The sequence below is a fragment of the Homalodisca vitripennis genome, chromosome 3, assembly GCF_021130785.1.
Source record: "Homalodisca vitripennis isolate AUS2020 chromosome 3, UT_GWSS_2.1, whole genome shotgun sequence".
Classification (NCBI taxonomy): domain Eukaryota; kingdom Metazoa; phylum Arthropoda; class Insecta; order Hemiptera; family Cicadellidae; genus Homalodisca; species Homalodisca vitripennis.
This window is the reverse complement of record NC_060209.1, coordinates 122,831,451-122,975,629: the sequence shown is the minus strand read 5'-3', so window position 1 is coordinate 122,975,629 and position 144,179 is coordinate 122,831,451. Positions and strand designations below refer to the sequence as shown.

The 144,179-nt window shown below is 36.1% G+C and overlaps 1 protein-coding gene across 6 annotated transcripts; it reads left to right on the top strand.

The window, feature by feature from the left end:
• Positions 1–51,268: 51,268 nt before the first annotated feature.
• Positions 51,269–140,754, top strand: LOC124357474 (paired box protein Pax-6). 6 transcript variants are annotated; one of them, XM_046809309.1, is made up of 9 exons: positions 51,269–51,557; positions 73,287–73,409; positions 89,267–89,495; positions 90,116–90,296; positions 116,058–116,283; positions 124,146–124,298; positions 124,749–124,831; positions 136,479–136,672; positions 138,598–140,754. In XM_046809309.1, the coding sequence occupies exons 2-9, from the start codon at positions 73,397–73,399 to the stop codon at positions 138,917–138,919; spliced, it is 1,401 nt and encodes a 466-aa protein (XP_046665265.1). In that variant the 5' UTR covers positions 51,269–51,557; positions 73,287–73,396; the 3' UTR covers positions 138,920–140,754. The 6 variants fall into 6 exon arrangements, with proteins under 6 accessions (XP_046665265.1, XP_046665263.1, XP_046665261.1 ...); XM_046809307.1 differs by having other exon boundaries at positions 89,264–89,495; XM_046809305.1 differs by having other exon boundaries at positions 73,287–73,418.
• Positions 140,755–144,179: the final 3,425 nt, after the last annotated feature.

The window sequence follows — 144,179 nt, the reverse complement described above, 5'->3', positions numbered from 1 at the left end:
ACAGAGCGGGCTTTGTGCTTGACGAGCTTACCGAACTAAGTTGGCGAGTTAATCGTTTGTATCGGCAACCGACTTGGTCATTCCATTGTTTGTTATTTATTCCAATAAAGGTTTTTTTGGGGGTTGGGTTGTAATTTTTGTCTCAATTATACTTTTCATGGCGTTGAACGCTCACATTTCACTTTTAATGGAATAGTATTATGCTATTTGAGTTTATAAAAACAAATGAAAACTTTAAATATATTGAGCATATGCCTAGCGCTTCTAGCATTTATTTGACTTTATCGTTTTTTTGATCTTTTGATCATTTATAAATATTAATATTTCAGTGGCCGAATTTATATAACAAATAAGGAAAAGTTATAAAGACAAACAATGGATATTTGTAATTTCTACTAAATATTTTCACAATTCTCACAAATGTTTCTCGGACACATCTGAAAATTATTTGCCTACATCTATCATCACTCAATAGCTACTTTTTAAATTCAGTAATTGTTATGATTTATTAATCCTATATTTATGAGGCTTTGTTGTATTCTTTATAATATTATTCTATTGCCAATTACGTGTGCATTTTTAATGTTCATGATAAATAAATATTAATACAAGGTAGGAGAAAGGCACTCCACGTGTCACGAAACAGGTTTCTATGAAGTTGCAGGTAAAATGTCAGATTTATAACTCATTTTATTCTTGAGATGTCCTGCGGGCAGATACAAAAAGAAACTGCAACAAAAATTATGCTCAGCCAAATTCCATAGTAGGGCATCAACACCACACAACACATTATTGTGTGTGTAGAGATTAAATTTCCTTAAAAGCTTAAAGCTACGGATGAAATCTTACTCGGAATATCATACCACATGATAACTTGACATTTTTTATTATTAAGTTAGATTTCATAACAGTGTTCAAATAATACAAGTCCCGGTGAGATAGGGAGGGTACTGCAACGCAAAAGTACACTGAAATCAAATCGTGTCACGGACTTTTAACATTGACTTCCAATTTTATTAATTTTTATTTGTGCTCTACGAATAAAACTGATTATTTATTCGTCTGTTTTTTCGTTGCCATCATGGTTACATATAAGACCAGTGTAAAAGTATTCGCTAACACAGCCAAATCCCACGGTATGTATGATATGCACATTCATTGAACTCAGTGTTGCCTACATTGAAATGAAGCTTCGAATGCAAAATTTCATGCCTACAAGTCACGTAATTGTTTTAGATATACGATGCGGACAGGCATAGATAGATAGACAGACAGAAAATAACAATTTTCCATCCTCTCAAGTAACAAGCTTTGGTAAAACTCATCCAATTAACAATGATCCACAATGTTAAATTATTTTCTGGCATTTATTTTCGTCATAGCATTAAAGCTTCATTCTGTTGTCTGCATAAGGGTTGCAAGCAATACTGAAATTTCAAGAGACCCGTTGGTTCATGTATTCCCATGAATGGAGTGTACCCAAAACCTATTACTGTGAGTCACCTATTAAATGTAACGTGTTTGAATGTGAATACTGCAATTTCGATTTGATTCTGCCAAGTTCGGTCGTTACTCAATAGGATTCAACGAAATCCAAAAGTCAGCTCTTGTACCAACAGTATCTATTTAAACGTAATAATAGTCAACATTTCCTAGTTAATAACAGTAATAGTTAATAGTTCTTACAGTCAACACAGACAAATATTTTATTTTATTTTGCGTGGATTATTTTTTCACCTACTGCATTTGTTAAAACAAACTGTTAATTGCATTTTTTTACAGCTCCAAATACAATAATACAGAAATTGGTTTGTAGCTAACACCAGAACGATGCCTTTATATGCCTTAACGCCCGTGTTTTTTATTATTATCTGTCGTATCATGTAGTTTTGAAAATATTCTATTAGCTTATCAATATTTGAATAATAGACTGGTGCAAAATCTACACTAATGTGTCATTAGCTCAAAATTTTTATTACAGGTTCTTTTATTAAACCATATCATTTCATTTTCACTACTAGATACAAAAATACATGAAGCATAATTCGTTTTCTACGATTTAATACTTGTTAACTTATGACGACCCATTGTATTTGATAGAGTATATTGTACTCCGACTAAAATTATTCGCAATGTTTTGGAAGATACTCGTTTGTGTATCATCTTCAATTTAAATTTCAGTTTGCAAACATGGCCTTCATTTTGTTGTGTTTCAAGTAGTTTTAGAACTTTAAAGAACTGTTCATCTACTTATTTTACTTTGACTTCCGTATAACTTTATGAAACCTTGAGTCCAAGCCATACCAAGTCTTGAGGGTATAATGGTCGAAGATGGCTGTGATGAACTGTTCGGTCTTAGCGTTACCCATGACAGTACAGAGTAACCATTGTATTACCCCCTCCCCTGGATTGGGCTAATATAGGGTGATGCTTGATCCCTCTATATAGTGACGGCGTGCGTTTAGACTACTGTGAATAATTTATGGGGTTGTTATTTTAAACATAACTGAATAAGATCATTTATTGCTTCTATCATTAAGCAATCCTGAACAGTTTTTTTTTGTTATTTCAATACCAGTCTTACAACTCAGTTAAAGGCAGAGGTGACACTGACTAGTACATCAGCTCCAGTTGCACTGCAGACTATTCTAGCTGCCGGGAACATGAATGGAGGAGTCCCGGGGTGAACTGGCTGCTTGTGGAGTGATGGATGGACTGACGACAGGACCCTGCACCCTCACCGGTACAGTAGAGGGATGAGATGTTGTCTATACACAAACCCTCCAGGAATATTAAGTTCTCAAAGAATATTCCCTTTTCAACAAAAAAAAACATTACATTTTAATAATAAATACGTTTTTTGTTCTCAAGGGGAGTCTGACGTCTCATTTAACCTAATGTTAAATTTGTCATATTTCAGTACCATTTTCTTAAAAACTACTACAGTAAGGTAAACCAAATTTCATAACTTGTTGTTATAACTCTTCAACTGACTATTAAACCTAAAATTAAATTTATATATGATCAGGATTTTCTACAAAAATATTATATATATTTTGTAAAAAAATAACACTAAAAAACTTTTAAGATTTTAAATATTTATTTGTTTGTTTGTTATTATACAGTGAGGTTAGGTTTAACATGTAAAGGAGGTTGAAAGGAACGTGTAATGAAAATTTCAAGGCAATACATTGAGAAATGTTGGAAAAAAGTGTACCTGAAGTTGAGAATTTGAAGTTTTCGGGAAACGAAGCGGAAAGAAAATATTGTCTTTTTTTCACACAACAACATCAATCCCAGGTCCATACAGCTCCTCTTCTTCTTCCATGTCTTCCAGCTTCCTCTTTTTAATTCTTGCTGCTACTCTGGCCGCCTTGGTCACTTCCTTAGCTTTTTTATCGGCTTTTATTTTCCGCAGTTGGTCTAGTGCCTTTAGCCCAAGTACACAATTTGCACCAGCCTGATCAAAGAGTTCTTGCAAAACCTTTACCCTACCTAAATAACCTGAGTTGTAAGTTATTACAGAATCCCAAACTCCTATTTTGAGTGTTTCAAGCCCAACGAACACGCATTTTGGGACCCGTGACCATACAATATTATTGAACAACTCGTTCGGATTTTGAGTCTTTCCTTGTAGGCATTTCCCCAGTAGAGTTTTGTTAGACAAATCTCTGTAGATAGGTTTAATTTTGTTCATAACAGCTAAAGGGAGTGACTTTTTATGGGTGAATGCATCTTTAGTTACTAGAGAACGTTGGTATTTACACCAAGAATCTTCTCTCTTAGGACAAAGTCCATGTTGTGGGCTTTCATCAGTTGATAGTCTGTGAAAAAACGTCTACCAAACAGCTTTGTACATATTGTCAAGATTATCAATGTTCCTTCTAATTGCTAGACCATAATATGTCTGCAATTGAGTAGCTGCTTCTATAGTAAGCCGATTTTTACCTGACAACCCCTTACCATCCTCAAGTTTTTCATTTTTTCAGTCATTGCGCAATTTTAGAAGCCATCAATACGGTAACCAAAACAAACAGACAGCTGTTAAAATCAAGCATGTGATGTAAGTAAAGGGAGCAGTGTAGCCAACATAAAATATAAAACAAAAATATCAATATTTCAAAAGTTACAGAATGAGTACAGTATGATCGAGAATGTAAAAATCAAACACCATGTGTTATAACTTTGTAAAATTTATTTATGTGGCTTAGTAAAGTGAAATATATAAGTATTGTATATCAAAATGATCAGAAATTAATAAAGCACAAAAAAATAGAAAAATAAAATCTTAAATTTTCCAAAAATTGACGTCAGACTCCCCAATAATAAGTTGAGAGGCAAACATTATTTTATTTGTTTAACCAGTGGAGAGAGAAATATATATATATATATATATATATATATATATATATATATATATATATATATATATATATATATATATATATATATATTGAATTTTGAAATTTCTGGAGATATTTGCTTTTGTAAGACATTAAAACTAAGCATTCCCCTTAAGAAAATTTACATACAGGTGTGGTTCGACCATTTAATTGGTTGTAAACGGAGAACATTTAATACACTTTATCTGTCGTTAAATACTTTTTACAAAGCCCGAGTTAAGTGGTAAACATTATTTGTGCGGTTATGTTTTATATAAGGAAATATTACAAATATACACAAAATTTTCAAAACAAACAATTTTTATGGTTCTGTGGTGGTTTTAATTACGTTTTAAGTTCGTTAAATTGTCTCATTATTTACAGAGAAGGCCAGAAATATATCAATAGTACTAGCAGCAACAGATTATACGAGTAACGAAGGTCCACATATTTTCTACAGCCTTTACCCAATTTTAATAAATCGAATCCTCCGTACTAAATCTTCAAGTCAACAATGTTTAAGAATTTGACATTCTTAAAAAGAACTGTTTCTAGGAGGAAATAATTCTTGCTCTTTTCAACTATTTTACTCTTATGGTTACACTATACTGCCTCTAGGGGGAGTTCGAATTTATTCGAATAAAGATCTTCCAGTTAAAATTGTTTGAAAGATATATGAGGTGTGTTCTTGTTTAAGCCCTCATTGAGCATACGTTATTTTCGTATTGGGCACACAGATTGTTCAAGATACTAAATATTTGGCTTTAATAACAGATATATGAGGTGTGTTCTTGTTTAAGCCCTCATTGAGCATACGTTATTTTCGTATTGGGCTCACAGATTGTTCAAGATACTAAATATTTGGCTTTAATAACAGATATATGAGGTGTGTTCTTGTTTAAGCCCTCATTGAGCATACGTTATTTTCGTATTGGGCACACAGATTGTTCAAGATACTAAATATTTGGCTTTAATAACAGATATATGAGGTGTGTTCTTGTTTAAGCCCTCATTGAGCATACGTTATTTTCGTATTGGGCGCACAGATTGTTCAAGATACTAAATATTTGGCTTTAATAACAGATATATGAGGTGTGTTCTTGTTTAAGCCCTCATTGAGCATACGTTATTTTCGTATTGGGCTCACAGATTGTTCAAGATACTAAATATTTGGCTTTAATAACAGATATATGAGGTGTGTTCTTGTTTAAGCCCTCATTGAGCATACGTTATTTTCGTATTGGGCACACAGATTGTTCAAGATACTGAATATTTGGCTTTAATAACAGATATATGAGGTGTGTTCTTGTTTAAGCCCTCATTGAGCATACGTTATTTTCGTATTGGGCTCACAGATTGTTCAAGATACTAAATATTTGGCTTTAATAACAGATATATCAGGTGTGTTCTTGTTTAAGCCCTCATTGAGCATACGTTATTTTCGTATTGGGCTCACAGATTGTTCAAGATACTAAATATTTGGCTTTAATAACAGATATATCAGGTGTGTTCTTGTTTAAGCCCTCATTAGGCATACGTTATTTTCGTATTGGGCGCACAGATTGTTCAAGATACTAAATATTTGGCTTTAATAACAGATATATCAGGTGTGTTCTTGTTTAAGCCCTCATTAGGCATACGTTATTTTCGTATTGGGCACACAGATTGTTCAAGATACTAAATATTTACTCGTGCAATGAAGGCAGAGGCCTCATAAATCGAATATGATGAACACAGAAACTGTGAACATTTTAAAGTCACCCACCCTAAGCAGTATTTGCCCAGATTTGGTGAGGACAGGTGACGTTGTGTTATCACCTGCAGGTGACTGACCAGAGCCGAGACCACCCAACACCTCCGCAGATGACACCTGATACAGGACCGCTCTCCATAACTCATCCGATCCACCAATTACCCTCGGATATCGGCCGTCATCGAGCCTCGGTGTAGCGGGAATGTATTGAGGCGATAGCGGTGATGGATCGTCCTCGCCCGGGACAGGTCAAACTCGGGTAAACAGACTTGTACCTCGCTAACTTCGTTTGTACTGGGCGCCTAACATAACAGGTACACTACGGTCACCTGTTTGTTTAACAGTAGTTGTTTTATCACTTTACCGTTTTGTACTATAGTAAAACTAATCAGATATTTTCTTCAGCTGGCCACTATTATTTGTTTACAGCATTCTTCAAATAGGTAATGAAGTAACTTTTTAAAAAATATATAATTAAATATATATTAATCATTCCAAAGTTATTGCATTGTAGTAGCCTACACAGAACAAAATCATTATTCAGTTTTTATTTTAGAAGTAGTTTCCAAAATAGTTTTAACCAAAATTGTTGTATCTGTTTCGTGAAGTTGCTAACTATAGTACGAGATGGGTTGTGTAGCGATGTTGCCAGCTGTAACGGAAGAATAACTTGTGATTGGATAATCGATTGAATTCAACAATCGATTGATCGTTACTTCTCATCTTTACTTGTTATATGTATTACTGAATCTTTTACTTTCATAAACGTGTTTACACTATTGCACAGAACGTGAGCAATAATAATAACAATAAAATAAAACTATACAAAATAACCGAACTCAAAACTGTGTAAAACAACCGGAACGATCGCCGCCTCATACTGAGAATCAGCTGATAATATGAAAATGTGGCACGCCGTCAGGTGAGGGGGAAGTGGGGTGCGGTAACTAACTGCCTTTACGGCCAGGCTTGCAATACGCCCCTTACTATAACAGGATTTTCGGACGTTTGCGATAGTTTTATGGTACAAGAAATCAGTAACTCTACGGATCGAGATCTTCAATGTGAGTTTTCTTGAACTTTCTTCCTTCTTTACGAGGTTACCATTAAACATATTTACCATTGAAGGTAAAAATATGATTATATTATTCGTTAGCTTATGTATTCATTTGAGGAAGAAATCATATTGCAAATCTCGAACGTAGTGTTACTGATTTCTTGTATGCTGAAGAAATAAAAATATACGTAAAACCCCTGTTACCTTCACAATTCTTCGTTCGCCAAAAACGAACATTGAAGAAGAAATTACTAGGTATTTCACAATTTACACGCTGTTATAACCAAAATTTACCAAATAGATTATATATTAATTTATTATCTAGCAGTAATCGACATAGACCACTTTAAAATTCTAATAATTGGGGATATTGAGTTAAAATATAATTTTTAGAAGTTGTGCTTTACTGATTATTGCATTATAAAATTAGTTACATTTTTTAAATAAGAGGTTTAATTTTACTGATTTGTTTGTATTCATAAGACGTTTTCACATTTTAGTCCTCAACTGTTTTTAATTGAGTTTTATTACAAAATGCTTAAAATTTCACTTTAAATTGAATATAAAGTGATCAAAACAATTTCTTATTTTTCAACATTGAGGGACGTTATCATGCGTTAAGAGAGTTATAAATTTAACATTAAAAATAATTTCTAAATCTAAAATCGATTGCATAACCTAAGAAAACTGACGTTGTAAATAGAAAATAGCTTAAAAATCAATAGTTATTAACTATTTTATTATCAATTTATGTAAACAAATTGAACCAAACGCTAATACTAACAAATAGGCGTACTCAAGTACGTATGAATTTTACATCAATGTTTCTCATCATTTTAACATACAAAAGGAAATGTACTACAGTATTGTGAAACAAGTAATCCGCTTTCTTATACCACATAATGACAAATCTTCCAGTAATTGAGATGAGATTCGAACATAAATTAACATGTTGTATTTCACATTTTTACAGTTCTTTGATTTGCGTCATGAGTTATTCTTTTGAGCACTATATATGCTTATTTGTAAACATTTTCAAACACTATATTTACATATCTTGTAAATAAGGAAAACATTTTAGTTTTAGAAAATTAGCAATCGATTTTTAAATGTTACCAAAATTTTCTAAAAGTATTTGCAGATACCAATACACTATATTTACAGTGTATTATATAGTACATTATATTCTCATTATGCATCACCTTTACAAAAACCTAATTATGCGATGGAATATTAAACTCTTAATACTTTTGCACTGCTACAGAAATAACACAATCTCAGAATAATGAAATAAAACGTAAAAGAGCCAGTTACATCAACTACAACCCGCCAAATTCCAAAAATAACATAATCCATCCCAAACAGATCCAAAATTGCATATTACTGTATGCAATCAATAATATCTGTAAATGCCGAATAAGTATTTATTATTTTGTAAAGTCTGTATTCATGAGATATATTTATAATACAACATATGAGTACTCCACAGCTCATGTCGCATAACAGGCGTCGCTGAGGTTGTATGCAAAATTTCAAGTCATAGTTCATTTAATTCTCGAGATGTCCTGCGGAAATATGAACAGAAATACAATATGATACAGAAAATAAATGTTTACGTTCCCCGAGCAGACAAAAGAGAAATTGTGTCATACTACTGAGTGATTGGCCATAATGATTCTTGTCTATGAAGAATTGAATTATCATGAAACATTTTTTAAATTCAGATGGAATCTTTCTCAAAACACCCTGTTACATGATTCATTCAAATTTTGCTAAAACCCAACTAGGTTTTATAGCACAATAAAAGTTCCGGCGATATTTACTACAACGCAAGAGAGCGGTGAAATCAAATCATGTCATCGACTCTATTATTTGTTCCTTTTACTGTATGAATAAGCTACACGTCGTATGTCACATATCATAATCTCATGTAATAACACACAGCTTGTTTACAACTTTATTTATTCTGATATTTTCTCGTTACCATCCTGGTTGCCAAAATAATTCAAAATAAAAATATTTTCTAACGCTCAGCCAAATCCCATGGACTGACAATCATCACCATGTATTCAAATCACTGTTGTCTATGCCAAATTCAAAGTCTATACGTCAGTTCTTTTTCTAAATATTATGTGGACAGACGGACATTTTTTCAGCGTCTCGAGTGCTAGGCTTTGCTAAAGCTCTGCCAACTAGTCTTGTACAGAGAAACTATTTAATTTAAAATAAAATATGCGTAACGAGAAGGGTACAGAAGAAGTACGCATAAGCAATCCGAAATACTTCACAGTATGTTACTGAACACAACGGTTATATGAACTGAATTTTATCATTTATTTACGTTTACTATATGCAGGTGGTTCCAAAATTTACATTATGATGGATAACCTCATCTATACCGGAAATGAGGGTAATTTAGCTCACCCACATAACACATGTAGGTAATATTAATTTGCTAACTACGTTCTTAAAATTTAGGCGCAGACGTAATACTGTATGCGATCAATAATATGTTTTAAAGCCAAAGAAGTGTTTACACTTTTGTAAAAATCTGTATTGATGAGATATATTTATAATATAATGTAGTGTATGAGTATCCAGCCACTCCACGCGTCGCGTAACTGGGCTTCGTTGAAGCTGCATGTACAATTTCAAGTCCATAGCTAGGTGGTGCACTTGGTTTATTTACAGATTTATTTATTTTGAGATGTTCTCTTTGCCATCATGTCCATAAGCCCAATGTACAAATGTTCACTAACGCTCAGCCAAATCCCATGCAGTGGGATGCACCATCATCGAACTCGACGTTTTCCATGTAAATATAAACTATAAGTTCAAGTTTATAGGTTAGTTCTTATTCGAAATATCGTCCGGGAGGTAGAAATGAAAATTTTCACCTCGTGTAGTGATATGCTTCGCTAACGCTCAGGTAATTAATTGATTAGAAAGTAATAATGCGTTATATAATGGTTTCAAATACTTTTAGAAGAAGTGGGTGCACAACTTAACAACTGATGTATAATTTTGTATAAAATTGGGATTCGCTTTTAATTCAATTGTAATGACAAGTTGACAATTTTAAGAAATATAATGTGAAAATGTATGTAGCCTACTAAAAAAATATAAGCATTTTAAGGAAAAAAGCGACAAATATATCGTTTTAATAGATATTTTGGTTAATCTGGTACTGAACTTATAATTTACTTACAATTTTTATTTCTTTTCTTTTTATTGTTTGGAATATGCCATAACTTGCAAAGAAAATTATTTTAGTGGAAAGAGGATAAGATGGTAGCTGTTTATTATTATCTGTTTGGTGCAGTGAGTTGCACTATTTAATTTTACATGAAACTTAATTTTTATAGAGTACGAATACGAAGTTTGTCATCTCATCGGACCACGACCACGATACTCACCCGTGGTGACCAAACAGCTGGAAGTCCATGGGAGCAGTAGCCCCTCTGGCATAATTTAGAGGTAACCTTTAGGACGTTTAGGCGGTAGTTTGGTCAAGACAGCTTTTCAGAGGATGGGATACTCCTCAGGTTATCTGAATGACATAACCGGATCTGGATGTCCTCGATAAAATGCCCAAAACTTCGAAACTAAGCAAAACCTTTTGCTCGACCCGAGACCTGGCTTATTCTTACCGAGTAATTACTTAAACCTGTTTCTTGTGTGCTTTATTTGTACAATTCTTCTAGATGTACGCTAATATGATTGTATGAAATTCTGTTACAATTCATTTCGGCTTTAATTATTTTACATTAAACTGTTTGATTTAAACTGTATTCAAGCGCTTGAACGTGTTTCCTTTACAAACCACCATAGATAAGATGTGGTAAGATAAACTTACTAGTGGAAAACTAAGAGAACCACTCATTTCCAATTACATATCTGGTTTATATTACAGTATTTTCAAATAATAAGGTACGCCAGATTTAGTACCGCCCTTGTCCTTCTGTTTAATAAACATCTCCAAAAACCAAGAGGGTGCTAATTCAGTACCCTGACTATAACAACATTTTTTCTCCACGTTTAAATTTTCAATATGATATAAATTTAAAAAATAATCGATAGTTTTAATAATTTTTTTAAATATTTCCGCATAAAGTTTGTTAAGGAATTTTCAAACCAAGTAAATAGGTGGAAAATGTAATTAATAAGTAAGATGCCATAGTCTAGCATGGGATTCATAGAAATCTCTACCGTTCCCAAATCTTAGTCACGATTACCCAATAAGAAAATCCAGTTCATACTATGTGAGAGTGATATTTAAGTCCTATATTATTAAATTGTATTAAGTTTAATTTTGTACTTTTGATTTGGAGATTTATCCATATGTTATACACTGAAGATCTTTCACGGTTAAGGATTTTTTGAAGATGTGTTAAATATAGTTTCTGTTTCAGACCTCTATCTCGCTCTGATTTAACATGGGTTGTATACAGTGTTCTTAGAATTACCCTGTACCGGATATCTTTATAAGACGCGGCTCATGCAAATTGTGTTCACATTCTAGGTCTTCGTCGATTTAAAACCGTTTAATTCTTGAATGCATCTAATTGTGTATGCCCAAGGTTAACATCTAGCTGTAAAATTTGTACTTTGTTATAATTTGAACATTTTATTCGACCAACAAAAATGTATCAATAGCAAACTTTAGTTTTGACTCTTTAGTGCTATATCATAGTCCGTAGACACTCACAGGGCCGAACTTTGGCACTGAAAGGTTTAAATAGAAAATTTAAAAGTAAAAAACTTAAAAGGAAAATAATACGCTTCTGCTGTAATGATTTGATAAATAACTTCAATTCTGTTCTGGTTTCTTTAAAAACAACCTTACTCTATGCTTCTGGGTTTTAGATATCCATGTACTTTCATGAAATTTAGTAAGAAATCTATAATTATCTAATTTTGGTGACATAATACTAGCCAAAGGAAAACTAAAAATATGTACATAAGACAGGGTCTTAAGTACACAATGTCAACAATTTATTTTAATATTTGTATAAGGAAATGAGGTTTATATAAAAATGTCTTCTAATATATTATGTAAGTATTCTCTTTTCAAGAGGTAGAATATGTACGTTAGTGGAATTATGATTACTTACATTTACACATTTTCAATGATTAAACCGTCCAAATCCATTTGCAAATTTTATGACCTCCCAGGAATTCCTGGTTTCACAAATCCTTTTTCTATGGCAAAAGTCAAGTAGAAAGGATAAGGCTTTTAGTGTAATAATCTTCTAATCAACGTATTCCATTGGTTTTTTTGGAAATCAAAACAATACTAGTGTCAAAGAAAAGCATAATTTGTAAATAAGGAAGGATACGTTTGCTATTTGTTCTGTATAAACAACTAACATTTTACATTCCTATTTGACACTCAATTTTTACTTTCAACCTGTCTTTCGTGACTCTTAGTTGATTTAGTTAGGAGCTAATTTACTCTGGGTGAGAAAAAACACATTATTTCCCAAAATCCCAAAACAGAGATGTCACTCTTTATCCAAATCCAATAAACGAACTTAATTCCCCGCAAGATGTCAGGGTCTGATGATAAGGCAGGCCGGCTCTGCTCTAGACTTGATATCTCAACTGGAATTGAGTAAAAAGCAGCGGACTAACGTCAGACTGGAGAGCCGGTCGACAAAAACTGGAACACACACCGAACTGTCTACAAGCTCATATCAGCCCGGCTATATCTCTAGACTTGTCACTGGAATGTTGAGAAAAACTGGCCAAGTACAAGCCGCTTCCCTTGCCCCAAGCAAATGACGGGAAAGTGTGGACTCGGCGGCCGCGGCGATCGGTCTTTGTCACGTTTGATGGGTACAATAAAGAATTTGTTTCTACTATGGTATCGAGGTTTGGCCAAGTCTGAGGTCATTTGCTCAGGATATTCTAGGAACAAACTACATAACTAGAAACATATTGTTTTATCCAAGTATCTTGACGTGATTGATCTGTAGGGTTTACAAAACTGACCAAAACGTCTCTTGGCTCTAATGAGTTGAAATACTATAATGTTTAACTTTACTTGGATGTTCCATAGAGGCGATGCGAATCATTCCTCACTAGGTGATAGTTTTTTCCTAAAAATGCAACAAAAATCAGCGTGTACATACATCCATGACAGGTGTTTTAGCAATCTCGATAATTTACATCGAGAGAGCGAGAGAGATTTGCGTTTGATGCTGCAAAGTCAATTAATGAAGCGTCAAGTCACAGTCAAAGTCGTTAGTCTCGCTCTGGGAATGTTGCCACTGCCACTGCCACTGCCTTTACTACTCATCTCTCTAATTACAGCTTTCACACACTCGGAGATATTTGGCGCCCATTGTCGGCAACATCAATCACGGCTCTCCTCTTGTGATTGGCTCACGGACTCCATTGTTGCCACCACTTCCCACACTCGCCGGATGAAGCTCTCTCTTTCTTTGGCTGTACTCGTGTCGCCGTGTTGAGGATTCCCCTGATCCCGTCATGATCCGGATCATTAAATTTGTGGTGCACGATACACCTCGCCGGCGTTACTTCATAATGACTCCACTTCTTTCACGGCTTTCCGGGAACATGAACCCATCCATTCGTAAACAATTTATATAAAGTATTCAATAATAATTTGACTACGGTTGATTAGGTGTTTCTGGAATTTGTATGATATTAAGTTGTCAAAGTATTATAGATGCGGTGAATCTTTTGACTCATTTGAGGAAAGAGCCACTAGCAAGTTCCGAGTATCCAGTGGAACTAATCAACCTGCAGAATCATATGGACACTATTAGTATGATTTAATTATATTGGCCAAGTTTGGAAGCTGATTCTTATGATTCATGTGACTCATGCAAGCTGGATCCGAGTAACGTCTTATAGCTAACTCAGATACACCATACTTTTATAAGTTGTGTCCAGATGACCGCTTGATTAATTCAACAATATTCATATTTAATCAATATTAACACCGCTAAACATAATAAATTACCTAAACTGCTTAGTTTTAATAAATTTGAGAGTAAATTTCACGATATTACTAAAAGCATTTTCTTACCTCTACATTACAGTAATATACCAAAACGGCCAATAACACCTGAACAGTGATACCCTTGAAGAATCAATAGTCCATAACATCTTTGGACTAATCCCTGGATGAATAGTGGAAGGATTTGGTGTCAGGAAAGCATTTTAGCCAAGTATCACCGTATGTAGTGGCCTCAGTAGAGGAATGAGCCCTGACTTAAATTACTGGCACCTTAGAGTGCTTGTGGTATTGTACTTCTTGTCGTGTATATAAGCAAAAACGTATGATGAAGTTGGCTGAGACACAACAACGACGCTAGAGGTACCAACCTAGGATGATGAGATCCAACAGATCAGATTTAAACACAATACCATGGACCACCACTGAAACAACGCAATACCTGAAAGCTGGATATACGAGTGAAACCTTTGGGCGGTTCCGGTATGTATTTTATCCTTTGGAAGATTCTAAATTCTAGAAGTTCTCGGCCTCTTTCAGTTCTCAGCTTCTGCAAACACGCGGCTGCAAAATGAGCTTCCAAATGTGAATTAGCTATAGGAGCTGTGAATTCTTGACATCTGGAAGCTCTTGAAAACATAAATCAATCAATCATTACACTTTCCCGGGCTCGAAAAGGGTTCGGTCACTGAGAGTGAGCTTCCGCCTCAAAATGTTTTCTGCCTTTAAAGTTAAAGTCCCACTAAAAATAGCAGCTCCTGACCACTGGAGACTCTGCTTCTGGAAGTATTCTGCTTATGGCATCTCTTGGCTGGTATCTGAGAGCCCCCAGGTTCTATAATATTGTAGAATATTCAAACGACCTGACAGAACGTAACGGAGGAAGAATGTTATACCAGTAGTGACTGCTGTCGTCTTGGAACTACAAGCCTCAATAACAAACTTCAACTGGAAGGAAGAACAGTTACCAGAGACACATTTAAGCTTAAAGTTCCTAGTATACTTCAAACATCAATAATTTCGTTTGTGTACCTCTTCAGTGACTGCGAAGTGATATGAACACCTGTCAACTGTTTCGGGAAAAGAAATAGTTTATTATTAAGGAAACTGAATATTATTGCAAATATCTGAGATAAGAAATTCAAACTTCCAATTAAATTAATGAATAAACTAAAGTTTTATTAAATTTAAAACAATGAAAAAAGAATCATCGCGTCAACCCATCTGGTTGCCTCGATTTTTAAATTAATTGATGTACTATTTCAACATTTCCTAAAAATCCTGTTTCCTTCACAATCCTACCTCCATCAAAAACACACTCCAAACAAAGAATTTCTTAAGTAATAAGATTAGTAGTTTAGTTGGGATTTGGCTTTAAATGGAGAACGCCTAAGAAAATATATTCTAATTTATTTTGATTATGTTGAATCAGATGTGCAGATAATCGTTTCTCTTAATCTTGATGAAGAAAATCAAACCGACGATTGGTCATTCTCACTCCCCTACTCACTTAATGTAGTGATGGTTTTCCACTGTAATCTTTGAGACAGAATGTACAGGTTAGTCCGAATTTATAGAATTTTGGTTACATAGATCGCCCGTCTATTACCTGATAACCCAATCGTAATATTAGCAATAAACCAGGTTATTTGGGGAGAACACTTATCTAAAAGTAAGAAAATAACTGACAATAGTTCAAATTATCATAATTATTTAGTTTATATATTTTACTAGCAGTTGCCCGCGGCTTCGTACGCAATTTCCCGTTGAAAGACAGTACACTATATTCACGTATTCTTTTTCTATCACATTCTAAACATTGCTGAGATAATTAATTGATAGTGAGCCTCATGGGCCCATTATGAAGGTATCTACCATATTTCCTGCCTCTATCTTTCGTAGTTTTTGCTAGATGTTGATAAGTTATTCAGAACAATGAATTTATATGGATGAATCTCAATAAACTAATTAGGTTATAAAGAATCAAATTCGGTTTGTTAAAATTAATTTTCTGTCTAAGATAATTCCAGTATTATTCAGGGTTTGCCTTCAAGAAAATGTATCAACGAAAACCAATTTCGATCATAAAGCGTCTTCTTTCGGCTCTTTTCATTTACCTTCGATCTAACCAAATTCGATTACCTTATGTCCAAACATTCACGGATTTGTGCAATGAGGTTGTTTTCATAATAGCGTTTAATAGTATTTTTATTGCATTAAATAGTTTATTGATCATTGGTGCAATCTAAATTTAAAATTAGGCAATGACGTCTTCTATGCAACCTGCATTACACTACTGATCAAGCACTTTACAATAACAATTTTCTAAATTTTAAATGTAAACAAATGTTTCTGCCTCTTTCATGAAGTTCAGCTGAAAGTATTAACAGCTGTTAAGTATCAGTTCGCTTTGTATTACGTGTCGTAGCGCAGTCTGTCGGATCCAATATAAAACACTCCAACATCAACAACAATAAATTATTTATAATTAAAAAATTAATTAAATAAACTATTTAAATTGGACCAAATTGTGAATCTAAACCATTCTTGAATTCCATTGAAAACACACACAAAATTTCATCAAAATCGGTCCAGTCGTTTAGGAGGAGTTCAGTCACATACACACGAACTCAAGAAATATATATATATATATATATACAAAGAATAATATATTTACCCTCTAAACATGTGTACAAATTGGGATAGATAAACTGGTGCGAATATGTTCAATCTATGTGACAGAACATAACGAAGGAAGAATGTTATAGCACGGCTGGACAGACCGAAGGACTGCACCTTTACCTTTTGACCCCAAGATCAATAAAGTTCTTCCTTGAACCAAGATTAACCTATGAAGGAAATTGTAAGTATTATAGATCATTCTATCAAGAGTTATTACACAGACAGATGGATTGCCCTTTTACCTTATGGGCTCAGGATCGAGAGGAGCGTAGTACTAAGTTTTAAGGTTCGACCTTATAAAGATTTCTATCAAGAGATAAGGTCTTCTTTTGTTTACAAGGTTCTAAACCTCTTTTATAACAGAAGTGGTGACTTTCCCGTGAAAAATAATCCTTACAAGAACAAGTTGAACAAACCTTCTTTACAAAAACATTCAATTTCTTAGCACCTCGAATTTACAATAAACTGCCTGATTACTTCAAATGCGCACCTTTGTAGATTGTTTAAAAATTGACTTTTACAAGTTGAAGGTTTGGAACAATATGCTGCCATTGAGTCAAATTAGGCTTAGCCATTGAGCCTTAAATTTTCTGAAATATAGTGATAATCTTGTAGTTTTCTAGTGATAATCTTTTAGTTTTTATTATATGCTGTATTCTTCAATTTTTTTTAAATAGATGATTTTGGATATTTAGTCTAGACATTGTTATAGTAAATTACAATAATCCGATGTTTGATATATTAAGACTCTTATATTTGTACTGTGTTGGAGTGAAAAAATAAATTCTTTCTAGAAAGAAACTATTTTTTTTTTCTAGTAATTAAGTAATTAATCTTTTCTAATTCTTTCTAATTCTTTTCTAAGTAAGTAATCTAATTTTTAAGTAATTAAATTACAGAAAGAATTCTTTTTTATTAAGTTATCACACTGACGGACGACACAATTTTAGCAAGGCCCTGTTGGGTTCTTTATAATAATAAACAAATTCTCATGATATTTATTTTATAAGATCTAAGAATAGTTACAAGAAAATGTTCCTTTTTTACTATTTATCGTGAGATAATCATTCCTAACGTGCGCGGACAAGTTGGGCAGCGCGGCGGTATCCCTCAGATATGATAGCGGCAGGCGAGACACACGGGTTAATCGAGCGCAAGCATTGCTTTCACTAACGACCTGACGACAAACCACAACACCCACATCAAAACAACATTTTACTTTCTAGCAAACTAGCCGTGAAATCGACATGTCACTGTGGATAAAGGCTATGGATAGACTATGGATTTGTTACCGGTGAACATTACAAATACAAAATGGTTAGGAGGTAAAACGAGAACTAAGTCGGATCCAGCCAATTGATGTTTCTCAGGTAACTTACTAATTATGATTTGTTAATAAACAAATTAATATTAATAAATAATAATTAATAATTGTTTAATAAAACATTATTTGTATATATTCACGTATCTAAACAGGTCACTTTTGTATTCTTATCAATAGTATGGTTTATTCAAATAATAATAATAATATTTTTTATTGAAGGAAACAATTAACAACAATTGTACTGCAAGCGTCATATAAAGATAAAAGCCCTAATCTAATAATTAAAAAGATTTAATTTAAAGTAAATAATAGATAAAAATTAAATTAAAATTACATTTTGGGTACGTGACATCTGTCGCAGATTCCTCGCTTATGGCCGAATTTCCTTGGATATCAGAAGGGGAGTTTTATATATATATATATATATATATATATATATATATATATATATATATATAATCTAATTAGATATAAACACGAACGCGATTCGTTCATTGGTCGAACGCTTATAAATATAATTTTATACTTTCAATAAAATTGTTAGTACAAGTTATGTGTAACAACGAATTTAATATCTTAACTCCTTGCGCTAACATAAAAAAATTACTCATATTCTTCTCGCAAAAAAATAAATAAGATACATTTCCTTACAATTAAGTCAATAAAATTCCAAATTTCACTATTTAAAACAACCTAAAATTACTCTGCGTTCTAAGGGATTCTGGTTTGAAATTTTTGTCCAATTCATTCAGGTTGTAAGTACCTGTTCTCCAACAAGATTGGGCAAGCACAAGGAAGGTGGTATTTATATTCAAAATCGAATTATAAATAGTATTGCTTTGTACCGGAAACCTTAGTGCATTTAATTGTTCCAGAATGTTTGTGTACGAGTGTTGTAATTGTATGTGTTACACTTTGGTCACGTGACATTTTCTAGGGGCAGAACTGTGGTATTGTAGGCTTTGTTGAATTTAGCTACAGTTCACGTTACTCTTAGTGTAACGACTGAAATCTGACTAAACTTAACATTCACGTTAGTGCAACCCTTTTCATTATAGCTAAGTTATGTGTAGAATAATCAGTTGATCCTCCGTACTTAGAGATCGAGTCTAAAACATCATAATGCACTCAATTGTGCACATTGAGAATACGTATTCACCCAGATTACACTATATTTCATAGTCTGGGTGTCTCTGGTGTCGAAACGAAGTAAAAACTACATTTTGAGCTTGTTAGTCGCTAACTTTGTTTGGATCACTTTCAGACGAACATGACTACAGATTACAGGTGACAAAGTCTGTGAAAGTGTGCTGCACTAGGATGGAGAACTGGGGCTAAACTTAACATTAACGTTGATTTAATCCGTCTACGTTATGTAGTCTATAGCTAGCCAAAACGTATTTGCAATACCATTAGTCCATAGAAGCAACGATCTTTGCATTACTGTCTCCTACAAAATGACAATAACCAACTGTTTTAGAAAACACGGACGATTTATTCCCATATAATGAAAGAATAAATTGATGTTATTTCTAAAGTAGTGTTTTGTACCTTAATGACACCGCCTTCTTGGTGAAGTGCGTTTACAATGAGCAGAGGTTTATCACATTATGGCAACTTGTAATAATGGCCATGTATTCTACAAATCTCCAAGTGGAGACCTTAAATTAGTTTGAACGACAAGAACAATTACTAAAAGACAGACAAAATATCAAAATATATCGTATATTTTAATATACTTGTAGATTCTATAAATCTGTGGCTGCACTTCAAACGATTTCGGAATATATATTGCAACCTAATCTGAATCACAATTCCATCTACTCCTGTAACTGTAACAATACCTTCAGAATGTAAATAACAAATAATTTTGTGTAGGATACCGTAGTATGTCACCCAAGCAATTCAAGCAGGCCATGTGCTATTGACATTTCCTTTATATTCGTATTGTTACTTTAGGTTTTTGATTTGCATGGTAATGGTTATACTGATATTGTTATGCTGTGTTCATGGCTTGAGTTAAATATGCAAACGCATGTTTCTTTCTGTTCATGATTATAAACGTTTTATTTGAAAAAAGTTACTTAATACAGTTGGCGTTGTGGACAGAATGCTCGTGAACATCAACACATTGGAATTGACACATCAGATACTTGTATTAAAATAAACGTTAGTTTCTACAACTTAAATCTTAACGAAGAAGCCTGGGAATACTACTTTCAAAGATTTTACTTGGAGTTACAAACTACTTAGATATATCAGAAGAGGTACGTAAAATGTATTACTATCATAACTGGATTCAAAGCTCTTTAAGTTACTTGTAATCATTTCAGATCTGATTTTTCACTAGCTCTACAATTTTACAGAGGAATTGCAAATGTTCTAAAGGCTTATTACGAAGATGTTTCCTATACGTTAGGATGTTTCCTGGCTTTTGGCAAACGCTCTAGGCACGAGAGAGAGGCAGTCTGTACTTAAACATACTTAGATCTCTTGCAGGACACTTCTAGTTCGGAGCACTTTTTGACAAGCATCTTCGAGACCAATGGCTACTTGATAGAAGACGGTAAAAACAGCTTTTGGAAAAAACAATTGTTGAATTTAGTTTGAAAGATGTTCAAATGTCTGCGCATGAACTTGAAAGAGCTGATAAAATTTATAACTCTTTAGCTGAATCTTATCCCATTAACAAACGCACTTTTGTTGTAAGACAACATAAAAAATAAAAGGAACAAGTTGACTTTAGATTGCAGACAACAGATGTGGAGGCAGCATTCACAACGCTGGAATTGATGTTTATTAGCCGTAAAAGGTATCATTTATGTAAAAGCAAAAATTATATTGCTAAAGTCTGTTTGAAGTTTTGGTCGAGCTATGGAGGGCTAATGACAGACCAATCACTTACAATACCTATTTTCGTCTCAGATATGACTAAAAAGCGTTCACTTTGTAATAAATTTCAATTTTAAAAAATTGGAATTGACACAGTAAATAAATTGTATAGTTACCTTATGAGCACATAATGTAGTTACGGTAGGAAGGGTTGATTCAATTTGAATGTTTAATTTAGCTCCAGTTCATCTTCCTTTTATTGCAGGGTCTGGTATCTGACGCTGTCTCAGACACGACTCATGGAAGCTGGAGTCACGTTAGTCTGAAGAGATCCAAATAAAGTCAGCGACGAAGTACCTAAAAACGAACCATTAAAAAAACCCCCTTTGGGTTTCTCACACAGGAATTTTGTTTTTGAGACTGATCGACAGTGAGTTAATTCTTCTTATTTACTGAATCTGAGTGGTATCTTCAGATTTCTCTAAACTTCAGGAACTTCAGTTAGAACAATATATTTATCCTAACTGCAATGCCATAATGACCGAAGTGCTTACTGGGTACTTACTTCACATACGAACAACCATTAAAATGCCAGAATCGTTAGATGGTTTTAAGTTACTGGGCTTATCATGGGTTTGTGCTTAGTAAGATAATGTTGCAGAAGTTGAAATAGATTGATCTGAATACCCTTCGGTTGGGTGAGGGCTACCAATGGATTTGTGGATATGAAGTGGCTGCACTTTTGAAATGGGACTAAGAATGTCCAATGCCGAGTCGGTAGCATGTATTTAGAGACTACCACTACCATGATTGTAATTCTTCTCGTCGATTCAAGATGGTCTTATTAAGGCCTTGGCCTATTCTCGACACCCTTTTCAGCTTTTTACGATCGTGGCGAGGGAGGCTGTGAAAGTCAGCGAATGATATGTATGTAACTGTTATCGAGTCCTGTATGCTAGGCTGTTATCGAGGCAATCTAAAATTTGGTCTAACTTAGGAATATAATGACAACAAAAATTTTAACCTTGACTTCTCATAGTCCACTATTATTGGCGAGGAAGACGGTCATTTGTGTCTAAGATCTAAGTCTAAGTCTAAAATCTCAGCTTCTTAGAAGTAATGCTACCAGGGTTCTCCGGTTCAGGCATATTTACTTCAGTGGGAGGCTTGTCTACTGAGAGACGACTGTCTGATGCAGTGGCTTTCCGAGAGCTGGTTGAATCACCTATTCAAACACCATTTGGAACTTGTTTTATGACTGAATACAGGAATTGCTCGCCTCGCCACTGAACCGAAATTGATGATAAATGCTGCCATATTGGTTACAGAAGATAACTCGTAGTCTAGATAGAGAACGTTGTGAACTGGATCCTGTTATTCTTGGCACAGGCTGGAAATATTAATGTAATTCGTGTTCCTGTTAGTTCAGGAACAATTTATTCCAACAATCTTCTACTCGAGCGTTCTGTTAGCGGCTACCGTTGGCCCACGGGCGGTCCTGCCTCACTCCTGACTCGTGCGGAGATGCGCGACCATATCGACTACCGGTGTCCGCGGGCGGTCTCACCGCTAATCAAACCGTATTCAACCACTGACTGACTCACAGCCGACCGACAAAAAGAAAAGGAGCAATCGACCAGAAGCCGAGCCGCCGCTGGTAAACTATTTTTAATGAGCTCGTGGTTGATACTTTGAGTGTGGATGACCTCGAGGCACCGCCAGCTGGAGTTTGCCGTGAGTTCTGATCCTAAAATCCATCAAATCGTGAATTCTTCTGCTAGGGGCGGATTGATAAAACACGTTTGTATCCTATTGAAATATAAAGCTCTAAAACATTTATGAACCTAAAAGTGAGACTTCGCTCTTCAAAACACAATATATATCTGTTCTTACCTTTACTTTGAATATTACAATGAATTAGAAAATTTACTAAAAGATACTACGATGAAATTGAAAAATCCAAAGGCAGAGGTGGAATGTTAATCTACTAAATTTATAGCACTGTATCTAGTCGACTCTTTGGTGCAACACAGTCGACACGACAATGTTATGTAGACTTGCACGTAGACTACAGCTAAGTGAACTATAGACATGAAATTTTGCATAAAGCATAATTTCTATGTAAACCAACAAGTTCAATGATGATGCAGTCACTTCATGGGATTTGAATGAGTCTTAGCGAACATTGTTTCATTGGTCTTATAAGTAACATAATAACAATTTATTATGGTAACGAAAAATAGCAGAAAAAATTGTAACAAACTGAGTACAATCAGCCAAATGATTAAAGTTTATAGACTTTAATTTTTCATGCAATCTCAGTGAAGCCTATTCCGTACTTGTTTTTAAAAGGATTTCTGTTCTATTTCACTCCTCGAGAAGTCTATAATTATGACGTCTGCAAAATTCACGACAATAGAATTATTCTATTATTTTTTTTTTTTATTTCTGGCTATTGTATCTGTTAGTATATAATTCTCCTCTCTTAAACAAAATGCTGAAATATCAGATTTGTTATAATTCTGCATTTTGTTTTATACCATTATAGTTCGAAGTAAGGCATTAAAATAGAAATATTAATTTATTGGCACTTAATATCACATTAATAAATATACTAAAGTGAATTTAAGATATCAAATAACTGTTATGTACCAAATAGTAGGCTAAAACACGCTAATCCAAAGCAGAACAGTCCTTTTGTAGGTTTATAAGCATAAAAAGGTTTCCAATATTTGTTCATATTAAAAAGAAAAAGAAAGAAGGAATGTAATGAACTTTGAAAGTCTTTAATTAGATTTACCAGATAAGTTGAATTAGATGTACTGTAATTTTTATTAATATGTAAGTTGTTTTTACGTTTTTTTTATTTTAAAATCTACTTACCATGTACGTAAGGGTTACGAAAGTTTAATAAATACAGGTCTAGTTAGAATATAAAATGTATGGTATTTTTGTTCACCTTTTAATGTAATAATTTTTTATTTTCCATTATGAATTAGTGTTGCTTTCGATAAACATTTACATTTGGTGATTATGGCATTTATACATTTTGTGTACTCTTTAGTTGGGTCTTTCTTGAGAATTTTGAGTTTGGTGATGTCAATAAATGCCTCAACTTTATCGTAATATGTATGACTGTTGATAATTACTCTAAGCCCTCTTGATATCATGCTGTACTTATTTTGGCGTTTTCTTGGTATGTATATCACAAACTTCGTAACATTGCTTAAGGTTTTAATTTATTTGTGATTATGATTTCTAAATCTTTTACCTTAAATCAAGAGCAAGATTGCATTGCATGGTTTTTTTGTTTTCTTTTTCAGTTTTCTTTGTAACTGTGTCTAAATTGATTAAGTCGTCTAGATTTGTTTGTATTTTGTAAAAACGACTTATACTATATTTTAGTTACTTATTACGTAATTTTAAATGTCATTTAGTTTTTATTTTTGAACCGAAAAGCTAACAAGACGTATGATCTTCACAAGAGTAAGTCGAGATAGTTTCTATTTGTGGAATGCTTTATGTAGCCATTGGTGACTACGGAATGATGTATCCAAACTATCATCAATTATCAGTAAAAATATTTAGTAGAACATTTTCAGTAGAAAAACAGGATCAGCTTCTATGGTAAATATAGGAGATTGTTCTATTCAATGCTCTATCTTAGAGAGAGACCGTGGTAGATCTTTTTAGTTGAGTTCGTTAAGGTTGAAATCAGCAGGCATTCCATGAAACTTTATTGTATGCATTTTAACTCGAGAAATGTATCATTCATATCATTCAAGATCTTTATCATTGTGATCACGAAAGACGTGTTATTATTTGTGGGTAGTTGCTTGACAAACAGAAATTATCAAACGTTCGTGCGCAAGTTTCTCTTAGGCGACGAAGTTCAGTACAAATGAGATAGCGTAATAAACGTCCATAATATACATATTTGCTCAATCAATAACCCCACTTGGAATTCACTTAGATCGAGCCTTGGCAAGGAACGCTACGTAGACCACTTCTGTTCCAAAATATCCTCAGGTATTCATGTTTTGAAGCCTTTAGCCAAATACCGCCTTATTCAGAATCTAAGGACGGCTTATTATGGTTTGGATTTATCCACACCCCACTTACAGATTGGTGTTGTGGGGTGCTTAAACCAACACTCAGGTCCTGATTGCAAAAACAATCAATCCGTGTAATTGCAAAGTTCGGAGAGTCGTGTATAGGTCAGCTTTCAAAGGCTTGCAAATGTTGACTCTGCTAAGCCACTGCAATATAAAAATATCATTATATTGTATGTCTAAGTGTGCATTGACCAATGCCCGAGATATACACAAGTACCAGACTAGAGGCAGGGAGAACGACCAGACTGCGAGGCGTAGGACGGCGGTTCATGAAAATTTGCCCTCCCAGGCTGGAGTTAATTTTACTAGATGATATCAAAATGTCCTAACGCCCAATACGTGTGGAACGCGTTTGAAACTCTGTCTAGCGACCTGGCATTTTATAATTTGGACGAGGTTTTGCAATAAAGTGGGAGGTCATATCTTGAATAATACCGGATCGTAGTGGAAGTAATTTAACGTTGAGTTTAGGGAAATTAACTATATGTTTGTGTGAGAGAATTGTGGTAGGGAAGTTCAAATTTTACTTTCGGTTATTGTAACTCTCTAAGATAAAGATTTGACTATTGACATACAGTACTATCAAGCTTACCTGAATTCAACAGCGATGAGGTATTAACATTTTGTTTGAATGTTCAATTGTAGCTTGCTCAACATACTAGTAATAAATGTTCAGATTAAATGGGCCATTGTACGTAAACTTTCTTTAGAAACACTAGGAATTCTGAAAGAAAGACATAATATTCGCTTATTAATCCATTATGGTACCAGCAAGATGGCCCCTTAACCATAGGCATAATACAGATACATAATGCATAAACTAACATTTTCTAATATATAGACAGTTAGTTAATGTTTTCAGATCAGGACTCAACCTCTTTACTTGCGAGGTCACATAACCTTCTTCCACCGGAATTCGTGGGGCCATTTGAAGCAAATAGTTTACAAGCGCTCGTGAAGGAGTTGTTTTTGGTAATAAATGAAATCCGTCATGACCATATCATTCCTCGGGTCTATAAATACCTTCTTCAACTATGATCTTTGTATCTACACTAAAAGGCGGACATTTAACACTCTGTTGTAGTTCGTAGTTCCAAGGTAATTCATATCATCAGTTATTTTATCAAAATGTATACCATCGTTCTTGTGTTTAACATTTATTGTGTGTTATTAAAAACCTTCGTTATCTATGTTATATTGAAATTAAAATAAATATGCCCATTTTGAAACTAAAAATCACATAGTTTTGTTACTTTGCGTGATTATACATAAGGACAATACATTTACCAAATTTAATAACTGTATCTAAAACAGTGTTTAACACATTGTCTGAGGCGGACGCACCTTGCTGTCCTTAAGTCAGTAAATGGCTGGAGTTGCAGTAAAGATGTTACAGTAAAAACTATAATATATGAAACCCCTGTTGATAAATTTGTTTATATTTCTACATTAACCATCTGGGGTTTCATTTTTTTAAATTGAGAATAAACTATTTGAGAGATAAAAGTGCTACCTACATTGAATTTTAACTGGTTTCCGAATCGGTCTCAATACAACTATTATTACACAAAGTTGGAATTCAATACAGAAAGAAGCTTAAACGTATGGTACTTTGATCAATAGATCCTACAGACAGAATGATTGTACGAAGTAGAGTACGGCATGGTTTCCTGAAGTTATAACCGACTGCAACGTGACCCGTGGTGCAGTAATCCTCGTCTTCTCCCCACAACACAACTGTCATAGTCTTAATGTCCGATGGGCCAGATAAAGCACTTTCATCAGTCAGCTACTGTAGGTCTGTTGCCTGACAGCTTCAGTCTCAGTCGTGATGGGGGTCCACCTCCTACAATTTTCAGCTTATTAAATCTGTCCGGCCCGACCGGTTCCCAAAGCGCCGCTCCGCCCGCCTCGCCGCGCCGCCATCCACCCCGTCTTCTCAGCTCCGCATAATCCGCGAACGGCCTTCCAGACAAAACCACTTTCATGCCACTTTCTCACCCAATTAATTCCCTATGATGCGATGGCGGTATTGTGACTAATAAAGAAGGGACGTCAGGATGTAAAACTGAGGATTAAATTGGGCTGAATTAATATCTGCTTCTCTGTTTAGAAATCACATTGTTTTTAGAACTGCATTTGGGTAAGAGAACTTTGTTATCCACTCGATTTCGTTATATATAGTGTTTGAAATAAATATGAAATAAAAACTGTTCAGATTTTGTTTTCCTAGATTTTCTATTAATTAAAACCTAAAGAATTTGTCAACGTATCGATTGCAATATTGCGGTTTTTTAACAAGAATAAATTTACTTTCGAAGATTGAAGTTTTGAAAAAGTATAGTGTCATATTCACTTATACATGTTATTGCTGAAAAGTCAGCAATCCCGACGTGTGGAAGTTGTACACAAAAGACTATAAGCATATTTCACACCCACTAATTGGTGCTAATTATTTATTAGCAAGGGCGCGCACTTATCGGTTGAGATTATCTAACGGTATTTTGTTCAACATGTACTTGTACGTTCTGTAATCCCTATCTCGTAATGTTATCTCTTTATCTCTACAAGAGATCTCGCAATGTAGTGCTCTGTTTATATCTTGTACTGTATTTAACCACCTTAGGGTTTCTCTCAAATGTTTGTCAGACATCTCTATCGTGTTTAATCTAAAAAATTACCTTGCTAAAGTAAAGAAAATATGCCAGGATATTTAAATTAAGAGCATTTTGAATACTATATTTATTCCGAAGGTCTTATACGTGATTTTTAGTTTAAGATAGACGTGCATTTTCTGTTCATTCCTTAGCTATAAATAACAAATTACTTCTTATGACTTCAAAATGTTTTCAGAAACATTACTTTTTAATTTGCCTTTATAGCATATCTACTGTATGTCAACATTTACTTATTCTCAAGTCCATTACGAGTCAGTTTATTACCAAAATGTACCGCACTTTGCTAATTTCTTGTCGGACACCAGACTGAAATATGTAAGTAAGTGAGCTTCCTTATGACTTCAACCAGTGGCTGTTGTTTTTCGTCGGAAGTACAGTATCAGAGGATATCTTACCATGTATAAAAACTCCATTTGTTTTCTTAATCTGGTGTATGTGAACTGGCTACTACGTGCCTAGGTTGAGGAGTTTTAATCGACTAGTTAAGTCCTATTCCACGCTTACATTGTAATGTCATATCCGGCTTTGAAGAGTTGTATATTACCTAAACTTCGAGCAGTTTTGACTTCGATTGAGATTTTGGAAAAACTAGTATACTTTTAAGTAGTGCACAGTACTCAAGTTCATTCACCTAAACCACACAAAGATTGTGTGTGTGTGTGTGTGTGTGTGTGTGTGTGTGTGTGTGTGTGTGTGTGTGTGTGTGTGTGTGTGTGTGCGTTTGTGTGTCTTTTTTGAATACTTGTCAAAGAGAAGAGCTTTAAAAATGGACATCTATTAAATATGTAAAAATATGTAGACATTTACAGGTGTCTTGGACCTGCGGTCCATTATTTATATAAGGAAAATGGCTAGAACCAAAAAATAAATTGCAAACCTACTACTAAATAAGCTATTGGGTATCCGATCAAATTTGTTTTAACTAATTTAAAATTATTTTGCTTCTTTCTGATCTTTACTTTTGTATGTATTAATACCTCACCCATCTGACGAAGAGGGTAGATTCTAACTCTCGAAACCTTGTGTTATACCTTTTGTAACATATAACAATGGCAAAATGTCCGAAATCCTGTTATGCTTTTAAACTTTGCATCGTCAATAACAAACTTCAAACAAAGATTAGTTTTAATTGTTTAAGTTTACATATTACTGTCTATGTTAGTTACTACTGAAATACATGGGTTTGAATCTTGAAAATATCAAGTGTAAACATAGTTCACGTTGTACATTGTTGTTTGTTTGAAGCCAAATATTACGCCACTACTCAGGATTATCGAAAGTTGGAGTTGGGAGTTGTACCCAGAAATATAACTATAAACTTTACCCGTAAGGAATCACAACTACTGAGTCTATTGCATCATTTGCCTGTATTTTCCTAACTACTTTAGACCTAATGCAAACATTGTCTACATGTTTAAGGCGATAAACTCTCAATCATCGCCTATTTATAGTAGCTTAGTCTATTTTAACAACGTACAATAAAGTAGATTCTCTATCTAAAGTTGATTACCAGGTACTCCTCGCTGAACGAGCTGACAAATTTTGAATAGGGGTTGTAACCAACAATTCCATAATCCTGCCTAATGGGGTGTTTTTATAGGTAATTTTTATTAGAGTGGGTTAATAATTTAAACTGAACCGTATAGTAACGCCAACTCTATTTTGGAGGTATGAAAAATTAGAAAACATCCTATTTTGCTCTATATTTGGTCACCATTTTGAAAGGAATAAAGATGAAAACGTAAAACCAATTATAAAATATTAGGTTTAAAACAATATTTTAAATTATGTATCACTTGATATATGTTTACTTCTGAACTTTTCGAAAATCGATCCATGACGCTCTATTTCAGAAATATTCTGTACATCGTTAAAACTAATTTGACGAGATAGCCAATAGCTTATTTAATGATCTTTAAATGTATTTCATGGTTCTAGCCCATGCCGTTCTCCTTATATAAATAGTGGACGGGTGATCTGGGACACCCTGCAATTCAAAACATTAAATCCGCCACCGAGTGTAAAATTATTTGGTTCTTTTGGAGAACGTCCTTGCTATTCCGAAACATTTTGTATACAATCTAGATTTCAAATTATACTAGGAAATTGTTAGCACTTGGCCATTGTATTACTTGTACATATCAGATAGATAACTATAGCGCTTATCATGTTGCGGCAGGTCAAAACCACCATCGTCTCACACGCAACACTCTGGATCTTTTCCGTTGATTAACCACAGGATCCACAACATTTTTTTCTCAAATGGAAAATTCGGATTCTAGAAATTCGATATTTTACTGATGGGTACTCTCGACGGATGGGTTTCGTTCGAATCCGGAGCCAATACAGTCAGCCTGTTCAGTCAGGAGCACCAAGCGATATAGATTTAGATAACGAACGGCTCTAACTTACTTCACATCGCTAAAATGGACCAGACTGCTATAAATGGGACAATTAATAAGCGTCTTAAGCATGAAGACAGTATTAGCAGTAAGTATAAAATAGTTAAGAGAATGCAGGGGCTTAATGCAAAAGATTCAGTAGTTTTATATATTTACCGTAGTTACTATAGTTTTTCCCTCTCCAAACACTGGAATGCAGAGGAATGATAACCAAAAGGTAATAAATTGTCCCAATATTATTGTGCGGAGATTTTATGCTCTTCTCAAGGCTCACGTAAGAAGCAAAGTCATAGGGCTGGGAACCGAACACATGTCCGAGCATCTTCAATGTTCTGTGGAGTGTCCGCGTTACAAAACGATAAACGAGCCGGAATAAATCCCCACCCCGTGTAGCTCTCTAGAGTGCCGGACCGACAACAACACGGCCGGGGTGAGGCGCTAAGTGCGGTGGACTCTCCGGCTATTGTGAAATGTATCCGAGCCTTCGCATTGTCGCGGCTCTGAAAGCAAGACAAATTGGTTTTTAAGAGGAGCAAAGAATCCGGAGAGCGAGAGCGAGAACTGCGGCATCGATTGAAACGTAGCCGGTGTGGCGCGGCGGGGTGTCCGCTGGACGCTGGGTGAATGGAACCTGCGAGTTCTGCCTCGGACCTCGACCCGCGGCTGATAAATAGCCGGGTTCGGCCAGCCGTTCGGTAACACGATGTTGACATTCTTGTCTCGATACCTCAAGCCGTGTTGTGACATTAAAACTCCAAGTCGTCAAGGCCTGCCTAATGTAGAGAACAAATTTCATCCGAATACAACTCTTTGGTACAATTGTAAACTGGAAGCTATAGGGGCTATTATACAGGGTGATTCGGTTAGTGTTACCGGCACTTTCTGAGCTGATTGTTACTATAAAAAAATAAAGAAAAAAGTTCATATAAACATGGTCCGGAAATGCTTCCTTACTGGGTTTATGGCCAATTGAAGATATTCACCAAAAATTGTGTGCAGGAGGTCAAATGATGATTTGCCGCGTGTTTATGAAGAGATATTTATAGGCGAATGCAACTTTTTCTAACGGATTTTTAGATGAGAAATTGAATAAAGTTCATCTCATAGCTTTTTCCTCATTTAGTTTTTTTGTTATACTACACAAAACAGAAATAAAATAAATTTGAAAACACTTTTTTAAGGTTTACGGACAATTATTTTGTTAAATAGGCATTGAAGACCCACATCTTTACAAAGAAACTTGCAGAAAATTTAATTCTGAATAAAATTATGTGCCACACGGCTATTAACAGCGAAGTAATTAGTTTCTGGAATTTAATTTTACAACAAACATTCTACCAAGCAAGAAATACGTATTTAGTAAAATAAACACCGTAATGTAATGATATAAGGTACACAAATAATTGATTAGCATACAATTGTAAATACGATTTTAATAGATTAATGCTCAACTAAAAAACAATAATACTATTACTTTTTTAGGACTATCCAAATGGTTACATCATGTACCTACATATCTTTGTCACGTTAGCTTTAACAGAAGGTAAATTATGTTTTTATAAGTTGGTATCACAAACCAGCTGTTCAACAATACACTGCAATTTATTGAGGAATCCAAATTATTTGTTACCAATTCTGTACTAGTTTAAATGAGTGCAATTTAATACAATTAATTTACTACTCGTTTGTTTAGTGAAGTGTATTTTAAAGTAACTTACTATCACAATTGCAATGCCTTTGTTATTTACAACGGAAGAATATGCCGACATGTATTTGTCTTAGGCGTTTGTGACGGAAATGCAACCGCTGCTACTGCAGAATACCGAAGACGATTTCCTAATCGCAGAGTTCCAAACCCAAAAACGATCAGTGGATTCATTTCGTACCCTAAGAGTAACAGGTAAACTTCCTAGTATTAATAATATTATCGGGATCGCCCTGCCCAGAATAATGTAGATATGGAAGAGGCAATAATCATGGCTACTGAACGCAGTCCTGGTGTCAGTACAAACGGCGTCTTTCTAGGCGATTCGCAGTGTCCTCGGTCCCTGAAGTATGGAGAACTTTGCGCAAAAATAGCATGTTCCCTTACCATAAACAACAAGTTCAAAGTATTCAACCAACAGATCCTCCTCTTCGATTGGAATTTTGCAACTGGTTAATTAGAAACCGTCAACATCATAGAACCATTTTATATATTCACTGATGAAGCTCAATTTACCCGAGATGGCGTCAACAACCTTCACAATGAACACACTTGGGCAGAGGGAAATCCACATAGTACAATCGTGCGCAACTTTCAACACAGATTTAGTGTAAATGTATGGTGTGGACTCATTCATGATCGATTAATAGGACCATTCATTCTCCGAGGACATCTAAATTCCCGCATGTACCTAGAATTCCTTACAGAACAACTACCACTATTATTAGAAGATGTTCCATTAGCAGCAAGGGTGCAATATTATTTATCAACATGATGGTGCCCCCCTGCCCACTTTTTCCCATAATGTAACAATGCACTTAAACGAGCAGTTTCCCGGCGATGGATTGGTCGCGGTGACCACACACTTGGCCACCAAGATCACCAGATCTAACTCCATTAGATTTCTGTATATGGGGTTGGATGAAGAACCTGGTGTACCAGGAAAAAGTAAATAAATACACATGAGAGTTAATAAATCGAATTGAAGATGCCGCCGCACAAATCAAAAACAATCGTGCAGCGTTGCGGAGGATAACTCGATCAATCAGAAAGCGAGCTGCTAAGTGTATTGAAGTACAAGGACTGGTTTTTGAACACCTGTTTATGAAAGTGGTATGTAGTATTATAAGCTTTAGATGAAAAACAATAATTTATTTAAAACTTAATTTAAATTGCATCCTAATAAATCTTATGTGTAGGCTACTCTATGTCATTAAAATGCGGTTTTCCTTTGCTTTGGAATTTCTTGCTTGGTAGAATGTTTGTGTTTGTAAAATTAAATTCCAGAAACTAATACTTCGCTGTTAATAGCCGTGTGGCACATAATTTTATTCAGAATTAAATTTTCTGCAAAGTTTCTTTGTAAAAATGTGGGTCTTCAATGCCTATTTAATAACAAAATAATTGTCCGTTAAACCTTAAAAAAGTGTTTTCAAAATTATTTTATTTCTGTTTTTGTGTAGTATAACAAAAAAACTAAATGAGATACAGCTATGAGATGAACTTTATTCAATTTCTCATCTAAAAATCCGTTAGAAAAAGTTGCATTCGCCTATAAATATCTCTTCATAAACTCGCGGCAAATCATCATTTGACCTCCTGCACACAATTTTTTGGTGAAATCTTCAATTGGCCATAACCCAGTAAGGAAGCAATTTTCCGGACCCATGTTTATATGAACTTTTTTCTTTATTTTTTATAGTACAATCAGCTCAGAAAGTGCCGGTAACACTAACCGAATCACCCTGTATAAGCTAAAAAGACTTAAAGGAGGATTCTTGTTTAAAGAATTTATTTGAAATTGCGTTTGAATTTCTATAATTAATATTTACAACTAACTTTGCTCACTAAACTTTGCTTCAAAAAGTTCTTGGCAAAATATTGTATAACCATTGCATAAATTGTTGGTATTTTATTATATTTTTCATGAAACCTATCGAAGTACAACATACTACTCCAAAACTTGGAAATGCTTAATTTTTAATTAACAAAGTAAACACTCACCATCTCTAAGCGTATCTACTTGAAAACAAGTCACTTTAAGTTCGCTGCCCTTCAATGGAAGATAGACTTGGCTTGCTCAAATATTATAAAACTGTGTGTGGAAAACATAACCTCTCGACGTATTTCTTGATACTGTTGTATATAAGAAACAAGAACTTGGTTCGTTGATTGCTTTTCAGTTCAGTGAGTTGCAGGTTATTCATTTTCTTCTTCAGACGGAAGCAAGGCTACGAGTAATTGGCAGACTATATCAAAATATAGGAACAGTGGTACCGATAAAACCACTAGGAGTATAATAATACTACATTAACCTTTCATTCACGATTTTGAGTCTACATTTGAATGCGTGATTCATAAATTAAATTCTATATTTGTTTCAATGTGTGAATCTATCAAACTCTCAAGTGAAATGTGCCACGTGAATGGGGAAGGTTTTCCCAGACTATCTATCACTCTTAGCTAGTTGGCTTAGCTTTAGCGAAGCCTATTACTCGAGAAGTTGGACTTATATTTTGTGTCTGTCTGTCTATCCGTGTGATATCTCGAAGACCAAATGACCAACAGACTTGAAATTTTGTATGAAGCTTTACTTCTATATGGGTAACACTGATTCCATGATGGTGCATGTGCCTTGTGATTTGGCTGAGCGTTAGTGAATATTTTGAAATTGGCACTATGGGCAACCATGATAGCAACGATAAAATATGAAAAAAGTACATTTGTAATCAATCTGCGTACAATCCTGTGTTATTGTATGTCATATGATGTTGTTGTTTGAGCATGTTCAACTTTTATTCTTAGAGTTGAAAGTGAATGTTAAAAGACGGTGACAAGATTTGACTTTTGAGCAGTATTATTTTGTATTACCCTCACTAGTTACGAAATCTAACTTATTGAACAAAAATGTTAATATGTCTTGTTGGCAAGATATCTCAGAAAAATTTAATCAGTAGACTTGAAATGTTTTTGAAATTTCATTTATAATTTGACAAGAATGTGTTCTATGATGGTGCATGTCCAACCATGAATGTTGGTGAACGTAGTTGTTGTGTTAATTCCTTTTCTGTCTGTGTGTCTGTCCGTCTATCCACCCGCAGGACATCTCGACACTTACATTTAAGTGTATAACTCATTAGTTATAGATAAGAAACCTTGCATGCAACCTCAGCGACGTTACGTAACACTTGGTGTGGTGTACTCCTACCTTGTATGACATGTAAGACATGTCCTGATGTTTTCTGATGTTGATTTTTGAACACCCTTTATAAACATAAACTAATATCCGGCTAACCCCACTTCTTTCCGGGGCTCAACTCTTACCGATAGCTCTCCTCTGACGCTGACCTACAATGTTGTTAATCTCAAAGTTAATACCATTGCTTACTAATTATGTCACTTTTATGATTTAGAGATAACGCATTCAAATATATTCATGCCACAACGACCAAGTTTCATTAACAATACAATTTTAATGAAAAAAAAAAAACAGAATTTTCCCGGACATTTTCCATCGTCCAGTGATACAAAACATAAGTAACACTACGTTTCGAGATCTGCAATCTAACCTCTTCTTTACGTAAATAACTAACCTGAACTATGGCAAATGTCCGGGAAAAATTTTGTTTCCTTCACAATCCTTTAATCGTCAGAAACAAACTTCAAACAAAGGACAATCTTAATATTGTAAAATGTATACTTTAAGTAGCGTAAAATAAACCGTTTGTTTGTAATTCAACATAATATTATACATATTAAAACGATTAAATTGAATTCTTGCCCTTTGAAAGCGTTTTCCAGTAACTTTATTTGGAACGATACATTTCAGGTCTTGTGGTTACTTTGCATACTTACCGTATTGATAGTTCTACTGGCTGTATCAGGATACAAGGAAGTATTAGCTTATAAGATGTATATACATACACAAGGATATAGTATTAATTTATGTTTCTTTTTCAGTATTTTTTAAAATTATCTTCATTTTTTATCATTATCATCATTTGTAGATCATTTTTTTATAACTTGCACATGTATGTGATCCTCAGAAGTTAAGAAAATAATGTAATACTGTTATTACCTATAGATTTTTGAGATTTACGTTTTGTATGTCAAATAACATATATTGGTATTATATTGATCTTCTTGTATTGTTAAGAATATATTATTTTAGAAATATATGAGTATGTTTGTGTACAACTATATTTATAATACTTACAATATGTTGTAGGAATGCTATCAGGCATTGTCTAGTGGAACCATTTATTCACATAAAATGCAGTTTAGTGGTACAGGTACATATGTTTAGTTACTGTGGTGGTTTGTTACATGTATGCACCTTTGTTGAATAAAGATTTATTATTATTACTTCCGGCTTCGCACGCAATTTCGTATGTTTTGCACCTGTATGAGCACTTCTGGTCCGAGTGGATTATATTTTCGACGCTAAGGTCAAATTTGCTTTCTTGTCACGATTAAGAAAATACGTAAAATTCATATATTTGTTGCAACTGTAATTTACTTCATTCTCAGAATTTTGTTCCAGTTGCCTGTTCTTGTTTCAATAAAATTTATATCACAGATCAGAGAAGCCTATGTATGATTGGAGGTAATCGCAAGAATTCCTCGGTTATTAGTTAACTAACTAATGTGATTCCCAGGTATCAATTTTTAGATTTTCTTCATCAAAATGCCGATGCTACTATTTCGTTTATCTAAAATATAACACCTTTAAGGATATAATGTTTAGATAAACGTAATATATTAGGTTACCGCATATTAAAAGTAGAAAACGTGGCTTGCTCTTTAAGTGCATAGTGCAACTATGTCAGGAAAAAGCTTATTTTCGGGAATGAAATAAACACTCGCAGTACTCGACAGGACGGCCTATTTCATTTATCAAGGGTCCGTCTAGAATCGGCAAGTAAGGTTTTAGACACTTTGAACCGGAAATATACAATGCTTTGCCCCCTGCTTTAAAGAGCATTAGTTACCGTTCGTTTGAAAATCATGTCAAAAGATTTTTATATTTTTATTTAGTTTTAGATTTAAAGGATGATTGTTTATCCGTATACTATGACAACAGTTGTCTTGTAAATCAGAGTCTGTAACTTTGAAGAACGCTTGCTGTATAAAGGCGTTATTTATTTATTTTATAGTGACTTTCGTCTTTATACGTGATTGTTTAAACATTTATCATTTTCACATATATATTAATACAAGAATTGAAGTTAATAGTTTCAAAATAAAAACTTTAATTAAATCAGTGAAAAACTAAAGATGTAATGATCAGATTTGTATTGGAGACAATTCATTATAAAGTAACCGATATCAGTTTAGTGTTTTTAGCCAGCTCGAAAGTCCGACATAATGATTTGTCTAACAGACGTGCTACAACATAACTATGGCACATTTCCCTGAAATATCAGACGGTCGTCAACATATCTATATCAGGGGCGGGCGTCCGCCGGGAAACGTGTACAAATATTCAATTAGTTTCGCGGCGGATCGCTTTGGCGTGCCGGTCGGACACCTGTCCGGGGCAGTCAGTGTCCAGTTTCTGGGCTGTCGACCCCGGGGGGGGGGGGGGGCAATATCAGAAATGCCACCAACAACGCCGACCGCCCGACCCCCACAACTATCGGCTTTCCCTGTCCTGGACAGTCTGCCCGAGGACAGTTCTAATTGTTTAATTTTGTCAACTTTGCGGTAAAACAACTCTCAGATAGAGAGAGAGAGAGAGAGTACCCGTTCTCTTCTTCTTTATAGGGATTTCGATATTTTTCTTTCGTACTATAGGCTACATTTTTTTATTTTTCACCATTGGGATGTGGAATGAAAAATGACAAATTTAAACATTCATTTTTTTACAAAATTCACTCTATATAAAAATATATTTTATATTTTATTTATATTTTTTAAATACAATCACTCTAAACTGTCCATATCCCTTAACGTGGGTTGTAATGAATGGCCTTGGCCGATAGCACTGATTACACATAACAGGTAATGATGAGTAGGTTTGAAGGGTTGATTCACTGCGAGAATTGGATTAGCTCCATTCCACCTTCAGTTCAGTGCTGCGTCTGAAATCTGACATCATCACAGAGTTGAGGGTTGAGATTTGGAATCCACTCTGTCTGAAGAGATCCAAACAAATCGATGATGAAGACGTTCAAAACTGAGTACAAAGCAGTTTGGCCAACAGCCACTCATTGTGATCTAGATGAACAGGTGTTGTCTTCGTCTCATTAGACTCTGCACTGAGCGGAAGGTGGAATAGAGCTACTCTGATAAATGTCATTTTTTCGTAATATTTCAATAGCGAAGATTAGCTCAGATAAATGTTATTTTTATTATTTCAATAACCAACATTTTAGTCTGATAATTTTCACAATATTAATCTAGTCATTGAATATTCACCGTTGACAGGTAGAGGAACCAATGATACACGTACATGTAGCAATCCAGGCTGAGCAGGTCTGTGAAGTTTCCAATGCTGCTTGGAGTAGATGTGGTGAAGTAACTCAATTTCACGTTCTTTCAAATTGTCGCACTGTGGTATTTTACATCTTTATAGAATCATTTATTGCCATAAAATATCAGAATAAAATAAAATCTAAGAGTTCCAGGATTAACACGTATGTATAAAACGTGAAATCAGCATTTTTGAAGTGTTTGCGAGCTTGTTTTGGATGTTTTGGATTTATGATTTTCAGAATGTCAAAATAGAAAGATCTGTGTGTTGCAATTGTCAGGAATCTCTCATAAAACAACTATTACATATTCATATAGTGCGGAGAGTGTTGTTATTATACTTATTAAAATTTTAAAATATACATGGTACTAAACTTTGTTCGTGAAATGGGAGTGTCGAACAGAGAGGCCGAAACTTGATATTTATACCAAAGGCGAGGAAACAAAGGTTTCATGAGATATTTTGGAAACAAATTGGGATATTTCTAGTCACTTTTTCCAGAGGCGGAGTTCAATCACTCGAAAAAATGAGTCAATCGAAGCTTAAGTGGTTTTAGTGACTAGTGAGTGGTTACTCGTATAGACTGTGGGCTTCCACTTGTTAGGATGCTAGAACAGTTATTTACTATACATAGATGCTTTCAAGAGCCAGTTGATTTAAGCTGTTTCGTGCTTCAATTTATTATGAAATCTTTCCCCCTCCCAAATGTTTCCTGACTACGTACCTGATATCGTAATGGACCAACCGTTGAATGGTGTATTGGATTGATGAACATTAGTTTGGATGTAACGTGATACGTACCAATCTATTAAGTAAATCGGAAATCTATCTCAATCGTGTGGCCGGTGAGCCAAACTGCCTTGTTTGCAAAATCTCTTGTAAAGACTTAGTTGGGAATGCAGTAAAAACTGTCGAGATTGTCTTTTAGCTCTTAAATAGGTAAATTTCTATTACATATACTTAAAATGTGGTATCGAATAAAAGAAAATTGGGGTTTCCTCTGTTTAAGTAAATCAAAGGTAGAATGAATTCAAGAATCAATAACTAAAGAGCGATATATCCTTACCCTCTTAAGTTCTGGAAGGTACTTAGGATTAAGGACAAGAGGCACGACCGTTTTCAAGACTCCTTAAATAGCAAAATGTGGTATCACCAGTCATCTTTTCAACTTACTATACTAGAGCCCCTGGAAATCACGAAGACCATCATCGGGTATCCTTACCTGAATGGCAAAATGTTCTAAAACCAATGTGAGATTACTATCTGTTGACGTTCTTGCTGGTGAGGAGCATTTAGTCTTCCGCAGAGGTGTTTTGGAGCAGAATTCTCCAAAACATTGCATGGAGAAATATTCTCTTAGCATCCTGTGGCCTGAAGATTTTACAGAGAGATATCCGTAATTCCGCACCAATCTTTGTTAGATGCAAGCTACCCGTAATCTCGTGGATTCCAGCAAAGATGTCATCGGTGTATTTTATCTGACAACAAAAAGCACACCAAAGGTCAATTTCCGTCCTTGGAGGAAATTTTTACGTTATCAACGCATTGTAGGGCCAATTCATGACCTCGGAGTCTTTAGGTTTATAATTGCCTCCAAGATCACTTATCGTTGGCAAGTGACTTCCAGCAGAACCATCGCAGACAGATATCCTTGCTCGTATGTTAAGATGAATCTAGTGTTGATGATGGTAGGGAATAATTCAATCATTGAACAGGGTTGAAAGTCTCCTTTACTGGGCACAAATCAGTTATTAAATGGAACATCGACGTCTCATGAATATTCAACATTTGTCCAAAATATGTACAGACTAAAGTTTCAACTGTCATCTCAGTATGACAAGACCTTGACAGTTTATTATACTGTAGACGTATTCATCATTATAGTTTTCCGTACTCCTTTAAGTCTGCATATTGTTCGAGATTTGTTTCTTAATAATTACAGAATACCATTATATTTTGTTACAAAAATCAAAGAATATTGATTACTTGTATAATATAAACGGTTTACCTAAATTTTTTTGTTAAAGATTTAAAGATCTCAACGCTTAAAAAGCCGATATGAAATATAAATATTCATTTCCAGTTATTATTCCAGTAAATATTCATAACCTAAACAAACTCTAACATTTTTTGTAATAATAGTGATCGTGCACTCAGGAAAGATCAGCATCGTATCCACTAGCATAAAAATCACGAAAAATCAAAAGGCCGATTTAAAAGTAATACTAAACATCATCGTGTTGTCGAGGTCGAGAAGCATCTTGTTCATTTGAGCCTATCTTTCAGCACAACAACAACAGCTCATTGCGAACGTTGAGTTTAGCTCCATTACATACAAGGACGTAACCAAAGAGGGGGCAAGGGGTCCGGAACCCTCTCCCAATTTTCAATTTTTTAAATTACTTTTTAAGTAAAAATTACTAGACAGTTATTTAAATAATTCAGTATTACTGACATGTACTGCCGAGAGATTGTTCTCAACAAAGAAACGGACCAAGAACTTTTTTAAGGAACACTTTTACTCTATGTCCATTACGGAAAAATATCACTTGTCTGGACCCCCCCCCCCCCAATATTATATTGGCTATATTCTTAATATCATACGGGATGAACAGTTGAATTTTTTATTGGGCTGATGAACATTAGTTTGGATTTAACGTGGTACGTACCAATATTCAGCAAATGAAACATTTTAGACAATACAATTATTTTTAAACCAACAATGTATTTGATCGCATAATACATTTAATTTTAAACTCAAGCCAAATTAATGTATGCTCATGTGTAAAGTCAGTTTTATTTTTTTAACAAGTAATTTACAATGATTGTTCCCGTTCTTGGAGACCGGTGAACAAACCCATCGTTCGATTCACAGTTGTAATAGCCACCATTGTTCAGCACAAATCCGATGTGTATTGCGATATGCACGATATGTTTTATACTTTTTCACCTTTCCTTGTCCTGACCCTCGATGTATCAGCTGGAAAAAACTGTTGATATTCGCGGTCGGCTCCACAAAGGGAGGTTTTTTATGTGCGCGGCGCGTTTCAAGTCTGTAAGCCGGGTGCGGTCTTGGCGGGTAAACAAAGTACGGATTGTAGACATCGCCGGCCTGCGGTAATCTATCCTCTATTTGAGGGTATTTCATTTGGGGGACAAAAAGGCGTTAGCGGCCCGGGGCCTAAGTGCGTCCTGGGCCTAATAGCGCCAGTTTACACAGAGGGGCATCAGGCCATGGGCCCCGCCAAGCGTGAACACACCTTGCCGTGGACCCGCGTGTTTGTTCCTTAAGTAGTGTTTTAGCGTAAACCTGAAAGATTTTTTGTGGCGGTTCGGTGTAACATGTAATGTAGATATTATATATTGCGTCTGTATACAGTGAAAGATTAGTGGAATATATAATGTGACTAACCGTTGTTTGCCATATATTGTTTCGAAGCCATACAGTCTCAAAGTATTATCTAAATAATAGTTTGAATTAAATCTAACTAAGCCGATGCTACAACTGTCATATAAACGCACTTAAACTGTTGACATTGCAATGACATATTTTTAATACAATTAAAATTTCAGCTTCGCTGTGAACAACAGATAATAAATTGAAACTGTAAATATTTTAATGAAAAGTTGTTTTGGTTTAACTGAATGTTTACTAAAGGTTGTTCTCCACGTCGAGAAAATGTTTAATTTCGCTAGCAACATTTCTGCACAACATTAACTGGAAAACTTCGAAATTTAACCGTAAATGTATTCAAATTTGTCCAAATTTTTAAATGTTATAACAGTTTCCAGAAATATCAATTTGTAACAATGACAGTGGAGTCTCGCAATCGCTGAAACTGCAAAGGCTGAGGAGGAAGTAGAGGGTTTTTATTTACAGTGAACAGTTAGGTAAAATCAAAAATAAACTAGAAAGGAAGGTTTTGCCATGACAGCTTCAGAAAGTTATAAAGTTGCAAACTCTTGAAAATAACGACCATTGCTTCCTTAAGTTCACATTTCATACTCAATGGTTTGCTAGAACTCAATTAGAAATGATTTTAGTAGAATCGTGAGGAGCATGCTGAGGAGTTGTAACCGAGCCATTATCAATTTAGGTATCTTGACTTGGCATACCATAACGTTTATTTTTCAAGAAAATTAAGACTCTAGAATGATTAAATAATAGACATGAAAGAAAATGTTTAATCACTCTTAAGAACATTTTTTTCGTAAATAAAAATATCACTCCCGGCTCAGACGGAAGGTCATAGTCTTGAAACCTTATCAGACAATAAGAAAACGTTTTCATAAATAAAAAAGTGTTATTCCTGTTACATTAATGTGTAAATACTGTAAAAAATGCATATACTTATGCTCAACAGTTTTTCTTTCAGCCTGATTCAGTCCCAAAATTAAGTTCCAATATCCTGTCACTCTTCTGTCATGGACTAATATGTTTTCCTTTCCTTAGAATTGCTTAAAGGACTATGATCATATTTTTCTTATTTAAAACAATATTTTAATCGAAAACAGCACCAAATAGTTGCAATGTTGACTATCTTGAAGAACGGCTGGAAAAAAGATGTAATCTAGGCCTACAGAATGTGTATGAAATGTACTAAGCCAACTCCGTGTGTTTTTGTTATGAAATATGTGATTTTCGTAGGCTATAATTTAACTTCTTTCTAGTACACTTTGTTAAGAGTTAAAAATGAATATGTTCATTAAATAAATATAATTTTATGCCATATTAATTAAAATACGTATTATTCCCCAAGTCATGATCCATCCCTATACATAACTGTAACAAATTCAAATCCATATCAGGCAAATTTCATAAATATCAGGCTATTGCAATCGCCCTTATGACGGAATATTTGGTATGTTTTTGTTTTTTGTTTTCCATTTTCTACGATAATGACCCCAGAATCCAAAACCACCACAATACCAAAATGTATATTATACTTCTATATTATTGTAAACAAACATTATTTTTAATTACCTGAGCAATCTTGAAATATTTTTGCTTTTTCGAAAGTAAATATGTTTACAAACATAATTTCAGATTAATTGTAACTAAATCAGGTCAAACTTTTTTCAAAGAAATGTATATATGCTTGTATGGTATAAAGTTCGGGAGTTTCTACATTTTTGAAAGTGTCACGGTTACATCAACATGGCAACATTAAGAGTTATTGTCCCATCAGTGTTGTGTGAATTAAACATCTAAATTAGTAATGCATCTTCAGTTTGATGTTTAGAGATAACAGCCACATGTGAACTCATCTCTTCTAAATGATCTGGAAGGAAATTTTATTTTCAACCGTTTCTCCTGAAGTCTGGTCTAAATTGCCCAACAACTACTAAATAGTCTACCTATACAGTAATATATCATGGAATTATTAAAAGTCTGTATTCCTCACCTGACAGAAGACACATTATGGGATTGGTAAGTGAAATTTTTAAATCGTTATAGGTTACAGGATTTTCCCTGACTTAATTATCCTTTACGTTAACTGTACGCTCTTACTTCCCGCCTTTGTAGATTGACTGAGTTGCTAGACTACCTACCCGGCACCCAAAACCTCTAATCCAACAATTCAATAAAGGACGTCCGACTATTATCATAATATTAATAAATACGTTTTAGTCACTGCACTTTATAATACCTTCTCGGAAAACCCGGAAAATTAGAAGAATTTTGTTTATTATTCCATAAGAGGCTGTAAGCTTTTTGCCTGGTAATTAGGGGAATCCAGAAATTAGACTCTGAGTTAAAACGTGGGTATTAATATTTTTCAATATGTATGTGAAAGATAGCTCAAGAGAACGCCATATGTGAGTGTGTTAAGTACTACTCTACGCAAAGTGCTTGTCATTCCCTAAAATCAGAATTCAAAAACATAATGTAAAAATTCGCATTCTATCTTCATTAGAGTTCCCTAAATATGGTTACCAAATTACTCAAAATTCCAACTCTAAATCTTGTGGAGTGTTAAAAACACTTTTTATATTGTTCTGCCTTCAGAGAAGACAATCTTAAAGGGATGTTACCCTAAAATCAAACCAAATAATTAAGTAATGTTTTTGTTACTTCCCATAGTTTCACAAAATTTCAAATATTCCTTTGTCTTCAGGTAAGGTACCTTTATTAAATTTTAAAAATATACCAAAGTATTCTCTTCCAAAAATCGATTCCATCACTTAAAAGCGTTCTAAAATTAAATTTCGATTAGTTTTCAACCAGTGAAACTTTGTCAGTGTAGTTTTAGCAGAACGACTGCAAAATAGGAATAACTGCTTTAGCACAGTTACAATAATTAATTGGCACAGGTAACAAGTTGACTGTGAATGTTGTCGTTCGTGTACGCTATCTTAAAATTCAACAAATATGTGTTAAGTTGTAAACACAATGAATATTTAATACTGTTTTACAGCGAAGAATGTAGTATCTATTGGTGGTATGAGCTCGAACCTAGAGCAATGCTAGTGTTACATGCTCTCTCATTCTGAGCCATGTCTTTATATTTATTGCACTTTCACTCTAATGTTATGTAGAAACACTGCTATGTAAATATTAGTTATATGGTATTCAAGGTATGCGTTTAGACCTAATTTAAACGATTTTCTTTCAAATCAATATAGGCTAAACTTATAATCTTGATTTGAAATTACTCATTGACTTTTTAATCTACTCACTAATTATTTATTATCAATGTCCTAGGAAATGCGCATTATCTTGTTATGCTGGGAGAATTAAACCCTGTTTTTGTAAAGCAGTAGGGCCTACAGTATTTTGTACACCATAGGTTTAATATTTCAACCCCTCCACTGTTTCTTTCCATCTACAAATAGGCCTACCTACGTCGCGTCGCTGAGCTTTACATGATGAATTTTCTTTTTTATATTGTTATATTTTTAAAAATATAGTGAATCTAGGAAGTTAGATTTTAATTAAATACTTAGTCTAATAAATATAATGTATAAATTTGCTTTTATGAATATCCTTTTAAAAAAATTCTCAGTTAATTATTTAGGTGTGTGTATGAAGCATATTTTAATTGTGTAGGAGTGGTCTTTGGTAGGCTTACTTAGCCTTTAATATAATATAACTATAATACGTTGTGTATATCTTATACCATACTCCCCTCGTATATCTACATGACGTAAAAATAATACGTTTTACCATACAATGTTTATGATGTAGGGACTGTTGATAAATAATAGATTTAAAATATTAAAACAATCTTACAGAGATGACAATAGTCATAATGGAAATATTTTCACAATAAATGATTTTTTATGTTTAAGACTAGGGCCTACATTAAATAGTCCAAGTTCCGATTTAAACAATAGAAACGTGACTCGCAATATACACTAAGAAGCTAACCTCACGCTCATGCCCTCATGTGATTTACTGCGTTCATGATAGGATGTTCAAAACCTTACTAGGCCTACTACTAATTCTCCAATCGTTTAAACATTTAAATACAATCATAAATTAAATTTTACTTTATATTATAATTTACTGGTTATTTCTACATTTGGTATCTAGAGAGACTTTCTGGATATTTGTTGTGCAGGGTTATATATTTAACTTTGTTTCTGAGCTTTTATAAGTTTTAATAAGTTATATAAATTTTGGAACATTGTTACCGAAATGGTTGTAAAATAATGTAAAGCTTGTCATATCACTGTCACAATGGACATTTTGGTTATATGCTATTGTCAACATGCCTCTCACAGTTTGAAAATTTAATTAAATGCTTACAACAAATAGATAGTATATTAATGGCTAATTAATTTATTATGTATATGGTATATTTGTAATTATATGCTTTTGTTTTTAAAGTACGTAATTAATTAAACCAATTTTTAAATTAGCATTTATTATTTTGTTAATTGCATTTTTACATTTTTGCATCACCCGATCTACTGATTTTGCCTAAGCCAAAATAAATTAAAACCCAAATAAGGGTTTATCTTCACACGTTGCATTACTACATTTTAATCTACTATATGTTCATTAAAGTAGGCTGTTTTGGTATTTACGAACTTGATTATTGTGCTCAAATTTGCTTAGGTGTCTTACTTATTCCTATCTTGTTGGAAAAATAAGATTAGTATATTTGTGAGTTGGCCAATATAATATAAAGCTATGAAATATTTTTGTATGTTAATATAATTCATGCACAAGAGACTTGTCACTGTTTACTACCTTGTACTGATAGTTTGTATTATTACTTTTATTATCGGGTATAAATTAACAAACTACTATGGCTAATTATTCATAAACGTCTTGCAATTAGTGTAGGTGTTGCTCAATTGATTGAATTTAAATCTGTCACTCCTTAAATGTAATTACAACAATGAAGGTTTATTGTCTAATAAAATGGGTCTGACCTGTTTATCAATTAAATGGAGCAAGCTACTTTATTCATTAAATTAAGCTAAGAACTCGCCTAATCTTACAAAAGTGAGAGTAAGTTTTACAACAATATAATGGAAATAAAGCAATCTGGAAAGTGTCTGAGTGAGTGCTTGGAAGCTAAGTTGTCCCTACAGCTGCTAATCAATACTGAATTGTGTACAAACTGTCACAGAGCTGTCACAGAGCGTAGAGAGAGCGAGGCCTAACTCCTGCCGCGTCCGGCCCCAACTGACCCAGTGGCCACTGCCAAAAACACATCAATGAATGAAACAATTAAAATATTATTTAATAAATATTAAAAATTCACGTGTGAAAGTGGAGCAGTGCAGTGCTGGCCACAGGAGCTGGCAGCCACAACTAACCCCCTCTCACGACGACGGTCGATAGTAGGCCACGCCCCCTCGGTCGCGGACCAATCGGGTGACAACAACACCGCGAGCGGAACTGGAGTCGGCACAACAGCTGGCCCTTCTTTATGTTGATTACTTCTTTCAGGCCTCGTTTTGGTTTATGATGTACAGAACTACCGGTTGCTTTTCAAATGCTAAATCGGACACCCCTCAATACTTTTTGGTTGACCGTCCCCTCCCGATTTTGACCCACCATTAGACCACCGCTAATTTAAATAAAGCCGTGAGCAATTTGTGAGTTAAATAAACATGGCGTGCTAGGTCTCCTTCCCACCCCTTATTGGCATGTCTTCGTTGACAGCGGTTTCGGCATTATTGATGATTGGAAATATGCGCTCATTCACTAGTCACGGGTTTGTTTATTTTATTTTCTGCCTACGAATTGTCTCAGATGAATCAAAATGTTCGTCCTTCATAAATAGTAGTGGCGCAAATAGAGCGGATTATAAGTGGCGTGTGTCCTGAACGCAGTTCTACAGTTCTTCTCTAGTTCTTCTACGAACTTACTTGGTCTTGAGATCGACTCTAATTTATCTTTCCACAACCACATCCATAAAGTATCAAAAAAGCTAAGCAGTAGTCTGTCTCTACTTTACGCAGGTTAGCCTCTCTCTAGAAGTATGTTGACAGCATATCACGGTTGCTTTTAGGTCACGTACTTGAATTATGGATTAATCATTTCTTCTCGTTCTCCATCTCAGGAACTTCGTCATTTTTGGCCGATCTAAATCGTGTAAAAAGGTTTAGAGAAAATAATTTACTTGCTTTTCCTAGTACCTATAGACTAATATATATATATATATATATATATATATATATATATATATATATATATATATATATATATATATATATATATATATATATATATATAGACTATATATATATAATGGAATGTTTAACATTTGCCTTTAAAAATAAACATTTGTTTCCAATAAAACAAACAACTTATAACCGCCGAGAAAACAGTTGTTGGCCCTTCCGAAACGTAGAACATTCTAATTTGAAAAACACGTTTTATTCTTGCGTCAGGCTTTTTAATAACTTGCCCGTAAGGTTCAAATAATTATAAGTTTCAAAAATTTTTAATTCTAAAAGAATACTACAGTGTCTATTATTTTTAATTGATACAAACTTTTAATTTTAAGGTTGTAAACTATAATAGTAACGATATAATTTCTTTTATTTAGTTGTAGTTATTTTCTGTACTGGCGATTGTTATACATTTTATAAGTTAACAACAATAAAGCATTTTGAGTTTGAGTTTGAGTTGGTGGAGATTATAGGTCAAGAATAAGAATAAAAAACAATATTTAATTTCATAATGTTTTTCATAACTTTGTGCTCTGACATGCTTAAGCGTTATTACGGTCTATTACAAATTAAATAACTTATTCCTGAAAAAACATTGACATTCTTAATGTGGTTAACACTAAAAATGCTGAGAATGGAGATGTGGTAGTACCAGTACGGACATTTCGTTAGCAAATCGTCAGGTTATACTATGCAACGGGACGATGCATGGTTTCAATTTTATGCATAGTGACGTCATTTTTTTAAATAATCATTGTTTGAAAATGAATTGAACCTCTAATTTTTAATGTGTGGTAATAGTCATGTATTCTATTGTTAGTATCTAATTTGGAGGCTACAAGATGTTAATAATTCAGTAGATAATCATAATAAAAAAATACAATTTGTTTTCAAACAACGCTTTTTTTCCTTTATATGATTATGCAGACGACAAGAGTGTACTATTTATATAACTTAGATGGATTATAAAAATGTATTCATTACGGCTAGGTTTAGTACTATTTTCAATTTTATAACAGTGTAACAAAACGAAAAACTCACAAGATACATTTACGCAGAATACAGCTAGACAACTATTGTATTATTTGTGACAGTAGCTACTTTTTAGAATGTTACCATCCAGTATGTGTAGGAGGAGCTGGAGGAGAAGAAATGTGCAGATAACTTTGTCTCCCGTCTGAAGTCATTGCACTGTTCTGTAAGTAGGCTAATGATGTCATAATGGCTCTGAAAGTGATATTTTATTTTGTTCGTAGGTATTTTGTTAAGAAATAAAAACTGTAAATACTTTTAGCGTTTACAATCTTGTATTGGATATCCTTCTTCATAACTTCCGCCAGTTGAAATCCAACTATTCTCATCAAGTGATTCTGGATCCTTTCAAGATTGCCCAACTTGATATGGATATCAAAACTAGATATTCCTCAGCAAATTGCGTACCACTCGTGGGTCAAAAAGTTTAAATATTTAAAAAAAAAGTTAAAAGCGAACCACAAAACAACTAGTAGTGGTAAGCTACAATAAAATAAACTTTAACTTGTTTATTTTTGGGTTTACTGGTTCGAAATATAAATCGAATAGTTTAAATATAATAACTTCCATTTTTTATGTCAGTAATAATGAAAACAGGTACTGGGTTTGGTACTTGAGACCTAATTAAGACCAAATTGCCATGCATAATAGTTTACCATTTTTGATAAGCGGTGTAATTTTTTAATTATATGGAATAAGGTTAACAGTTGTTAAAAAAGTATCATATTAAATTTGTGATCGGGTAGTAAAATCATTCTGCGTTGATCACGTCATGGAGCTCAGTCCATTGTCTTGGGCGTGTAATTTGTAATTTTGTAAACCACTATTTAAACCCTTAATTTAAAATACAGATTAAATTGAGCAAGATTTGTTAATTTACCGCCCAACATTCATACTCAGGTCCGGTATTTAAATTTTTTGAGTCGAGATTAGTACCTTGGTATCTAATAAAATCGAGAAGGAGGGAAATGGGTCTAAATTATGTGAGCAAACGACGAGAACATTCTAGAGTTAACCATGTTTTAACAACGTCAATATTTTATTTTTATTTTGCATTTTTAGTTAAAATTCTAACCTAATATAATTCATGCATATTTAGAAGCATCACACTTAAGCACAATCATTCAATAGGGTACACGGGATAAGAAATTTGGCTGATTCTATTCCAATACCAATTATTTATCCCGAGTAAAACGCATTCACCACCGGATGGCGCTTCAATCATGCTCGAATGTGATTTGGATTTTCCGTTTTTTTTACGCATTCAGGGAATTTATTTATTAATGAGCCTAACACCAACTTGAGTCGGCAAATGCGCAAATGCTGCCGTTCTATGTTGCTGTACTCGCTCTCTCTCTCTCTCTCTCTCTCTCGTTCTATACTGGTGGATGTCTCGGCCTTGTACGAAAGTACACTTTGACCAGCGCATAGAAGCAGGGTAAAGTAAGCAGTTTTAGTTCCCTGAACGCATCCCTGTACGACTCTAGACAATTTACTGCACTGTCCCTACTAATATTAACTATTTTACTAAGTTGGTAAGATCAGCAAAGCCGATGACAGAACATATTTTGAATGAGATATTAGAAATAAAATGTATGGTTATTATATTATTTACTCGGCAAATATAGATTACTTGTTCATGAATTCATTTTGTAGAAACATATTTTGCACTTAAGTTCCGTGACATCCCTTAGCCTGTATTATTATACTAGTCGATGAAGAGAGCAAGAGCGTGCCCCTGTCGCTCACGGAAGTCAGAACTCCTCATTGACGATCATTTTTAAACCGCAGACGATCACCCCACAATCAGAGCGCCGAACCGCCCCGCATGAAATTGGCCCAATTTCCTCTATTGTGCGCGGCCGGTCGGAGGACACGCCGCGGAAGACGTGATAATTGATTACGACTCAGCTCCGCAGTTTACAGATTCCGACCTCGCCGGGCCGGGTGACTAATTCCGCGAAACCACCCCGAACGAAAAGAGCATCGCACCGAGTGTACTAGGGATCCACTTCCCCCTGCGCGTTCCCCTCCCCGCCGCCCCGGCTCCTCCCCGATTATTAATCCATCCCCACCACTCAATCACGGAACAATATCCGTAAAAAGGTTGAACGTAAACCGTGGTCGGCCCTCCCCACCCCTGCCCCCACCACGGTCCCCCGCCCCTTCCCGGAGCCGAGATGTAGACGCTGCGACGGCAGGCAGTCGGCTACCCGTGTGGACTGAAGCGTGTGCTCAGACGCTCCGCTAATTCGATGTGATCATCATCAACCTTCGCCACATCACACCCAATTGGTCACCGTCACCGGTCCTCGTTTGTCGCTTGTACGATCGTGTCGCCACTTGCCAGCCCGACATGTTCCTCCGGTATATTTGACTAGTGCGGTAACTGTACTTTGTGACTGTGAACCTGTGACTTCTTATCCTTCCCCGGCGGACAGTTCTACTTCAGGATTAGGGCCCAAGACTCGAGCGTGGAGCTACCCCTGAGCCTTATTGGTAAGTCCCATTCACATAACATACACCTAGTATAACGTATAACATAGCCACGTCGTTGTAACCTGTGTGTGAAGCAAACAGTAGGCCCAGTCCATCGCTCAGCGGAACCTAACTGTGTTAACGTATCACACAAAACGTTGTTCAGTGGAAACATTCCTTGTAGGAGTTTGTACACGGTGAAATAAAATTAATAATTTACAAAGAAGTTGTAATAGTAGTTACATGGCCAAATGTCTTGTACACGGGTTAAATTTTGGAATATGTTATTGCACTGGAAGTACTCAAAATTGTTATATAACTGTTGTTATTTTTGTCTAAATGTATAACATGTTTTTAGTTAGTTTACGTAAGTGAAATATGACCTGAACAAACTATATTATTTGTATTAATACACTGTGTAAACATTAAGGAATGAGCGTGTAACATATTATTTATTAGAGATACAATCGGACAATCTTTATAATCTAACGTAAAATCAACTTGGATTAGGTATAACATATATAACACGTAATGGTTTTTTTCTGTTAGTAATTTTCACCTTCAATTTCTATTTTATTACCTATAAAACAAACGCTGCAGAAACTGCACAAAAATAAATAAGTTCCTCCGCTCGCGTGTCAAGTTGCTTGTGTTGTTTTCGGCGTAATTTTTGTCATAAATTTCATGTTGTTTTTATGAACCTTCCGTGGAACCTGCATAAAAGAAGAAAAATATATTTTATGCAATTTAGTGAATTAACCACGCAAATACATTATGAAAAACGATGTAATATTGTAAGATTGTATTCTTTTACTGTTATAGGCTATTGTAGGAAATAACGTTATAGAATAGGCCTATGCAGTATGAACATAGGATCATATTATATGCGTGAAAATGTCAGTTACAATATACTAAAGATAAATAATTCGTTGGATGCAACATATACTAGTTGTCCTTCAGACCTGCAATCATAATACATTTTGAAGACATTACGTTTTGGATAAATTTGTTATTAAACATTTGCTACATTGCATTAGAAACTACTAATTTGTGTTGTAGGCTAATATTCATTGGTTGTTACGCTATAGAGAAAAATTATAGCTAAGATTTTCTTCAACTGAACTAGAAATCATGTGACATGAACAAAGATTTACCGTAAAGTAATTTGTTGCTGGGACAAATTCAGTAATCTATCTAAGAGTAAACGTACTCGGAGGTCCAACCCGATGATGAGACTATTACGTACACAGTGAGGCCAGTTTCCCGCCTCAGTATTGTTGAGAATTACAATTCAAGTTTTCAAAAATATTTAACTAATCGCCTCATCGTTAAAATTTAATGCTAACTAGTTTTTATTACCATCTAATCTGAATTGGTCGCGGCCAAAGTCTGGAACTCCCGATGATCATCGAAGCCACTGTAGAAATGACAAACTACAATTTACCAACAAAAGCGCGCCTGCACGCACGCACAACCCTCTCTGCCCAAAGTCAGTGATAACAGACACGGCAAGTTACATCTGGAGATAAGGTGGTGTCTGTGTCCAAGGTCAGTTCGGCTGTTTGCATCGTGATCGACTCGCGTGTTTAAGTGAACTGTTGAGTGACAAGTAGTAGTTCTTGTTCGAAACATTGGGGCCCAAATTATATGTCCGGTTTATCGTACGTGAGTATTTACACAATATAATTCCGTATTAGAGAAGTCTGTAAATATCTACCTACACTCGTTCTATCTTATATTAAAGGACAAATATGATGTAATAATTAAAATCGTAATTTTTCATAATATTAAATTAGGAGAAATTAAAACGTGGGCATGACCAATTTAGATTGTATAGTAGTAAAAACTAGTTAGCATTAAATTTTATCAATGCTGTATATTTTTTTTAATCGTTAAAAATAAGTTATGTAGTATTCGTCTTAATTCTTATTCGTATACTTCCAACAGAATAGTAGACTATTATGGTACAAACCCTAAAACAAAATACCATTAATTGTAGGTGACGCATCATGAGAAATTGAATAAACATAGAATGATAAGAAAACGCATAGGTTTATATTTTATTTTTTTAGTACATAAAAAGTGACAATAAATACTAAACTAATGTTTGCCAATAAAATATGACTTACAACTTAAACTACACAAACCTCGCGCTCTGTTGTCAATGAATCTTTTAAAATTTTAAATTGGACACCGGTGAACAGGGAGTAGATACGCCCGATTACAATGTACTAATGTACTTGCTATCCTGATGTACATATAGACCTGTAAATATATAGATGTAGGCTATATATTTTAAACACCAGAAAATCTTAGATGTTCATTATCAATTACTATTTTTTTTTAATGTTATTTTTTTACTAACTTAGTATATTTAATATGTTCAAGCCTAAGTCAAAAGTATAACTGGTTAAAAAAATGTACCGTAGTAAGTAGACTAGATTAAATGAAAACGATACATTTGTCTGGTTAGTAAAATTATCACCATATTTGTAAGTCTAAAATGAACCATTGTTTTATAAATCTATGTTTTAATTGAATCCAAATATGCCTTTATTATTTCTTATTATAAAATAAAGTTTGTAGACGACATTTATACTTTTCTTTATCTATATTACAGGCATTTCAATAAAGTCAGCCCCTTTATAGGAAACGATTTAAATTTATTTTATCCGAAATAATCTCGAATACATAAAATGATCTTTGCGTCAAGTAAAAGAATTCCAAAACTATTTCACCCGATTGTTTATTTATTTATCTCTTCCTAAGCCAATTTATCTTATCTATTTTAAGACTAGATTGTCCTAGACTGGCGCGAATAAGGAAATATATGTGGTCTGATACATGTGTGTTTTTGTATTATATTCAACGAAAAATTTGCTTCGCTACCTATATCTTAAATTGGCACAAAATAACCTTTATGACTAAATACTCAACAGGCTCAAGTTTATACACCAATCAAATAACGAAAATTAGCAATAGGCTTATATGGAAATATTACAAAACATAAAAAGAAGCAGATTAAAAAAAATTGCTGTTGCTTGGTAATACTCTCGAACTATTAATAGGCAGTTAATGGTAGCCTAATTAATGATAATATTTAATTGTAGACAATATGGATTTTTGTAGTAAATTAACACTATAGCTTAGTAGGTGGAATTGAGAAAATAATGACATTATGGTAGTGCTCTTTTTAGATAATCAGTTCCTTGATTTTACAATGACTTATTATTAGTTCACCAATATTTTAATGTTATACAAAGTTACTGTCGCATGGCTTTCTTTGTTACAAAAAAATGATTTATTTGGCGATTTGGACCAATTGACTGAAACTAATATTATATGTTACTAAACATTGTACTCTTTATAAACGTATAACACAAAATTTATCATAGTATCAAGTTCTATATATTTAGGCGAAAGTGTGAGAATTTTATTTGTTATATTCAACTTATGGATATTTTTAAATTTGTACAAAAACGAGCGAATGAACAGGAAACTTAACTAAATAAACTGTACCAAACGCTTCTTTCCGGAAACATACAGATAATTAATTAAGTATCAATGGTAGTCCAATAATTAACCGTGGAAAAACAAATTAACACAATCCAAACTCACTCAAGTGAAATTAAAGAATAAACTCGATGGGAAATAAATAAAAAGAATGATTGGACACAATGATTAGGATTGAACAGAGACTATAAAATGTGTAATTGGACCCGGGCTAATCTGATAGTTAATATAGCCGGATGCCGGTGCATGGCAGCGATAATGAGTTTCCCGCCAAAGTATTAAAATGCAATGTAAATTCTGTGGAAATAATTTGAAAATGTCCAACACCTGATAAAAACCAGCGAAATAATTAATGCCCGCCTCTAACTCGCTTTGTCGCCGTGATTGGTTTTCACCGGATTTTAATTCCAATAAAAAACCAAACTAATCAAGTGTTTTAAATCAGCGGACAATGTTTTGCGCGAGCTTATATCTAGTAATCCGAGACCTCTGCACCGCGCTTTCATTTTTATATAGTTTTGAATTATGAGACGCATAATACGTAACGAAACATCGTAGCCTAAATTGTGTTCTAAATGACGATGTTGGTATGCCACAAACAATAATGATAATAATGAAATCCGTAAAAGTCAGTACCGTTAAGATACATTTACGTAGAGATGGGAGCAGGATGTATGTTGCAAATACTAATAAGAGTTATATAAACCTTATTAGGTTTGCTCAAAGACTCTTTATAGCTGTGATGTAGATGGTTCTTTTCGACAGTTTGAAGTCTTTGAAACCTATAGAGATAATAAAAACATCAAGATATAAAAGTCCTTTTAATTAATCAAAGTGTGTAAGAACGTTTCATTTTTATATGTATTTATGTTAGAAATTAAAATTTGGTAATAAACAACAAATGGCCGCAAACAATATTTTAGCGTAACGCTTGCTTTTTCACTTTTCTAGGATTTGAAGACTCCAAAAAATTTATGTAATGCTGAATACTTGGAAGAACAAAAGTTTAGTGTGAATGGTCCGAGAATTAAAAAACCCCTTTGAGCTTTGTTTTGCGATGCCTCAATGTCTGAGAGATAATTATTCCCGCCCGGAACGTGTAATGGTGCACTCTCGCGAGATAATATTGAACAGTTTTTAGAAATAAAAGTTGTTTTAGATTAACGATCTACACTACTGTATTTCATCATGTTCGCAAGCATACTATACATACATATAATTGTATACCTTGTATCCACAATAGACAACTTTCATATTACTTTAAAAAGTAGGCTATAGGTAGGTACACCTAACAAAATTTATCAGAATTTAGATTTCAAGAACACATTAAAAATTGTTTCGTTTTTTTTATCTCGTCGACATAAGCGCGGCTAAGTTCACTGCAGAAATCTAAGCGAATCTTTACCTGCTCCCACACTTTGCACGGGACTGTGGTATAGCTAATCTAACAACAGCCATGGTCTGTTGCTTTAAATGTTTTATACTTTTATTAATTTCACCATTTACGTGCTTAGGAAGTCTCATAATAGTCCAAAGGGATGAGGTTACATGGGTGTGGTAGTCCAGCGTCACATCATGTTCTCTGTCCAACGTTTCATTCAGAAAAATTGCTCATTCAATTGTATAGCTTTAACGCATCAATGTAGTTGAAACTGTTACTGATATTCTTATTAATGAAAATGGAACAACGGGACAGACAAGGGATTCCTTATGATTTTGGAGAGCCGCGCGACGATATAGGCTACCACGAAGACATGAGAATTTGTACTTCTTATACAAAAGTCATAACGATGTACATATCCAGAAGTGTAAAAACCCGTCAACAGGCTTCAAAGCGTACGATAGTTGTAGTTTATAACCACTAAACGTATCTTATCTTAAAACATTGTGTTACTGCAGATTTTTTTAAAGCCATTTGTAAAATTTTGAACTATTTAAGCTCTTGTTTTAAATTTATCTGAACGTTTTTCACATAGAGTTTTCATAATGTTCTTAGGCCTCCCATACACGAGACATGTTTAGGTAGGTCTTGACGGAAACTCGACTATATTCACGTTACATTAAAATCAAATATAAAATATCCATGGTTACAAATCACTCTTTACCGTGGTCAATGTTTTGAGAAACGTGAAGTAGATATAAAAATTAAAAAAAACTCATTACGACTCTACAAACATGGGATCGCTGTATACAGTTTCTATGCAAAAAATATTTCTCAATATTTGCGAGAAAACAACGAGCGTAAAACTATTAACTAATTACACTAATTCGTAAAAAGAATTTTCTTCAATTCCTTGCTTGAAGTATCAGGAATATAAAATTTCCGAATCCAAATCAGTCAGGTTCGTTTAAAAAGGAATGAGGAGCTTATTGTACTTTTGCAATCCAAAACTTGTTTTGGGACATCCTGTACTTGCAGCTCGGTGGGCGGTCTATTATAACGGCATATTGTCCACAGTCTATACCTCTCTGGACCCTTAGTGCCTAACCTTGGGCTATTTTTAGCTCTACGAGAAGTCGCCCCGGCCACTCAGGTAGTCAGTCTATTGTTCCAAAGGATCATGCGGCCTGTAAATCATATCTGAGTCCTGTCATGTCTCCCTTACACTTCCATATAATGGGGACAGATCACTGATCTGTGAAATTGTCTTTACTACTGACTTCCGAACAAACAGACAAAGAGTGAGAGCTGGCACATCTCATTCAGTAGACAGAAGGAAAGCTTATACAGAGATGGGAAAGTTGCAGGTGGAACTGCACAGGTTTTGTAATAATGAATTACTGTCCCAAGTACAGTGTGCATAGAAGGAGTTACAAAACAGTAAATATTCAATTTTATTTTAATCTTAGCATTAAACATCTGCTCTTAGAATATAAAATGATTCCTGAAACCTCATCTAATAAAATAAAAAGATATAATAGCTTTAAAAAAATATATTTTCGTCAATTTCATAAAAGGCTAAATCAAGAAAACGTTTCCTCCCTAATTGAAATTTCAGATAAATACTTAAAGCTCAGCATTTTAAAAATAAAATGGATCTGTGGTTTTTGTTAAGCATTTCAAATCCTTTTCGATTATCAAAATTTCCAGATATCTATTCTTCTTCACCTTAGATAAAGGGTATTGTGACCGAAACTGTGATTTTTAGTTTTTCATGTTTTATGTCTTTAAATATATACAGAAAATGCCCTTCAGTTAATGTTTCCATTAAAACACGGTAGCCTACTGATATAGTTCTTACTCTAGTGAAATTGCTAATGGTTTAAAATAAGAACATGCAACAACACTGCAACTCTCTTGTAATAAAAAAAAACTATGACATCACCATGGCTGCTGTTATTCAGGCACTATAAATTAGCTGATACAATATTAGTTTAAAGATTAAAACAACACATACAAACGGTAAAACACATACGTTTAGCTAGTTACGATACTTTGAATCACATAGTCCAAATGTAACTGATTTAATAATGTTATAAAATATATTATATTTAAATTTAAATTCTAAATGTGTAAGTGATATAAATATTATGAAATGAGCTATAGGTTAAGATAGTATTTCCTCAATAAACTTAAATAAGCAATACCGCCAGAATTACAAGCGTATTTCTTGTTACTAGTATACAAGTTGTTAGGAATAAGAAAAGAGCATTATAGTTGTAACAATGGAAACGCTGTGTTGTAATTGTATAAAACTGTAGGCAAAGTCCTTTGTCTATAAAAATTAAAACGTAATCAAAAGAGTTAGTGCACATATTTGTAAAAAGCTACTTCTTAATAATTATTTGCTTATTGTCAGCAGAATAATTGAGCCGGTACACAGCCTGTTTTAAGGTTGAATGTAAAAGATTTTTGAATATGATACTTTTAGAATTCTTATAAGGATTCCTTTTAGGGTTTGGTACTATGTGTGTATGATATGGGCAATTTTTGAATTGTGAGATTTGTTTCCAGTTGTGTTTAATTTATCCGTTTATTATATTAATTTATAACTTTTAACGCAATTAAGGAACGTTAATGTCCAGTTGAATTTTCACTTACGCGTAAAGAAGCCGCATGAGTTAAACATTTCCTCCTATTAAATTACCCTAGGAGTGCTTCGGTTGGTTAATTTCGGGTTAATTATTCACCCGATTTAATGAACTATTTGTGTTTCGCTTGTAAAACAAAACAAAAAAGCCCAAAACCGAGTCAGCTAACGAACCATTACCGTCCGATTTCGCGTATTAGGCGATAGTCGACCATAATTGGCCCGAGTCCAATCACAATCACGGCTAGACCGACTAAAACAGAGCGGTTTGTTTACAATCAAACAACGGCCTTTGCCGCTCGCGCCAGGACAGTCGTAGCGGGGTCAAAGCCGCGGTAATCACATAAATTACCGAACTTGCTCGGAATAAAGCAGTTTAAAATGCATGAAGCGTGTTTACACGCGATTTGTTGAAATTCGGTGGCCAGAATGTAGGAACTGAAAACACCGCTTTCGGCAGCAGAAGGCTCGGCGCGAGGGTCGCTTACTGATAATTACAGTGAATAGCTGATTGTGTGCTGTGTGTATGTTTCACGCCGAAAAAATTATGGAAGGTCATGGCTGTTTAGCGATGGTCACTATTATAAAATTTTCACGCATTAGTTTAATTCTGGTAATGCATTTTCTACACATTATAGATTGTTAGATTTCGCTATAAATTTGTTACTACTTTGTTTTATCGGTTACGTGTACATAGCATATTGATAGTAAAAACGATAACGCTTATCATGTTGCGGCAGGACAAAACCAGTATCATAGCGCACACAGTTTACTCAACAAATATACCGGACCTTCCTTAAGTCACTACCACCACATTCATACTACTTTGTATTTTTGGTTTTTTTTTGTTAATTTGGGACTCAATAATTTTAATATTTCACTTATAGGCACTACCTTGAAGAATTTTTTCGTCGCCATGACCAGAGGCATTGCTGTCAGCCTGTTTCATCTACCTAATTTTACATAGTTAAAATAGACCACATGGCTAGAAGTCTGTCAAAAACGACGATCTAGATCCCTAATATAGAAAGTAGTATGAAGATAGTGTTTTAAGTGAAGTAAATATAAAATAATTAGGGAAATGTTGGGATATAATGGAAAACCCCCAGGTAAACATAACCTTATACCACATTTTGTTCAACTTATTTTGAAAAGTGCAGAATAAGATTTTTAATGGTGATGAGTTGATCCTGCAATTGATGACTTACGCAATAGGCCTACTAATATTCACTTCAATAATTGAGTATACGAATAATTGAGTGTGTATATGAACTATAGTAGGGGACACATCATTGCAAGTCTGGTTTGTGGCAAATAAACTGTAGTTTAATTCTCTTAGGTCTGAGATGATGTATTGTTAAGTTTGCATGAATATAGAAGATTGATTTCTTGAGATAACAGTACTTAAAATAATACTTGAGACCTCTCTACATTATCAATAAATAATAAACCCAAACAGCTAGGCCTTCAATTATATGTTTCGTACTACAGCACTAACGCCTACGAAACACAGTATTTCCATCCCACAATCATGACGTTTCTTTATTAGGGACAACATTGTGTCAATAAATATTAAATTGTAGAATGCTGTCATTTTTTAATGATTAAATAAACTTTGCATAAAAGACAGAGCAAGATTTGTGGGTGAGAATTGTTTAGATGCTATTTGTTTGCGTGTTGGTTCATGTCTTTCTTACAGCAAGGCTACTAAACTCTTCATCAATAGAGATAAGTGGATAACTGTTATTCGGCTTGGCACTTTAATTCGTACATTAGTTATTCGATAACAATTGCAAAATTAACATTTTCTTAGTTTCGTACAAACATAATTTCGAAAACATTTTATGGATTTTACATGATTTTTATCATTTTTTACACTCATTATTGTTTAATATAACCTAACTGGTTTTTCTGTTAAAGTTCCTTGCAGCATACTGCATTATTTATTATCATAATAATGCATTTTATATTTCTACTTTAGTATTAGTCTTATTACATAAATCAAGGCTGTTAAGCCCTACTTTTAGAGTGTAGTAGGCCACCATATTCGTTAAGCTGGTTTTTTAAGTTTGTAATTAATTTTATTTTTTGTTGCTGTATTCTTTTATATGTATTGATATAGACTTACAGAATATTTATATGTTATAGAATGATCTCTATTTGTTCTTAAAAGTGCTTCTTTACGGATATTGTTCTCCCGACACTCGAAATTATACTTCTTTAACTCCTTAATCTCTATCTAAGACCATTCTGCGCAAATCAAAAACTGCTACGTTGACGTCTAGAAATATTTTTGAGAGCGAGGGTTTTTATTTTAAAAAATTTATATTTAAAAAGTAGAGAGAAACACTTTTTCAAAATTTCAAAATAAACTATCTCAGTGGATAGTTATAACTATATAGCCTAAGGGGGTTTTGTTTAAAAAGGTATTTTTAAAAAGCGTAGAGAAATATCTTACATCTTTTTAAACAATAAACTACCTCGCTAGTTAGTTATCACAGTGTATACGGATACTCATTACAACTGGAAGACAATGGATATATGTTATTTAAAAAAAGTGGAATTATAATATTTAAAAATATTTCATTTTAACAGTAGAATATGAGAAAAAGAGGACTACCCGATTAGTAGTTCTGTGTATAGACCAACCCTGAACCTTTGTGTATTTTTTGTGGATTCCCAATCTCCCGAGGTAACTGAAAGATTGATAGATCCTGTGTCTCGTGTTCGTGTCACAACAGACTACAAGGCTGAGGCTAGAGATACGACCCGCGCCCGTGAGGCAGATGCTGCGGCATGTTGGCCAAACATAGAGACCGCACGTCTGAGGCGAGGTACCCAGGGGTGCCGCTAGCGTCGCTAGTTGCGGGGTAATAACCCTCATTATTAGTCGACACAATGCCCTGCACAATGGGAGACCCCCACTGTCTAACAGCTGCTGCTTAAACAGATACACTGTATTATGTATCGAGCCCCTCCCATAGTCTGCCTCCAGACCGCGGCCCTTCGTTAAAGTCTCTATGGCGCGGGACTTCCTCTTCTCCCATATGGCGTGGAACTATCTTTTTCATTGACATGTTATGAATGGAGGCGTAACTTGCTATAATTATTATTTTACAGTACATACTTTTGTCGTCCTTTCATAGCTCTAAAATGTAGGAAATATCTGGTTTTATGAGTGTTTAACGTGAAAGAAGATTGGACCTAAAATACAATTTTGACATACGCCATACTTTTTTCTATGCCCTACAATCCATATGCCTATTTTAGTTCTAATTCGACTGTCCTTATTTATGTCTCCATTTTTATTGTTCTAGAAATTCCCATGCTTTTTTTACGTTAGGGTACACTATAATTTATAAATTTTACAACACATTTTATCCACATATTTATAAAATATAGAAACAAAGTGTAATAACGTGCAAGAGACCTTTGGATATAAAACAATATTATAATTTTGTTGTCGACCTTACAAAGTAATTTTTCTAATTGATACAAAAGTTATTTTACTAAATGTTTATGTTTATTCGTTATTCTGACACACCTTGATCCCCGATTCACACAGTTTGGTTTTCCTTGATGATAGTTATATTTAATCAATAATATTAACACCTAGTTAATACTCATTACATACATTTTAAGTTTTAAAGGCTGTAATAAATTTCTTACTGCTATAACTGTAACAATGTAATATTCTTTTTTTATAAAGAACAAATTTAAATAAAACCAGTATTGTAAAAGTATTCGTTGTATAGAATTAATCGCAAACAAATTATTTTGTGGAAATATTAAAACCTCATGTAATCCTATTGGTAAAAAGTGTCCAAAGCAATGTTCGTTAATACCATAAATTAAAACAGTTCGATTAAATGGAAGATTAAATGGAATGTTTATATTTATTTGCGTAATTAATTTTAAAACAGGCATAAGCTGAAATAGAGTTGTGTATTAGTTTTAATGGAGGTGTTTCAAGAGCTTCCTATTCATTTCGGTGTTGAATGATTGCAATGAGTGCAGCATCAAGTAGGGTTTTATAAAAATAATGCCAGCATTAAACCTCTCTGCTCTTTTTTATTTATTTAATAATTACATGAAGGACGATGAATTTCTGCTTTAAACAGGCATTCTAAATTACGTTCCCTGTAGTCCATGTATTGTTTAATATTATTGTTAACGAATTTCCCCACAACAAAGAGCTGCAGAGATTGTTTTTAATGCCAGCTTTTGAATTTTCTTTTATAAATGAAAATAAGATATGCGAGGTTTAGCCAATACCGTCCAAAATGAAAACATATTTCTATCTTAATAAAGAAACTGAAATAAACTAGTTATATTATTTGAGAACAATATGGTGCGGTAAATTATTGTCTATTAATTTAATAAGAAATCACGATGCATACAGGTCAGAAAAAACGTCTATGTACATGGTCTATACATATGGTGTTTCATAACTGGCAACCTATATTTCAGGAATTAATTCAGGGCTTCAAAATTAATTAGTATATGAGTAAAACGGAAAAAGTATTTGCTGGTTCGAAAGGAATGAGTTTTAGAAAGGTACCGTATTAAATAGGCTATATATCTCTGTATGTATAATTATAAAGTAGGTCTATATGGACCCATATAGTTTGTTATAAACGAATCAGGAATATATTTTAAATAGCAACACACTAATTATTTACTACTTTCATTAACATTAAATAAAGTCAGTATATTCCGAGTGAAATTCATTGAACACTACACAAAGATAAAGACAACCTTAAGAGACTCATTGATTGCTTGCAACCCATAAAAGTAGAGTTGCGGTTAAAAGAAGAAAAAGAGTTACTACTCTCTGATCTCCCATCGTTCATCCACACCTAATAAACAAATTTCAGTGTGTAATAAAATCGGCATATGTTAGCAAAGATGAGATTTAAAATTCAAATAACGTGTAGTCATTTTTTCAAGGCGAAATTATACTTTATTAGAGCCTCCCATATAAAAACATATAGTTCGGACACGTTTTGGCTTTTAATTTGGACATAATATCGGATCCTTTCTCGCCGCGTGTTTTAGAGATTTTAATGAATGTGAGCTCAAAAGATGATTGATGTCTAACCGGTCCTCGAGAGAGCGGCGACTTCAAACACAGCGCCATTATGTGGACATTTTGCGAAACCGACTGAACTCATTATAATTACGAAGGCGGTGGATGCAGAGTGAGTGCGTGCGTGTGTGGTGTGAAGGGAGGGGGGGGGGCACGCGTCTCGTTAGACCACAGCCTCCTGCAGCTTTGATCGCTCCCAGTGGGTGCACCAGACCACACTCCACACTGCCATCCACGTAATTGTCCATGGGTTGTCGTTTTTATCGACGACACCCGCGCAGCACCCGCTGGGGACCTGACCCCGTGTCTTAATTACTCCTTTGCTCTCCTCACTGACTTCGTGTTGAGCCACTAGCCCATACAGTTGCCACCGCGCTCCTTATCTCGCTTCAAGTGTCTTTACAATTCGGCATCTTTCAAAAGCTCACCCTGCCGCTCCTAGATAGTTACCACCGGGTTCAATATTCGATAGAGACTGTGTCGAGAGAAAATAGGCGCTCTTGAAAAGTACTCTCATTAGAAGATCCAAAGAACATTTGGTGCTCTCAGTCACAGCTCTAGTCTCTTTAAACATGAATATTAAGACATCAAACAGGAGTTCTTAAAATGGTAGAGATGTATTTATATTAAGGGAGAATTTTCTTTTAATTGTTTGCCTACAGTACACTATTACAAATCGCTATAATTTTTAGTTATATGAATTGTTCCAAAATTTGTTGAAAATATAGTGTCCATTGAAAAAAGTGTTTGAGAATAATGTATTTTTCACTGTAGTAAAACAGTATAAAAATTAATCGTATTTGTTTTTTTTTTATATAAAGAAAGCCTTTTCGAATGCTAACCTGACAGCAGAGGATTCTGAACAATACTAGTTAAGAATCTTGTAGCGCATGATGCGAGAACAGTTTTAGAGTGAACGTAATCCACCCAACATATGAATACGGATTCTTCAGTGAAATATCGAACCTACAAACAAACATCAAAGTTATTTATTATGAGAATGTAACAATATTTACTTTTTAACAACTGCCGATAAATACGTATAATAATCTTTGAAACTTCTAAAACTGCTGGATTCTCCACAATCTCGTTTGTTTTATTTACGATTTTATACAAATATCGTAGGTGTTCTTTTTTTGAAGTTTGTTTACAATGGAAAGATTGTGTAGGAAACAGGAATTTACCGCACATTTACCGTAACAATGCGTTTCTGATTTGTTTATTTTATTCTATATTTTAATTGTGTGTTAGGTTAGTTATTTACCTGAAGAAGACATCAGATTGCAAATCTTGAAACGTAGTGTTACTAATTTTTTAGTATCACTGTCCGACGGCAAATGTTCGGAAAAATCCTGTTTCCTTCACAATCGTAGCTGTGTTTAACACTGTTGTTTAGCCTTTACCTTTATTACAATGCCAGACATTTTGGAACGGTCATATCAGTTGCAATTTTGACAAAACGGATTGGATGGATAAACCGGATCTGTCGGCCTAAAACAATAGTGTCTGTGATTTGTTAACGGCGGTGGTGGGGGAGGGGGTGGTGCAGCGGTAAATAATGCAGTGCAGTGATGATTATGCACTGCGACCAGAGGGCGCTATTTAATTAATGATTCCAGTCTGGGGGCCAATCACTCGAACTGCTGGCACCGGGCTTAAGGGCTGGCAGCACTGGCTGGCTGACTGGTGCATAATTGCAAATATCGTGCCCTGCGCTCATATGTAATGCAATAACTGCACTAGTGATTGCAATCCCACGCGTCTGTGTGCGTGTCGTGCCGCGTGTGTTGTCATAATCAAGTAATAACTCGCAGTCAACATTATTTGCCTTTTGCTTGAATCAAATCCAAACCTAATTTTGTCTGTCGACCGATGTTTATTACCGCTTTCCGTTTTTCAGCTCTGTTTTATTTTCCTAGTTCAGTTCCCGACTCATCACTGGTGCGTGCTTTTTATACAGTTTACTTGCGTAAGTAAGCCGCACCTGTACATTGTTAATTAAATAAATATCTGTGTAATTAATCACCACTTACCGCCAATAGATACTTACAGTTGTCACACGGACACTTTCCGCACGTATTTCATGGAAAGTGAATTACAATTGTTGAAACACAAACATGTCCTGAAACATACTTATTACTAAGTATTTAATAATTAATATAACATGCACTCTGCAATATCAAAATACAAGAGTGTTAATAAATTAACCATTAAGGTCATATCAGAGTTTTGTGAAAAATGCTTAAGAAACGCATATGTATAACATATATGTATAATCAGATTAGTAACTATTATCTTTTATAAATATTTCGTAAAATGTAAAATATGCGGACTGTAAGTTAAAAGGGTTTAATATTACAAATATATTACTTTACAGGTTTTAAACTAAAATTGTTTTTTACTGCTGTTAGTATATTACTCAGTATATTTAGAAAGTTTATTTCATCGGTGTTATATTCATTTAATGTGGAACTTAGATCAAAGAATAGAAGCACTAAATAAAGATATCTCAATTCTTTCTCCCCGAAAGAAACCGAAAACTTTTCTATTAGGAAGAGATGTTTATTTAGGGTTCGTCTTTTCACTTATGGTTTAAAAGGGAGTTTTTAAGGGATTGAAGAAGTAAATATGAACACATATAGTACGGTACATTTTAAATTGCTATAAAATTCAACAGAGTCGACGGAACAAAGCTCTGTTTGTTGGTGTGTTGGTAGAGGTGTATACTTTATGGATAATTGTTAAAAATACCCAATGTTTTGCTATAGAAATATTAGGGAGCGTGGGAACAACAAAGCAGTATGGCTGGTATTTTCCAAAATATTTCGAAAACTATAAAACATGTGCCCAAAGGAGATTGTAATTTCTAAATTTATTTTGCCCCCTTAACATATACAATGTCTTATACAGTACGCGACTTTGTTATAGCCTACTTGCTATTTCTAAATTCTAAATTTCTATATTTCGGCTTAAACCGTCTTTAGGAAATTATAAATTGGGCTATTAGAACAAAATAAACATATATGGGCAATTATTTTTGGGACCTAGTTCATATTTATATTTTATAATATATTAAATTTTATATATATATATATATATATATATATATATATATATATATATATATATGAGATACATTTAATACGATGTATGAATCTTCCTTAAACAGCAATAAATATGAACTACGTCCCACAAAATAATTGCCTTTGTCCGTTGATTATTGTAGTTTACTTAATGCAATCAATTTGTAAGCAATTAATACATCTATTGAAGATATAAAACGTTAAAACATTTTTAAATTACCTGCATTCAAGACCGATGGTTAATTGACAATTTACGTGTTTTGACGAATGCGAGATAAGGGGATGTTTGAGAGTTGTCATGTTGGAGAGAAGGTTCTTGAGAGCTTGCATTTTTGTGCTGCAAATTGATGTTGTATCGTTCAAATTAACGTCATTTCATTCAATTCATGCAACACAAACCCACCCCGTCCCTACTGCAACGGCATTATAATCCTTGAATCAGAATATCTGGCAATTATCTGTTTTATCGTAATTATAATAGCACCTCTTAACATTTGTATATGATGCTCTATTATGTTTTTCAGACAGTGAAGTACCAAGTAGCATCTTTGTTAATTTATTTTCGCTAACAATAAAGATCAATAATAAAAAATGTATGAATGCCATTGCCCTTAAAAGGTTGGAATAAGTTATGCTGGAAATAATCCAGCCAACCTAGTAGTATTATCAATAAATGATAAAGAGCCTACCTGCCAATAATAAAAATTATAGGATCGTTAAAGTAGTATAATTACGTTTTGAACGCGTTAATCATAGCTTTTATTATAGTTGTTTATTGTTTAAACCCATTAATAAATAATGGTTTATGTCTACCGGGAAGATAACAAAAATTATTTTAAGCCACGTCTATAAACATCAAATACAAAAAGAGACTTTTGTCACTGTATAAATTGTGACACAGTAATTTCTTTAGAGCGGCGCAATTTTTTGAAAATTTACCGCGCTCTTAATCCATTTAGTCGCATAGAAAGACGTTCCAAGACCGTAACTACGCGGCTGTAGACCCATTCCGCTACAAACAGTAATTTATACCCAAAACTTAACTGCGGACGCAGTTTGTATCGGCAAAACAAATTAAGGCTGCGTTGTTTACAATGTGCCCGATTTATGGGGCTATATTAAATATTTGGGAGGCGCTTCGTGGAGCCGCGTAGCTTCGCCGGTCGATTTATCGTCGCCTTAATGCACTTAGGGCAATAACACTTAGCCCTACTAGCATTAGTAGGGACGGCCTGAAATATGGTCTCTGCTGCTCTGCTCCTTTAGCGCGATCTTTGTTTTAAGTCACGATGCGGGTTAATGCTGAGACCGCGTTCTCACGAACCGTCCAGGAGAACAAGTAGTGCAAGGTGTTCGATAATGTTGTTTTGTTGTTGAAACATCATTAATGTGTAAATATATTTCTTATTTAAAATTCTAGATCTTCAAATTAGGGAAAATATGGTATGTGATTGTATAATGTTTCAGGTTATTTACACCTTTGTATTTATTCTTCAATAACACCCTTAAATTAAATAACAAAATGCCCCACACTTTACTCTGCGATGAATCTACATCAGGCAAATTATCGTTTGTACGACAAAAAGTTACGCAATGCAGAAATGAGGTTATAAATTACTGTAGGGTATATCCAAATCCTCCGAAAACTGCTCGGAATTTTGACAGTTTTAAAAATTGACGTCCTAGTGTTTATACGACATATGGCATAAAAAATTTTCGTATATATATATATATATATATATATATATATATTCATACAAGTAATACATGTTAGTAACTTAAGCTCCAAGGCGAAGAGGAGGTAGTGTGCGATATAAACCCACCCTTCTAAAACACATCTAGCGCTTAAAATTGTTACAGTTAGACTTGCTCAAATGTTCGTGAACAGTCACAATTTTAAATGCATAGCTCTATTTATGTATTTATATCTATTTCGTGATTTAGTACTGCCTGAAATTCGATTGGAATATCAGGTCTTAAAGTTTAGTAAAGAATTCATTTTTAATTTTGTGTCTAAAATATTTGAATGCATACGTTAGTGACGTTATTTACAGCATCTGACAAATAAACGCTATTACAACGCTATTTGAATAATACGTTGCATGTTTTGTCAATTTAAACTTATAATTTTATAATAATATCGAGTGGTGGGAACTTGATACATAATTATTGTTGTAAGGTGTTTTCATAAAGTTAAAAATCACCTTATTGTAGCTCTAAGAACAGACGATCAGTTCTCTGACCGGGTTTCCTGGCCAAGAGCTGCTGCTTATGAAGCAAACAATATTACGAGGAATATAGAAGTCAGTAATCCGTAAGTTCAGAGTGCAAAACTCTAAATAATATACATACAAGACTTGGTTGATTTGTTAGGCCCGGAAATGAATTGAACAAATTCACTAAAGAGCGATCAATATTTCATGTAACGCATTTGAACTTATTTCCATTAGTGGGATTTTGTTTCCCTGATCCGCAGCTCGATGTTTTTAGTTTATCACCTAATAAAGCTTAAAAACGGAATGCGCTCATTTTATTCCGGGAGCAATTCAATTATCCTGTTAATAGTTTATTCCGCATATCGAAGTGCCAGTGCGGTCTCTGGCCGGGAAATGCTGGCCAGCTCGCAGTCGCCGCGGCCGCAAGGGACAGCGTTTTTGGGCTAAATCGGTTGTTACAATCGAACCAATTTCGCTGTTTGCCGTGACGCCGGCGGAGTTTTCACAGTTTGTTGTCTGGGGAATTGTTTTAATCGATTTAGTGTTTTCACAGAATGATTTCCAACAACACTGGGAGATGTTCCATTTCGAAGCAAATAAACATATGAACTAACACAATAAACAATTTTATATTTTCACAATAAACTTATACAGAGCATAATCTGAGAACTCACAAAAATAATCCTTTCCTAGAATGCAGGACTGTGACATAGGAGGACTTTTCTTCGATATAATAACTACGATAAGGAGGACCTTATGATGGTATGGAGATAGATAAGACAAATCTAAGATCCTCTTCGATAAAATCATTACAAGTTATAATTTAAATAGTGATATGTCTCATGACAATAAATGTAACAGATTACCCCATTATTGTTACGAATCCCATAATTTATTGTCGTGACCTTTTTTGGAACACGGGTTATGGTTATGCCAATGAAAACACAGTGAGCCGTTTTGGTAAAACAGTTAAACAGGTTTTGTTAATAATGGTCAGAGAGAGATATAAACTTACATAGTTTAGATCCCGATAACAAACTAAACAAACATTAAAGTACATCTAGTATTATACCAAGTAGTATATCTTCACTTTCACCGAATGTTCATCTGCTTTCCCGCCATGTATATACATAATTATATCATATGTAGCCTATAATTTCATGGTTCACAAAATCTACTTACTCTCAGGACTTTGATCTCGAAATCGCAAATATGAAAATATGATATAATTACAAAATCATATAAAACCTGGCAATGATCTGTTGGAAACGGAGGTATATCGTTCCAGACCACTCACTATCACATCTGCATAGTTGCAGTTTTTCACCGTAAATAATTTCCGCTTCGTTTTATCGTTTCGACTGTTTATTTTGCTGATTTAAAATAGGCGAATTGTGGACAGAAATTAATACATTACTTCCGGTCCGCGGGCCGTCAAATTTAATTTGTGAGTTCGTTTAACAATTCATACGGATGGATATTTAAATAGTAAATGTTGTTAGTTTTGCTTGCAAATTGAGGTTTCTTTTTGCAACATTAAAACTAGTTCAAACAATAATTTGTTTGTCTAGCCTTAATATGGAATTGATTTAAATAATTTAATAAGTGGAAATAAATTAGCAAATACTCCGACGTGATGACTAATTACTGGAATTAATACACCGAGAAATATAGAGAAAAGCGCGCTTTACAAGGATAATTATTTTACTCTCAGCGATTATTTTGCATCGTCTTAAGTTTAATTTTTATTTAGTTAATTTTTTAAAGTTTAGCGAATTTCCATAAAAGACTTTACTGCATTCAAAATAATTAGTAGAACCGAATGTATCCTGCATTGTTTATAAGGCTTATTTGAAAGTGGTCACATAAATGGCTACATAATTTGTCAAAATTGTATATATTTTTATAAAATATTTATTTAAAAACTCATACATATATTACAGCAATCTGCAGCGTGCACATTTATTAATTTTTACCATCGATTGAGGGAGTCCATGTAAAATGTTAGTATCAAAATATATCAGTTAACTTGTATATATCTTTGAAGTGATGTACGAAAAATATTTTTGGCATCTTATAATTTGGAAACCCCTAAAATTTCAGCGTCATATTCTGATATTTTGGCTAATTAATAAATACATGTTTTGTATATAAATTGGTCATATATTTTTAATAACAATCGTCCGTTATTATTTATAATTACTAAATATTTGTCTATATAATTTGGAGATTATTTTAGTAATGTAAATCAAGGTGATCAGTAAATGTTAAATTTCTGAATCTTGTGGACTATCCATGGGACCGAAGACGTGCCAACATACCTTGTAAAGACTTTACCATTCCTCAACAATCTGACTCGGGGATTTCCACGAGAAGGTCACACATGGTACAAACCCTGCTTTGTATATCTAGTAAAATGTAAATGATTACATTTATCAGTAGAAATAAAATTATAAATCAACATTCAGTCGGAATAACTTACTGTACGAATCACAGATAATATACAGGGTGTCCAAAAAGTCCCGGGTCGGTTAAATATTTTTCAAAATACTTAAAATAGAGCTACAAAACCTTACACAAAGTTACTGGACATAAAAATCTATTTTATCACATATTCAGTGATCCGCTACTTCCTCAGGGGGGCGGCCTGCTAGGAGTCAGAAGAAAATCTTAAATGTAAGCATAGGTTGATATGTATATCAAATAAAAGGTCTTTATTATTAGAGTACAGAGCCGCAAACCCGACCTCAAACGGATAACATTTTACATAAAATCAATCAAAGGTAATGTAATATTTTTAGCATGGTTTGCAATAAAAGGCGCTTGCTGATAAAAATATGTAGCTTGTAGTTGTGGCACATCGTCTTTATAACTATTTTTATACTCGTAGAAACAAGGTCATTGGGCAAGGGAATTAGACAATAAATTAAGAACCGCCAAACACTAGCTATCGTTTCTCGGGCGACTTCGTGTCGTAACCGAAGAGAGGAAGTAGTGTGCCGATTGCGCACTGGCCACTATCACAACTCAAATTTTTTTAAATAATTTGAGTTAATTGATGGAGTTCTAGTCAGTGAGGTCAGTTGGTGTCAGTGGTGTATCCAGCATGTTTAAAAGGGGGGAGGGTTACAATTGTATGTGAACAGTAAACAATCGCATAAATATCCGGTGATTAGGAGCTATAGAACTATATATAGGAGTCATATGGTCAGTAAAAACTGTTAGATTCCAGAACTAAATTCCCAGTTCCAGGAATGAGGACTACTAATGTTCATAACTGACATCAACTATGCTAGAAGTCCAGTAGCCATTTTTATGTTCACTTATGACAAAAAAACTTAAAAGATAAGGAAACCTTTTATGTAGCCGTATTGACAGGATATTCAGGATGGGCAAGAGCTATCTAAGCCATGTCACTGCGGAAGAAGCGGAGGATCACTCTGTTATAGCCTCTTCCAGTGAAGGCGGGCAGAAGAACATATACTCCCTCAAGCGTAGACTTTAAAAAGCCACATTAAGGGAGCCCCACTCACTCCGAGACCCACCCCCGTTGTAAATAAGACCATTGAACAGCCGTATTTACCCTAACATCTCGGCATTTGTGGTCAGCAATGTGCCGCTTCTGGACATCCACCGAGTTGACTAGAGTGAAGTGACACTGGTTTTTAAGTACTCAGTAGTACATGTTCTAGCCAGCAGTGGGCCCTCCTGGAGACCTCACTCAAATGTTTGGTGGAATAGCCGGAGGAATGTCACGTATGAACTGTTAGTGCCCTCTGCCTGATAAGAACGAATGATAATGACGTTGTTTGTTGCAGCGGGGGACGGACGGCCCGGCTCGAGGACGTTGCTCAGTAACGTGGTGGCGGGGGTGGCAAGTCTAGCCGCCTCCAGGGACGCCGCCTCCTGTGTCGACGCCTTTTGGAAGATGCCGCACAAGGGTGAGTATGGTACGGACGTTTTATTATCACTAGGTTATATCATATTCTGTAACTTTATCTTAAGCCTCATTATTAAGGAACATGGACATGGCGTGTGATAACTCTTGATTGAAAGGTCCTGAAGTTTGGGAACTTGGTACTTGGTATAAGTTTTTCGTCCGACGAATTGATTTTGGGTAAAAAAGTCAATAAAATTGCTATTATGGGTAACCATGATGGCAAAAAGTAAAAATGTGTAAACACGCCTGATGAAATAACTGTTGGATAGGTTGATAAGACTTACATTACGATACTCCGTTGTTATCAGTGTATTGTTTTACAGCGTTAGCTGCTTTTTCGTCTTTCGTTTGAAATCACTTCATTTCTGGTGTAACATATGACCTAACTACTCGTAGGCCTACGTTCTCGTGTCAGCAGCGTATCTGCACATGTGACCGACCCATGTCCTTCGCGCCTTATCTTCAAGGCTCTCGTTTTGCTGTTTCGGGAAACTTGTCCGGTCGAGGAAGGCCAATTAGTACAGATATGGCGACGCCAACTTTCCACCGCACTAGGAAGGTTACTAGCAATATGGTTATAGGAGCAAATGGTTATCTCGTTTACTGCTGTCAGTCGAATGTAACACTACTAAATTACCTCTCCTGATTTTAAATCGTAAGATACGGGACACAACTTTCTGGTTCTCTCAATTTATAATATGTAGTAATACTACGGTTGCCAAACATAAAATAATAACTTGTGTACCTTGGCTAACATTATGCGTACTGTACATTTTTGTCTTATCGTGCACTTCATACATACAGTGAACAAATATTATGTAAACACAGATATCATACCAAGATCGTAACAGAATGACGAATTATCGTAATGCTACAAATAAGAGAGATAATTTTTAACAAAACTTGGGTATTTGATTAAAAAAACTAGGATTAATGTTAATCTCTTCTATCTTTTAAAATGTTTACTCGCTTAAGTATTAAACTAGAATAAACTGCTCTACGAAGAAAATATTATTTATTCTTTTTAGTTCTATTAAGGTACCGGAAATTTTCAATGTCGAGGTTTGCTCCCTTCCGGATGTGAGGAGGATGATCAGAAAACTCATTTTGAGTTTGCGACCAAATTGAATACGCTTTATTGTTGTTCCCAAAGTCCAAGCAAAACCCCATTCTCCGACAACGAAGACTCGATTGTCGAAAACCTTTCGGGAGAAGTCCCCACTCAGTTATGGTCTGTTTGGTTTCATACTCTGAAGTGTTTGTTGGTGCAGACTCCGGAGTATTGTCACCGTCTCTTGACACGATAATTGTTGTTTGGTCCTGCCTCCGGGCGGGGCGGGCCACCGGGGCAGGCTCACAATGGGTCCGGCAGTAAATAGAAACGTCGAGGCCCAATTTGTCCGGAGCTGGAGGAGGTCGGCGGCTCCTCAAAGGCCGTCAGGAGTGGCAGTGAGCCCGCAGATAAGATCGACCAAACAAGCGGCTCCGGCCGGCGCCCGGCACCTCTCTCCACACTAGGGATGGCTATAACGACATCTTTGTCTCCTCTGGGACAGTATCGGGCTTTCAGCCCGAAAATTGGGCCTATTTTTGTTTTCGCCCATTTTGGAGATAAAGATAACCCATTAAAAAAAGGTTACAACTACTACTTCAGATAGATCTGATAAATTACATGGATATGAATAGATAATTGTATTTCTGATGGATTTGAATAGTAATAAGATGACCCGGGATTCAATGAAATGCTGCGAACTTAACTTAAATTAATAAATACTGGTTTTGTATACAGGGCGTCATAAATGAATCTATACATCTTCACCATTTTTAATTGTCAGGTCAAAATAAGTAAGACATGTATAGTTGTGTCTTTTTCAGTTTCCCTCCTGCCTGTTGTTTTCTTCTTAAACTAAACAAAGATGTAAAGCCCTGCCTTTTAAAAGTTTTCCAGAAAAATAGCCCCACGCAAGTTTTCTAATAACGATTCATATGATGCCACCTGTTCAAAACAGAATAAATTTACAGTAAGTGTCAAATCTAAAAGTGTTAAGACCTAAAAACACTGGCACTTTCTCTCTCAGGCCTAAAGCCTTGCCCTTTACCCAAGACCTAAATCCTCATGATTGTTTTTGGACTTCATGGACCATGGTAGTGTATATGATACACACTGATTTTTATGTTCATCGCATGTGTATCGTATCTATACACACTACCTCATGTTCCTACCTCTGGGTATAGTCTCCACAGATATCATTTAAACTAATAACTTTTTTATGGTCCCGAATGGTCCAGAGCGGTGGTGGTTCAAGGTCTGTCCACCAGCGGCAGCACTCACCAGTCACTTTGGTGAATGCCTGCTCATCGTTTCAGACAAACACCCACAGCTGTTCTAATCTTAGTGTTCTAACCTTACTTTCACTAGAACTTTGTAACTTTGGAGATCCAAAATGCACTCAGAACAAATAAGATATGAATTTGAAGCAGGCGTGACAGTACCTGCAATGAACTTAGCATTTTTAGAAGTCCAAGTGATAGTGATGATCCTTCGATTCATTCACCAGTCTTATTCTATGGCAGTGACAGTGAGCATAATGTTGAAGGGATAATGGTTTCAACACTGAAAGCCAAAATTATAATTAACCAATTGATACAGCAGACCTTCATTTGAATACTATACTTACTACTACTATTTTTAATATTTTATTACTACCTCAAAGGTAACACAGTGCGTTTTCCTTACCTTATTAGTCACAAGACCTTTTCACTTTTTAAGCATATTGTTTTTTTAGTAAATTTGTACCATTGAGTACAGTGTTTTTTTTTCTGAACGTGCAACAAATTTGTATAATATTATATTACTCAGGTAAGCCATCCATGTATGGCATAATATTTCGATAACTAGGTCTAATACAACTCGTTTACCAAATTATATTATGTACGGTACAACGTAATTTATAAAATGTATGTGCACCAAAATGTATGTGTTGGTCTCTTAGTTATTGTGCATGAGTCTGACATACATGGTCTGTAGTAATAAAACGCTAATTAATTTGTTGGCCCAGCACATGTATCAAATAACACGATAAAACAGCTCCTGACTTACATACTGTATTTTGTGGATTAACGTTTTTGTCCTAAGAACTTTCTGAAGGCACTGATACATTCCAACAAGCTTGTGTCACTGATAAGAGAGCACATATCGTGTGTGTGTGTGTGTGTGTGTGTGTGTGTGTGTGTGTGTGTGTGTGTGTGTGTGCGTGTGTGTGTGTGTGTGTGCGTGCGTGCGTGCGTGCGTGCGTGCGTGCGTGTGTGTGTGTGTGTGTGTGTGTGTGTGTGTGTGTGTGTGTGTGTGTGTGTGTGTGTGTGTGTGTGTGTGTGTGTGTGTGTGTGTGTGTGTGTGTGTGTGTGTGTGTGTGTGTGTGTGTGTGTGTGTGTGTGTGTGTGTGTGTGTGTGTGTGTGTGTGTGTGTGTGTGTGTGTGTGTGTGTGTGTGTGTGTGTGTGTGTGTGTGTGTGTAAACAATATATACACGTGGGCTAAGCAGAAACATAAGTGTGGGAGCGAGTGTGTCAATTATATATTATAGCCTGATGTCGCATTAATGTTGTTTAAAGAAATAATATTTTGTTACAAAAATATCGATAGAAATAATCGAAGTTCAGTCTAACCGCTGTGGAATTACGGTTACCTTTTAATGTGATGAACAACTAAATTGACGACTAACTCAGTGGTCTTCTTTACATATGTAGTTTCAATATTATAAAAGGCTCATTAACAGTGCTGTACTTTTGTCTCCCGCCAAAACCAAAAAATAAACATTACTGCGCGATCCAACGAAATCGTCCTTTAGCATTTGCCTCACAAATCAGAGCGCGGAAATCGCGACCAGTTTGAAAAAAGCTCATCAAGTATTACCAGCCACGCGTACGCGATCACAAAAACCACTAACGAAGTTACTGCGAATAAGCGTCACGTTTTCACGCTCTCAGTTGGAAAAAACACGATCCGGCGGGTAAATAAACTGTGCGCGATATAAATATTGATATGGGTGATCAGACGGACAGACAGACGGACTGCGTGACGGGCGCGACAATTTGACATGTACATACAGTAGAACAGCGCGTGGGTGTGCAGCAAGCCACCCTATGTGACTAGTGCCACCCTGCCATGGAACTGTTTTATTGGAATATGCCAGTTTGTCAAAATAAGCCCTTTAGTATTTGGTCTAACACTGACTACATAACGTTAGTATAGTGAATGATACAATCTAGTGAAATCTATAATAACACTGGAATAAAGATTATAGGCTATAACATATTGTTATTCAAATATTTGAAGATGGACAGTATTGGTTTTCATTTTTGAATTAGTTAACTGCCATTTCATATCCGTTACGAAATCTCGCAAACGTCATAATGTCGTATTCTTCTGGGATTGATACCCTGGACTTATGCGAGTGGCACTCTTTCTCGACAATTTCAGGAACGATAACGTCGAGTTATCTATTTCAGCTACGCTGCAACCACAGCTATGTCAGGTATTAGAAATAAACCAGCTTCACCTTTTGATCGGGGTCTTTTTTATTTATGTTTTTAATTGAAAAATTCTTGTTATAGAGTTGTAGAAGATCAGTTTAGCGATGTAAACTAAAAGAACACATGCAATGGAACGTCACTGAATCTTGAAATTTTGCTAATTTAAGGGGTTTTGTAGATAAATCCGGAAAATATAATATCCCTGCAATATTAAACTTACATAATTATGTAAATCTTATTTAAAGAAGTGTAAGGGCTGACACGCTAGAGGTGATTGCACGTACGAATGACCCCTCCCCCCACAAAGGTCACCTTTATGGACTCCGAGCATTCTGAATTTAATATGCCATCTCAAATAGACAATTCACCTTCTATAACTTCGCAGTAAGCATTATTTACGTACTGTACACGTAAAAGACAGAACTTGTACAGAAAACGTGATTGCACCAGATCTGGTTATGCAACGTGTGATTGGTGCAGCATTTGTTGTCGGAACATTATTTACGTAATGCATATGTAGAAAACAGAACATGTACAGAAAACGTGATTGCACCAGGGTTGCTTATGGGATGTGTGATTGGTGCAGCATTTGTTGTCGGAACATTATTTAGGTAATGCACATGTAGAAAGCAGAACATGTACAGAAAACGTGATTGCACCAGGGTTGCTTATGGGATGTGTGATTGGTGCAGCATTTGTTGTCGGAACATTATTTACGTAATGCACATGTAGAAAACAGAACATGTACAGAAAACGTGATTGCACCAGGGTTGCTTATGGGATGTGTGATTGGTGCAGCATTTGTTGTCGGAACATTATTTACGTAATGCACATGTAGAAAATAGAACATGTACAGAAAACGTGATTGCACCAGGGTTGCATATGGGATGTGTGATTGGTGCAGCATTTGTTGTCGGAGCATTATTTACGTAATGCACATGTAGAAAACAGAACATGTACAGAAAACGTGATTGCACCAGGGTTGCTTATGGGATGTGTGATTGGTGCAGCATTTGTTGTCTGAACATTATTTACGTAATGCACATGTAGAAAACAGAACATGTACAGAAAACGTGATTGCACCAGGGTTGCTTATGGGATGTGTGATTGGTGTTACATTTGGTATCTGAACGATATTCACGTATAAAACACAACTGGTGCAGATAACGCGATTGCATGATGCAATAGCTACAGTGTGACGTGGCAGGATGGTTAGGGGGTGGAAGGAGATAGACGAGGTCGTCGAGAGGGCAAATAATCTCCGCTAGGAAGGAAGCAGAAGATGGCCACCGCTCCGGCCCGGGGCAGAGGAAATTGGCAAGGATCGAACAGAACAGGACGGGTAAAGATTGCCCCACTTTGTGTGTTGGTTCACCGTATTGGAGTGAAAGGGGGTGGGGGTATGTCAAAAGGACTTATCTTTTGCATGCCCTTTGATATCGTAGCTTCGTATATCTACAGCGGTCTTTCCGATTTTCACCCGACAACTTTCCCGCTGTCAAATACACTTCTGGAATTTTGCCATTACTATTATGAAACATAATCTGCGGTAAGCATTTCCGCAGCATATCTGAGTTTGTAAAGCCTTACGCGCAGTTATACTACACATTAAATTGTGCTGTATCAAATGACACTAAAAATGTGAATGATAGTCAACTTGTTTCAAGGGCGGTAGAAATATTCTTTAAGGGCGATAATGAGATTTACCGGTTACTTAACCAAAAATATAGACATACAAATGACAACTAAATTAATTAATATAAATTATAAATATAAAGTATATAAATTAATTAATTATATAATTGTAATATTTGAACGAAAAGAATTCAAAATTGAACATTTCTTCTCAATTACTAAATTTTACTATTTCATCTTAAAATAATTTTCAATGAGATTGAAGTTATTCCTGACCGATTAATTGCTTGATTCATTATTTAGCCTATCGTATGGTAATCAGAGATGGGTTTCGGTAAACCTAAGAATAAATAAACCTATAAAGTAAACGGTGCAGGAAGATATGTCCTTACAATATTCCTTATGTATTGGCCTCCAAAATTAAATCGTCACAAATGTTAATTCCTGAACTAATTATAGTTCAGGAATTAACATTTGTAACATTATTAATATTTGTTTGATAATTATATCCTTCAATTAGCCTTGGCATAGCTGGTAGTATGTGCACTCCCTGTACACTGTTTCTTCCTATGTAAATGACATCGTTATTTGTTACGGATTAGGCTGCTCTGCCGGGGTGCGAAGAGAAGCCCCTACAATTACATCTGCCTACGTAACAAGCCGGCGCGCGCCGCGACGTGTGAACGATCGAGTGAAGGGTGTGCAATAAAGTGCAACAAAGGGCCGGCCCTCGGGTTGATTAAGGGCCCAATCACCGGACAATCTGCATGCGCCGCGCTCGCCGTACTAAGCCTCGGCCTTTGAAGCGGCTGAGCGCGTGGCATCTTGTAATTACAGAGGATGAAACGGGCCGCGCCGCGCCGCAGCGTTGCGGTGTGGTGTCGCCATGTTGAGTGCGAGGCGCCGCGACGCGTGCTACGATCATATGTTCCTAATGGTGATACACGGTTGCCATGGTAGGCGGTTGCTAGGCGACGTGCGCGCTCATCCGAGTTCTCGCCTCTCAGACAGAGAGAGGATCTTCAGGTTCAGGACCCAGTCAAGAAATCACCCTTATACACGTCGGGATCAGTGAGCAAGGTCAACTTGGAGTACAGTCAGTCTGTATACTCAATGACTCAGGGATATAATCTGACTGACTGTACAGGAATCCCGTACCAAGGCATAATAATACATCCGATATATCTTACCATACGATTGTATAAGTTCGACATTGTAATAGTTATGGAGTCCATAATTTTGTCACCAAATATAAAATATACATTACAGATCTATTACACACAATTGTTACTAAAGGATCATTACGATCATTGTGTTTACCTCGCATTTTATAATAATAATAAATCTTTATTGCGTTCACAATTCAAGAAAATTGTATACAATCGTCAATATATATGTAGTAAAATGAATTGAACTGTATAAATCAATTGAAATACAAGTCATCTCAGTCATTAAAAGGTTTTCAGCTATGCTGATTACAATTTAGAACAGAACTAAAGGACTTGACCAATTTATTTCAATTAGCTTCAAATTTAATCCCAGCCTGCTTTTATATCTACTTATTGGCACCCCTGTACGTCAATACAATTATATATTATACTTTTCAAACTTTAAAAATTCGTTATGTTTTCCTATTCTACAAATAAAGGTGGTGTTGTATCGGAGTTGATTTTTTCATTATATTTACGATATAGTTTTTCATTTACAAAAATAAATAATACCGTTGATAACATTTTTTTGTAAGTATGCTTGGGCACAAAGATGATCATTGGATCACGGTGCATACAAAGTCATAACCTTCGTTATGCCAAAAAGCGATTAATTGAGTTTGTTTACTTATTTTAAAGTTGTACTGTTGACTAACCTCGCAAAAATAAACTGCCTGCAACCCACGCGGTACTGTGTTTAACTATTTTAAGAGAGCGCCTGAAAAAAGACGATAGTCAATATAGATACAGCTAGGTGGTGACGTGGGCGAACGTACACCATTCCACCTTCCTCCCCCCAAAACACGTTCTTTGCTGTAATTTCAGATTGAATTCCTCATCTAATTTAAACTTAAGTAATAAGAACATAATATATGAATACGATAGAAAAATATAATTAAGACATTTCTATAAACAAATAGTTTATTTCCAATATGTTATTTTTCAACTGTAATAATTTTTATTTCCCATTACCGCATTTGACACTAGGAGTCGGTTTTAGGGATACAACCTTGCGTTTCGCTCCACTAGAGTAGTTTTGAACACACACTTTATGCACTTATAGAAATATAGGGGTGTATCATTTAAAATTTATGATTAATACACACCTAAGCGTTTTTTTTTTTTTTTTTTTTTTTTTTTTTTTTTTTTACTTTCCCGTTATTTGTTTAGTTTTTAATATTTCAATGTCGAATTTTAAACAAATTCGAGACTTTCTTTCGTGCAATCAGTAAAAATATCGAAGTTTATTAGATATGAATTTCTTTTAATAAAATACACTCTCGTCTTAATTAAAACATGAAAATATTTTCCTCTACCGGCGGCCATCTTCATTGTAGTCCCATAAGAGCTATTTTAAGCCTCATAATGTACTTTTACAAATTTTGTTTTTAGTTGTAGAATCATGGGAGATGTCTGACTTTATAGATGTATACTTAATACAAATTCAAAAGCTTTTTAATTTTTTGATATTTTACATGTTGTCCAGACAAAAACTCTAACTTGTTTGTATTTAGTCGTTAAGTATACATATTACAAAAAATAACTAAAACTCTTTTGGTTGCGTATTATTTTTTTAAACGAGACATCTCCCTTAACGCTACGATCACAATTACGGGCGTGCAAGTTTTTGGGGTTTAACATTGGCAGCCTACTATGGGAGTCAAGATGGCTTCACTATAATTAATCAACTGTTTTACTGATGTATTAAAGACTGCTTTATTCAATCTATATTGCTATAATTTGTGATGAATATAATTGATATGAATTCTAATTCAACAAGTTTGATAACTAAGTTAAACATTAATTATATAAAATAATGATTTTAAATAGAAACGATTGAACATTGTACAATTTAGATAATGTAACTTTCATCTATGACGTGTATCTTAACTATTTATATATTATATTTTTAAGTTTATCACTGTTAAAGAATACTGTTTAGAACGAAAACTTACATAAAAGTGAGGCACTAGCCCGGTAAATAACTCAAGTGTAATTACTACCAATACACAGCACCGAGGACAACACGCCGGCCGTAGTTATGTAACATGCGGGCTCCGGTGCGAATGGTAGGGCGCGGCGGTAAACCGATATTTGTCAACCCGTCACACGATCTGGACCACATAACTTCAAAATTTTACTGAACGCTACATAAATTTGAGGTTTATTATTATGTAATCACTGTAATTGCCTATAATATAGTAACCACTAATCAAACAAATGTTTTTGCAATTAAAACGTTTTAAATTATATACTCGTATTAATACATTACTCCCACAACTTGCTTAACCAATCCTCATATAAAAATATCAGGGTTGTTTCTGAAACGAACACTTTATTTTATTAGAAAATGCGCAATGTAAAAATAGGTTTTCTCCTTACATTTTTAGACCGATTTCCAATTTAAGGTCCATTACACGTTGTTTTGTCTTTAAATTTGCTGATATTGTTTAGGTTTCATCCACGTGAGAAGTAAACAATGTAACAAACAAAATTGTAATTTACAGAAAGATTGACAGCCTATTGTGTAAGCTGCGTAAAAAATTACATGCAATTAAGTCGATTACGCACACCAATGAACTTGGAACGTAATACACGAAGTTCTTTCTCGGTGTATTGTGTAGACGTGAACTCCGCCTCGTCAGTACGGCAGTACACAATCGACGAAAGTTGACTGACAGCATGAAAATCATACCTCGCGAATAAATCCGTCTTCTCGATAGAAAATCAAAACCGGATAGCGTTAAACTCGACATTCCCGAGTCGCAGCTGCCGACGCTCTGCTCGAGTAAAGGCGGGAAGGATTCAATAAGGACGTGTCTGGCCGCCATCTTGACTCCGCAACTCGAGATATTGACAAACTTCGCCGACCCGGAGTTATCCTTAAATACGTCTGAGAAAATTCCATATTGTCGGGTCGGAAGCGGCTCCGCGCCGTGCGTGGGAAGCGGCAGCAGGCGTCGACGTACTTGATTGACAGATCCAATTTCATCCCCCGTCGTCGCAATCAAAACACCCCCATTGTCGCGGGTCGATACGTTCCCGCCGCCGCGGAATGCCATTCCACCACCGCCAGCGCCTTGCCGTGCCGGGTGCCGTGGTACACCGGAATGTCGCACTCCACCGCATCGGACATCAACTCTTCTCTACATCTTCATACAGAGTACGAGGAAATCACGAAGGAATCATGAAAACTTGCGTAGCATGTAAGAACACGCATGTTACACATTCATGTATGATATACGGTACATGTTTTGTTTTAATAATACATACTTCTTTATCATTTATGTATAAATACATTTTTCTGATACCTAGACGTTTCTTTAATTTATTGAACTTTTTGAATGCTTACTTTTACATTTTCAATGATTTTAACAATCAAAAATTTTAAGTAAATGACTTTATGAAATTTTTTAGGAGTTAACTAGTAATATCACCACGGAGTGGGAGGTGAGCACTCAGTGTGGTCATTATGAGCACAGAATGATCGCACAAGACTTGATTATATCCGGTGTTATGATCAATCATATATGCTCCAACGATAAGTGCTTTTACCCGATACTAGTTTCTTCACTGGCTTAAGGAGAAAGAAACATTTAATATAGCAGCTGTTTGTAGAGTAATTTCAATGGCGGGTGGCCATTTTTAACATATGATGCACTTGGTATTCTACTTCTCATTCAAGTTCTTTAATCCGGTGGAGACATGCACAAACACCTGCTGACATGACCTAAGCCTCATCTAAGCCAGCGGTTTGCACGTCGGATAACAGGGAGCAATAAGCCGCAGTCGCGGTTTAGCTGAAGAGGAGTCAGTGGCACTCCGCGCGAGTCTGCTGGCTGAGGTATCGCCCCTAAGCCTCATATAAACCAGCGGTTTGCACGTCGGATGACAGGGAGCAATAAGCCGCAGTCGCGGTATAGCTGAAGAGGAGTCATTGTGGCACTCCGCGCGAGTCTGCGGGCTGAGGTATCGCCCCTAAGCCCTATAGAAATATGAAGGGCTCGAGATATAAGTGGAGGGAGGGAGGACAGGTGTGATAAGCCACAGGTAAACCGAGCCGATCACAATCACGGTAATCGCCCTTTTGTGTCCCTCGCCCCCGCCCCCATCCCTCATAGATTCGAGGGCTGCGTATCCAGATTTTTTGTTTCGGTCGATAACTTCAGATCTGTTCTGCGAGGTAACTTACGTGATTTCAAAAATATTTGGAAACAACTATGAATTGTAAAAGAAAGTTTAGTCCTATAGCAAGTACAAATACGTGAACAAACTGTTAATAATTTGAGGAAAACTGTATGATGGGAAGGGAGATTCAAGGTTTGCATATTACTAAAATCGTTGTCTTTAAAAAGACCAATTAGACAATATAGAGTTTATTCTTATGCGTGGTATTTTCTAAGGTACTTGACTAAAAATAATTTTAAAGGAAATCCCTGATGGTGAATCATTGTGATGGCCTTGTACTGAAATGTGGATTCATAGTAGTTAAGAGATAGAGTATGTTGGAACCCTGCAGCCAGGATTAACGTTGGTTGCTACGATTTTACAGTGACATCGCGACAAATTTGGCCGGTAAAAATCTAATAAACTACCTTAGAATGGTTGGAAAGCTATGAATTAAATTAGCATTCTTCATAAAGAGTGTCCAATAGTGTTTATAAGTAAGTCACTTCAACATTTAAAATTATAAACCCATTTAAGTACGTTATTTGAAGGTCAAAATTTATCGTCTCTTTTAAAATAACTTAGTATTGTTTCTCTCCTAAAAACGTTATTCATACATAACACGATATCTAAAGATAATTTTCAACAAACGTGTAGTGTGCAGAATTTAACCTTGGCATACCCGTATTCATATTTATGTGGCAGTGTGTTGTCGGAATCGACAAGGCCGTGGAATGAAAGCAGCTGAGATTCAACAAGCCGAGAACAACTGCTGACAATTACAGTGGAAAATAGACGCGGGAAATAATGGAAAGCGATTACAGCGGCGGTGGAGGCAGCGTTGCCAGATCCGATCATTTCCTTAGCAGGGTTGCCAAATTGTGCTGCCGAACGCTCAATAAAGACAATAGCCTAAGTATTTCGCCCCATAACTGACGTCTTCTCTCGTCACCGAGGTTTATTTAACAAATGCTGCTCTTGTTAAAATGTATCCGTATTTCCCCCCTGAACGGTTTCACAAAAGATCGTTCTCGTTTTTAATAATAAACGTTTCAAAGCGAAGAGCTCTTTGTTTCCCCTGATACGGCGACAAGAACAATTTGTGAATAATTTGAATCACCTTCTTCTAGTTTATGTCAATTTCTTCAGTTACAATTTTTTACATCTGAGAGGAATGAAAATATTCAATTTTACTTTATTTGTGTCAAAGTTACCGTATCCAACTTAACAAACTGTAGTAAAGTGTTTAGATGTATAAAGTCGTCTACTCAGCCATACAACACTAATCAATAGTAAGCACGAACGAGTGATTATTCTTAAATAATGGTCCCCTACAATCAACCATAGACAGCAAACGCTGAATATAAATTAACCTTCAGAAGGTTTTGTATTTGTTTCCAATGTTTCCTTATCTTTTCAGATGAGATTATTTTAGACAAAATGTGTGTTATACAAAATAAAAGTCGTTGTTTTGTAAAATGTGTTTATTGCTTTTAGAGTACGTAAGTAATCCATTTATAAAAATTGGGTAGCTAGCGCTAATTTTCCCCGACATATTCAGTGATCAATAATTAATTTGTGGAATTGTGATATTGTCTATTTGAAGGCCATAATCTCAAATATTGCTTACGAGGATAGCGTTGGTCAAAATTATTGTTACTGATTTGGGTAGCTGAGTGCTCTTAATTGCATTCCGCATAGAACTTTGGAATCAAATACTCCAAAAATTAAATTAAAATTTCATGAGGGACTTTTTGCTTTCAAGGAAAGCAACATTGTTGTAATATTTATATAAAAAACCGTAAGCTATTGAAATGCTGTACGAAAAGTTACATTTTTAACTAACTCGCCAATGGAGGTACCTTCCGATTAAGTTCGTTTGTGGATTTGCTATGGATATGTGATATACATTACATAACATATCGGTACCTATATTTATTATCGTTCACTCAATGTTTCCTTCACATTGTATATGGAAAAGCGTAGATATTATTTAATAGGTGCTCGCAGGATCCTATTTCACGTTCATTGTAATTTACATTCGATCACAGTGTTACCCTCGCATAATCCGTAAAACAAATCTCCACCCTTTGAGTGGCGGCGCGGCGGCTGCAGCACCTGACGGGGGTGCAGATGGATATCGACGAGTCCGCACTAAGAAGATTAGTTGTATAAAAGGAATTTAATGTAGTGGCTGTGACGGTGGCGGCGAGGCGGCGGGCTTGACGGTAGTCTCGACTCGGGGCAGGGCTGCGGCAGAGGCAGCGAGGACCCTAATCCGCGGCCGGTCCTTGTCACCCGATACCCGAGATGCTATTTTCTGATTGGCCCCAACGTTTGAACCCGTAAAAAATTATCCGTCTCAAAGATTCTTCACTGTTACAAACCTCGGCATTCCGTTACAGATCAGATAACCCACCTTAAATTGTACAATTAATTGGTCCAGTTTTAAAAGGAGAGTAGTATGGTGTATCGCATTCCGCGACGTCTCGATAATCTCTCGGTAAGTAGTCCGATTGGCAAAGCTATTTATAATTGTTACCATACCTCGAGCTACGCACACGTAGTTTGACCGCGAGATAAATAAACACGAACTTAATTGTCGAGCTTTGAGACAAATATTATTGGAAACAAGTTGCTTTCAAAACGAAAATCGAGTCAGGAAGTTCTCTCCAGACTTCCGCTTGTTAATGAGTCTAACCCAGAAAAAGTTACTGAAAGATGAATGCAGAATTATAATCGTCTTATAATCATCACTATCACAGCAGTATGAATATTTCCCTTCGTTAAAGTCCTCGATTTCCTGAATCTATTCAGGTACATCGTTCGTCTCTCCCACTTCAATTTTGTAATATCCACTTTATCTGATGTTTAAATATCTACTGTGTTTAGTTTTCTGTTGCCACCATCACGGCCATTTCAAAGCTTTAGAGTGTCAGTTGTGATACTGCCTTTGAGTCTGATTTTCTTAATATGATCAATTTAATTATCAAACTTTTCTATAATCAGAAATAAACAGGTTTTTTGTAGTGTATACCACTCTAGCAGGGAATAATAGTAATCAATATAATTAGGCTAATCTAGGGTAACTGAAAATACAAATTTAGTGTGTATCCTATGCAATTGAAGTTGGAACATGCAAGAGTGGAACGGTCTGCACCTCAAAGTTAAACACACTCTTTATGCAGTAAAATTTAATTTTTAAAAGGGTGTCAAGGTATAAACAAAAGATATTTTGGGTTTCCACCTATGAGAATTCATGTTACATATTTCGATTTATTGGATTTATTTTAAAATAAATTCGCATTGATTTTTAGACAAACTACAATAATACGTCCTACTGATGAAAATGTAAACACATAATTAGCTGTGGTGGTAAATGTTGAATCGATGTGAACGTTGAGTTTTAACTCCAAATCACCTTCCTCTTAGTGCAGTGTCTGAAATGTGACGCTGTCGCAGACTTGACTCCTGGAATTTTGAGCCATGTTTGCCTGAAGAGATAAAAACCCTGAGCTATGGTGGGGGAAGGATTGAATCAACGTGAATGTTGAGTTTAGATCCAGCTCATTTTTCTCTTAGTGCAGTGTCTGAAATGTGACGCTGCCGCAGACTTGACTCCTGGAATTTGGAGCCATGTTTGCATGAAGAGATAAAAACCCTGAGCTATGGTGGGAAGGGTGTAATCAATATGAATGTTGAGTTTAGCTCCAGCTCATCTTTCTCTTAGTGCAGTGTCTGAAATGTGACGCTGTCACAGTCTTGACTCCTGGAATTTGGAGCCATGTTTGCCTGAAGAGATAAAAACCCTGAGCTATGGTGGGAAGGGTGTAATCAATATGAATGTTGAGTTTAGCTCCAGCTCATCTTTCTCTTAGTGCAGTGTCTGAAATGTGACGCTGTCACAGTCTTGACTCCTGGAATTTGGAGCCATGTTTGCCTGAAGATATAAAAAAACTTTACTTATGGTGGGGGAAGGATTGAATCAACGTGAATGTTGAGTTTAGATCCAGTTCATCTTTCTCTTAGTGCAGTGTCTGAAATGTGACGCTGTCACAGTCTTGACTCCTGGAATTTAGAACCATGTTTGCCTGAAGATATAAAAAAACTTTACTTATGGTGGGGGAAGGATTGAATCAACGTGAATGTTGAGTTTAGCTCCAGCTCATCTGAAATCTGACGAAATGTAAATGTGTATTGGTTCGTTTTAGCTTGCTTCAAAATCGCAATACTGCTTATGTTAATGTAACTGTAGCTAGTGTAGGTCTAGCTGTTGAGTGTACAAGTATCTTGATGAAGTCCGTCTGTTGCTAGAAGAAGAGCACTGCAGTGCGGCGGCGGCGATGGCCCAGAGCTCGCTGTTCGGGTGTTCTACGGCAGGCCACTCGGGCATCAACCAGCTCGGGGGCGTCTACGTGAACGGCCGGCCGCTGCCCGACTCCACCCGCCAGAAGATCGTGGAGCTCGCCCACTCCGGGGCCCGGCCCTGCGACATCTCCCGCATCCTGCAGGTCAGCAACGGCTGCGTCTCCAAGATACTTGGCAGGTCAGTCGGAATCGAAATGTGTTTATAATTTATTTAAAAATATAATTCATTGGTTTCTTATTGTTCTGTTCTTGAAATATCACTTGAACGTTTCTTGGAAATCATATTTAGAGACGATCTGGAATCATAGACATAACTTGATAATTCTTTAGGACATTATGAAAAAAGTAACAAAAGCGTTTTATTGTTTAAGAAAATGTATGACATGTTTTTTGATGCCTCAATTTGGACATTTTTAATCAACCTACAACGTAACGTTAAAGTTCTAAATTCTCCTCAAAGCCACTCCCAAACAACACAATATAGTGAATGGATTACAATATACAGTACTATACATAACTTGCTAAAGCTGTTGGGACGAGGAAGAAATACAAATTTGATATTGTAATGGTACCTTGTAAGATTATTGATTTTTTGATAAAATGCCCCCAAAATTATCAGGGAATTAGTGAAAATCACATAATACATTTTGTATCTGCGTTTGTAATTTACAATACATTTTTAGATCTCTAAGTCGAGTATTGAAGTAGGTTTGATGAGCTCAAGCCTGTGTTACTCTTCACTTCTATTATTGCCTCCTACAGTTGTGTGTAAGGCTTACATCTTCATCCTTGTTCCAGATATTACGAGACGGGATCGATCAAGCCCCGAGCCATCGGTGGGTCCAAGCCACGGGTTGCTACCAACGGCGTGGTCACCAAGATAGCCGACTACAAGCGCGAGTGCCCGTCGATTTTCGCCTGGGAGATCCGCGACCGCTTGCTGTCTGAGGGCGTCTGCACCAACGACAACATCCCATCCGTGAGTGTTATTCGGTTACTATTCCTAACTTTATATGTTTGAGTTGAGAGGAGAACAGGTCAATTAAGAAGAGACTCAGTACGTTATAAATGTGGATCTATGTGGTGGAGGAAGATAAGAAATGTGTGCCGACTCTAACCATTAACTTTTGAAGAAAGTTAGGAGGTCTAAGGTGAAGGAGAGTCAATAAGCTATAAATGTGTAGGTGGAGGAGACACCAGGAATCTCAGGATACCCTGACCCGTGAATTTTCAGGGAGGTGAGCAGGTGTAAGGTGAAGGAGAGTCAATAGGTTATCGATTTGTAGGTGGAGGAGGCTCAAGGAATGCCAGGATATCCTGACCGGTGACTTGTCAGAGACGTGAGCAGATCTAAGGTGAAGGAGAGTCATTAGGTTATCGATGTGTAGGTGGAGGAGACTGCAAGAATGCCAGGTTACCCTGACCGGTGACTTTGCAGAGAGGTGAGCAGGTCTAAGGTGAAGGAGAGTCATTAGGTTATCGATGTGTAGGTGGAGGAGACTGCAAGAATGCCAGGTTTCCCTGACCGGTGACTTGTCAGAGACGTGAGCAGATCTAAGGTGAAGGAGAGTCATTAGGTTATCGATGTGTAGGTGGAGGAGACTGCAAGAATGCCAGGTTACCCTGACCGGTGACTTTGCAGAGAGGTGAGCAGGTCTAAGGTGAAGGAGAGTCATTAGGTTATCGATGTGTAGGTGGAGGAGACTGCAAGAATGCCAGGTTACCCTGACCGGTGACTTTGCAGAGAGGTGAGCAGGTCTAAGGCGAAGGAGAGTCAATAGGTTATCGATGTGTAGGTGGAGGAGACTGCAGGAATGCCAGGTTACCCTGACCGGTGACTTGTCAGAGAGGTGAGCAGGTCTAAGGCGAAGGAGAGTCAATAGGTTATCGATGTGTAGGTGGAGGAGACTGCAGGAATGCCAGGTTACCCTGACCGGTGACTTGTCAGAGAGGTGAGCAGATCTAAGGTGAAGGAGAGTCATTAGGTTATCGATGTGTAGGTGGAGGAGACTGCAAGAATGCCAGGTTACCCTGACCGGTGACTTTGCAGAGAGGTGAGCAGGTCTAAGGTGAAGGAGAGTCATTAGGTTATCGATGTGTAGGTGGAGGAGACTGCAAGGAATGCCAGGTTTCCCTGACCGGTGACTTGTCAGAGACGTGAGCAGATCTAAGGTGAAGGAGAGTCATTAGGTTATCGATGTGTAGGTGGAGGAGACTGCAAGAATGCCAGGTTACCCTGACCGGTGACTTTGCAGAGAGGTGAGCAGGTCTAAGGCGAAGGAGAGTCAATAGGTTATCGATGTGTAGGTGGAGGAGACTGCAGGAATGCCAGGTTACCCTGACCGGTGACTTGTCAGAGAGGTGAGCAGGTCTAAGGCGAAGGAGAGTCAATAGGTTATCGATGTGTAGGTGGAGGAGACTGCAGGAATGCCAGGTTACCCTGACCGGTGACTTGTCAGAGAGGTGAGCAGGTCTAAGGCGAAGGAGAGTCAATAGGTTATCGATGTGTAGGTGGAGGAGACTGCAGGAATGCCAGGTTACCCTGACCGGTGACTTGTCAGAGAGGTGAGCAGGTCTAAGGTGAAGGAGAGTCAATAGGTTATCGATGTGTAGGTGGAGGAGGCTCTGGCCGCGCGTGTTTACAGAAGCCCCGCGGGGCAAAGCCGTATTACAGCCAGGCCGGGGGTTAAGGGTTCTGTTCTCTGTATCGGGTTACCCCACAATATCTCCTTAATGGGTTGACATTACACACCCCGCAGCCTACACGCTCACTACCTTGGCTTTACTCACGGCGCCTCACTCATCCATTAGGCACGGTTTACATTTTGATTTTGACAACTCAATTTAGTAATTGACTGAAACACGTTTTGTGGAAAGTTTCTTACACTTTCGTTGTACATAGTATAAGGCACATCACTCACTCATCACTCACAAGACATTGTTCTATTATTACGTTATTTGAGAGCACATTAAAAAAATGTAATACTTTGAGGAATATTTTGTAACAAGAAGTTTCACTTGTGCATTAAAAATTAAAACGATCTGAATTTTGGGTATGCAACAATGGTGTAGAATAAAAGGATTAGGCTACAGATAGGTTCAAACAATCTGCAAAGGATAATATCCTGTCTGTGTCGAGTACCATTCAGTTTTTAATTGTTTTTATGTATTCTAACCTATAAAGGGAAGATATAGTAATGCCATGACACTTTCCTGAGAGCCAGTTGTCGAGAATGATAAGACCTTGAATTTTACTCCCCTAGAATAATGTTCAGTTTCTAAAGCTTTATGAACTTATTTTAATCGTAGAATTGTGAAAGGTATCTCATTTTAAATATACTATTAGTATGTATCCAAACGCTTTTAAACTTTAGTGTACTGTTTAGTTTTATAATATTCAAACGGTGAATTTAAAAAACAAATTGTTATTTTCATTTGAGTAAGAAATAAATATATAGGAAAAAGTAAAGAGAGTTTGAATGTTTTGTAATTATCAGACCCCCCATGATTTTACGTCTAAAAATAAGGCCATAAAGAGTTTAAACTTGACATTGTTCTTTTGGGCGAAAATCAAGACAGCATTAGTACAGGCAAATAAAAACAAAATATTCCAACTTATCAATAATTAAATCGGACCGCAATGTCATATAGAGCTGTAATTAACTTTACAGAATTGCTATAAGCATATAGAGCGTATAGAAAAACAGTATAAGGTATGATTATTCCTATAGAATTCCAATTTGAGTAGCTTGCTAAGTAGACCATATATTTCTGGAGTCAAAGTGTTGTGCAGTGTTATTCCATTACTAATTTTATTCTCTGGTTGTAAAATTATTCCTTTCAATATGTGCCTGGTTCTCCACACCCTTGTTATGTTCCTCATATGTACTTTACAATCATATCAGGTTAATTAACTACACGGTCTGTACACTCCTGTTAATTTATTATTTGTCATTAACATCCGATCTGATCAGGTAGCCATGGTGTTGGCGAGTCTTTCTGGGGTGATCTTTAATAATTTAGATTCATCTTATTAATTAATATCTATTAATCACACTAATCTGTAAATTCATTGCCAATAAATCGTATAAGTACCAAGAATATATCTGTTGTATTTGTTACATTTTTAATTGAAACATTTTATTGGTTTACTCAAAATTTTCCAATCATCTGTACTTTCACACTTTTTTCATACAAGCTATTTGGGTTTTGTCAAATATTTGCATTACATCTTATTAAAGAGAATCAGATAATAGAAGCTCACAGGAATTCTCACAAATTTAATTGGTTCAATTTTTTATATTTGTCTATATTTTAAATTAATATAGGTACAACAGTGGAAATCATAAAGTACAATCTTTACTGCATACAGTTGTTGTTTTTTATGAACTTGAGCTTGCTACTAACATACTTAGAAAGCACAGCCCTTAGTATGTAGGAACAATAATGTCCCTGTCCAGGGTGGTCGAAGGGAGGACAACAAAAAGGGACATTGGATTAAAGTAGTGGAACTAATGTCTGCAAGAGGTGAAACAAATAGATCGATTAGCATAATACTGCTTGAGGAGGTTTTTAGTAGCCAGGAAATGTGACAACAATACACTGTGACACATGACAGTCGTATACCCCTTCCTGTGGCTATTCTTGTGTGCGTCACCCTCCCCCCTCATGTAACGGCCAGGTAGTTGTGCCAACGTTTGTCTTATGGTCGGCTCTTATATGTAATTAGTTGTAAATTCCAAGAAATTTCCAAGATCTTGCTGATACCACTCTTATCAAAATCAAACAACACATGGATTGCTCAAAAAGTAAATAACGCGACAATTCTCTGGAAACCTATTTTAAGACCTTTTTAAGGAGACAAATTTGAATTAAACTCCTTTGTGAATAAAATACATGTTTTGAAGAGTGGTAAATCTTTATAACGCGTCAGTTGTCGGCTTATTCAATGACTTCGTAACAAGTCATAAATAAAGTAATAAAATAATAACTCTATATAAATTACTAGAAGCCCTCTCTTCCGCTAGGATTATTGAACTTAAACTTTGAATTTCCACTCAAGGAATTATTACTATAGTACGGTTTGAAAGAAGACCTAAAATTGAACAAAAAGGCCACAATGTCTTGTTTAAGTAGTACTGACTATTTACCTAACGACTTTGTCATTTTGTCAGGCTTTATAGCCTATGCTTGTAACATTATGTTTGAAATTTAATATTCTCACTACTTTTGTCTGTATTTTACGGTGTAAAATATTAGTTATTATAAAAACTTTACACAGTGCAGTAAATAACGGCTTATTATAAAGGTGGTTGGTATGAAGATCACAAGTAACAAAATAGTTCATGTAGTTCGCGGAGTAAACAGTTGTTTTCCGAGGAATGAAGAAAGTCAACGAAATAATTTGCGGAGACTGTTCTGGTCAGGTGGAAAGGTGACAAGGTTACAGAGCAAGGACCCATGAAACAGGTCTCAGTCTCGCCACATTACCGACAAAATCAGCCAAAAACAGCCCCTGCTCTGTCGGCCGCCATTTTGATCGGCATCACGCCCCCGGCCCGGCGCCGCCGAGCCTTTTTATATCAAAATACACATCCAGTATAATTTGGCCAGATTTTAATCTAGCGGAGGATCTCTCCCTCTAAATATCGAATGTGGGGTGCGAGCGCGCGTGCGTGCGTGCGTGAGGGGATCGAGCCCGCTCTCCCGTCTTCCCCGGGGATAACAGCTTTTGCTTGCGTTAAACGTAAAACACTATACTGCTTTTTGGGGACCACTGGGTTTTAATTGGAATCTTAATATTTGTTTCTTCAAAACAATTAGTTGTCAACGAGATTACTGAGCACTTGAAGTCATTAAATGTCATTAAAATATCGCGTTTATGAAAATTATAAGTAATCAACAAACTTTAAACTTATTTATGTAATACGCTTTTCTAATGCTGCGTGTGACGTTTGGTATAGAGTAGAAGTAGGCATAACCAGCACCACAAATGTAAATTATAAGTAATCAACAAACTTTAAACTTATTTATGTAATACGCTTTTCTAATGCTGCGTGTGACGTTTGGTATAGAGTAGAAGTAGGCGTAACCAGCACCACAAATGTAAATTATAAGTAATCAACAAACTTTAAACTTATTTATGTAATACGCTTTTCTAATGCTGCGTGTGACGTTTGGTATAGAGTAGAAGTAGGCGTAACCAGCACCACAAATGTAAATTATAAGTAATCAACAAACTTTAAACTTATTTATGTAATACGCTTTTCTAATGCTGCGTGTGACGTTTGGTATAGAGTAGAAGTAGGCGTAACCAGCACCACAAATGTAAATTATAAGTAATCAACAAACTTTAAACTTATTTATGTAATACGCTTTTCTAATGCTGCGTGTGACGTTTGGTATAGAGTAGAAGTAGGCGTAACCAGCACCACAAATGTAAATTAAAAAGTACCAAACAATATCGTTATACAGGCCTATAGGATAATTATTTTGTGATAAACAAAATATTAATAGTAAATACTTTTATGTTTATTTTTCAGTGCTTAAAAACTAAATAGTATACATTTTGTTCTTAGAATCCCAATTAATTAGCGCTAATGGCAATTAATTAGATCCGAGGTTTCCTTGTATTTTATTAAGAATAATTTGTATTTCCTTTCCATTCGTTTACATATTTTACATACTCTTTTCCAGCAAAAAAGACTTTGCACTTAAAGTAAAATAATAATACTTTTATATTATTATTTATTATAAATTAATTAATAATAAATATAAAAATAAATAATTAATTCATTTTATGTATTAAGATTATGATGGGTGAAAAACCTTCATGGCTAAGCCTGTTTAGAAAAATAAAACATTCTATGACAAAATAAACAAACTTTGGTGGCGCAGCTATTGGTAAGTTAAAATAAAACAGGACAACATTACTATCTAAACTTTAAATCCCCAACTAAGAATGATAAGAGAATACATAATACTACCCTATACATAATATTAAAATGAAATTCACAATTTGGTATTAAATAATGCAAATAAAAACTTTATGAATATGATACTATTTGTTAGTTTTACAATTGGGCAGATAATCTTGTCTTCAGAGTATTGCTAAAAAATTTACAAGATAGGAAATATTCCTACAATGTTCACACCGGCCAACAACCTCTCCCCCCCCCCCACCGGTGATTGATCGGTATGGAGGGTGAGACTACAGGAATGGTAGGGAGAGAGAGGAATCTTTTCCCAGGAATTTGTCTACACTACATTTTATTGCTCTTTGTGTTCGGTTTTGAATATGTATTTTTATATTCCAAAGAAACTTCTGGAGGCAGTGCAGTTTATGTCTGGTCTACTGTAACTTTCTTCACAAATACTTTCGTTTATATTGGAGACTAACTGAATTGCCATACAAATAAAACAGTAAACTTAGTAACTTTCGTCAGTTGATTAATTATTTTTAAAGTCACAAATCCATTAAAATTACTAAAACTTGACTAAAATGACAGTCAATGATTTGACTGAAATCGAGCAATGATAATCTTGGACATGATATAAATTATTTTGAGGATTTGCCATAGAATATTTGTAGCAACTACGTATTTATAAAATAAACTTCAACATATTTTCTAATTTTTGAATTTTCCTAACACGTACCAAACAAGTACACAACCTTGTTTAACAGTTTTTCCAGGAGTAATATAATACCTTTTATCATCCCATCTTTATGTCTACAGTTTCAAGCGTCCTGTATCTTACAATGAAATGATATTTATTGTCTGGAAATATTAATATTGATGGGAACAATATGGCGACGGCCAGAGCCCAATGAGTCGAGTAACAGTGGTAAAGCCCTCCAAGACCGAGGATTATTTTGTAAACAGCGCCGTGTTTGAGTTGGAGGGGTGGCTAGAGAGGGCGGAGGGGGAGGGGAATGGCTCATCTCCCAACTCTAATATTTTTTCACGGGGGTTGGTGGAGAGTGCCTTTCAACCCTTGGTAAGCGAAATAATTGGATTCATCGTTATGCACACGCCGCGCCGATCTCAACTTATTATACTTGGGATTCTTTTGTAAAATAACTACTTGTTATACGGCACTCCCTCTACAGAAGATTGATCCCGCCAACAAAAGCTCGGATGAATTTGTAAAAGTCAATTGCTCTAGAGCCATTGTTGTAGGGCTCTGTTATTATATTAGCCGATTGGCTCTAGTTATGTAGCTCTCGTAAATTACTTTGTCGTCAGCGCCTAGTTACATATGCAAATCCCGCCGAACCGTAATGCCTCTGAATTGCGTCGCCAGATGTGAAGGCGCTATGTGATTGTCTCTTTCTGTCATTTTCTGTTTACTGTATTTTCAAATATTTGTTTCAATGGTACCGTTCACTCACTTGGACCACAAAATAGAACTGATTGAGTCTTTTGGACAAAGCAATAAAAATGGGACAAATCACATGGAATTTTAAACTTTGTTTCCTCCGTAGACTGATGGTCAGTCTCGGCTCTCTAACTGAGAGATCACGGGTTATGCGTGTTTTAAAAATAAAAACAAGTGTACTTCGAAGCTGGTATAACTAAAAGCTTAGGCTTAAAAAAGAATAAAAAAATATGACAAAAAACATTTGTTTACAAAACATGTTCAAATCTAGCATATCATTATGTATCACATTCATCAATACATTTAAATGCCTATTGTAACACTAAATGGCGAATTAATTAATGAAATTAAGCTTTAATCCAACACTAACATTGATTGAGTTCTATTGAGCGTAGACTATTTCACATGAAGTAATTTCTTTAAAACTTATGTGATAATTTGTGTTGCAATGCATTTAATATAAGAAACGTTCCTGAATCACGAAAACATTAAATGCATTTTAAGTAACGAAATAAATATCTGAAAATGAGTATTTTAATCACATAATAGAATTAAATTTGTAATTGTAAAAATGTTTCTTAATAATTACGGTCACCGGATTTTCGTGCAACTATTGTAATAATTTTTGTGGTTAATGGATGTACGGTTGTAACCAAATAAACAATTACCCATAATATTGTTACAATAGAAGGAAATGGTAGGTGTCAAGTTAACAGTTGCCGCCACCAATCTTCTGTATTACAAACAACACTTGAAGCAACCCGATGCTTAATTGTGGCAAAACTCAAAGAGCAGGAAGAAAGCGAACAGTTTGTTACTTCATTATCTCCGCCAATCGGGCGATCGCCAACAAATCAGGCCGCTAATCTGTGGGGGTGGGCGAGCGCGGGGAGGGGAGGGGGTGGCGGCAGGTTAATTATTGACTGGAGAACACTCGGCCGTTCCTCACTCGCGTCTTTCATTATACCAAACAAAACAGGGGAACAATTACAGCCGGTGATCAATAGCTCAAGTGAAGTGTCCTGTATAATTTGTTCAGACTGTACTGTACTGTAGTGTGGTGAGGGGAGGGTTAGAGGGGGGGCCCCTCAATCTATAATGCGAGCCAATCCGAACCGTGGCCGGCCGCCATCTTACCGCGCCTCGCCGCGCCAAGCCGCAGCTCGCTCTTCTCGGCAGCTTCGCTCGGATCGGATTATAATTGATTTTCACCTGTAATTGGTTCCCCCCGCGCCGCGGTATCAGTTGTTTGTTGTCTGTAGACACCTGATTACACCCGCTAAGGTGCAGGTGGGGGTGGCGTTGTTTATTTTCATCTCTACACTACCTTCTCTGATTGATAGAAATTTAATTCATTGATTTTCCATTTGGACTAATAGACCACATGATTGTTTTAGAAAACCCTCTGTCCAGTAATGTACCACGTATTGTTTAGTTTTGTAGTTGATATCTACACATATAAATATATTTAATTATTTATTTCATCAACTCTTCGTTGGTTTTTTTTTAATATTTTGAATACCTTTCGAAACGGTTTAAAATAAAATTTTATTCAACTAAAAAAGGTATCAAAATAATAATAAAGAGTACAAATCTCTGTTACGTTAAAAAAAAAATAAAATTGTACAGTACAAGTATAATAATGTTTCTCATTAAATCTCTAACTTTAATATCTTTTAAATCTCTCATCTGTGGCGTTTAAAACATGAACTTAGAATTCCAATAAGAACAGTACAGGGAAACTTACCTATAAAGAAAATTACTAAAAGAATGAAAGTAACAAATATATTTGATAGGTTAACGCTATAAATAAAAGTATCTATCAATTAAAACATAGTATGAATTTCCAGGACACAAAACATTTACGTTTATAAGTAACTTTTAAACTCACTCAGTGTCCAGAAGCAATTGGTTAAGTCATGCATAGTAAAAATTAAACCACATTTTATTTGAACAAACATACTGAAGCCACAGGAGCTCCAAAAGTGACTTACAGAATGATATCAACACGGCACAAGGTCTCTGTATAATTTATCAGGCGGCTCGTTATTGTTGCAGCGTGTTTGCGTGTCAACAGGAGATATTTCATTATTGGTAAAGCGTTGTTGATTATTCACTGTTTGTGTTGCAGTCCCGGTAAACACAGACTGCACTGCCACTGCGACTCGGCTCGACTTCTCTCGCTAATTCACACGGGAAATTTGATCATTTTTCACACATCCTGTGCCAATATCACAGATTATACTGTGATGTAGCGCTTGGTTGCTGTTACGGTCTTGGTAATCACAGTCCGATGCTACGGTGCACTGCCACTGCTATTCGGCTGGATTTCTCTCGCTAATCCATTCATGGAGTTCAAACATTTTTCACATCACCGACATCACAGATTATACTGAGTGACGTCACTCTCACTGATGCTCTGGTGCACTGCCACTGCTATTCGGCTGGATTTCTCTCGCTAATCCATTCATGGAGTTCAAACATTTTTCACATCACCGACATTACAGATTATACTGAGTGACGTCACTCTCACTGATGCTCTGGTGCACTGCCACTGCTATTCGGCTGGATTTCTCTCGCTAATCCATTCATGGAGTTCAAACATTTTTCACATCACCGACATCACAGATTATACTGAGTGACGTCACTCTCACTGATGCTCTGGTGCACTGCCACTGCTATTCGGCTGGATTTCTCTCGCTAATCCATTCATGGAGTTCAAACATTTTTCACATCACCGACATCACAGATTATACTTGACGTCACTCTCACTGATGCTCCGGTGCACTGCCAACTGCTATTGAGTTGGATTTCTCCTACAAATCTATTCGTGGAGTCAAACATTTTTTACAGCAACGAAACCACAGATTGTAGTAAATGACGTCATGTGCGGTTTCTTTAGTTTTAGTACTCTCAAATGTGCTCGGCCGTCTAACATAACTTTTACTTGATTATTGCAATATAAAATTAATAATAGGTTTGTTATAAGTGTTACGTAACAATAATTTTTGCAACGTGTTTCTAATAAAGAAGATATAAAGTTTAAGACAAGTTATACGAGTTTTTCTAATATAGTTTGTAATTTAAAAAATGTTAAAAATGGTTAACAATATTTACACAATACATGATATTAATCACAATAATTTACTGTCAAAACTTATTTATTATTTACCAAACACAGCATTCCTAACTTTTGTTTCGTATCCAATAGTTTAGAGGTAAATTTAAACTCATTCATTACAAATGGTAGGCTTTCCTCAACAATCGTATAGTTATTATGCGTGGATGAAAATAAATCTTTAGGTACATATTTATTAACTTGATAGGTTTTAAACATTGAGATCATATAGGCCTATGGAAACAGAAACAATGTGTCTTTATTTTATTTTTCCTAAATAATCCTGCTTATAAAAAATTAGGTTTTCCAAATTTTGAACCACTCTAAAATTTAAGAGTAAATAGTCTTAAATGCGTCTATTCGCGTATCAAATAGTCTAAAGTTGCCAACACAGTAACTTGAGGCAGAGCCGTGTCATTACTTGATTGGGAAAGAACAACAAGATGACGACAGCTGATATCATTAGCAGAAGTGCGGGTACGAGAAACGTATATCGGACAACAATGCAGTCTGGACAATGGAGGAGATTGTTACGTGTATTCAACGTCGCGCGTTGGCGGGAGAGGGCGCGGGCGCGGCCAGTTTTTAACCGAGTTAGCGCGAGCATGTGCGCACACACGCACTCACACGCCACGGCGCGCGGGGGACGGCCCCAATCACGCCAACTGCATAATTAATACAGCTTTTTACATGGCATGTCGCGAGTTATGCCGCTATCCGGCATTAGGCAATTGCATTCCCAATTTGTCGACTCCCGCTGCGTCAATGGGCACGAATAAATGTCCTTTCTGGCTTTTGGCTCAGTGTCAACTGCCAGCAGCGCGCACTATGCGCAGTCCGAGCTCTCCTCGTTATACACCTACTGACGAGCCCGCATCGGGACTTTCTTTACTCATTCTTAATTAGTTTTAAGTGTGAAATAATTGACACATCCGATCTAGTCTATATTTATCTGTTCTTTACCATTGTTAATCATTTTTCAAATTATTCAGTTCAAACATTCTACTATAGAGCAGTAGTGTATTTTTCAGTACTTTTATTTTAAGATCATAACTTTAGCTTAGCCTATAAAGTTCCAAGGGGCGTATTTCAATAATTACACTGCAGATAATACAGCGGATAATCTGCCTTAACAATGCATTCACCATACTCATTTTCTTATCAATTATGTTTTTAGCAAACGATCATTATTTAATTAATTCAGTATTAATGACATGTACTGCTGAAAGATCGCCCTCAACATTGAAACGGGTCAATAACCTTTAAAGAAAAAAATTGGAATGAGCGATTGACTGTACTTTCCTTACTTTCTGTCCACTACGAAAAATATCAGTCGCCTTAATCCCCCAATTTTTTTCCTGACTACGTTCTTGTCACACATATACCGAATTTTACGTCTGCATCTTATTAAACTGTATCAAAGAGCTTAACTGATTTATTCACGTATCATTTGGAATTCATACCTTGCATTTTTATGGGAATGTTTTTAACATTAAGAAACTACTGTATTCTATTTGGTTTGTGGTGGGCTTTAAACATGTCTTTAGGACTCATTATATTTTGTGTAAATGCTTCATATTTGGTGCCTAACTGACGACGAAAGCTTCACACAAACTCATTGCTAGTTTAGGTCACCTGAACTGAACGATACGTAATGTTGTGTTCGGTGTTGTAAACTCGTAGTAAAGTGTTACAATCAACTGTAGCACGTGTTGCCAAACTGACGGAAGCTTCACAAACTCATTGCTAGTTTATGTCACCTGAACTGAACGATACGTAATGTTGTTTTCGGTGTTGTAAACTCGTAGTAAAGTGTTACAATCAACTGTAGCACGTGTTGCCAAAATGACGGAAGCTTCACAAACTCATTGCTAGTTTAGGTCACCTGAACTGAATGATACGTAACGTTGTGTTCGGTGTTGTAAACTCGTAGTAAAGTGTTACAATCAACTGTAGCACGTGTTGCCAAAGGGAGAACGGTCTGTACTGAGGCGCAGGTGAGGAGTGTTCCGGCGGAATTAACTAAACTGCGAGAGGTCATTAGGGATATCAAAGCCAACAACAAGACTCGCCCTGCTCCTCCGCTCCTCCAGCTTTGTTTCTCTGACCGTCCGTTTGTGTTTTTAACAATACCCTCTTCCATATCTGTCTCAATCCCATGAATAGTAAACGGCCGGTTGTACAAGATACAACATCCATCGTTACTCAACTCTGTAAACATTTGTCAAATATCGAGTAGTTCCTCATGTATAGCTTCATGTCGAGTCCATGTTTGAGTTCCAGGTGTTATCTAATTACTCGACAGAAAAAAGTAACAAAAAATGTGTTTATGAATATTGGCGTTTTTGAGGTACAAAGGTAGCAAAGTATACTACAAGAGTAGCAGCGTTTTATTTGTTTCTTTTTAGTTCGTACTAATAATAACAATCTGAAGTGTATGTAAATCTAACAGGAAATCATAGCTTGCGAACATTATAATTTAAAAATTTAAATTATTGAGACACATTATAAAAAATAATGCAAATCGAAACTTTTTTATTTAAAAATAGTTTTTTATTTTGCTTTCCTCTTCACGCAATATAGTGTTATGGATTGTATAATATAAATTCAACTATCAACTATTTTAATAACGAATGTAACTTTGTATTTTTGAAATTACAATTCACCCCAGTATAACAAAACATTGCTTTTCGATAGAGGACCTTCGAACCACTTGACTTTAGTTAGGGCAGGACTTGACTCTAAAATATAAATATCTGATTGTGAATGAAATACCCAACCTTTAAATTTCCATTCCGCACACAGACCATCTAGTGAATTATAAATTGTTATGTGGTGCGTGTAGAATGTTAAGACCTTAGAGGAAGCAAACATTCATGTTCGTCTATGGTGTTCAAGGTAAGATGGGCCAATATTAAGTTTGTTATGTGGTACGTGTAGAATGTTAAGACCTTAGAGGAAGCAAACATTCATGTTCGTCTATGGTGTTCAAGGTAAGATGGGCCAATATTAAATTTGTTATGTGGTACGTGTAGAATGTTAAGACCTTAGAGGAAGCAAACATTCATGTTCGTCTATAGTGTTCAAGGTAAGATGGGCCAATATTAAATTTGTTATGTGGTACGTGTAGAATGTTAAGACCTTAGAGGAAGCAAACATTCCTGTTCGTCTATGGTGTTCAAGGTAAGATGGGCCAATATTAAATTTGTTATGTGGTACGTGTAGAATGTTAAGACCTTAGAGGAAGCAAACATTCCTGTTCGTCTATGGTTTTCAAGGTAAGATGGGCCAATATTAAATTTGTTATGTGGTACGTGTAGAATGTTAAGACCTTAGAGGAAGCAAACATTCCTGTTCGTCTATGGTGTTCAAGGTAAGATGGGCCAATATTAAATTTGTTATGCGCGCCTAACCTACTGGGGCTCTGGTTCTCACTGCACGCAAGCTGTATTGTACAGTTAATTATCTATGTTGATGACGACACAGACGATGTTTATTTAAGACAAAAGTAAATAAGGCAGTGTTGTGGTGCGGTCTCGGGGGTGAGCGAGGGTTGTAGCGCGCAGGGGTAGCAGGCCCTCCGCGCGCCATTCAAACCTGGTCACATGTGAAATGCGCGAGAACGCGGCGGACGCTGCCCCATCTGCCGCCCCCTGCACTGGGCCTCGCGGGCCGCGCTCAGCGTCTTTCTCGTCTCGCCTGCGGCATGAATATTTTGTCTCACAACGGACAGAAAGTTGACTGGGTCGCTTTTGTTGTGGTCACTCTGTTGACGTCAAGTCCAGCGTTAAGACCGAGCCCCACTGCTCTTCACGTTCACACCAGGGCTTCCAGGAAACTGAGGACCGTCACGTGTACAAGGAAGTGGGGATTTGTGTTAAAACCGAAATAAAGAAAGCACTCAAGCGTGAATCTCATTATAATGATACAAATGTTTAAGGGTTAATTAAATGTACAATACGGTAGTTGAAAAGATGGTAATTTTTATTTCTATGAAACGTAATGAACTGGCCGACAAAACGAAAATGTTTCATCTAAAATTTGAATTTGATAAATTCCTATAATTTATTATGCACGAAAGGAGTATTTACAGTCACACTTCACAGTCGATACACTTTACTGTACTTATTGTCTAACTATATAGTCACCTCAGCAACCCGCCTTGCCGTAGCAACGTGTTCAGGTGTTATGGTGGATACAACCAAGAATTTTGGAAACTTTAAATAAGAACTGTATATACAACGTGTTTGAGTTATGCTAATTTTAAACGACAAAGGATATTTGGCACTGAAACTTCACTATTTGAGATACATTAGGTTCTAGTAATTAAATAGATATATCAGAGGCGTACTCAACTTTGGCGGGCCCCGGAAAAGATATTGCATTCGGCCATGCCCCGCCATGTCCCGCCATCGCGCCCTCGTCACCTCGTACACTGTGGCGGGAATCGGGCCAGAGCCCCGTAAAATTGTCTGAAAACCCCCGATCTGAGTACGGGTCTGAATATATTCTGAAGTAATAAAACTGATATTATAATGAAATTGGCGAAATGATTCACGTAAATATCTTCTTCGGGTGAAATGTGTCATTCGTCGGATCTACGAAGATGTCAAGTAAACGAAAACTAATGAATGCTTAATAGAGGTTGACAATTCGGTGTATTTTGACTCGTATTGTACTCGTAACAATCGCATTAACTCAAAAATAAGTAAAGTTTATATACATTCAAAACATGATGTAGGTGGGCGAAGGGATAAATACGTACTAGAATAACAAACCTAAAGGGTTGAAGATTGTCGGGGGTTGACATCCTACCTTTTCTTCGGAACCTGTCGTCATTCCAACAGTTCTTATTAAATTTTGTACGCTTTTTATTAAAGAGTTGGAACAGAAAGGCTTGTGCTTACTTGAGGTGAACGAGATAATGAAAGTTTCTCTAAATTAACTGAGAGTTTAGGTCTACGGAATACGGTTCTGGAAATGTCCACGAAATTGTAATGCTTACTATTCTTAAGATGGTAAAAGTGTGGTGTGCTGTTTGTTAAGTTATGGATAAAATAACGTTAGCCCAGTACACATGCGTATTAATTGATTAGTTTATTTTAAATATCAATTAATTTCACCAAATAAAATACGATTAATAGGTATGCAAAAGATTTACTGCGTGGATTTTCATTTAATGCGCGTAGTAGTCATGGGATAGTGTCCAAAAATCCGCATTAAAAAATGTTTGAACTCTGCCTTTTTAATTAAAATCGTTTCATAAAACCTTTCCCTGGCATATTTTCTTCTTGGACCGTGGCTGTATCATTAGTCAGTTTCATAATTTAAGGATTTTTATGCATGTTTTATCCACACCCCTTTTCATATTTTGCACTATTCAGCACTTCAAACTTGTTACAAGTTCTTAAACTCTCACAATCCCCATTAGAGTAAGTGATACAAATTCTTTTTGCCAAAGTATGCTGAAAAGACAACTGAACTGTCAGGTTAGTAACAAATGAAGTTTTATAAATTTTAAGAATGACTTACATTATAAAACATAATATTTAATTATTACTGACGATAAATGACGATAACAGTCGGTAAAGGTTGCCAATTCCTATGATAAATAAAAATATATTAAAATGTACAATTAAAACAGACTTTTTGGACAGTCTACATGTCATGGTCACGTAGATCATCATCGCAAACTTCTATCTGTCAGGAATAGGGACGATAAATACTACGCTGGAAGGAAACACAGTGATTGCAGAACATCTAACGAGAGGAACCTGTCATTACTTTCAGCTTGACATCATCATGAAAATACAATCATTAGGTCTTACTGCTCCGGACACTGCAATCTTACAAATGTCTGACGAGAGGGAGCGATCGTTTGGGCTGCTTCAGATTGGTTCCATCAGCTGGTGACAGTGGAAGCATAAATTTACTGCTCCGAACACTGAAATCTAACGATTACAAATGTCTGACGAGAGGGAGCGATCGTTTGCTTGCTTCAGATTGGTTCCATCAGCTGGTGACAGTGGAAGCATAAGTTTACTGCTCCGAACACTGCAATCTAACGATTACAAACGTCTGACGAGAGGGAGCGATCGTTACGCTGCCTCAGATTGGTTCCATCAGCTGGTGACAGTGGAAGCATAAGTTTACTGCTCCGAACACTGCAATCTAACGATTACAAACGTCTGACGAGAGGGAGCGATCATTAGGCTGCCTCAGATTGGTTCCATCAGCTGGTGACAGTGGAAGCATAAGTTTACTGCTCCGAACACTGCAATCTAACGATTACAAACATCTGACGAGAGGGAGCGATCGTTACGCTGCCTCAGATTGGTTCCATCAGCTGGTGACAGTGGAAGCATAAGTCTACTGCTCCGGACACTGCAATCTAACGATTACAGACGTCTGACGAGAGGGAGCGATCGTTACGCTGTCTCAGATTGGTTCCATCAGCTGGTGACAGTGGAAGCATAAGTCTACTGCTCCGAACACTGCAATCTAACGATTACAAACGTCTGACGAGAGTGGAGCGATCGTTACGCTGCCTCAGATTGGTTCCATCAGCTGGTGACAGTGGAAGCACTGAGGTGTACCGCTCGCAGCAGGCTCCAGATCAACCCATTCACACTCAGTCGCTCGTCTTGCGCTCGTTTACCAGCGGCTGCTCCCGGACCGCAATTCCCTCGATTCGCCCTCTGGGACCCTTTCAGCCCCGCCAACCCGGGTGAAACGATCGTTCTATTTTAATCAACGTTTTCTGTTCTGATGCAGTCGACTGCTGCTTTAGGGGAGTTGTTGGCTTTATCCTTTATTTCGCCGAGAGCCTTTTTAAATCGATTTGTCCTTCCGCGGTTATCATGTGGTGAATGGTGTACTCTTTTAATTTTTGAAATATTTCACCATATAATGTAGAATTGGTTTGTTCTATACATCGATACACTATAATGCACTCGTTGTTCAGCGTTAAGTTTTTTAAAGCACGCACAATGTAATTACAGTGATACATTTACTATGGTACAATTATTTAAGTGCAACCGTTTCCGTCTCAGCAATATGTACTTAGCAGGAGTACAGAAATATTTTCCAGACTTCATTCGGAAAGCAAAAGTATGATAACTGATATCGTTGTATTTTTTGTTGAACATGTAATTAACACGACTTGTAATGTACTAGAGTTGCAATTCAAACTTATGTACAAATAGTACATTAAGGAATAATATACTGCACTTAGAAAATATTTTCAGTGCTATAATATATAGTTACTTTATTTTTAAAATCCTCCAATCTTTATTTCTTTGATACAAATTTACTGCATATCTTCTAGGATTAAGTGAGCGTGCAGTCAATTATGTCTATTATGCACAAATCCCAGTACAACACGCCAAACATAACTAACAATTTCCTCCTGAACCTCAAAAACCGTGCTCTCATCCTCCGGGCAACTCACTAACTAACTCAACAGATTAAAATTATTCCAGAACATAATTCCCCACAGCTAGCCTGGCAGGACGAGGGTGGATGGTGGGAGGGGAGGGAATCCAATATTAGGCGATTTTACATCAGTTGGCATCATAGTAGTTTGTCCAACAAATTTCTGTCCCCTATTAGGCAACAAATAGGGTGCAATCAGTCGCCACGCTAGCCGTGGGGGCGATGGTGGAGTGGAGGGGGAGGGGTATAATGTTGTTACAGCGGATCTTGTAGTCCACCGCTCCAGTGACTCTGCTCAATGCCTTTATTCGATACGCCTAATTATTGCATTCACACGAACCTCTATTGTGCCTCATGTTTTACATAGAGTTCGCGGTCCCGTGGTACACTCAGGGCTTGCCCAAGGAGACTGACTGTACTTTGATGCTGTGCATATCTTTGACCTCGCATTAAAGGAAGAGAGTCTGTTGTTGCGCACGTTTTACATAGAGTTCGCGGTCCCGTGGTACATTCAGGGCTTGCCCAAGGAGACTGACTGTACTTTGATGCTGCGCATATCTTTGACCTCGCATTAAAGGAAGAGCGTCTGTTGCGCATGTTTTACATAGAGTTCGCGGTCCCGTGGTACACTCAGGGCTTGCCCAAGGAGACTGACTGTACTTTGATGCTGTGCATATCTTTGACCTCGCATTAAAGGAAGAGCGTCTGTTGCGCACTTTTTACATAGAGTTCGCGGTCCCGTGGTACACTCAGGGCTTGCCCAAGGAGACTGACTGTACTTTGATGCTGTGCATATCTTTGACCTCGCATTAAAGGAAGAGCGTCTGTTGCGCACTTTTTACATAGAGTTCGCGGTCCCGTGGTACATGTGGTACACTCAGGGCTTGCCCAAGGAGACTGACTGTACTTTGATGCTGTGCATATCTTTGACCTCGCATTAAAGGAAGAGCGTCTGTTGCGCACTTTTTACATAGAGTTCGCGGTCCCGTGGTACACTCAGGGCTTGCCCAAGGAGACTGACTGTACTTTGATGCTGTGCATATCTTTGACCTCGCATTAAAGGAAGAGCGTCTGTTGCGCACGTTTTACATAGAGTTCGCGGTCCCGTGGTACACTCAGGGCTTGCCCAAGGAGACTGACTGTACTTTGATGCCGTGGAATATCTTTGACCTCACATTAAAAGAAGAGCCTCTGTTGTGCCTCATGTTTTACATAGAGTTCGCGGTCCCGTGGTACACTAAGTCTTGCCCAAGGAGACTGACTGTACTTTGATGCTGTGGATATCTTTGACCTCGCATTAAAGCAAGAGCGTCTGTTGTGCCTCATGTTTCACATAGAGTTCGCGGTCCCGTGGTACACTCATGTCTTGCCCAAGGAGACTGACTGTACTTTGATGCCGTGGATATCTTTGACCTCACATTAAAGCAAGAGCCTCTGTTGTGCCTCATGTTTCACATAGAGTTCGCGGTCCCGTGGTACACTCAGGTCTTGCCCAAGGAGACTGACTGTACTTTAATGCTGTGGACATCTTTGACCTCACGTTAAAGCAAGAGCCTCTGTTGTGCCTCATGTTTCACATAGAGTTCGCGGTCCCGTGGTACACTCAGGTCTTGCCCAAGGAGACTGACTGTGCTGTGGATATTTATGACTTCATCGTTAAAGGAAGACCCTCTGTTTTAGCGCATGTTTACGTACCGTAGAATTCATGGATTTGTAATCGGTCCGAAAGTCCTCACCGGATTCAGTATTATTTCTATTGGTAACGATATGTTTAATATACAATTGTTTTTATTCATTATGAAAATGAACAGACTATAAAATAGAATAAACAGATTAAAATGGAAAAATAAGTTGCGTTAAATTAAATAAATCGATCTTTATAATACTATCTTAGCAAAGTTTAAAAAACTTCAGTTTAATAGTGTAGACTACACAATTTAAATTGAAAGAGCTATATAGTTGTTCACTAAAAGTTAAAAATATTTTAAAATCATATATAGCCCTCATAAATAGAACTACCGTCATAAACGTGCGGATTTAATATTTCGTGTACATTTATATTTAATTGTTTCAAACAATGTTGAAGAATACGTGAACATGTATAGAATATATTTCTTCATTATATCTATATGGTGAAATATATATGTATAGAATACGTTTATATTGACTTCGCCAAAGTGTGGTTCCTTCCTTCCTGGGAAATAAAATTGGATAAAGAAATTCTGAATAAAACTTAAACGTCACTAGAGCTAACATTTGCCAATTAACTACTTCATAATTCATGTTATAACAAAACTCAAAGCCATAGTTTATTTGCTGAGACTTTTGCCTTACCTCGATGTACACATTAATGGAAATCCCCTTTTCCTCTTTTGAAAATATTAGCTACGCAACTGGATTTTTATTGATTCTTAAATTAAATTATTTTAAAAATATGATTAATGAAATGATGAAGGAACCGAATGACGATCTAGCCTGCCCTAACAACTCGTATCAGAGTCTCCTTACCAAAACCAGAACAGAACGTGACAAGTACACACTACTCCGGTACCCAAACAAAGCGTGGGATAAGCCCTCGACGTGTCGAACCCGACAATGGCTTGTTTAACACGATCCGTTCTGTACTTACACGCGTGTGCGTGTGTGTGCGTGCGGGAGCGAGGGGTATTTACGCAAGTCGCCCGCTGCCCGGTTTCCGCGCGAACGAGCCAGAAGAATCGCCCGATCAGCTGCATCTGGCATCATTGTAGCCCAAACTCCACGCTCTTCAAGATAGGATTAAGTTATGGGGTGACTCTCAAAAACAGGATCCATTTATCTCACTCCTCAACACATGGTCGTTCCTGCAGAGTACCTCTGACATCTGTGACCAATCTAGCGCACAGCTTAATCGTGAGTCTCGACAAATCTGTCTGTAGTGTCTGTGCGCCTTGAATCACATGAAACATGTAACTACTCCAAGGCCAGGAGGTTTGGTATGTTGTATCCGTTCCTGCAGAGTACCTCCGACATCTGTGACCAATCTAGCGCACAGCTTAATCGTGAGTCTCGACAAATCTGTCTGTAGTGTCTGTGCGCCTTGAATCACATGAAACATGTAACTACACCAAGGCCAGGAGGTTTGGTATGTTGTATCCGTTCCTGCAGAGTACCTCCGACATCTGTGACCAATCAAGCACACAGCTTAATCGTGAGTCTCGACAAATCTGTCTTTAGAGTCTGTGTAACTTGAATCAACACAAAGACTAGAAGGTTTGGTATGTTGCATTCGTTATAAGACTTTTCTATTTAACTATACCTTCTAATATACAGGTTTAGTAAACCTTACATAGTATAAAAGACATTATTTGTAACCTACATATGACAACATGTTTGGATTCAATGTAAAATGTTTTAGGTTATAAAATAATGTATTTTAATTAATCGAAAATTCATTTTTATATTACGTCTGTACAAAATATTGTACAACATAAAATTCTGCCTCTGAAACTAATATTGTATGTTTTCGTAAATATAACATGTAAATGTTGACGATGCGTCATGCGATCTGTTCCCCACATTGCGTCGACTACGGACAGCAGCAGATCGGAGTCTAGGTCAGGTGAAGAATGTTCGGAAGGTGAAGGGACAGTCGACAGTGGCCCTATAGGGCGGGACGGAGACGGATTATCCAGTAATCTTGCCCACTCCACGCACAATACCGAGCCATTCACCCACCATTATCCTACCAGTTCCAATTTCCTTCTGTCACAATGCTCTTATTATTTTCTTACTCCAAAATCCAGTTTTCCTCGGTTTCATAGTGTGTGCTCACAATGCGGAATGCCCTAACCTACTCAGCCGATCCACCACTGCATTCTAGCTTCTTGTCCACCATTCACCACAGCCCACCTTTGCTCCACCTTATTGTAATCTCTTATTGGTTTTATTTCCTCATATTTTGAAAAATCCTTGCATGATTAAAGCGTTATTTTTATGCAGCGGATCCAGTAGCTTACACTAGTATCCTCAATACGAACAGAGGTATTGAATAATACCGTGACGTTCGACTTTGAGCAAGTATTATAAATATTCCCTAATCCTTCTACTTGAATAAATAAATCTAATGGATTGTATAAAAATAAACCCGTATACGGGCGAGGTTTTTAGTCAAAATAAATCTTACTTTTGATCACTGACTAATAATTACAAAGGCGGCTATGCTACGCCCTTCTTTTGTCAGCGGCCCTTTCAAAGTGGGTTCTGTTTAAATTTCTTTGTGGCAATAGCTTTAAAACGTTACACGTTTGATTGGACTGGTCTCCAAATACAGTGACCTGCGTTCTGTCATTTCTTTTACTTTGCCAGTCTGAGATTTTGAGCAGACATAGAACACATCGTGACATCTCATGTACGGATCTCGCCACAATCATATTTTATGGTGATTATTGTACAGTAACGTCACAATAAGTTATTTTCAAGTTGTTCTGTTTGGAATTTGAGAGTCTTGTGAAATAGATAGCACTGTAGGTCGAATACAGTTTTTTGTGAGGCTTAAGTGCATGGCAGTAGGCCGCCCCATAGAAGAAGAAGGTCTAATACGTTGAGGAGGAGACCATTTTCGAGGTTAAAAAATTACATCGGAAAGTCAAAGTTGTATTATTACAATTGCCAATCATTTAAATTAATGATGAAGGATTTTCTTGTTTTACGGTGAAGATAATTAGAGATAGTTGACGTTATCCGTGATAAAGCCACGACAAAACGAAATGTTAATAGGTGAACGGTGCGGTGTGCAAAGGTAAATCCGAGTTTCCACTACAGAAGGACATGAAAGATTCGTGGCGGTTGTAGCGCCAGTTTGAGCCGATGATGACAGAGCATCATTAAGGGTGGCTGCCGCCGGTGTTTGCACTCCAGCTATGTTGACTGCTGTCTGTCAATACTCCGTTCTCTTATCATATCAATATGCTAAACAACTGTGCCAATCCATTACAGCCACGTGCGCGTGTAGCTGTGCCCAGACAATCCTCCAGACCTTTATTATCGTGTCAGCCATTGTTGTCGGACTAATGCTTTATTTTATTTATAAGCGTGCCAGTTGGTGTGCGAGATCAGTAAGTGGAGGGAAATCTCATGAGTATAAATTGGTTTTATTCAGTACTTCTGCTTTATAAATTATGGCCATGGGTATTTGGCTTTATCAAGGTACTCTATATGGATGTTACCCATGTGTTGATAGGATACAAATAAGCAATATGCAGTATTATTTTTCTCTACAGATTATTCTTGTGTTTTCTTTCTATACTAGTAGATAAAACGTATTTTGTAAAAAGATGTATGTTCCATCCAACTTTGCAGCATTTTCGAAATTTTTACGAAGTCATTGGTGTTGAAAGTTGTAGAAACGTTGTTTGCCATGTTTTAAAAATGGAAGCTTGAACACCCCTCCTCCCTCCCTGTAAATTCCCTTAAAATCCGTCCGTAATTAGATTAGCTGATGTATGATTCACCGGATTTTCGAGAGATAATTATCTTTCTTAGTGATTTAACAACATTATTAACGCTTCTTGGGTATTTCAATTAAAACGCAAATGTGCCAGCAGAGCCTTTAGTGCCGGGCGATTGGTTCGTGTCACAATCGGGCGTACTCGGCTATCATCGGCACCGGCCATCACTCACCAGCTGTCGACAACATTCGCCGCGCGCGGGAATAAATTACAAGAGGGGCGACACAAACCTAATCGCACGTTACCGACTCGGTAGAATACATAACGTCACATCATCGAAGTTCAGAAGACCGAATTACGAGACATTTGTTCAGCTTCACAAAATTGTATGTTCAATTTAATATAGTATACAGTATTGGAGAGTTAAAAACAATGCCATATACACTGTTTGAATTGCATTTAATCCTTTTATGACATTTGTTCAAAAGTGACCAAAAGTCTAACTCGAGTTGGTTATTTATGATAGTGTTATCATTATGTGCAGCTCTACTGTTCAAACGTGTTTTTCACCTTTACGTGACTTTAATATTAATATAATTTACATAAATAGTAACTTATGAGGCGGCTGTACTAACAGCAACCTCTATTTTAGCCTCTTAAGTACCATGTTACACTTCAACCACTCTTATGAACTTATTTTTAGCCATAGAGGACATGTCTCGTGGTAAATTTGTGATCAATTCGTACAAACTCTTTTTAGTTTTTCGGTATTTTGTACGGTCCCGGTGCAAACTTTTTAGGATTTAATCGTTAAATCTTAGAACTTACAAAGTTTAGCGCCTGGATTCATATTAATCGTATTTTAAAATGAGACATCTTCCATAATTCTGGGGGAAGAGATTTTATTGATAGGTCGTTGTTTTTCAACAATTCAAGTATCAACTTACTATATCAATTATCAAAATTTTGTTACGTGACTTTCATATGCAATATATTGTATATAATAGTCAATTGAGGGCTGGCAATCGGTGAAGTTCTTGCTTATTGAATTGACTGCGTTCAAAATGTATTGATTGTTTATTTTTCAAAATATCTAGTTGTTGATTTGTGGATTAACATTTGAATATCTTAATAGAAACATGTCAAAATCACAAAAAGAGGGCGGGCCTTGACGTGTTGCCAAACATTTAGCCCCACGGAGGGCAGATCCTGCCGATAAGTCACCAGCTATCTCTGCCTCTGCCCTCTCTGCGCATGAAAGGCACCCGAGATGAGATCTCCCATTCACCGGTACAATTGCCCCGATACCACCAACTGCCGGCTTTTTGTCCGGCACTCCCCTCAAATGGGTTTCTGTCCGCTCTGCGCTCCTCTTCACCCTGATAACTTCACTTTTTGCCATCGTCTACTTTCTTTCAACAGACGAGGATTAGAAAGACTCCCACGATCAAAACAATAATTACATTATATAGATTTCTACCTTCTCTTCCGAAAAAAACAGTTTCAAGTGGGTTAGTTCTCAAATGGTTCAATCTCAGTGCAAGAGCCGAATGTTGGTAGGATAACGTGAGGTTTAACTGAGAACCTTTGTGTCAGTCGCTTTTATTCGAGTTGTGTCGGCAAAACTTTAAATTACTATCTTTGTTTGTACGTAACAGTTCACATTACACTTTGTTCACTACTGCAAAGCCTAATTCCGCAGTAGCTTAAAAATTCTTGTATGAGAGGCTCACATTTTTGCGTGTTGATAGATATGTAAGATTGAAGTAAATAAAGTAAATATATCTCTTATAGGACAAGAAATATTGCAAAGTGTATTACAACATTCTACATATCGTTTATTCACTGCTGTAAAATATAAGTGCTTGTTGCAATCTAATATTGTGGGATAAACGTGTGGTAACCATGTTCATCTAAAATAAAATAATGTGTAAATCGAAGAAAGCTATAATTATTAATTCATTAATCATGTGTGAAAACGTTGATTTTCACAAAAATTTGAAAACTGATAAAATCTCGGATACTCATATACTGTTTACGTTTAACGTGAACCAATACTTATCTTTCCATATACGGATTTTATCAACAATTACCTTTGAGTTAATTAAGGTGATTACATCCAAATACGGTTTCTTTTATGATCCATTTCTGACTGTTATAAAATATCACGTTTAAAATATGTCATCATGCAATACTATGAATCTTAATCTATCTTCTTAACCTTGTGTTTTGGGGGATGTTTCTTCTGTTACAGCCACTGGTGATTACGATATTCTTCATTTGACTTCCATGTCTCTGTCTCTTACTACAAGTTGTGTTATTAAAGTATGCTACTTTAATTTAAATTTTTATTCTAAACGTAATTCTTGCTCGGTTTCAGGTATCTTCTATCAACCGAGTGCTGCGAAACTTGGCGGCGCAGAAAGAACAGCAAGTATCTGCTCAGAATGAGAGCGTGTACGACAAGCTCAGGATGTTTAACGGCCAGGGTCCTGGGTGGGCATGGTACCCTGGCACCCCGCCGTCCACGGCACACCTAGGACTCCCGCCCAACCCAGCGGCCGCGCTCTCTGGGCAGGTCACACGGGAGGACATCCAGAAGAGAGGTTGGTCGCCTTTACTCACTCATATACAGTCTAGTGTAGTTCTCACAGCTACAACAACTTTTAACAAAAGGGGCAAACGGTTCAGAAACGTTTAGCTTTATTTAGCCAATTCTGTCAATTGACGTTATTTCATATAGACAAGTTTAGTCTAACGAGATCTTGACTAAAATATTGTTAATGCACAATAATAGTTCCTCTATGGAGTTGATGTGGTCAAGTATTAGCTGAAATTAAATCAATACGAACAGAAATGAGGATATTTGAAAGTGAACAAAATGTTTAACGAACAATATCGTTCTGAAAGCTAAGCGTCTAGGTATTCCTTAGACTTTCCTCTTCACCTTAGATTAAGGACTTGAGACAAATTGTCAGATGTGATTAAAGAGCATCCCAAATTGCTCTGCAGGAATTGCTCGCTTACTTTTAATCAAGAGTAAGTAATTCCAGTGTTCTCTCTTGGACCGTGAGGGTGGAGGGGCTGAAGGGGGGTTGTCTTTGGTTATTAAACTAAACGTTGTCTCCGGCAGTAAGGGTTGTCCAACTTTCTCTAAATTGCTTTCTTCTACGTGACTCGGGAAGGAAAAAAGAGTGGACGCGAATTGGATGAAGACAGAGACGGAGGAACATCCGAAATAATAACGTTTCAAAGTTACCCCCCTCTCCCCCCGTCACTGTGTTCCGCTTCGGCGAGCCGGGCGACTCCCTACCCTTGAATGGCGCTTCAAATACACTAAACTTTGTTGACCACCCTCCCCCCGCCACCCACCCGTACATCTACATAACAACTCGGCATAAAGTCTGACACGGCTGAGACTGACTTAACTTCACTCCTTGTTCGCCGGAGTTTTGACGTCTATTGATTAATATAAGTTTGCCTTCTCGCTCCGAGGAGTTTCATACCAGATTAAATTAAACTCCAAGCGCAACGGCCGGCAAAATATGATGGACTAACTTGGCAATACTCGGTACCGACTGTGTACTCCTTGTAGGTGATTGAACATTGTCAATTAATTATCGCTTGTTGTTTAAATCAATTGATTTCTCTAATCCAAATTTCTCGCTCCCGAACTGTAGTTGCAGGAGTAGAACGTTTTTATCATGATTGTGAATTCATAAGATCAATCTTCCATCATTCGGTTTATGGAGTTGGAATTAAAATTTGTTTGTTTATTGAGTTTACACCTTTAAAATTTGAAATACTTTTAAATGCCGAAACACGCTAAAACAAGTATAATATGTACATAAAATTAATTTTCTGATTTTAGTTACTTTTTAGCTAATTATTTCTCTTATGATGTGCGAGGTCATAAACCTCAGAATCAATATTTCTGTGGAGAAGATAATTTTCTATTGGATTAATGTTCCTATTCGGCCAGTACTGAGCGGATTCTGAGTAGGTGGGCGGGCGGATTGCACACTCCAGTAAATACGTAGCGGTAGCACTACTCCATGTACGCAATACTGTACCTGGTCCATCCCATGATACGATTGGCTCTGTACGGCTCAGCTCTGCACACGTATTAGTTCCGAGTGCTGCCGATAGACGGCTTTGGCGGCCCTACAGTACTTGCCTCTATCACTTCCTTCTCTCTTTCTAGTTAAAATCATGTACTGGAAGCTTTGTAATAATTATACTTGAAGTTGGTTCGTTCGTTTGTGTAACATGTCATATTACCGCCGTGTTTTAAAATTCGGTAATAAAAACACAATCCGTTAAGTGAATATCCTTGAGTATTGTACAACGTTTACGAATTAAAAATAATAAGAACCGGAATTACTTTTTTTATGTCTATTTAAAAACTTGTGAACACTTTGTTGGTATGGTGCTGATGTATAAGCAGGTGAATGTTCATTAGATATTTCAACAGCTATAATCACAGTACGGTAGCGTTTTAAATAAATAAAATCGGTGTTTGGTTCATCAGCTTGATTATAAAGTTTTTATCTTATAAAACTGGTTTTGTCAAATATTCCATGCAAATGTATGTTTATAATATGTACAATTTTAAATTTCAACGTATATTGTAGCCTATACTAAATAATTTGAAAACTAATCACTTAACCTAGTCAAATTATTTGCCGTTTGAATTCAAGTCATTCGTAACCATTAGTTTATACGTATTAGATAGAACTGCAATACACTAAAGAGATCAGATCCACCCGCTAACTGTCTAGTTTCCAGGATACTGGTTTGATTTGATTTAGTTGATTTGGTTTGCTCAGATACGTAACCATTAGTTTATACGTATTAGATAGAACTGCAATACACTAAAGAGATCAGATCCACCCGCTGACTGTCTAGTTTCCAGGATACTGGTTTGATTTGATTTATTTGATTTGGTTTGCTCAGATACGCATATAAACATAATTAATTACTATCTAAATCCTGCCTCAAACTTTCTAGCTCGTTGCGTGTGTAAAGGAATTGGTATACGTGGTTAGTTGTAATATTTTTATCAGGAAAAGTAGCAATTTTTAGCGAAAACAACACTAGAACTGTTGAATGTAGATAATAAACATAAAACAAGGCTTCGACAATAATGTACAGTCAGTGAGATCGCAATATAAGCTGGCTGTAGTCAAACGACCTCACATTTTAACCTAATATAACCAACTATGTTACATTTTCTTGGGAAGTGTACAATTTTAGAATATTTAAACGATGAAATACAAAACACATATTGTAACTTTTTCCGCATAACCAATACAAATATCGAAAACTAAATAATTTTTGAGGGTTTTAAGAGGAGATATATCCTTTAATTTTACAGGTAAACAAAGTTTAACATTGTTCCTATCCTGCTAAAATGAAGATTGCCTTCTGTATAGCGGGCTTTTAGTAGTCAGAGTGTCTAGTGACAGGTAGGTAGGGTCTAGTCACAGGTAGGTAGGGTCTAGTAGTCCAATAATCAAAGGCTGTAGCCTATCTCATTTGCTCCCGTCTCGATTTCTTCAGTACTGATAAACTACTAATATGAAGCGATCAGACCTAACTGTCTCTGGGATCCAAGCTGGTCATCGGGAAACATATGTCAAATTATTGACTTATAAGGGAAAAAGAAAAAAATAATTACTTTTTAGGTAATTCATTGGAAACTTTAACTTTACGCTTATTTCGTGACACAAGTGATTGGCGTGGTGTTAATCGAGGTACGTGTATAAACGCAATTCAAGACAAACTCAAATGGATCTTAAAATCAAATGAAGAGTGAAGGCACACGAGAGTAGCGCCGCCTGAGCCAGGTCTGCGGGCGTCTCGGCGCTGTAATCTAATCGCGACGCGCTCTAGGCGCTCCTGAAGACGTTTTCTGCCAGTGATGAAATTTACCACTAACTCAATTACCAAGCACGAGCTGGCGGGGGGGGAGGACAGGGGGCGGGCAAAAGGGAGGAAGGGCGCGGCTCAGTCAGACGGAAATTATGTTCATTTCTACAGAAAAAAGTTGTAATCGCTCCGCAGAGAATGGGCGCAATTTTGAACAGCGCAGAACATAGGGTTGTGACATTACTTTGGGATATAACAATCCCGCCGCGGCCCGGGGCAACCATGTTTGAAATTTATTGTAAATTACATCAACCACAATAACAGATGACTGTAATTCTTGGGACAAGTCCCGCGGAGAGTTTCACGTTTTTAAGCTTCTCGTCAGGATTTTTGTGCGCAGGAGGTTTATGAAAGATTATATAGTGAGGCATCCTTTGCGATAACGGTCCGCAACTATTTAAACTATTAAAATGACTTCGAAACTATATATATCTACGAAATATTTAACGATTGCGTTACGTATAACATAAATTAATTCGTAAAACCTTACAAATGAAACCCTGAATCGATGTCTGTCTCAAGTAAAGACATAATTTGCAGTCTGAGATACTTTCTCAATCAATATAAATTTTATTTCTCTCGATAAATAATTCTCCCACAACTCTCTATTCAACCAACGTTTATATACGCTGATAGTATTTATAAACAACATAACTAATTACGTTAGATGTAATTGTGATAAAATGACATCTTGTGATTTAAAAAATTGAAATTTCCCTCAAACCGTGATTTGTTGCGTTCCTCTACACATGCACTTTGTCCCCGAGTTCTTTTAGGCGAAGGGTAGGGTCTTTTAAAGTTTTGTGACAAATTAGTGTGAAACGATTATAATGCTTATAAATAACCATTATACCACTAGGTGATCTTTGGAATTTGATACAAATTAGTAACTATACCTGATCAAGACCAGACAGATAAGGAAATGTTCGCCACAGAAGCTAAATCCGAAGCGGGGCGGCTCTACGAGCTCCAGCCTAACTCACCTCGGTGAACAAGGTAGGGCTAATAGCTCTAACTGAATCCCGCATTACGTATTAGTCCATTAATAGCAGGGCCTGTCCGCCCTTCCACCTAATCCGCCCTTTTGTCGCTCCTAATATTCAAATGGATCAAATCCTAACCTCAATCGGCACCCATGCGGTTCTAAGGTATAGCACTGCAAGATAGAGAGGGCGTCTTTCACATAGTACCCCCCACCCCCCTCTCATTCACTCACTGTCACTCAACCATCACAATTAATACATTCGTAAGCATTGCAACTTTCACAGGAAATGAATTATTATAACAAAGCAATACTTTTATAACGTCCACTAGGCGTATTGTTAAAACACTTATGATTTATTAATATAGTGATCAGGTTTTATTGCGTTCTAGTTAATAGTTTTACGAATTTCAATTGAGTACCATGAAGGAAAGAAAATAGAGTGTGGGGACGAAGAATACTCAATGAGGTAGCAAAGCAGTCCATAATATTAACTGTATAGATCAATTCCGAGTTATGCAAAGTTGAAGATATGTAGTTCCCACTCTCTCTCGCTCTCACTGTAACTCAACCATTACGATTAATACATTCGAAAGCATTGCAACTTTCACAGGAAATGAATTATTAACCTATAACAGAGCAATACTTTTATAACGTCCACTAGGCATATTGTTGAAACACTTATGATTTATTAATATAGTGATCAGGCTTTATAGCGTTCTAGGTAATAGTTTTACGAATTTAAATTAGGTACCATGAAGGAAAGGAAAAAGAGTGTGGGGATGAAAAATACTTAATGGGGGAGCAAAGCAGTCCACAACATTAATAGTATAGATCAATTCCGACTTATTCAAAGTTGAAGATATAACCCGTTTGAGTAAAGAATATATAGGGTTAATTTGAATTGACTTTTTAGGGCACAAAATAGCCTATGCAAGTTGAAGAAAGAGGTGGAAAGGTGACGAACTGAATTTCACGTTTTAGTCTCTCTAGTATTGAGTGCAAAATCCGTTGATAATACAATGTGGACATTATACTTGTAAAAGAGTGGTAATAATTATTTATTGTAAAAAAACGTGATGCTGCTTAAAGTAAAAAATATTGCTAAATTATGGAGGAAGCTTAGTGCGCGCCAACGCGGATACTCGAGCATGTAATGACGCTAGCAAAATAGTCATCAATTGAAACAATACAATTTAGACATTAAAATGTTTTATTTTTATTTTCATAGCAAAATAATTTTAACTTTTATAAATTTTAATTTTAGTTCCAGTACTAGAGAGAGTGCTAAATGATCGCAATGCCGTGAAGCATTAAGAACTCCAACACTATATTGCTTGCCTTATACAACCACGATCACGATTTATTGATTGAATTTACTGGACAACGATCTATTGATTTTCTCTTCATAAATTGTGAATATAGGATACATTAAGGAGTTGTACTTCTATTAGTAGTGTTCAACTTTCTTCATATTTACTCGTACACTCTCTATAATATTCTCTTTAATGAAATTTTAGTAAATAAAGAGTTTGATACTTCGACACAAAGCAAAATCTATTTGGTTATTCTGTTTCTGAGCTTTCTGTTTATTATTTTCGTAATTAGTAAATAGCAATATTTTGTCTAGGTTCAGTATAGATTATACACTTCCTTTTTAAATTTAAGTTTGTTATTCTGTATTCTGGATTTTATCCTATAAATGCTTTGTTTTTATAAAGAACATTATTTCCGTAATTAGAACGATTCTTTATTTTATTTCTTAAAGGTAGGTTAGTTATAAGTTATTGTACTTGAGTTTTTTAATTTTAAGTTTGTTATTTTGTGTTTTGGATTAGCCATTTGGTACTGTAAATGTTTAACTTTTTTAAGAAAGATCAACGTTACGGTATTAGTATTATGTGAGTTTTCTTTTTTAAATCTAGTGTATTAAAAATCTCAATAAGTTGTTAAATTTGTTTGAATTTTAACTGTTAATTAATAAATTGTGCTGTCATGGTATATGACTAAATTATAACAAATTAGTATGAAATGTCAAGAAGCAAAATATTGAATAGAATATTGAGATTTTCTTTTGGAATTTTACTATTTTAAAAATCAAATTTAATATTTGAAACGCTTTATTGATCATTGCAATATGATAAGGACTATGGGCTTTCAAAACGAACGTTGAACAAATATATTCCTACAAATGTCATTGAAAACCGAGATTGAAATCGAAACTTACTATCTTGTTTGTGCTATAGATATTGCATAATAATATTTTGATGTTTTGTTAGAATTCAATACCTTCAAACCAGAAATAACCCCCGGTATATAAACTGTACAAATATGATCATGTATGTTAAAAAGAATCATGTTCAGATTTTGTACATTTTTTTAAAATTAATTCAAACTTATAAGTAACGATTCGTGGTTTATTTTACGTACGTTACGGTATTAGTATTGTACTTTTTCTTTTTTAAACCTGGTCGATTAACCATTAACAAAAATATTCATTTTTATCTGAACTGCTTGAGTAAGAACTAACAAGGTGCATTTCTTTTGGACATTTTTTTAGTTTAGTACAGGTTTGTTTTGGAAAATTAAGTATATGTTTTAAAAATGGTTGTGAAGAAGTAAGTATGAAGCAACTGATAAGAATTTGCCTTATTAATTACTCAGCCGTATAATCAAATAATGTTGGTTAAATCCAACATCTATAAGAAGAAAATCCAAATCTGCGAAAAATACAAATTAATGGTGCGGAACTCTAAGTGTATTATTCGATGCTTTGTAAATGGCGCCCATTTGTGGCGTAATGAGTTTACATAATTTCTCGCCAGTACAAAACCTACGTAAGAATGGAATATTATTAGAAGCATTTAAACTAATTAAAAGCCAAAAGTATCCTTGTCCTAGTTCATTCCTATCCTTTACTGCACTATCCAAATTGGCTGATGTGTGTTCTTTTATTTCAAATTATTCGTGAGCCAAAAACTCTAGTAAATGGCACTCTAGTACATTTATTTAAACATCAAATATTTATTTATTTATTTTGCTCTAGGAACTAAATGATAGATTTATAAGGGCCTATCTCTTATGTCCCTTAATAAAAAATCGTAATAATATAATATCATAGTCTCATTGTAGTCATCATTTTATTATTTTACATGACGAACTTTATTTGATCTATCTATAATGTTCGTGTTACCAAAAAGTTATATAACTTTATTCTGCTAGTTTAATGATATAATCAATGTGTAAAAAAGTTGTAACTACACGATAAAATAAAATTACTGAGTACGTAATGACGTTACAAGGTATAAAAGTCGTAATTAGGTCTAAAACTTATAACTTTAAAGTTAAATTATTTATCACTAAGTACAGTGTAGTGCTTACAATGTGTTGGTGTACATCCCACATTTTTTTATGCTAAACCTCTCCGAATTTGAAAGCAATGTCTAGTTCGACACCAATAGTACCATGATAGTCAATAGCAATCCAGAATAGCTAACCACTTTCTAGAAAACTAGGTGACGTCGACTATCTCTGAAAGTTTCCCTTTTCCTCCAGCAGGAGAACTGCTCCACGAAAACACGTCTGACGGCAACTCGGAACACAACAGTTCTGCGGACGAGGACTCGCAGCTGCGGCTCAGGCTCAAGAGGAAACTGCAGAGAAACAGGACGTCCTTTACCAACGAACAAATTGACAGTTTGGAGAAAGGTTTGTGTGGTTGCCATAGTCTAGTCTAAGGAATACCTAGACTTACAGGGCGGGGTGTTTCTGCTAGAATCCTCACAGTTTCAAAGAGGATTTACAACTCTTTTAAATAATTCAACGCTAACAATAGTATGACCAGAATTAATTTCTACTATTTCCACTGAAGAAAGGTTTCGATTCGTGAACGTACTGAACAAAGTGCCTGTAGTTTTAACAATGCTAACTAAATATTTTTCATATATCACTGTACAGTCTAATTTATCATTCTCTCAACTTGGTGTTGTGGTAGTATTGCGTGTGCGTGTGCGTGTGTCTAGACATATAAAGTAGGTCACTATTAATTATGGAAGCTACGATGGTTGTTCATTAAAACTGTCGTCTATATAATGTGAATAGAGTTTGTAAAATGTAAACATATTTTGAGTTTTGATGAAATGGTTTTTGGCGTTTCAGAGTTCGAAAGGACCCATTATCCGGACGTGTTCGCGAGAGAGAGGTTGGCCGAGAAGATAGGACTCCCAGAGGCAAGAATACAGGTAAGACATTCTTGTGTAGTATATTCTGTGTTCGCGAGAGAGAGGTTGGCCGAGAGGATAGGACTCCCAGAGGCGAGAATACAGGTAAGACATTCTTATATAGTATATTCTGTGTTCGCGAGAGAGAGGTTAGCCGAGAGGATATGACTCCCAGAGGCGAGAATACAGGTAAGACATTCTTATATAGTATATTCTGTGTTCGCGAGAGAGAGGTTGGCCGAGAGGATAGGACTCCCAGAGGCGAGAATACAGGTAAGACATTCTTATATAGTATATTCTGTGTTCGCGAGAGAGAGGTTGGCCGAGAGGATAGGACTCCCAGAGGCGAGAATACAGGTAAGACATTCTTATATAGTATATTCTGTGTTCGCGAGAGAGAGGTTGGCCGAGAGGATAGGACTCGCAGAGGCGAGAGTACAGGTAAGAAACTCTTGTGTAGTATATTCTGTGTTCGATTGACAGCCTATAAGTTGTGTACTTCACTATAAAACTGTGTGTCGACAAGAACCGGAATCCCCTCACGGGTTCCTGTGCTTGGAGCTTCATATATCCACGGGAATCCTCGGCGTCGTTCGGATTAACACTTCTACTCGGCGCGGCACTCCCGCTCTCATTCTTCATCAAACAGCTCGACAACTGACGCCGAACAGCGCATTTGTTTCTTTGCGCTCGACAAGCGACAAAACCGTACAACAGCGGCCGGGTTTCGGGGGTGACAAAGGCAAATCGGATCAAAAAGAAGGATCTGCCGAGTGGGCCTCTCGAGCGCAGCGAACTAGCGAGGCGAGGCGCTAATTGCGAACATAATGAGACCGGGTAAGTGACGACAATGGGGTGGCGTCGAGGCGGGGAAACGGTTCCGGTAAAGAGCAATGAGAGGCTGACGCTTGACACCTCGCCCCGACACCTGCAGTCAGTGCCATAATTATATTAACACTTAACACCGCTGATCGACTATCGGCTGAATGACAGCCGTAATTAAATGAGTTGTTTTGTCTCGAGTGCGAGCCTCTTGAGCGATGTCAAATTAGTTTAGTGTTGTGTTTGGCACCTCTCTTTATTCCAGCCACCGCCTGCACAGTGCCGCGATAATTGTGTTGCGACCGTGTTGTCACCGCAGTGAAAGGGAATAAAGCGTTATGGAAATTCAGAGATTAATGCGATACAAAATTGATTGAGGCCGAGTTAGTCGTGTCGTGCCCGTATGTACTACAAGTCACACCTCGTTCATTACCCGTGATGGCCAACTCTGTGTAACCTGTGCGTTGCTATAACAAGTCATGTAATTTATGACTTTAAAACTCAATTATATACTATTGACAATTATATTATTAACATATTTGTATTTTATAAATTACAACGTAATTAGAGAGCTTACTAATAAACACCGTTACAGCTTTGACCCTTTAATAACTTCCGAAACCTGATTGTACCGTTTTCAGTAATATATTATAATACACATAATTGCAGGCCTGGTCATGTGGCTTTATGATTATTTATTAATAATTTAAAACATTTCAATTCAAATATTATTTTCTCAAGAAACTAATCTTTTGTACCCTATCATTCGAAGTTTAAACAATATATCTCAGGATTAATTGCATTACACAACAGTTCATTTCCAAACAACCAGGTATGTAGTGATATTTCTCGTACCATAGTATTTTCGAAATAAGTTGTCGTTCTATTTAACTCCCCCATCTGAATTATTGTCGCGATCAATTTAAAACCGTACATATATGACTTTTTTGTAAATACGCTCCGAATTCCCTTCTGTCTGAAAATGGGATTTTTATTATTAAATCGACTGTCAGTATTAACAAATTAGTAAATACGATGTACAGAGTCAATTGTCTAAGTTTTCTGGTTCACACCACGCTGGTTGAATAGTGTGGGTTGTCAGTTTTGGTCAAGAAAGATGGTCACTGAAGATGGTTCCCCACAAAGAAATCGAAATACTCCAAGATTAATTGTCGTTCATGATTTTATTGTTAGAAACGTATCGGTGCGTTGTGAAAATGATACGTTCTAGTGTTAGTCAAAGCGATTGTTTGTATTGTATGGAAAAACTCATGAATCTAAAAAGCTTGCAATTTTGAAAGAAACTTGTACGATACAGAGCCATGCCTTAGGATGACTATCAACGTTTAGGTAAGTAAGTTGCTCACGGGCCAACGACCGTACTTAAAATCTGAGTCAGAGATAGCGCAGTTTATATCCTGTCTGTGGTCTTGCCACTTTGGTGACGTCATGCCGAGTCTCGCCCCTGATCTTTTTGATAGACCGTGAGTGAGTCATGATGGCATTCAGAATAAGACAAATACAGGAATCGACTTCTCCTAAAAACACAAAATACAATCATATAACAAAACTTACTCGAAAAATTAATAAAATATTTTAATACAATTAGGCTACGGTACCATATAAAATTTCATAAAAATCAAGAAAATAATTCATAAAATGAGGTCATAAAAAGTAAAAACTACTTAATTTGTTCACATGGAGTAGGAAACAGTAATATAGATATTTTATTGCTTTAATAGGATGTAGATAACTTTATAGCTTTGTGTTTATTTCAACAGTAAATAGTCCTTTCGGCTCAATTGAAGATGTAGGTAGATTATGTTACAAATTAAATATTATTAATTTACTCTCACGGACTGTACATGTATTGAATATTTCGAACTGTTTTCTAAAAACAAAATATAGTTATTAACAAACGTTTATAAAATGTTATAAACATTCAAAGAACATATTTTTACATTATTTTTCTCTTCGTACATAAATAACGGAGTTATGAATTTAAAAAAAGTTTGAATAGCTTCCATATTAGGCCTAAAACGAAATGGCAGCGCCCAGCTGAGCCATGCTGAGCAAAAAGAACGTAGCCGAAATTAGTATAAGATCAAACCACGTTATAATGAATTTGAATTGGTTTATTTCCAAAATTTTACATTTAACGGCTTGCAATACTTGTAAGCGGGGTCCAAATTAAGTGTATTAACAAAATTCATACAAATTTGAGTTATTATTTATGAGTTATAATTATGTTATTTTAAACGATTGGTGGTTTAGGTTTCCTGAACGATTCATGTTCAGTGATGTTATGTACCACGAGGACAATTCCAATAGGCTGATTTTATACACAAAAATCTACTTAAAACTCACATTTATATAGTTTATAGAAGTGTGAAATGTTTTAAAATAATGAAGCAAATATATCACTATAGTTTCACTAAGTAAATTAAGTATTTATTGTAAATTAAAAAATTGTCTTATGAGAGCTGAAAATAAATAGTCCAGGAATCTGTTTAAGTGTATGTTGACACAATGAAGGAGAACCTAAGACGAATGTAATGTTTCCTTTTCTTCTAATTATCTTAGAGCGAGTCATGACAACGACCCGTGACACACGCTCAGTAATACCACACACTTGACACCATGCACACTCTTCACACAGGAATAGCACTTTTTGACACTAAACCAAGTCGCGAGCGCTTTCATGGAAGCGTCGGCAGAATAAAAAGGATTTAAGCTAATTTAGTAGATGATTACAGCGACAAATTAGAGGCGAACAGAGATGAATCCTGAAATCACATTTATCTGTAATTCAAACGCGAACAGAACGAACTGTTGAGGGGGACAGGAGGGAAAGGGGATCTTCACTCGCAGGGGTGGAATTTATTAAAAATATCCACCAGTAGGAGCGGTACGCTCGCGGTGCAAGAACAACACTTTTTAATTCGAAAAGCAATTCCGCGGCAAAAGGATGTAAATGAAAACAGTAATGAAAGGGTGCGGGCGCAACAATGGCGAGCATACATATAGATGGTTCCGCAAAAACTGTTCGGGAAAAATTACAAAACGACGGGAGAAGAAAAGCAACAAAAATAAAAAGAGCATCCGTGGTGATTATAAAAACAGTAGACGCCGCGCCGCGCAGCGGGCCATTGTTGTAAACCAAAATGAAGCATAGAGCGCTGCGCGCGGCCGGCATTAGCATTTTTGTGAAAACACAGACGTACAGACGGAGCGTGAACATATTTCAACAAAGCAAGAAGGAAACGCGCAAATATATCTCTCCTCCGACAAACGTACTGTTTTAATTTTCAGAATTATTTTTACCTACAGAACGGAATTGTTCGTCGGTCTGGAAGATATTAGAGTTGCTCTGTAGCGAGTTTTTTGTAATTTCGCTTCTTTGTAATCGCCGAACGTGTTTTCGCTGTTTTAGTTGATTAATTATTTAGACAATCATTTTCTGAGTGTAAATGGGTTTGTTCTCTCTCGCTTTTCCCCACGGCATCATGTTCCCCACTGAACCCGACTACCCACGTCACACACCGTTCTACCGTACTCGATCCACTCGGTGGAATTGGGAGTTCTCAACACCTTCGGCATTTTAAACGTGATTAGCTATTCCATTATTTGTAATCGAACATAAAACGAAAATGAATCTAACAGTAGTTCCCTGCAGCAAGTTGTGATTTGACTTTACACAACGTTTTCGTGTTCTTGGCTACCAAATAATGGAACATGGATGCAACCAAAGAAAGGACACATTGGGGTATCACCATTAGCGAATTCCTGTAGACACAAGTACTTGTACGTTTATAAATCGTAAATGGGTATAAAAGTGGGTACGAACTGCCTTTTTCGGAGATTTCTTTAGATTCTTCATAAAATTGTATTATTTAAATTTAGTCTAATTTGTAAGCTACATGTGCGCTGTGTTTTTTCTGTTTCGAAAATCCATCCTGCTTACACCCCACCTTTGACCGAAGTAGACTACTCAAACTTGTGTATGTATAATCAACTATGGTAGACACAAAGTATTAAGACCGGAATAAATTGCAATGGCTATAAATATACACTTTTCATCATATTCTTGTGATTGTGGCAACAAGACAAACTAAACATTGGCGTAGGAATTTTCCTATTAATAGAACTAATTGAATTATTAATATGAAATTTAAGATCATAACTCAAATGTATTTATATGTACTTGTAGATTAGAAGAATTCTACAATTTAAGAACGGGTTTTCAAAATTTCACAACAAAAGCTTGCCAAAAAAAAATTGTTAATGAATACAATTCTTTTTGTATTAAACAAATATTAATCCATAATATAACAATATCTGTTTTCTTTTGAAAGGAAATTGTAGAAACACAACAGACCATTTATCTATTAATACAACAGCACCGAATGTTTTAAAGCGTTTTAAGTTCACTTCCAACCAATCATATTATCTTCTATAGATGATTTACTTTTTCCATGTTCATGTTCTATTGTTTACTGTCCATTATTTTTAATATTAGGGTGTGCTTATTGTTTCGTAAAGTTCTCATTCACGTTTGGTTCAAAATTATTTTTCCAAATGTATTTTGTATATTTTTATCATAATAGATGAACTATAAACGTCGTTTATCGTTGCTATCTGGAGAAGGTTTAAATTGATTTTTTTATATGAATGAAATGAAAAAATGTCTTTAGGCACCTGATTTTAAATTATACAAATATAGTAGGAAAACCGAAACAATAATTTATTATGTATATCAATTTGTTTGTGATAAATGTCCATTTTGTATTAATAAAGTTACTCTCACGAATGTTTGAAAGGGATAACGGAATTCAGACATTTGCCATAATTACTATTAGAAAAATATATCACCGCGTTTCAAGAATTTAAAGCTGTTCTTCAGGCATCAACAAATCGATTTTTTTACACAACTGTTTCTGTTGTTAAGTTAGTTCCTGCGAGTTCGTCACACGATAACAGTTTTACATTTGTTGATACCAACATTGTCTTAAGATTGTTGACACATGAAGAAGTGAGTAAATTTGAATCCTTGAAACGCAGTTTTCTATTTTTGGCGGAAGTAACTGTTAATATACAAGGCAAGTTATGGGAACCATATTATCCTTTCAAATTATCCAGAATCAATACCAAAATGTAAAAAAGCGAAGAATTGTTGAATGTTTGATTAAATATTACACCTCCAACATTATAGTAAAAGCACAGGTCCAAAATTCATAGTCACAATTGTCTATCAGATTGTGTATTATAGATCGATAAAGTAGCCGTAAGCAATCGCTCACAGACAGACAGACAGACACACAGGCAGAATCACGATGACGCAGCTTTTTCATCAGACTGGCTGCGCAGCGGCAACACCAAAGGCCAAATTGTCAATGGATTAAAAGATCAAACAGGCCGCCATCTGGGTTGTATTTGTTTCAAGTAAAGTTTTGATTTGTAACGTTTGAATGCGCCATTGAAACGGATTTCAATCAGCTGTTTTTGATGTGCCAGTCCGTGTTGCGGGCTGCTCCACTTCATCTGGATAAGTGATCTAGGCTCCATTTAGATAAGTACCTCACCCCCACCCCCACTCCTCGTCATCGGTCATCCCACGCCGTTTTTATTTGCGTTTGTTTACCGCGTAAAATCGTGTTAATTGAGTCCAAGCTGTTCCCATTTTATTCGCCTCGCTTGGCGCACATTTTACTGAGTGTCGCCGGAGATATTGTGTTCACGCATGGAAGATCGTGGAACGGACACTTTTATTACGATATTGTGACAGCTAAGAGATAACTCCGGACAAAGCTGGAAAGCAAATATTATATAGTTAAAATATAGTACGGAAAGTAATTAACAGAATATAACAGTTATATCGCGTTACCAAGACGTGTAAGCACGTTGAGAGTCAACATTCGCATTATCACTACAGGTTTAACCCAATCTACTCCATATTTCAAAGTAATACAAGTTCCCTAAGACACATGCTTCCGAGAATATTTCTAAAATCAGATGTACAGTAATATAATAGACTATCTAAGTATATTATTATCATAACAGAATCACTCAATATAAGTATATGCCCCTAGCATACATATCCTAGCAGGTCGTATGAATATTCTTTATACGATTAGGATATCGTCATGGATATCTCGGGGATTTTACAAAAATATAAAATTAGTATTATCGGGAAATCCTGTTATGGAATGAAAATGTCTCTAAGACCTCTGTTGGGTATGTACAAATTTTGTGCTTCCCCAGCCATCCCGAGGTACAGGATGTAATACACAGTTCCAAATGAATTTCTTATGTTCTGAGGTACTTTCTGGAGTATTTTAAAATGACATTTAAAACACCTTACTCAAAAATTAATTATTCTCCATCACTTAGAATTTATTTTATTTTAAAATAAACGAATGGGCGCGCAGAATTATTTATTTAAAATACTAACTCACAAGAGATTATGACAGTCATTAATTAACATCTGTACTAATTGAAACAATTTTCCAGAATTAATCTAATTTTGTTCGTGTTCGATTTGTTAGTTAATTATGTGTTAGCTCATTATGTTAGATTCCTTCAACGACTGTACTTTTGTATTTTTGAATTTATATACTCATTTATTTTATTATATTGCATTAAACCTTCTCATATAAATATCCATAAGGTATCTAATAGAATTTTAGATATTATTGCCACATTTTTGTTTTTGTTTATTGTAAATCTATACATTATATATTATTATTTGTGGTAATACTAGTTTTCATCGTATCCTCACAATAAGATCACATTCCTCAGGAAATTATTGCCGATGCTTGATCAAGATTTCATAGCTCGCTGTGATATGATCACCATGATGAATGATATAACGTTATTACGAGTACTAAGGTAGATTTAACGGATTTTAAAAGTATTCACAATATTCGCGATCATATTTATATCCCGATATCGTTGTTGGATATGCGCGAATTGTAATCGATATCTTAAAAAAATCATGTCTAGTGTTCGGAGTTATTGTTGACCTTAGGATATAGTATACGATTTCCAGCCATACGAAGATCGTAACTTCACCAACTACAATTTTTGTCGTCTAATCGTACAATCGTAAACACATCTCGAAGCACAACATTTACAAGACCGATTGCTCCAGTTATCTATCATTCATTAAATTTTCCGCTGCTACAATTTCCTTCAAAACATTCGGTTCAATTCTAGCAACCGTTTATCAATATTCTAAACTGCCGTGAGAGTCCGGAAGTCAGGTACCTACCCATCAACACAAGACTGGAATGTTGAAGAGGGGGTGGAAGGGGGTGTATTTCAGGGCAGATAAAGAGTGATTAGAGAGAAAGACGGTATAATCCCCTCCAGGCGGCTCGGCCACTTAGGTAAAATCAATAGAGAAAGGACTGGAATGGGTCGGTAGAGCGGAGCGCTGTCCAAGCAACGAGGTAAGGACGGAAACGACCCTTGAAAACATGCGTCAACAACTGCTGTTTGCCCGGCCAAACACCCTCCCCTCGCCCACCACGCCATGCCAAACACACAACACACTCCATTTTCAAAAATGGTACCGATTAGCTCTCTGTTACCTGAACACCAATAGTTACATACCCTTCATGCAGTGTCTTCAAACCGTAGTGTCGCTGATTATAATGCTCTGCATCCACAGGCTAGGTTTAAATATGCGGAGTTTATGTATTTTTGTTTAATATCCAGTTTAAATAAATATCCATTCATTAAGGTTTTATAACGTGAGTAGTTAGAGTTCACTCAAGAACAAGTGTCGGAACACTCGTATAGAATTATCTTTCTAAGAGTTCCCATTCTTTTTCTTCACTCGCATAAAAGTTGAAAAATCCGGATTTTGCTCTCTCCACTTTTTCTCCATAAATTGTTTCATAATAATAATGCTTTCAGTTTGGCCTCAATTGAATTCTAATAAGGTATACTTTAGTAAGCGTTCTTACCACTACACATCACGATTTTCCTGTAAATTGTGTAATAATTCAAAAATATGAGAACATAACACAGGGTTCATCTTTTCCTATTATAATTAATATATTAACGTCTCATATCGCAAACAGGATATCAGTGACAATAGGCACATATGACAATGTCGGTGACACTGCCTAATGCATTTCTTTAAATTTCATTCTATTACTTGAGGCTATTACATTATTATTTTTTTTAATGAAAAACCTGAGCCTCAAATATTGGATACTCCTTCCATTTTTGGTATTAATTCATTTTTGGAAAAACTATTGGTTAGTAATAAAGTAATACAAATTAAAGTACACTATATTTTTTTATAGACCAATATACAAGTAGGTCTAAAATATTTTATTTCATAAAAGCTGTAAGAAAATTAAAAATACATTTATTTTAGTATATAACTCGTAGTATATAAAATTATTATGGTCTTCAGTGTATATAAACCTTAAATCTGGAATAACTGTCACATATACTCTAATATAATTCCTGAAGAAAATCCACTCGACAAAATGACGAATCAGTTACAGATGAATAACTTGCTCAAAAGACATAAATCTAATGTCTCGATTAGGGCACCCATACTGGCAATAAAAGAAACAATATCGTTATAGTGGGGGTGGTTTTTGACCTGCAGGGCTGTAATGACCCTCATCGCTGGGGGAGGCATATGGCGACCAGCCAATCGTCTTCCGCCTGGCCGCTCGCGAAACAAATCAATTATCATAACAGTGCAGCAGCAGCGGCAGCGGCTTGTATACAGACAAGGCCTGCCATCAGCAGGGATGTGATAAGGATAGTCTATTACAGACGCGAGAAAATATACATAGGGGTTCACGGTGTACCGCAAGGTTTCTTTTTAGAACCGATTATATTGAATTATTATAGATAGGCACGATGCATTTCAACGAGACCTAAGAAGCTATTTAATTCTTTTTTTAGCGGAATGATATAAATCTACATTGGCCACTCTTTGGTTTATTTCAGAGCAGGAACTAATCTTTTACACAATACTGCAATATGGTTAGAAATGTAGCAATCTCATGTAATAAAATACTAATCACCACTTCTCCCCACGTTTCTATGTCAATATCCGAAACAAGTAATAGTGATTCACAGCAGCCTAGAAGTAAGAACCCACGATAAAGAGTTATCGGTAATATCTATTTTTAGTATTTTTAAATAGTGTAATGAATATCATTAATGTGCTAACACAATTCAAATATATTGAAATATTTCTGCCTCACTGTTATGAACCATCTTCAGTCAACTCTACTCAAATGTTCGAGGCGATTTCAACAGGAAAATCTTAATGGTGTCAATTACACTACTTTGACAGCCTTTAAGTGTTACAATTTTTTTCAAAACATAAAAGAGTAAAAAGTATCTCAATATTTTCAAGCCGAGTCCTGGCATAATTATTTTTGTATCACTTATTCTTTTAAGAAAAAAATGTTTTAATCTTAAATACATTAAGAAAGGAACCGTTCATTTACTTTAAAAAACCTTTAGTTATTGAAAGTACCGCTAATGGTAAAACTAAAACTCCAGCCAAGCTGGCAGTGCAAGGAACTTACCAAAACTATAATGTAATTAATTGATTTACCAGCACCATTTAATTTTAACATATGGTTATTAAATTGTCTATAACTAAAAAAATCAAGTATTGCAAAGAATCTACAGAATCTTAGCTGTTTCTGAATCCCACCTACTTCGGCCGTTTTATGTATTTTTACTAACTATTTACACTTTAATAAAAAGGAAAGTTCTCATCTTCATATACACTTACTCTGTGATTAATCTGAATTATATGACGTCAAGTGAAACTCCAAGGACGTCGTATCCGTGAACGAGGCTCCTGGACCATTCCTGTTTTGTACAAACTGTGTTGAAAAATGTTTTCTATTAGGAGTCCGTATTGAAACAACAAGTTAGCATTGATATAAAAGGATATATACGGAATTTACCTAAATCGAGTCATTTTAACACTGGAATGGAAACCGCCAATGTAATATTTTCATGCTACATCAGACATTTTCTAGAAATATAAAATATTTTAAAAACAAGGCAGGAAACACAGGTGGAGGGGTGCGGGTGGTATATCGACCAATCAGCTTCCAGTTGGCTGCTCATCGACCAATCGCCAAGCCGGCTGTCCGCTCCTTCCCTCCTGTTCCTGCCAGGATCCAGGACCCTCACCGCACCCCGCAGCCACAACCGGCAACAACTCGATTTTATTTTTTCCTAATATTAATTTTAGTTTTTGACCCGGTAAATAAAATACTGTCAATGAAAAATAAGTTCCTCTAAAACTTCTGAGGTCGTCCGTTGCGACCATTTTAAGTCCATGGATGCTTGGCTAAGATCAGATATTTTGTAATTAGAACCGTAATTTTGTTTAAGAAAAGTCACGGTCAAGTTCGAGGATAGTTAAACAATTTTAATTTAAACTGTAACGACGCCTGTTATTCAAATCAAATTCTAGTTTAAATGGAAATTGTTAAAAAAAAAAATACTTGAAGAATTATTGTTTTGACCTTTAACATTTATAATTTTTCACATTTTAAAGTATAAATGTGAGGTAAAAATACGTACAACAACTTTGAAATGTACCTATGCTTTAAGCAGCTAAAATACAAATTTAATGATTTAAAATTTTAATAGTTTCTTTGTGTACTGTTATGTATACATGGTTCAATTATGATTTATCAATCTGTAATAGTATTAAAAGAACACCATCATCTGGGAGACAAAGATAGATCTTCATCCAAATATAAATCGTTGTCTTGCCTACAGTGCTTGCATGTACAGATGATCCTGTAGTAATAGCTGCATATGTTTTATTTTTGTACAGGTGTGGTTCAGCAATCGGCGAGCTAAGTGGCGTCGAGAAGAGAAGTTGCGGAACCAGCGTCGCGGTGCTGAGCCCGTCACTTCCTCCGCCGCCAGCCCTCCGGCCCCTGGCGCTCGCCTCCCCGTCAACTCGGGCTTCAACTCCATGTATACGTCCATTCCGCAGCCCATCGCCACCATGGCCGACACTTACAAGTCAGTACCACCATTATCTCAGCATGTTGTAAATTTGACTATTAGGTTTCCTTCCGTATATAGGGGCATTTAATGGGAAATGTAATAAACATATAATTAACGTATTGAAACAGTCTGAGGATCCAACATGCATTTGCACTTGGTAGCAGAACCAACTGTATACAAACCTATGTGGATAATCTTGCGATCTCTATGTATGATTGTATATTTTGTGTTGCGTAATGAAAACGTCCCACACAATAACTCTTTTTTAAACCAACAGAAACCCAATTTTTAAACGAAAGAGAAATAACGCTGGCGAAATAACTCCCAGGAAGAGTGAAGAGAAAATGCCAATAAAATAAAATGCAGAGAAAATCCAGGAGAAGTAACCCACGCTATTTCCACATTTTGAGGGCAACTAGAGGGAAGGGGTGGCGGTGGTGAGGGGAGGGGAGGGGTTATAATCCCGCCATTATTTTAATGCAGCGGTTCCGGGATTAGAGCCGGCATCTCCCGTGAGATGTCGCCGCTGTCAAGTGACCGGTCGCCGTGCCTCTTGAGGCGGAAGCCGCCAGATTAACCGTCCACCCCAAAATAAATACTGCACTGCACCTCCGTGCTTTTGTTTTTAAAATGTGTCTCTCTTTGGTTTATTTTGATGACGTCACTCCGGCCTTTGTTATCAACCCTTTGATGATTCCTGTCACGGTCCTAAGTAAGTCTTCAAAATATACGTGTAAATACTAGAAAACACGAAGACACCTGCATCAAGACTCTCCAGATTGCACGCAATCAGTAATCAGTAATACGAAACGGATAGAGAGTGTCCGTGGAATATAGTATACCGACTATAGACATTACCGAGGATTTGGTACGTAAATAGTCTAACACGTACTGAAGTATAATTAACGTTGTCTGGCTTGCATTTTGGAACTTTTAGTATGCGACCCGACCATGTTTACAGCCATCATTACAACAGTAACGATATAATACAATTATTTACTGTGTGTGATTATTTTGTTCACGTACACATTAAAAATTAACGAAAATTCAATAAATTACAGTTTTGATTTCTATATTCCATACATTTTGAGATATAAAGCGTAGTATTTTTATTAATCTTCTACCTTGTCCATCTCAGGTTCTGTAAACGCTTGGTAGCTATGGCACTCGTACGGAATGGCAAATGAAGAAGCTGGATGCTCTTAACATACTGTGTAGACTACTAAACGTAGCTACCACAGTGGTGGTTTATTGTTTAAAATGTTTTTTAATTCCATGGAATCCGTTGTTTAAATTTTGGTGTATGGGAAACGGAGGAAATGAGGTTTTAGTGAAGTAAACATGAGAGTCTGAACATTGCTGGCAATTTCAAATGTTCCAGTGTTAGATGTTAAATACCTATATCAATTTATGCAAATTGTTTGTAGAAAAAATATTCAGAAACAATAAATGGCCATTATAGAATTGTTAGTGTCACAATTGTATCCTAAAAAAATTGCTTTTGTAGTGGGTGGATAAAGGGATTAAATATACAAATATTATAAGATCCTTCTCTTGTTACGTATCACAATTCTAGCTCTCACTGTCAAAATGTAGTTCGAATCCAATTTTTAAACGTTTTGTACAAACATTTTTACAGTGTCGTTTAAAACTCTTTATACTTACGTGGATTTCCTCATCTCGTCAAAAATTTTCAGATCAAGGATTATTTCACAATTAGGTGTCTTATATGAAAATTTCAAGTTAGCCCTCAAACAACGCTTCCGGCTCAGAATAAGACTGCCGTTAAAGCGGGGAGCTGTTGTCTCACTGAATATTGAAGTATACAAAACTGAATGTAATTAGTTTACTCGGCCGATCTTGTGGACAGCTTGTTGATTACATAACTGCAATATAGAAATATTTCTGTTGACTGAACAAGACAATGTCGTGTGTTACAGTTCCATGTCATCCAACCTGTCGTCGATGTCCGGCAGTTGCCTGCAGCAAGCTAGAGATCACCACTCCAGCTACCCCTACATGTTCCACGACCCTCTGCACTCGCTCAGCTCCACCTACAACCACTCCAGAGTGAACCCCGCCGTGGCTCACCAGAGCGCGGTCAACTCTCACCCCGGCGCCTACCACGGCACCCCGGCCACCTCCGGCACCCCCGGCACCGGCACCGGCGTCATCTCCGCGGGAGTCTCGGTACCCGTGCAGATCCCCAGCCAGACCGCCGACCACCATCTCTCCTCCAACTACTGGCCCAGACTGCAGTGATCTCAGCTGTTCGGGTTCCCCGCGACCCGCCTCATGCTGGAGCACAGCTCGCCGCAACCACAGCCCCCCTTGCCGCAGCCGTGAACTGTGGCTCAGCTCTCTCCATCCGCAGTGGGAAAGGCACTAAGCAAAACTCTTCAAGGCAGTGATTTCGTTGAATTCTACGCTATAACCAACCATAAAAAAGCACTATCTCTTTGAGATGCTGTAAATTTCACTCTTGCACTCAATATAATCCGGAGAGACCAAAAATTCCTTCCACAGGCTTGCCAACTGCACTAGTTCTATAGCGCAGCTGGTCGCTACTCGTGGATTTGCTTTCAAGTTATTTACTGTTTTTACGACCCTCTGTGTTCAATTGGGTAAATGTAAAGATCGTCAGTGATCAAACACGGTATTGAATTGTAATGATTAATTTAGTCTCATTTATTATATTGGTTATAAAGAGTGTAAGACACGTTATCTTAGATTCCAATGTAACTGTGTTTTGCTGTGCCTTCTCCTTCTGCTTCACTGATCAATAACTTCCGCCATCAGCAATAAAGTTGTCGTACACCACCAGTACAATACCACAAATAAACTATTGTCCATGTGCAACATCATGGATCAGTATCTGTCACAATAAAAACGAAATTACTACGATTCAGGAGACTAAAGGCAATTTTTTACTTCTGCAAGTCTTAGTGTAAAGTGTATATATTGTGCCAATTATAATTGTTTTTGAAATCGCTAGTTTAAGTCAGTCAGTTCAGTTACTGCAACAATTCTGTATTTTACTCGATGATGTATGGTGTAATGTAATTGGAATATGATCAACCTCATCATTCATCTCTCACAAAACACAAATTCACAACTACTTTACAATTCTAGTCTTAATTCTGTACTAATTTATTTCAATCAATTTTATACATTTCACTTAATATAATCATGTTGATTCGGAATTATTAAATGTTTATTGTTGCAATGAACATATAAAAATATTTTTATTTAGTAATTGTGAATTGTAAATTTGCAACCATACAAATAATATAGTATATATAAATTCAGATGTTTATTTTATTGATACAAATTTAAGCTATGTCATGACGATGTAATAAGTCTTGTACTTTTATTACTGAACTTACATTTTACGAGCAATACGTGTTGATAATAAAATCTTAGATATACGACCAATGTTCAGTGCGGTCAGTAGGCGTTATTTGCAATAATTTAAATAATTTCTTGGCCTACTTTGATCGAAGTTATGTCGGATACAGGGTTAGTCTCAGCATCACCCTTAGTAGTGCCATAAGTAGTCGATGTTCACTTTACCATTAGTATTATTGACAGTTGTTTATTTCGTGTACGTTACTTTATATATAGTGAAGTGTTTACACGAGGCGCACTGTCGTCCACGGCCCGATGAGAACCCCTATCCTCGTGGACTATCCACTTAATGTTTTACAATCCATTGTGTGAATAGCTCTTTCTGTTGGTGTCGTGAATGGTGCATAGTGTATTTGAAGCTATTTTTTGAAAATGTAACGATTGCTGACTGTAATTATGTAGCTAGTTTGTGTAAAGGTTATGTATGATTCATTATGATCTCTGTAGAATAAATCGCATAATTTTACATCGTTTTAGTTGTTATGAAATTGTGATCAACTCGATTTATTGTAAAAATGTCAAAACTAATTTTAGCGTATAAGTATTTTAGCTGTAGGGAGAGATAATTTTGTTTGAATAACAAAATTGTTTATTTTTAATGTCTCGTGTAACGCTGTAACTTCTACAGCGCCTCCAATGATTTGTACCATACCATTTACAATGTTTAAATATAGTCGAATTCATATCTGGTAAATCGTTTTATTTGCACCACCTCACGTTATTTGGAGTTATTCTCTGTGTGGCGTTACACCCATTTTGTCCACGTTTTAGGGAAACATAGAAAACGAGAATACTAGTGAGTCATAACAGTATATATTTTAAGTTTTCCCGTGGAAAAACTTTCAATTTCCACTGATATATCTGATTGAAAAGTATCAATGTATTGATATAATTAATTAATGTACTTATTTAGTTATTTACAATTTATATTTAATATCAGATTAAATCAATCTACTTCAAAAACTGTGGCTCTGGATATCTGATTGTTATACACCTTCATGGGCAGTTATCACAAATATCTTATAGAAGAGGATAGTTTGATGGTAATATTATGACAATTTTACATTAAACAAAATTCCCTGTAAGAAGAAGAAATTTCAAAAATTTACTGGTACTGGGTCACATAGCAATTATTATTCTGTCTTTTGGCTTATAAACAGTGATATTAATAAAAATTTGTATAAACAAAAAACTTTTAGACTTAGACAAAGCCACTGAATTTTTTACTTTCCTAGAATAAAGGAATTTTTCTGATATTTTGACAATTTGATTACCACAGGACTAACCCTCCAACTGACAGTAGTAAACTCACAGAATGATGAATTGGTATTGCTTAAGCAGCTATTTGTCAGATATTAAAAAGAAATATATGTTAAATGGAAAGGGCATAAGTGTTTTATATCTATGTATATATATTTCCAACGTTCACTTATTGTACCTTTTACATAACATAGTAAGATACTCTAAATGTACATAGTTTCGTGGTGAACCAAAATATATAAAATATTTACAGTTATTAAAAACACAAAACAAGATTTTTGATAACAATTGAAAACATTTACTACTTAATTTTAATCATCATCACTGGAATAATGTAACTTTCTCTTCCTTGAATGTGTAAGCTTAGGGTAGGGCTCCAACCTGTGGCAACATGTAGGGTTGATGCCGCAGTTGCAACTGGAACACCAGAAATCACTCATTTCTTTTTATACTTGGATTATCATTGCAAAAGACTCAAACTCTTTAGTTGCTCAAGGCAATTCAAGTGAATGACACCCATCATCCATATCTTGTAGATGAACCTGAATGTTTAAGCCTATGGTAGAAACTCCAGCTTATGATAACATGCAGGGTGGATGCTGCAGTTGCAACTGGAACACCAGAAATCACTCATTTCTTTTTCTTTTATACCTTGTATTATCATTGCAAAAGACTCAAACTCTTTAGTTGCTCAAGGCAATTCAAGTGAATGACACCAGTAGCGTAGCCAGAAATTTCGTTCGGGGGGGGGTCCGAAACCGGGGGACGTTTGTGTGGTGGGGGGGGGGGGGGGGAGGGTGGGGGGGGGGGGGGGGGGGGGGGGGGGGGTTTTATTGCCAATGAGTTCACTGGTAAAAGGTAAATACCAAAAATATGGGCTTTAGTAACTAACGCCATTATAGAAAGTGTAAAGATGTAATAGGCAAATTCAACTCTCACAGCAACTCTAGTACCCACAAATTTTCTTGTATAGCTACAGAAACTTTACAAAGTTCGATTTCTGGCCGAGTATAAGGCACCAAAGTGATGTTGGATTCACTGGATAAGAAAGAAAAAGACCAAAACAGCAGCTTCACTCAAGCGTATAATTGATACAACTATATTCTGTGGAAAAATGGAATACTCCTTCGGAGATATTGGGCCACTGACGGCCGAAACCCCTTTAGAAAAGGAGGTAATTTTTCGAGCGTTTGTTTCGGGTACAGATCAAACTAACGGTCGGGAAATGCACCGGAAAAAACTCTAACTGATTAGAAGTTCGGCTACTTTGGTAAGCCGAAGCCGATTGAGGTATTCTAATGAATGAGTTATAATGACAATCTTTTGTATCATTATACACTGTAGACGAGTAGTATATAATTATCGGAAAAAATCCAAAAAATCACTTTCGGTCGGAAAATAAAATACACCTGAAAAACCTCTACTAATGATTTAGAACTTCAACTACTTCGGACCTTCAGTTAATTAATGAGGGTAAACGTGGTATTTTTGAGATTGAGTTAGGGACGACGATTTTTTTTGTTATCAATAAACTGTACTCGACTACCTATATAATTTTATCGACGAAAAATCACTTCCGGTCGGTAAATACCGAATAAAAGCTCTACAGATTCAAGTTTTTGGGGGATACGATTTTTTTGGGATTTTCACTGGTTGAGGTGGTTGAGGTAAGATGTGGGGTTTATTTATAATTTTGTTAGGACATTGATTTTAGGTGGGAGAGGTAAAAATTCAACGCCGACTAATACATTTTTAAGTAATTATCGGGAAAAAAAAAACAAAATAATCACTTATCCGATCGGAATATACCAAGGAAAATGAAATAATACCTCAGTCAGTGAATCCAAAGTAGTCGGACATTCTTACCATAGAGCGTTTAAGTGTATTTTTCCAACCGAAAGTGATTTTTTATATTTTTTCGAATAATTATATACACGTCTACAGTTTAGGTGAGTGGGAGGGGGGGGGGGTGACACTAAAATCAAGGGGACGTCGTGACAATTCTAAGCAGCCATTTTACGTTCCCAAGACGAATTTGAACGAAGTGGTCGCATAATTTAAAACTGTCCAGGGTCCAAGTCGGGTTGTCTAGGGGGGGGGAATGAAATCTGGCCTCTGGGGGAAGAGGAAGCTCCTCCTGGTCTGTTGTACAGTATCTGAGGGGGGTTGTAGCTCAATCAATGACTTGCCTGTCAACTGGAAATAATTTGCTCCTGCAGCAAGTCTAGCAGCTGGTCGGTGTGCCACTGAGGGCCACTGCTTCATTGAAGAGCCGGTGAGGGCGGTCAGCTGCGCAGCTATTTCAAGACGGACTTGTAGGCTGCGCTGGGCGGGGGCGGCCTAGTTCTTGCGCTGAGCATCAGATGCTGGTGCCTCCGTTTGGTTGCGGCGGAGTGGCTGGTGTAAGTGCCAACACTAGTTTTTCTGCCCTGGGAGTCGCCCTGGCCTCTGTGTGACCGGAAGATCAGCCAAAGATGCTAGCGGGCGATGAAGTCGGTTGGCTAGGTTCTGGGGTTTTCCTCCGGCGCTTCTTCTTTTTGCGGTATGTCGTCCCTCAGCTTCACTCTCCGATACGGAGTCCGCTAGTGACTCGTCCCCCGCGGTGGTTGCTTGGGCGGCTGGGCCGTTTGATTCGCCTCGCCGCTGGTTTGGTTGGCCGGGACTTGCGGCCTAAAACCTTGTCAGCTGCCGCTCTGGCCTCCTTGTAGGCTGGAAACCCACGATAGTTGGCGTTGTGATCGCCGCCACAATTGCAGCAGCAGTGACCCTTCTCCGTCGAGACTTTGGGGCAGCTCATCTTCAGATATGGATTTTTTCCCCCCGCAGCGGACGCATTTTCTTTTTCTCTCGGCCT

Coding starts and splice junctions, on each gene's coding strand:
- LOC124357474 (XM_046809305.1), top strand. CDS start 73,397: ATGCCGCACAAGGGTGAGTATG. Junction 89,496..90,115: donor GTCTCCAAGATACTTGGCAG/GTCAGTCGGAAT, acceptor TCCTTGTTCCAG/ATATTACGAGACGGGATCGA. Junction 136,673..138,597: donor ACCATGGCCGACACTTACAA/GTCAGTACCACC, acceptor CGTGTGTTACAG/TTCCATGTCATCCAACCTGT.